Source organism: Labrus mixtus, chromosome 17, assembly GCF_963584025.1.
Source record: "Labrus mixtus chromosome 17, fLabMix1.1, whole genome shotgun sequence".
Classification (NCBI taxonomy): Eukaryota; Metazoa; Chordata; class Actinopteri; order Labriformes; family Labridae; genus Labrus; species Labrus mixtus.
The window spans coordinates 23,399,442-23,543,493 of record NC_083628.1 but is presented as its reverse complement, the minus strand read 5'-3'; the positions used below and the strand labels follow the sequence as shown (position 1 = coordinate 23,543,493).

General features: G+C 39.9%; 1 protein-coding gene across 4 annotated transcripts; it reads right to left on the bottom strand.

Moving 5' to 3' along the window:
• Positions 1–33,855: 33,855 nt before the first annotated feature.
• Positions 33,856–97,931, bottom strand: lrrtm4l1 (leucine rich repeat transmembrane neuronal 4 like 1). 4 transcript variants are annotated; one of them, XR_009676284.1, is made up of 3 exons: positions 97,351–97,931; positions 74,961–76,656; positions 33,856–35,636 (listed from the first exon to the last, which is right to left on the bottom strand). XR_009676284.1 is itself a non-coding variant. In XM_061061087.1 (3 exons), exons 1-3 carry the CDS (start codon positions 97,352–97,354, stop codon positions 35,568–35,570), a joined length of 1,704 nt encoding a protein of 567 aa, XP_060917070.1. In that variant the 5' UTR covers positions 97,355–97,931; the 3' UTR covers positions 33,856–35,567. The 4 variants fall into 4 exon arrangements, 2 of the variants coding, with proteins under 2 accessions (XP_060917070.1, XP_060917071.1); XR_009676285.1 differs by having other exon boundaries at positions 33,856–35,633; XM_061061087.1 differs by having other exon boundaries at positions 75,026–76,656.
• Between the last annotated feature and the right edge of the window lie 46,121 nt (positions 97,932–144,052).

Sequence of the window (144,052 nt, the reverse complement as noted above, 5' to 3'; positions counted from 1 at the left end):
TTTTCTCTCCATGAGAATAAAACCTAATTCATGTCTTTAGGATACCCACTGGATTTTTCCCTATCAGATTTAATGATTTAATAATTTAATCATCTAGTCATGATAAAGGGTAAAACCATTTTCTGCATCTTATAGAATCAGCTGAGGACATTCAACTGATTATGTTGTGTTTAAACCATGTTGCAGTGAGGAAAATGGAGTTTTCCCACTACATTGCTGTGCTTTGTGTCCCAGAGAGCCGTAAAACCAGCTTGAGAGGCTTGGAGCACAGCCACATGGGTTTGTTCGCTCCCACAAAATCACCAACAAACATTCGAATGAGCCTAAGATGGATGAACCGGTCACACGGCGATAGTGTCCCACAGAGAAAGTGATTTAATCGCTATCACTCGATTGCACTGTTGATTGAAAGGATTTTGGTCGGTCCCCATGTCTCTCCTGGAGAGTATCTCCAACACCCACTGGTCATTGGACGCTACTCTGACTCCATTGGCGCTATGGCTTGCTGTTTGTCTTTGTTATCTCCAGCTTGCACTAAATCAACTGCCTGGTCTCCCTGGCATCATTTAAGCCGGTCCAGGCTGAATTCAGACCAACAGCCCAATATCCCCTTACAGTACATGTGTGGGTGTTTTCTACCATTTGGTCACTGATAGAAACGTACCCATTCGATGTTTTTCTTCCTGATACTAACTCAGATTTCTGTACTTGTTGTATTCTCTTACTTTTGAACATCCGTTTACTGATGCTATTGGATGTAACATAATTAAAATAATTGTTGTATGGCCTGGATTGGTAAACTAAAGGAATGCTAACCTGAAAATTGCCTGAGGACACAAAAACATGATCAGGTTATTTTAGAAATAAGGTAGTGAAGATTTAAATTAAAAGGTGACGATATTTCTCGTCGAAGTGAAAACTGTTTTTGAGATATAATTACACAACGCAGCAGCCAGCATGACTGAGTCTGGTGTTGAACCGGAAATTACCATATAAGATTCCAACAACTTTTAAATAATTTGTGTGGCAGCTCGTGATCACAGCTGGTCACAGCGTATCCGTGGTCTGTTCGGATCCCCCCCGCCACCGTTCAGGCTACATGGGATAGAAAATGTAGCATCATCTTGAGAAAAAATAAGAAGACAATTTGGTCTTTTAAAACGTATTTGTATGCAAGTTTTTGCAGATTTCTACGCATAGACAGTTCATAAAGTTAGTTCATATTCATACTATGCTTCTCAGTTTAATCTCATCATGTCTGTATCATGCAGGAATCATCTAGCGGCTGCCATCAGAAACTTAACATTCGTAAAGTTAAGGCCCGGTGTAATCTGCAGCTGTAAACAAAGATAAACAAAATCTGTTACAGAGCCCTATGTTTGCTTTAAATATAGATATAGTTCCTAACAAACGCTCACACTTTGTTTTGTCTGACTCACGCCCTGTGTGTTACAAAAAAACTGTCAAAGCTCATATGAGAAAAAATAAATGTCTGTTGATTACAGCAAACTTTGGGGGCTAAACAAATTGGCATCTGTCATTGAAATGATGCAGCTTTATATAACTTTTGTCTGTTTTTCAAAAAAAGACAGTGAATGTTTATCTTACTGCTTTATGTCATTATTGGAATGGTAGTAATGAGTATATAGTGAATAAATTGAGGATGTGATACACTTTGAAAATGCATTGAGATGCATTTTGATTTGAAGTGCTGTTGCACAGTTTGAGTCATGACTAGCCAAGAGACGTGAACTATATGTAATCAGTGACATTCATTCCAAGATGATTACCAGTTCAAACATTTCACTTTCAGTTGAATAACAGACTGTTTTTCCAGTCAAATATTTTGTCATCCAAGTTTTCTTGATGTCAAAATCTCTTCTCGCTCTGCTGAATGCACCATCGTGGCACTCTTCCTGTGAGCTGAGTGTACCATAACACCCCTAGTTAAATCTACTCAGCTGGCAGACCCTCCTGACTTCATGTGTTTTAAATTTAAAAGTAATCCTTTGAATATGAGATGGGAAAACAAAGACTCCTCTGTTAGCTTTGGCTAACAAATGGTCTCTGCTAGCACATTACATGTCATAGTTTGCACTTGTTTAGTTACTTTATTCCTTGTTTTGTTGCTTAGTAGTCATTTTCTGTCCTACAGTATATTTGGTAATTTTCTATCCTAGTGTTGTTTGTTTCCCTAGTGTGTATTTGTATTGTCTCATTTCTTAGTTTCAGTTCAATGTCAGATTTTCCCCATGCCAGACTGCTTCTACCTGTGTTTCCTGTGTTTTCTTCCTGACTCCTTGTTTCCCCTTTTGGATTTGAATATAACAAATAATATAATATAATAAATAATCTTTCAGCAATTGGGTCAACCTCTTTGTTTTTTGAACGTATGTGACCAAACAAAGTGACCCAGAGAGTAAGAAACACTCCCACCAGAGGGGAAGAAAAACTAAAAAGACAGGGTAATCAAACACAGGTGAGACCAACAAGACACAGGTGAGGACAATGAGGGCAATCAGGACTGGAGGGGAAACACAATAGACATGATTCACAGAGACAAGAACTTCAACATAAAACCTAAAGAACTAAAATACGAAATGAGACAATAAAACTACACACTAGGGAAACACGCAACACTAGGATGGAAATTACCTAATTAGACAGAAAATGACAACAAAGCAACAAAACAAGGGATAAACTAACTGATCGAGTAAGCCATGGCTATCTTTCCATGGTAGCATACCTAAATCATGCCTTGTAGAGTCGATGCAAGTAGAAGCATTATCACCTACCAATACTGCTGTGCTGACTCCTGTGTTAGAGAAGTCTTTTTTTAGTGGCTAAAAACTTAAGATTTCATATCCCTACACTGGCTGACAAACTGATATCCTGGATCTACCACTTTTACTGACAGTATCAGAGAAATGTTCATTGTGGTATCATTGTTGGAACCATTCCAGTTCCTGATATGACCATTTTGTTTCTTCTTTTTTTCTTTATTCCAACTTGACCCCCACGTAAGGTAAAGGGATAGGGACTCCAGAGTGTCGCTAAGAGGTTTCTTCATACGCTATATGTCATCTCCAGCTTCAGGCATGAAGTAAAATACCATGTGGGGAGTTGTCACTGTGCCTTGTCAGTTGCTGTTTTGTCATTTTTGAACGCAATCCCATTCTGTGGTTTGATGGTGAATGCATGATAACTGTGAAATGCTGGCTCAGCTTTTAAAAACCCACACTGAGAGAGAGAGAGAGAGAGAGTAAACTTTATGTTCCCAGATGGGGACGTTTGTCTTTGGCACAGCAGCACTATGGTCTGTTGCTTCACTTAAAAACATCTGGAAAAACACGAGTTGTTTGACGTGATGTGGGACAGTCGCTTCACAAAACAAACTACAAAAGACGCTTAGCTTATGTGATATTGACAACGATGTGAGACCGTGAAGGCCAAAGGATGATTTAGAAGCCTTGTGGACATTACCAACCTGTGAGTAGAATCAGGAAGAAAGACAGATTGCTTGACATTTGGTTTTTCCCAAGTGGAGGGGGAGAGGCGTTAATGAATTTTTCAGCTCTTGAAAGTTTAAAGGCTGAGAACAAAAGCACATAAATTAATAACCAGAAAAGGCAGATCAGCATCATCCAGTCACACTCGACTCCGCACAGAGGAATATGTCTTTGTGCATTTTGTGTCATTTATTTCATACGCTATGCCATATTTTCAGTAAAGGCTCTCTTAAGTGATGCTGCTGTAACTACTGTTACCTGCTGTAGAATAGAATAGAATAGAATAGAATTACTTTATTGATCCCAAACAGGGAAATTGTGGCGTTACAGCAGCAGGTTATCCAACACACAATATGAGTAAAAAACACAATGTTAGCAAATCTAAACACAATATAATATTAACTACAAAGTGAATAAGTACTAAAAGATATCAAAAATAAGAATGTGAATATATACAACCAGGATTTAACTAAGCATTACTAGTCTTAAATAGGAAGATTAAATATGGAAGATTGAATGTAAATGTGCAAAAACAGAGTCGTAGATGGTTATAAATAAAATATGAAAGATTAAATGTAAATGTGCAAAAACAGAGTTGTAAATGGTTGTAAATTAAATATGAAAGATTAAATGTAAATGTGCAGAAACAGAGCCGTAAATGGTTGTAAATTAAATATGAAAGATTAAATGTAAATGTGCAGAAACAGAGTAGTAAATGGACAGTATTGACATAAGTTAAAGTGCATGAGTGTAGACATATTATAAGCAGAAACTATACAATATAACGGCGAGTAGACAGCCAAATGAAGTGAACATGAGTGCAGAGATAATTTGTAAATTTAACATGTGCAGAACAGATTACAGTATGGAGAGACCGATATTATCATGATAACAGTTCTCTGCTCGCATGAGGTGAGCTGTTGTACAGAGTTATGGCCTTCGGTAAGAAAGATTTCCTGTATCTGTCCTTGTGACAGCGGAGTTGTATCAGTCTGTTGGAGAAGCTGCTCCGCTGTTTGTCCAGTAGGATGTGCAGAGGGTGATCAGGATTATCCATAATGGATAACAGTTTGTTCAGAGTCCTCCTCTCTGTCACCACTACAAAAGAGTCCAGCTTGCAGCCTATCACAGAGCAGGCCTTCTTAATCAGTTTGTCCAGTCTCTTAGTGTCACCAGCTCCAATGCTGCTCCCCCAGCAGACCACAGCAGAGCACAGTGCACTGGCCACAACCGACTGATAGAAGAGCTCCAACATCTTGCTGCACACGTTGAAGGATCTCAGCTTCCTCAGAAAGTAGAGGCTGCTCATCCTCTTCTTGTACACAGCCTGAGTGTTGGCCTTCCAGTTCAGTTTGTTGTCTATGTTGACACCCAGGTACTTGTACTCCTCCACCACAGACACGTCCTCTCCCAGGATGCACAGCGGTGGTGGCTCTGTCCTCTTCCTTCTGAAGTCGATCACCATCTCCCTGGTCTTATCCAAGTTCAGAATCAGGTGATGTCTTCCTGTCCACTCCACAAAGTTATCCACCAGCTCTCTGTACTCCCCCTCTTGCCCATCATTTATACACCCCACCACCGCAGAGTCATCAGAAAACTTCTGCAAGTGGCATGACCTGGAGTTGTACTGAAAGTCAGAGGTGTACAAGGTGAAAAGGAAAGGAGACAGCACAGTCCCCTGTGGAGCTCCTGTACAGCTCTCCACCATTCCAGACTGAACACTGCCAAGTCGGACAAACTGTGGTCTGTCTGTCAGGTAGTCAGTAATCCAGGAAGTGATGGACGAGTCCACACCCATCAACTGCAGCTTCTCTTCCAGCAGTTGTGGCTGGATGGTGTTGAATGCACTGGAGAAATCAAAAAAAGTGATTCTCACAGTGCAGCCGTTTCCCTCCAGATGTGAGTGAGCATGCTGCAGCAGGTAGATGATGGCATCGTCCACTCCCAGGCGTGGCTGGTAGGCAAATTGTAGAGGGTCAAGGGATGGTTTCACCTGCGGTCTGAGGTGGGTCAAGACAAGCCTCTCCAACACTTGATCACATGAGATGTGAGAGCCACTGGTCGATAGTCCTTGAGATCAGATGGTGTCGTCTTCTTTGGGACTGGGACCAAGCAGGATGTTTTCCACAGCACCGGTATCCTCTCCTGGCTCAGACTCAGGTTGAAGAGGTGTTGCAGAATCTCAGACAGCTGGCTGGCACAGGTCTTCAGAACCCTTGGGCTGATGCCGTCCGGGCATGGAGCCTTGCTAATGTTTAGTTTCTCCAGCTGTCTCTTCACCTGGCCAGTTGTTAGAGTTGGGGGGGGGGGGGGATGGAGCAATTCACCTCAGAGGGGGAAGTGCATTCCTGTGGTGCGGGGCCAGAGTCCAAAGAGTTCACCATGGGGGGTTGGGAGAAAATACAAAGGGAGGCTGTAAGGTGTGAAGTACATGGTTGTTGTTTGAGGTGGGTTGGGGGGAGGGAGAAAATACAGAGGGAGGCAGGGAGGTGTGAAGTACAGGGGTGTTGTTTGAGGTGGGAGAGGCAGATGAAGGCTGTGCACTAAACCTGTTGAAGAACAGGTTTAGATCATTCGCCCTCTCCAGGCTGCCAGAATGTTGTCTTTCTCTCCCTTTGAAACCAGTGATTTCCCTCATTCCAGTCCACACATCCCTCACGTTGTTCTGATGGAGTTTGGCCTCCAGCTTTCTTCTGTATGAGTCCTTGCACTCCCTCAGCTTTTCCCTCAGATCGTGTTGTATCCTATTCAGCTCCTCCCTGTTTCCAGACCTGAAGGCTTGTTTCTTTTTGTTGAAATTGGCTTTCAGGTCACTGGTGATCCAGGGTTTATTGTTAGGAAAACAGCGTACAGTCAGGGCCGGTAAAGCAGTGTTTTCACAGAAATGTGATGCAGTCAGTCATGCTGTTAATGTCCTCTCCATGTGGCTCGCAGAGTACATCCCAGTCTGTGGACTCAAAACAGTCCTGCAGTGCCTCATTGCTCTCCTGTGTCCACCTCCTAACAGTCCTTGTGGTCACAGGCTGTCTTTGGACCAGGGGGATATACTCTGGTGTCAGTAGGACCAGGTTGTGGTCTGATCTGTCCAGGGGGGGAAGGGCAGTGGTACTGTATGCTTCCTTAACGTTAGCATACAGAAGGTCCAGTGTTTTATTTTCTCTAGTTGGACAGTTAACATATTGATGAAAAGTGGGTAGTGTTTTGTCCATTTTTACGTGATTAAAGTCCCTGGTAATGGCTACAAAAGCATTTGGATGCTTAGTTTGAAGCTGTGAAACAGTAGAGTGAATGGCATCACTCGCAGACTCAGCATCAGCTGACGGTGGGATGTAAACAGCTATAACAATGGCGTGTGTAAACAATGCCCTCACTCAGCTGTGCGCTGCTCTCCGTTACAAAGAGTGTCCAAAGTAACAGAAAAACAGCGCAAAAAGTTCCAAGAGCGAAAGTAGCCATTTCCACACAATAGGTTAAACTAATACTCAAAAAACACACAGTAAAAACAAATAATAACTCGTCAAAAAATACGATATAACGACACGGACAACGGGAGCTGCTGCAACCGGCGGCCACCTCACACAGCGTCGGAAGCGAAAAAGGACCACTTACTTGATGCCTTGCCTTAGGGCAATCGGACAAACTTTAAAAATGTGCAATCAATAATCACAAAGAACTCTTTCCCCAGATATAAAACCAGTCTTTTGTAAGAGATGTTATATATATCATAATACTCTCCATATATAAAAGACTATACAGGGACAGGGGTTGCTAATTAACCACAGCTAGACACCTGTGTGTATGTCATCTCCTTTTTATTTTACATATGAAGCAATTTGAATTGCATGTGTCCCTGATAAATAAACACATTTTTAAAACTTTTTAAAATTCTAAATTTTGAGGATTCAAATTGTTCATACATCCAGCCCAACACTGTTGTTAAACAGTGCTGTAGGTAAACTCAAGGATCAAGGATACTTTGTGGCATATTAACTCGCCCGTCCTTTGTTCCTTTATTGCATAAATTCAATGAGGTGAAAATATCTACTTTCCTGCTCTCCACTGTTCTGTATGTGAAGCTAACTGGAAGTTATTCTGTATAAATGTTGTCCAGATAACAATACATAGAGGCAAAGAGGATTTTTTCCCCCTGCACACGATTTACAAAGTGTTGTAAAGTTGCCATTTGCCTGAATGTGCTTATGCATTTGCAAATCGTAACATAGTGTGGAAGTTTAAATGCAAAGTTACATTTCTGTAAAGGATTTCACATATAGTGACAGCAGCAACAAAAAATTCAAGCCATGTACAACCTATAAAAGAAGATTTTTTTTATGCATTTTAATTTGCTTCCTGTTGATTAAGAAAACATGAGTTGCTAAGTCAGACAGTTAGGAAGATATTATTTCTTGCAGCTTTTTCAAAAGATATGAAAGGAACAGAAACACGCAAACTAAAAATGTTTTATAGTTTACCTCATCATTCACAAGATTCTTCTGTAGTCACATCTGATAGATTTACTCTAACAATGGCATTACCCCAGCTTTCCATCTTTACACTCTCTCTTTTTACAGTCTGTGTCTTAGCTAACCCTTTCCAATGAGAGGTCAAGAATGACCAGAATATACTGCTCAAAAAAAAGACAGTAAAGGAATATTAAATCGTGACAGCAAGTCAGTTAAACTTCAGGGATATCCATCTGTCCATTAAAGAAGAACAAGCAATTGTGAATCAATTTCAATCATTCACGGACCTGCCTGCTGTGGTGTTCTCTGGGGAATGCCAATTGAGCTCAACAATGCTGGGATTTGAGGACAAGTCCAACTAGAGGACATAAGGCACTCATGCCACTCTCATAGAGATTGTTTCTGACAGTTGGGTCAGAAGCATTCACACCAGTAGCTCTGGCAGTGCTTTTCCTGTTCCTCATCGCACAAAAGAGTAAAAACCGATCCTGCTGACGAGGTCATGGCCTTCTACGACCCTGTCCAGCTCTCCGTCGTAGTTTTAAAATCATGCTGGTACTAACACCACAAACTTCATTGCTTCGTATTGTTCACCTCACCGTTGAAATGAGTAGCAGAGGATTCTCTGACTGTCACCTCGAACACAGCTTGTCTGAGGTGCTGTCTGTGGGTGTTCTTGGAATAGAAGGGCGTAATGAAACAATGTTTGCCTGCTAAAACCCTTCAGTAATGGATATCAGTCAGCTGCAGCACACTGGCGGTTACTCACACTCAGGTTAATCTTAAAGATCCGACTGCCCTCCCCTGTCTTGGGGAGTGATTTCTCATTATCATGATTATTTCCACAACTTGTGTTTCTAAAGATTCTTCATACCATACATTGCTAGAAAGCTACGATTTCGAGTGATTCCAATAGTGCAAACCATTTCAAGCCACGACAGCAGCCACAATCTAAGCATCTCTCAGACCACCGACAAATAAACAACGATTTTTACTGTCTTTTTTTTACTCTTAAAATTTGATGATTAGCTGAACTCTCCTGATCATAATATTCTGACAAAAATGGTCCTGCTGCATCATCAAGGATCCCCCACGATTCAAATCCAGTACAAGATCAAATCAAAACAATACTTCCCTCACGATCCTTGGGTTGCTTCAACTTTGCCACCACTATCCCGACGTCCCACTTTATTTCCTAAATATGAATGTTCATGAATTTTTGATTGAAATTCATGGAATAATGGCCACACCCTGACTTTTAGACTGAAACTTCATTTTGCCAATTAGGGCCTTCCATTTACATGTTCCAAGTCACAATAGCCAATGAGAGGTTGAGTTGAAAGAAGCTCTTTCCCTACATCGTGATGTATCTAAACCCAGCCAATTGAATGCAACTGTGACGATAACTGACACTTTTTGTAGCCAACAAAATATAACTATTAGTTACAAGGACACTTAGCAGAATACAAAACTAGAGAAGAATCAGTCAGGAGGGATAAGGAGAGAGAAAATGTATTTGGACATTCCCTTTTTGGGGGTCATCTTGCTTTAGCCTCTCCATTGCACCTTTGGTCACTTTCATTTGCACCAAAGCTGGTGAAATTGACTGACAATAACTTGTAATTCCTTCATGAGTAGATTGATAGCCTTGACATTTAACTGATTTGGTGTTACTGTATACTGCGACGATTAAGCCTTGCTTTCATTTTTTTTTTTGAGAAGGGTATGACGTTGTCAAATCATACCAGACTTCTTCACAAGATCATCAAACTAGAAACTGTTTTAATGTTTGGCAGCAAATGTTTCAAAGTGTAGAGTAAGGTATAGGGATGGGTACCAAAAACCAGTATTTATGGTACAGGTACTTGATTATCCAGTACCGAGAGTACCGTTATCTCTCTTATCCATATTTACGTTGGTCCCTCTTCTTTCTTTGTTGTTGAGTCCAATAAAATTCAATCATTAATTTACTGTACAGAGACGCTCATTGTTACGAGCTAACACAACCCCACAGCTAAATGCTATCCTAGCGCCTATGCTAAGGCCAGTGAGCCCGTAACCTAAATGCCTCTCCTTACGTGTTGCATAAGCGTGAATGTGTATCCTGTCTCACCTGAATGTGTGTGCAACTGTCCTGTCTGTTTGAGGGGTGCGTGTAGGTGACTCACCCCAAAGATCCTCGTACGTGCCGCGACCAGCTCACTCGGACAGCCCGATCCACGAAGCCACTTCGGGTACGATCTCCTCCGCACACCCCTCTCTTTCATATCAGTTTAGTTCATGTGTAAAAAGAACCCGTGAAGTGTTGAAACAAAAACAAATGTTACTTCAGATTCAGTCTCTCAGGTGTCAACGTCCTCGCATCTTCCTCGTGGCATCTCTTAGACTCAAAACCAATTTCCCTCCGGCTCCTCCGCAGTTGCTGCTAATGAAGATTACAGAGACAGAGCCACCACACCCCCCTCAGGTGTGTCATCAGTACTGACCCTGCATCTCCTACTAACCATGCCTATCGCTAAAGACACAGCTGTGAGACAGGGGGCGTGTGCACAGTAAGCATTAAAAAGTCTTCCTTATACTCTACACAAGTATGTATGTGCCTGATGATGAATTATCTTTATGTGAGCATCACATCTGTGTGCATCAAATGAGGTCATGATTCTCATCAAATCATTATTTTCTGCTCCTAATAATATGGAGGAACAAACGATTCCTCTGCAGCCTGTGGAGGACCGTTCATACGACACAGCTGTCACTGTTTGTCACTGTTAACAGAGAGATGAAGTTCATTAAATTTAGTGATTTACCTGAGGGTTGTTACCTGCAGCTTTACATCAGGCTACAGGATAAATGACATGCACGCTCTCCTCTCTCTCGGCCCTGTGGGAGAGCACTGTTTCTTGATATCCTTTTATTACGTTAATATTCAGCATCCTGATGTGTTCAATGTCTGTAAAATAATGATCTTATTTCAACATATGAGCGTTTTATCGTTTGATAGAAAAGCTCAGATGTACGGGGAGAAGCATCACAGAGCACAATGTAGACTATTAAACCTTACTGTAAATGTGACATTAATTGGTAAATGTAAAAAACAAAGTACAACCTTAAGAGTTAAAACACTACCATCAGAGTTAATGAGGTTACTTCAACTGTCTTGGGAGTGTATAGAAAATGGCATATACTGCATGTCCAGCGTCGCAACTTAAAAGAGACACTAATCAAAGTACTCAAAAGCTAATCTATAGAATTGGATGAGAAGTTAACCACTATCTAACCACTAACTAATGGTTAACTAGTAGTTCCCCATTGACTATGCAACAATTCGTGTTATCCATTAACTCTAGAATATGTGATGAAGAAGTACCCACTATCTACCCGTTACTTAGTGGTTAGTTTCCCACTAACTATGCAACATTTGTGTACCTTATTGTAAAGTGTTACCATTTTATCATTACATGTCATGTGTTGAGTTTTTGTCACAAAATTATTAAGAGTAAAATCAATAGGCGTATCGATGAGTATTGGTATCAACAAAGTTGGTTGGTCTTGATATGTATGTCTTTATCTATAAATCTCTTATTGGACGTACACCATTTTATATAACATCTCTGCTGAACTGGTCTATCGGACCCTACCACACTCGCTCTACTGAGAGTCTATTGCTTCAAGTCCCTCTGATTTACTCTGAACTTGGAAAATCGGCTTTGAGCTTTTTTGCTCCAAAAATGTGGAACAATTTACAACACTTTTTGAAGATTGACACTCTTGTTTCTCTTGGACAAATTAAGACAATGATCTCAAACCATTTTACCACAGTGTGCTATTGTTTTTTTTGAGAATCATCCTGACCTGTCTCTGTTGTTTTGGATGGATTAAATCCTAACGATACCCATCCCTAGTAAGGTATGTAATTTACAAACATACACACTTGTTAACTGACTTATATCCAGTCATACAGCCTCTCTACTACCAGAGGATTAGTGTAGTGGAATTCATTAAAGCACAAAGTAATACTTTCTGAAGCTTAAAACATTGATTTATTCAAAATGATGTGATCAAGGGGAAAGATGATTCCTGCAATTATGTTCTGACTGTAATTGGTTGTTTTGTTATGCAAATACACAGAGTGCTTCTCAGTTAATGTTGGCAAAAGTTTAACTTATGGCCTCTTCTCTTTGCCAAATCAGCTCTCCTGCTTTGAACATACAGTACATCAGGATTTTAGAAATTTAACGAGTCATTTGTGCAGCTGCATATGCAGCTGTGATTTAGTTACTTTAGGGTTTAAGGCCAACTTTCTTTGGAATAACGTTCATTATTAGTATGCAGGCATCAATTTGCATCCAGTGCAATTCATTTCATTTTGGATTTTTTGCCAATATTGGATATGCCGGTATTTTACCGCTCATTTGGTCGATAACCGATACAGATATACATGTACAACTTTCCCCACACTTAATTGCAGAGATCAGCAAGTCAGTTCTGAGGTGAAATAAACTTACAGGAATCCTATGCATACTCTTATGATGTTAGCCTGCCAGCAAATGTAGACATTAAAACAATGCTCAAAATGTCTGTGATATTCTTTCCTTATGCAAAAGTAGAAAAATACATCAGGCAGGTTCTTAAGGTGCTACACAAATAAATTGTTATATTTTTTAATTATCATTATTTACCTGTGATGCTGTTTTGTTTGTGGATGTCTGTTCCAAGAAGTCTTTCTCCTCTATGATTTTGTCGTACATGTCCACTGGTGTTCTAGTTCGGGCCTTCTTCTTTGGTGGAGTTCCTCCTTACTAGCATCTTAGTGCTTACCATCACTGTCGCTGCTGCTTGCCATTTCATTCAGCACATTCAGTAGCAGATTGTTTCCTCCCTCCTTCTTTTCCTGTGTTGGAATGCCGGTCTTTGTAGGCTGCAACTGAATAAGAGTTTGACTTTGCACATCATAAAAGCGAGAACAGAGAGCTTCTAGAAGTGTACTTTTGGCAGTTTGCACACCGTTGTCTGAGTCACCCCTCCTGCTAAGCAGCCGTGTCAGTGCCACCACAGCTGGGATGACATCTGCAGCAGAGGCCTGTGCAGAACTGATCTCTCTGGTCAGCTGCTCGAGGGAGGGGGCGAGTAGGGTGATCATATTTTCCAGTATTCCCCGTTGATGTGCTGTCAGTGTCACTTGGAGGTCAAAATCAGCAGCATATGCACCCTGGCCAGCAGGCTTTGCATCATTATAAGAAGTTCAATTCCACCTGGGGGAGACATCTTGTTGTAGCTGTTAGATAGGCATCGTCTGCTCATTCTGCAAAGTTGTGAATGCTTGAAGTGCCCAACTATTTTCTTTCCCGCAGCCACACATCATCTGCGACGCTGCGCTGACACAGCAGACCTTCATTCACAGCGAGCTGCAAAATGTGTGTGCCATACACGGCAGACTTGGCACATCTAACTCCAGCACTGTTTTAGCCACGTTGAGTGCGTTGTCTCTCACCATTACAGGCACTTTCTCTTTTGTCTTTTTTTTTACATTCCAAACATGCCACCTAAAGCAGTTGCGATTGCAGCCTCAGTGTGAGATCCTCTGCACTTTAATAAATGAAGGACAGCCTTTTGAAGTTCAAAGTTCCCGTCCATCCATTGTGCCCGTGAGGCTCAGCATGCTCACATGGATAACACTTGACATCCAGATGTCTGTGGTAAAAATAGCGATTAGCTTTCTCAGTGATGTTGTTAAGCACAGCTTGAAGCTCAGGTAAGGCCACATCAGAAAAATAACTCCAACTGGGAACCTTGTTGCGAGGCTCAACGTAGTCCAGAAATCTGCAGAATATGACATCTTCAATGAATGAAAACGTCTGATGTCCAGAGCAATACACTTCATCAGTTTCTGAGTGATGATTTTTGCCCTCGGGTGGTCTGTATTTCCTGGTTTTATCCAAGCACTGGATAAGAGGCTGCTTCTATTTTTTTCTTCTTCTGCTGGTTATGTGTTGGGATGACGAATCTTGAGGTGAGGTGAGGTCACAACACTGCAAATGGCAACTTTGCTATACATTTCAGACACTTTAAAACCCTCTCTCATGCTGCATAGACATAGCTGACGTTATCATGTTGCGCTGCATGCGTGTCATCCTCACCCAGGGTGTGGACAGAAGGGACTTATTTACACATTTTATACACATTTCTAAGTGTAACAAATTCATTTATAATACAGATAATTAATCACGGCAGCCCTTAGTTAAAATAAAGGCAGACAAATGGCAGCAAAGCACCTGAAGAATCTTTTTTTTCTTCTTTGCAGAAGAAGAGGATTTTATTAAATTGCACACTTTTATTCAGTCTGAAAAATAACTAAACCCAGATGTGTATTCTTTTTTCCATCATTTTTTGACATGGTTGCTTTTAAGGTAATATTAGAACATTCCCAGTGAAACAACAAGGCCAGCTAGTCCTGGTTGTAGACTGTGTTTACTCTTAGAGATAACACTGGATGAACCAATCATGTAATGAAAACTTCCCAGAAAGGGAGATTAAATTGTTATCACTTGATTGCACAGATGATTGAAAGGATTTCTGTTGGTCCAAATTTTGCCTCCAGTGAGTATTACCAACAACCACTGATCATTGAACAGCAGTTGGTGCCATGGCTTTCTATTTGTCTTTGTTATCACTGGCATGCACTGGATCAACCGCCTGTCCCTCTGTGTTTTTTATTTTTATTTAAGCCAGTCCAGGCTGAATCAAGGCCAACAACACAAAATCTCTATGTACACTGCAGCTCCAGAACTGACAGGCAGATTTCCACTCAGATTTCAACATGAGGGACATACATAAAAGAACTGCATGGACTATTTCAGCGACCTCCAGGACTCTCTATACATAGAGAGTCCTGGAGGTCGCTGAAATAGTAAGTAATGACCAAGCCACCTGACAGCAAAGGAATATAAGCAAACAATGGATAACATTCATGAATACAAAATTAAGTCTAGCAGGGTCAGACTCAAGCAAGAAAAGCACACATTGCCATGTGTACTCTATACAATAATATGTTAAAGCCACGTTTCAGCACCAAGGACAAGGACACTAGACTATACAAAGGGAAGCAGAAAGATTTGATTTAATGTGAACATTATATTCAGAGCAGAAGCAAAAGCATGCCAAGAGTGAAAGAATAAGCCTCACTCGCAATCAGAATAGCTGAAGGGGACAAGTGCTGGAGTTGAGCTTTGCAATGGTCTTTCTATTCATTAGTGCACTTCTGTAAGTTCTGTCAGATGCTTCGAACAGGGCCTCTCCAATTGACCAATTGACCAAGTTGTAAACGTGGGCGACGATGAATAAGAGCATGTTTGAGTCACCTGCCACCGTCAGGGCTTGATAGCTGCTGGGAGATCAAGGTAATACCATCTGTCATGATAGTAAATGCGAAACAGACTCGATCTTGAAGCATTTATCTAACTAATTAGCTGATTATGTTTGTATTAAAAGGACCCTGTGAAGCTGTCTTAATTTTGTTTGGTTTTGCTAATTCCTAAACCATCAACATTAAGAGGGGCGCAGGGCAGCTAACAAGCTTAATGAGACTTAACGAGCTGCACCTGGGAGTTAACGAGCTTCACCTCAGCTGCTGGGAGCGAGCGAGAAGTAAGCCTGACTTTATGCTTTTATTGACTTTTAACAATAGCCTTGTTTTTCAGCTCAGGGGCTGTTATGGGGAGGAGGGTATTTGTTCAGTGTTGCCAATGCACTACTGAATACATTCTGATGAATGCTTTTTGTGAAACTAGGAATTAAGTCAAACAAAGTGTAGACAACCCTCTCTTCTGAAGACTTAAATGCTAATCAAAGTCTAGTACTGTTGGCAGTATAAAAATCAGGACTGATGAAGGCATCCGTGATCTTCAATTATACTTCTCTGAATTGGAATTAAACTTCAAACAAGGAGAATTTTACATTTCAAAATGTACGAGAAATAATATAAAACATGCTTTGCAGCAACCGGTTTGGCAAGAAAGCATTGTCGTACAGTATCATAAAAACCTCACAGTGAAAAGTTACAGATCAAATTCATGCAAAATATTCACACTACCTGACAGGATGTTGGAGTGTGAAAAAAGCTTGATAAACTAAATCAAGCCTTCTTTAAAGGAGAAATATGTAACCCTGACATCTAGCATTTAAAATGGGTCAAATGGGCCCCCCGCCCCCTCCTCCCATGAGCTGATGCAGTCGCAGGAACCTTGAAACCTTGTTTTCTAACCTCTCTCCATTTTTCAAAAGCATCTCTAATATTTCTCCTAGTTTTATTACATGTCTGCTCGTGGAGCTTATTAGAAAAATGCTGAGGCTTTTTACTTGGGTAGATTCAGCCTGGCAAACCGAGGGGCATCCAAAACGTCCGTGTGGGGGGTGCCTTAAAGGTCCCATATTATGCTTTTTCTGGTTTTATATGCTCTTTGGTGTGTTTCCCAAGTGTCCTGTGCATGTTTAGGCACATCTATGTGCAAAAATTCAAAGTCCGCGGAAACGCGGCTTCTCCTACGTCCTCCTGTTAGCTGTAGCATTAGCTACATGTAACGCTCGGTTCTAGCCCCCCTCGATAAAAATTTGCCAGTGTGACGTCCTGTCAGTGTGATATCACTGATCTAAGCCCATTGGCTCATTGTGGGAAGCCCAGCAGCTCATGTTGCACACCCATTAACTTCTGTAGCACACCCACGATATGCCGTAGCCTGCGGTAGCACAGTAGTGCTAAGGTGCTAATGTTTTTGTTCTGCTCGGAGCCAAAGTGGCTGCATTCCCAATATGGTAAAAGGGGCGGGACATTTCCGAGAACCGTGCTGAGCGACTGACCAATTACGGCAGAGCCGACAGGCCGACCAATCAGATCAGACTTGGCACACGTGGGGACTCTGAACGTGGGCACTTCAGAGCCTCAGAGAGAGAGTCAGAAGCGAGCCGGTGCATGGAGCGGCAGTACATGAAAACAGACACTTTTTTATAATTTTAGCTATTGTGAACATACTTTAGTAGGTACATAGATTAAATATATGAACCCCAAAAAAAGGCATAATATGACCTCTTTAAAACAGTCTACCTTCACTGGTCAAAACAAATCCAGATCATTCAGGACCAGAATCTAAAGTTAGAGGGAGGACATACTGGTTGCTGTATTGTTGTCAGAGAAGCCAGCACTTAGACATAGCATGTTTCCTTAATGTCTGATCATATAGTACGCTCGTTTTATGATTTCGTTCAGTAGATATGTCAAATATTGGACCTTAAAATGACATTGCAAAACCACAAGCTAGTGAGTTTACATGTATTTATGTTATAGCTATACAATTAATGATTGTATTTACTAGCTGTGATAATATTTGTATCCCTCTGCTTAACGCACGATTGTTCTGACATTACTGAGCTTGCTTGACATTTTGTTTCCAAACTCTGCTTGCCACCTATACCTAAATGTTACAATAAGCTGTACCTAATATGTAAGCAACATGCAGCTCTTATCCTGCATGAAAAGTTAGTGTGATTTTGCAAAACAAAAACATTGTTGAAGCAGAAAGAGAGAGACATTTCCATATTGAACCTGCCCTATAATGACCTATTTCTCTCTCTACCTTTCATCCACCCATCACTCTGTTGTTTTGTCGGTCTAGCTGACAGATGAGTGACTGATGTGACTGATCTGTTCACTAGCTTTAATGGAAACAAACTGACAGTTAAAAGGGACACTCAGTGAATGTTCTGATGAGATCCGAGAACCTGTAAGCTTCTTATTTGGGCTGCAGTTCTCCATAGTTTTATAGTACTTGTAAAAATGTGCAAATTAGCATCCCATCCTGACTTTTGAGAGCACAGACCTATGTGCAGGCTCTGCAAATAAAACCATGTTCCAGCAGGCTGACTTAAAACTCCTACTCAATTAAGGCGCTGTACCTTGTACAATTTCAGTCACATAACTTACTACCATTATGTTCTTTCAATTGTACAAATGGATTTTACAATTAAAAGCAATTTAATACTGCTTTTCAATGTAAAGGTAGCCTATATAGTCATTACTGCAGTGATTCACTATGTTCTTTTCATGCATTGGTTCGTTGAGATTGAAAATTCATGTTGGCTATGTTTTTATCTTAGTTTGGGACTTGGGTTGGGAACCGGAGGGTCGCCGGTTCAAGTCCCGGTGCGGACCAAATATGGAAGTTGGTCTGGTAGCTGGAGAGGTGCCCCTGAGCAAGGCACCAAAGCCCCTCCCCACCATCAGCTCAGGAGTGCCCGCTGTGGCCAGCTCTGTCACTCTGACATCTCTCCATTAGTGCATGTCCATAGGATTCTGTTTCTGCATGTGTGTGTATATTTCAGCCTATGTGTGTGTTCATGACTAACAGAGTGTAAAAACTGAAATTTCCCCTTGCGGGGATCAATAAAAGTAAATCTTAAATCTTAAATCTTATACAATGTGTAAAAGTGAAATGCTATTTCTGTCCTCCAATCGTTAAAAGAGAAATGCAAAGGCAGCTACACAAGTCCATATTATGAAGGTCACCTCCAATTAGCAGTACTTTTAAAGCAGGCTTTTCAATTGTTTTCATGATTTATATGTTAACCTAGAGTTTTAGACAAGAGCAGATAGAGGGTGCTTGGATTTCTGGTATCCTTCAAAATAACAGTTTGCACAGTGGGGAGAGGAAAAGTCTCCAAAAAAAAAACATCAGGACACGTTTCAAACACAATCAAAGTGAGTTGGCACAGAGTACCAGTAATCACAGGTTGGACCACATAAACACAGAGGGAAGAACACAAAAACAATCTTCAACAAGAGCAAAAAATACTGCTGCCTCAAATATGATCTGGATCTTATTTCCAAACATGTGGCACCATCTTTAAAAGCAGTAAACACTTGCTTATAAAATAAAAAGGTTCTTTTTTTTTTTTTTTTTACTTCATTATATTAAAAAGACTTATCTTGTTCCTCCCAGGAGACATGCCAGAAGGATGTTGATGAGGGGAGATTAAATGACAAAAAATAGGACAAGATTATTGAGGAAGGACTAGAGAAGATTGTGTCATGGTATATTTGATTTGTGATCATCTTTGAGATCATTTGAGGTGTTAACCAAAAGATGACCACAAACATCATTGAGCACAATCACATAATGTTACGTTTTTGGAAATGTAAGTCATCAGACATTGAGATTAGGCTTCATCCTGCCTTGATTACACCCAGATATAGATGTTTGGTTGGAGTTGCCTGCAGCTCAGTGGGGAGGTGATCTCAAGCTGCTCTGTGAACGTGTGAACAGCATGTGAGGCGAACACGTGCTCATGTCCTCACTCATATTTAATTTTGTATTACAGTTATTTCTGGTTTGTGACCAGTGACCCCTGAACTCATTTCTGTGTGTGTGTGTGTGCTGGGACAGACTCCAGCCTCCCTGTGAACAGATAGAAGAGAATGTGTAGACTGAGGGATATTTATTTTATTCATGAATTTATTCCAATAGAGACTTCTGAAATATTGACGACTAAATACCCTTTTTTTTCTCTCGAAAATTTAAAGTTAATTAGAAACACATCATAATAGATTCAAACAAAAGTTGTCCTTGCAAATACCTTACCATTGAATTATTTAGACATTTCATTTTGCCAACATTTGGAAAGTAACTGCTGGAATTTACAACTCTAAACTTCTACTGAGGTAAGACGTGACTTAAAAAATTATGCTGAAGTAGCGGATGGAGCAACAGAGTCTACTATACGACGCTATAATGAGAATATTTGCCTTTATATCAATGGAATGACAACATCAACAAAAGAGCGGAGAACAGAAAATGCAATGCAGCCATTTAATTACGTGCACAGAGACCGTAGTGGTTGCGTGCAGACACTCTTTACACCGTGCAGCAGTCACTGTATAGACACGTCTTTTTCTTCCTATTGGCTCGAGGTGAAATCTCTGGAGAATATCCTGCTGCTTTCTCACATCAGCTCACTCGGACTTGCTGTTGAAAAAGTACTAGGGGTCTAGCAGGAGAAACTCCGGGTGAAGTCATAGTGAAAAATGTGGCTGTTTGCGTTCACATATATACAGCTCCTCTGGGAAATATCCTGAGTTTTTCAGGAGATTTCTGCAAGTGTAGATAGATAGATAGATCCTTTAATAATCCTTTACAGGAAATTACAGTGCCACAACAGCTTCAAGTAAGACATAACACCACACATTTCATCAGATAGCTTCCATACTTAATAAGTTCAAATACAATAAAAAATACTAAAAAAAGTGCAAAGTTATTTTTGTGCATTGTAAAACCTTATAGCAGCTGGTATACAAGACTTCCTGTATCTCTCAGTTTTGCACATTGGTGCAATCAGTCTCTGACTGAAGGTGCTGCTCTTGATCACCTTCAGGGCGTGGAGTGGGTGAGTGGGGTTGGTCATGAACCCAGTTTGTTCAGAGTTCTGGCCTCTGCCACCTGCTGGACCGTTGGTTGCTCAGCCCCGACCACTGAGCCGGCCTTCCTGATCAGCTTGTCCAATCTGTTTTTGTCTGCTGTACGGGCGCCTTCTCCCCAACAGGCCACAGCAAAACACAGAGCACTGGCCACCACTGAATGGAAGACACTGCACAGCAGGGGTTGGCAGATGTTGAATGACCTTAGCCTCCTTAAGAAATACAGTCGACTTTGTCCCTTCCTGTACACTGCCTCCATATGACTCTTCCAGTCCAGCTCACTGTCGAGCTGCACACCAAGGTACCTGTGGTTGGCGACCACCTCCACCTCAGTGCCCCTGATGGTGATTGGTGTTGGTTGGGTCCTCCTCCTCCCCCTCCCCCTCCAAGTGTGAAAGCCCTAAAAGATTCCCTTTAGCAATGTTGGATTTTTGAAACCAGTTTTTTAAAGAATAGAAGCACAGAAGAGAAACAGGGCCCAAATGGACAGTTGTATGCTATAAATAAGAGCAGTTATTTGTTTTTTATTTAAAAATTTGCAAATTGTTATCTTCTTTTTTTTGGAATAAATGTCAGGATAGCAGCATTTCCCGGACATAAGTTTATTTGGGTTGCTGCTGTCTTTGAATACAGGAAGAGTGTTAGAAAGTTTCCCTCCCACTTAAAATCCATATTGAACCTGAAACTTGCGTTTAAATAAATCTTACTCCTACTTTCAGACACCCTTTGTAGCCTCAAATTATATTCTTACCATCGGGAGCAGTATGTGTCACAATGTACTCTTAAACTTCAGTCGCAAAAAACAAGTTGTCATGTGAATAGGGATGAGATGGATACAGTCCTCTGATTCCTTATTGATTACTTAGACTACATCACGTTTCATTCTGTGTTGGTACTGTCTCCCTGCAGCGTTCAATCAGTCTATTAGTTCATGGCTGATATCAGCTCAATTAACTTCATGATTGAGGTCAAGGCAGTTGTGACAAACACAAGTATTGTTAGCGTATACTGAAACTAATCATGGTGTTAGTTTACATCTATTTACATTAATTTTTTACTGAATCAACTCTCTGTTTGTAACCACTTGTGTTTTTTGGAAGCAGACACTGTGATTTATGATCTTGTCAGTGGTGTGACGACCCCTCCACCTGACCACCGGGTGTTCCCGTCTGAGTTTCGCTGAGTTGTTTGTATTGCATGGGGTGTGTTTTTCAAGGATCATTAGATTTATGAGCTGCACCTGGGCCTTGTGCGCTCCGTACTGGTCCCCATCTCTGAAGGCCGGCATGGTGATGGCTCTTCAGTTCAGCCTTTACACGACAAGCATCCAAACACACTCTGCACTCCTGGATATCAGCGATCCATTATGACATTTTTTTGTTGAATAAAATCACTTGTTGCACAATTCTACCTATGTTGTCTCCCTGATTGTCACAGTCTTTGACCCATGCTATGATATTAAACAAAAAATATCACAGCAGTTATGTTGGTAATGCTAATGGGCTAAACATTCTGTTTATGATAGATTTACCAAAGCTTGGACATTCAGTAGATCTGGTTTATCAAAAATGCTAGCAGAGCAGTAGCCTATACTGTAAAAAAAACAAAACACAACAACAAAATCAGATCAGTTTGAGCATAGTCATAACTTCAAATCCTTAAAAGTTACATGTATGGAAACTAACAAAAAAATATCTTCTCATAGCATTTCACTGGTTATCTCCTCCAACTGTCTACCCAGAAGTCCATGTCTTTGCTAGCAGAACGTCATGGTGTCAGTCTATAGGATTTGGAACTCCCTACATTTTAACTAATGGATTAGCCTATTACATTTTTTAAGCCACCCATATTTAATTCAAAAGAATCAATTTTGGGTCTAATTTATACTTAATCGGCTTCCGCTCTGAGACACAAATCATTGATTCTAATGTGTTTAGTAACGCTCTTTTTCTCTCCTATCTCCTTCAGCATCTCCAATTTAAGCAGCTAATGAGGTTGATCAAACTCGCTGGTGAAGACAGAACAATGGAAGGCAGGCCCTATGCAGGCAAATCTTGAAACAGTTGGTTTGATCTTTGAAGTGCGATGGGAAAATCAAATACATGGTGATAGACATTCTTTTTTCAGTTCTGACAACCTTCAAAGCAGAATTATTTTTGTGAATCATCTGGATTATAAACGCCCACACTCGCATCATTTCCCATCATAAAGGTACCCCCCCCCCCCCCCCCCCCCCCCCCCCCCCGTAAAACATCTTACTTTCATGTCAGTGTGTCGTTGAAGCCTCAGAACACTGACACAGAACCTCAGAACAGATGACACGACCTCATTCTGGTGCTTCTCTCCTGCTGGGTCTCCCGTTTGACTCGGTTTCTGCTGCTTGTTTTTGAAGGCTTTAAATGGGCCGGATGGCTTGGAAACCTTTTAGGTTAGGCTCATACAAATGCTCTTTGTAATTCCAAAGAGAGCTAAAGGCTTTAAGGTTGCAAGCCCTGGCCTGTGGAGAAGAATCCATTGAATCAAAACTGCAAGAATCATAATATCCTTTATTCCGCAGATCTGAAAGGCCTTTAAATGTATTCAGCTTTGTGTTGTGCGTATATGATCAGTTCTTTGGCTACTAAGGATTATCATATTTGGTTGAATTTTTTCAACGGTGTTATAATTAAAAATTGTTTGTACATGCACAACACAAACATTGTGATGATCTTTAATTATAATTTACCTGAATAATGAATAACACACGTTGTTATTGTGAAATGTTTCCCTGAGTTATTCATGAATGTTTTAATAATTTTAGTCCCATTTCAAACATCCCAGCCCTCCTAAAGAAATTCAGTCCTGAAGTAAATTGAGTCAACATTTCAATCACTTTGTCATGGAGAAATGCTTTAGACAGCCATTACTCTGGAGAGTAGCAAGAATGTCACAGGGCACTACAGCGCTCACACGCACACGCACACACACACACACACACACACACACACTCAAAACTGCCAAGAGGCACTGCTTCATAATACGTACCTCCAGTGTGCTTGCCTATCTCAACCTCACATGCTAAGATGAAACAGCAACAATCAAAATGATGGAAAACAGAAGGTCGTTTTGGTTAATTGACTCATTACAGCTTCAATACATCTGGTTCAAAAGACGTTAAACCATTGTAAGCATATAAAATGATAACACTACGAGATGCTGCCTGTTACTCTATGCATTTATGTAAGGGTAAAGGGGCTCAGTTGGTAGAGTCGGTCGTCTCGTCTCTCAACTGGAAGGTCGAGGGTTCGATCCCCATCTCCTGCAGCAACATGTCCGATGTGTCCTTGGGCAAGACACTTGACCACCAATTGCTCCTGCTCCTTTGTCTGCAGCATATTAATGTGTATAAATGAGTTACTTCTGATGGTCACATTACATAGTAACCATTGCCATCAGTGTGTGAATGGATGTGAATGTGTAGGTGTGACATGCGGTGTAAAAAGTACTTTGAGTAGTCAGAAGACTAGAAAAGTGATATTCAAGTTCAAGTCCATTTACCATAAATCATCAGTATATTTCAACAGTTAATTAGATAATTTTAGTCCAGTTCAAATGCTGTTATATCTTTGAACTACCTTGCTCTTGAAAAATGTAAAATGCCTGTAAAAGGCCTTCAGAACATCACTGTATGATACATTTTACTTTAACAGTAATTAATTTCAATGCTGAAAATGCAAAACATATTAAACTGGACGAGTCTTTAAATATGATGTATGTTCAATGTCCCAATGTGACAAACAAAAATGGAGGTAACACATTAAATTCAGTTCAGGCAGCAAAGCCCCTACCTAAGTCCCATAGATCACTTCACTGGCTGTATCCGAATTGCCTAGTACCTACTCAATCTGTCAGTAGACAGTACCTACTATCCGTGCTGTATACTGTTAGTACCTACTATTCAGTATGCACGCACAGTAGGCAGATATTTGTTCCTACTTCTTCTGATTCATTCAGTATGAAAGTGACGTCATTTTTTTTGTTTAGCTTTATTCAAGAAGAGTAATGCGCATATACAGTCAGGTAAACAAAAAACAATATCACAATGTAAATCAAGTAAAAGACAGATTAAATAACTAAATAACATACAGTACATAAAGGAAAGAACAAATGAAAGACAGAAATATACAGAATATAAAACAAACCAATAAAGACACATTTAAATAGTGAAATCATTATTTAAATAGAAGGGGAAAGGTTTTATAATAATGCAGACATTTGTTATATTTTCTGTTGTTAATTTAAAGTAGTGATTTCAGTCGGGACTTTAACTCTAGATTAAAAATTGATTATATTAATCCACGCTCGTTTGTTTTGATTTGGAGGCGGACGTGATGTGACGATTTACGTTTAATTTTGCACAGCATTGTGGGTGGTAAAATACAATTAATTTCCTGTAAGCACGCATCCCATCCATACTGCATAAAACCCGGAAGTTAGTATCCATACTGAAATGTTCAGTATACTGTGGTGGACCCAAAAAATGCATACTGAATGACCACGAGAGTTCAGTATACTGAAACTCCCTCCTGAAAAGTACGTACTGCCTACTGAACTGTGGATATTCAGAAAGGGCCACTGGCTTCAACATACACCCAGTGGACCCCAAAGTGGGAAGTGCCTTTGGTACCTTAGAGGTGTAGAGTGGATGGCATGGTAGCATGTAGCGCAGTTAGCTTGTGGAAGCAAGCTAGACTGCAAACAGTCTGAACATTGTACTTCCGAGCACTTTTGTGGAGGGCAAAAAAAAAGAGGCTTCTGTTTGAGGACTATTCAATTGCCTCAATTGTCACTTCAAGCTAGAAGTTGGGATTTCATGGACCTGTTGTCAACAGAGTTTTCCAAAGAGGCACGTAGCATTAGCAAGGATGCCAGAAACCACTGCTCCACTTCAAAAAAGGTAAGTGCTCCTCCTGCTGAAGTGCATTATTATCCTTGGCTGTGTTTGGTTGGTGTGTGTTGTCAGCTTGTGTTGGATGTCATGTGGGTGCTGTTCTACTAAGTTGGGCTCTGATGTGATATCGGTTTCTGCTGAGCTCTGGGGATAAGTCCTTGCTGTGGATGGACTAACATGTATTTTAGTAAATGGTTCTCAGCTGCTTGATGATGCTTTTATGTTGTTTATGTAAGTACTTATGTTTGAGTGTGGGCCAAAGTGGCTTTCAGTCAACCTAGCAACAGGCAAAGAGGAGGAGCTGAGGTGGGACATAAGCCTCCTAGTAAACAGCCACTATGACTTAAAGCCTTAAAACAATAAACAATATGAATTATTGAAAACATCAACCCTTGTACGGTGTGTATCCAAAAACATGAGCTATTCAGACCAACTTTGTTTTTGAACCAGGATGTAATCATGTTTATTTCAGCTGTGGGTGTTAATTGGACTTGCAGTTTTTTTTGTTGCATTGGTTTTATTGATCAACACTGGGCACCCCTTCTTGTTATTTCAATAATAGTAGCTTTATTCAAAAACCTACACCTTTGACAGTAACGTCAAAAGTCAGCTAGAGCAGTGTGTTCATGTGTCAGCTTATGTGACTAGCCTTCGTATCACTGTCTGAGCCTCTGTTCAGTGATTCTCTTTGCTGCATTCTTCTCTTATCATAGATTCCTACCCATGTACTCAAGGTCATCTGCCACTTTCCCAAGATGCGTGGCGTTTCATAAAAGAGACTATCTGCTCCAAGGCATGAATTTCAGATTTTAATATCCGTAAGTTGATAATCATCTCCTGCTGACAAGTCTTAGCCTGCTGCTGCATATCAGGTGGATTTTTTCAGATTAATCCATCAAGGTTCAGGAGGATATTTAAAGTGTATTCCCCGTATAGGCTTGAGGTGGCAGCTGCTGCTGACCCTTAGCAGTAGACTCCATATTATAGATTTATAAAGCTATGGGTATCTTATGCAGTTTTGTAAATGACTCATTAGTCATATCTGGAAAGATTGCTGAGTTTGGTGATTTCCTGTAGGGAGTTACATGGTCAGTGTCATCAAATTATTTCTTGTTCGATATAATCTCTGTACCTCCATTATGAGATGGCTGATTAATTTACTTCCTGGGGTGCTCATGGCGCTGGTGGCGCAATGGTTAGTGCGTGCGCCCCATGTATGGAGGCTGTAGTCTTCCAAGCAGGCGGCCCATGTTCAAATCCCACCTGTGGCTCCTTTCCCGCATGTCGTTCCCCACTCTCTCTCCCCCATTTCTGACTCTATCCACTGTCCTAAAGTGAGGTTGGTCAACATTAAATGTTACTTCACCTTCAATCAACATCATCCATTTTTAAGGATCAACAGGGGCCCAGTTACCCTGAGACCTCACAGCATCCCTGTGCACTGTGATTGAACTTTCTGAAACTGTTTCTGAAGCGTAGCTCAGCGCTGCAAACCAAAGAAGCTGGATTTGTGTAATCACAAGATCCAAGGAGAATGACAAGATCACAACAGAGTAAAGGGAACAATAATACAAACAATTGGTTACTTTTGAATGTTGATTTCTTGTTCATTTGGTGTCTGTTTTAATGTAATGTTGATATAGTGAAGAGATATATGATTGGGAGTGGGTAGTTCTTTTTTTTTTTTAATTGACCAGATGCTCTATGCGTTCCCAATCTGCCTCAGACGAAAAGAGACTCAGAGAGTATTTTCGAGCGGAGCAGAGTGGAATGACGCTTCTGGGTTGCCCCTGAGATGGGTAGCAGCCCATGCAGTGGAAACGCAAACATTGACTAGTGAGGGAATAGACGTAGTGCATTCCTGGCTGTTTTTTTTAATTGAATACATTGTAGTTTTGTTTGACGTTGAAGGCTAGATCTCCCATTGACTACCCACACACTCCCATGGTTGTTGGCCATTCAAGAGGTGAATGCGAACCCAATTTCAACCCATTTTGTGACTTTTCTTTGGAAAAAAACAAACATTTTAAACTCTCCTTTAATACCCATTCAGTGGTTTTGATTGTGTGATGTGATGTGTTTGATTACTTAGGGGTTACTTAATAGTATTCAAATGTATTTCCCCATTTGCCAACCCCAGTGTTACTAAAAGTGTTAGACATTGGAACTTGGTGCAGGAAGAGGGGTAATGGGCCTTATCAAGCTGGGGCCCTTGGGTGTTTTATAACCAAATGTTGAGTTTTGTTTGCTGTTAGAACTCTGTACTTGTTCTCAGAGCTGGTCTTCACCTTAGTTAGCCTCCTACCAGTAATTCTTTCTTACATGCCCCCCTTCCTGTAGCCTGGACTTTAGCTCATATTCATCCATATAATTTTGTTTTTTAAGGTATATTAGTTATTTGTTCCTTTTAATTCTTAAATTAGTTTGACTGCCCAACAATGTATTTTGTTGTTAATAACTGACCTGCAAACAGTGCTGCTTCAGAAACATTCACTAAACTGATGGATTATAGACCCAATTTTTTAAATAATCTATCTCAATTATCATTTACATTCCAAAATAAATGTGTGGGGATGACTGTATCTGCTGAGACACTGCCCTCCGTCTGTATTTTTGGATTATCATTGTCATTGTTTTGCTGTGTTTGCATCAGTTTGGCTATAACCACTGTTCCTCAACTTTTTTTTACAGTAACTGCGCTCTCTTTTTTTCACTTCCTCCCCATGACTTGACGTCCTTTGCTCTCTCTCTATGATGCTCGCAGCAGCTTTAGCTTGTAAATACGACTTTACATGAGTTTTGTTCTTAACCTTCTGGATTTTTAATAGAGATTGTATTTGGTACAATACGATTTTGATAACCTTGGTATGTAGTAGCAGCGTCTTCTAAACCCTAACGCTTTGTCACAGCTATCTCCCTCGTGTCTCCCACGGTTCCATCCTCATCCCCAGGTCACAGAGATAAACCGTTTAGTTTGACATGGTTTGAAAGGCCAACAACTGTTAAGCTTTGGAAGAGTTTGATCATGTGTTCTTAATGAACACTGAGGATCGGGACATGCTTTACAGGCTGTGTTCTCCTAATCAATAGTACATGAGCAAAGCAAACGTTTCCTTAGTTTCCATGGCTCTGATGCATTATTTGTTTAAAATCAAGACGGAAACAGGGGGAAGCATCATATCAGCAGTTGGCAGTGATGGTAGCGGAGATGATCTTGATGAGAACCCTGCAGTCCCGAGTCAGGAGCAGATGGCTCAAGCACATGATCTGTTGAATGCAGCTCTGGTGTGGGTTGGGAAAATAGTGATGAGTCTGTTTTGACAACGTGTGTTTATATAAATGGGTTGCTATTCACTCGATGATGGAGTTTGGTATTTCAGCCTCTGACTATTTTCACTCAAGCAGCTGTCCATTAATTTCTCTCAATGTTATTAAGGGAACACCACCCAGTGAGTTTCACTCTGAAGCAGTTTTCACATAATGCACTCCTGAAAATGTCTAAAGAATTTTAGGAGAACTGCTTCTGAAATCTTCCTCTTCTGGTCATGAACACTTGCACCTCACAGTGGGAGGCTATCCTGCTGAGACGGGACCTTCTGAGGATAGACTCGACGTCAAAATAATGACGCAGACGTGGCATGTGATGCAACAGAGCAGGGTTTTGATCCTGGCTCAAAATAAGGCAGAGGTGGAACAATTCCTATTTGTACATGTACACCTGTTGGCTCAACACTTTTACAAGCAACATAAGAATTATGATAATTGTATACTTGGAGAAAGGACAAATGTCATGTTAACACCTAATTTATTATACTAATTAAAATCAATCAAAAGAGAAGCCTTGGGGTTTTAAAAAGTCCTCCCCCTGGACATTTTGAGCATCAAACAACGTCATTTTTGTATTCTTGTGCACAAAGTTGGCAAAAAATGTTTTATTTATTGTCTCTTTATTTTTATAAAAGGACAATTATTTCATGTGAATGATAAATATCTGGTACTTCTCGCATGGATTTCAAATGTCACATTCCATCAGATTCAAAGTTTCATCGTTCACATGTAGCCTGATGATAACAGACACAGAGAGAAGTGTACCTCTTCACCTAAGATGTATTCTTATTTTACAACATCATGAATTAGCCAGATTTTAAATAATAATTCACTTGTTATGTTTTTACTGCAGTTAGAATCTTTTTTCAAGTTTCTCCATTATAAACATCTGCCTTTTTTTAAATCATCCCCAGGACTGAAAACCTGTTTTTAAAATGTCAAGCTGATGACTTCCATGACAAAATTGGATGCGTTAGGTGTTTATAAGTTCGGGACAAATATTGATAAGGACAATTCATTAGTAACAATCTCTTTAGGGCAGGCCTGTACAGTAGTGTAACAAAAAAACACACAAATGCTCTCGCTGAAAACTTTCATCATCATCCTCTTCTCTCACTTTTCTTCCTCTTTCGTTGTTTGGCATTGGGTTTCCTGGTTCACTGGATTGACTAAGATATAGCACCACGACCATATCGATGTACAGCTGTAATTGCAGTTAGAAAAGACAAATTCACCAGGTGCTGTACGTGGAAAACAGTGTTCTCCATAAAAACACCCAGCGGTAAGAAATTAGGCGGAGTCAGCCGCCTCCACATTTTGAATGCAGTAAAAACCCTGCAGAGTCTGCTATATGATGCTATAATGAGAAAAATTGCCTTTGTATCAATTCTTTGTGTAGTTCAACAGAATCAAGGAGAAGAGAAGAACATACTGATGAACAGAAATCGTAATACAGGGGTTTAATAATGTGTTCAGATATCGGTCATGCAGTCTATGGTCGTGCACATATCGCAGAGAATAAACGACACTACCCCCTCCCACTTGCTCAAGGTGATTTTTTCTGATTTAATTCTGCTGTGTTCTCATATCAGCTCACTCTGACTTTCTGCGGAATCAGAGTGAAAAGTGCAGCTGTATGCGTTCACACATGCAGCTCCTCCAGAAAAGATTTTCAGTAATTTAGTGCAACTGTGAATGCACTAAGTTACAGATTATATGACGTTCTGAGTTTTTAGAAGTCATTGCTAAAGCAACAATACTCACTTGGCCTGAATTAGACTTCACATTGGAATTGTCAGACCAAATTGACATGCTTAACATGAAAAGAATGTTTCATTGGTTAGTCATTCACAGCCAGGTTAGTCAAAGTTATTTGTGGCTCATTTGTTTGAAGCGAGGACCCAGGGGAGCAGGAGGAGGAGGAGGAACACTTGAGGTAAAGTGGTTGTTTCCTTTTATGCTTTTGCCAACCAGGAAATCTTTACAGAGAGCAGTGGAAGGCAGACACATAGTGTGCCTTGAAATCATCTCATCAAGTAGTATATTGTTTGATTTTGACAAAGGTTTAAAGATGTCCTCCATTGATTGAAAGTTGTGTGTGTTGTGTGCAGTAAAGTCTGACCACCTTCAACTCATCATAGATTTATGAGATGATCTCATCCTTGTAATCAAAATGTTCCCTTTCTAAATTGAAAGTTTTCTCCAGCCTCCACATTGAGAAACATTTTCTTCCCCAGCCTGTTGTGCAACACTCTTTCGCTTCAAAGGTTTTCACACACTTTAAGCTATCCCTGTCATCTAATCTGTGGTGGCAGATGGAGAAAAAATCTGAAAGTTGTGTTGTCTGCATTGTCATGCGAGGGGGCTTGATAAATCCAACATCAGTGTATTTTGCTTCTAGTTCAGCATCTTCTTCTCGGGGCTCTTCTGTGGAAGTGTTATAGACTGCCAACTGTTTGGACTCGGGTCAACAGGGAGCCCATAGCTGCATGAATTATGCATGGAGTCTGCTCGCAGGCATACAGCCCTGTCTGTGCTGCCACAACACATGCAGCGACAGAGACAGAGACGGAGTAACGGAGAACAGCAGCGGATAAGACAGAAACACAGAAAAATGTAGAATGTACAACATACATGACTTGGAAAAAGAGCTGGAGACACACATTTAAAGACCAAGTTCACTCAATTGTTTGTATACATTTCTCTGAGAGCATCTATCTTATCAATTATTTATTGAATGAATGTTTGTGCTTGTTTTTTTTTTTTTTTCAACTATCAGGAAGCCCCCCAAATATATTGAGTTCTCCATTCTGAAACTCAGATGTTTACGAATGTGATGTTTTTCCAGTTAAATAGACGCATCCAGCCTCTCTGACTCAGATCCTGAAGAGAGTAACACTACCAGTCTGAGTGAAGTGTGGTGGATTTGAAGACGACTACAGGCTGAAGTTGTTTCGCTTGTATCCAAGAGGTATTTTTTTTCTGTTTTAGCTCAACCTGCAGATTACAAATTGATGACCATGAGATAATCTTTTTCTGGACGTTTATTTATTTATTGAATTTGTTTTCATTCTGGCAGAGCATAAGGACCATTACTGCAAACGAGTGGCTTTTTCTTTCCAAGTGAATCGGTGAGTTAAGTGGAGAGGATGTGTATCCAGGACGATGTTTGAACTCAACCTTCAGACTTTAAATAGATGGTAGTGACTGAGACAACTTGGCTGTTATCTGTTGCTCCACGCTAACCCATATGTCTGTGTTGCATGTCAGCTCCGCTCCACTGTGACTCTGTGCTCCCTCGTCCTTCAACACCCACAGACATTTTCTGAGCAAGGCACTGAGCTGCAACCGCCGAACAGCTGGAGTCGCGAGACAAAGGAGTTCCCGCTTTTGGTTAAAGAATCAGCGCAAGATAATACGATGTATAATCGTAAACCCTTATAAACACAACAAACACACATGAGGTTGTTTGTTTGTTTTTCCCAACCGCCAATACGTGTTTTATTCTGAAAATATACCTGGGGCCGTATTCACCAAGCCTCCTAAGTCCTAAGAGTTGCTCCTAATGACAAAATTCTAAGAACATTCCTAGAATCAGGACATTTTCTAAGAATTTCCCTTCAAAGTTCAGACTAGATCGTTGTAAAGATGAAAGTCATTCACAAAGTGTCTTAGCCCCTAAGAGAGCTGCTAAAGCTGGCCACACACTAGATGATTTTATCCCTGATTTGCCCCTCCCGACGATTGGGGGGCGTGTCCCGATTCGAGGCTTGTCGCATACGATTATTTGTCGGAATAATCCCTAAGTGTGTGGTGTCACTACGATTATTTTACTGCTCCCTATAGAGACGGAGCCTCCCCGATTCCAAATCAGAAATATCAAACATGTTTGATATTTCCGATTCCTAGTTTGGCTGCTTCAAACGGTAATACCTGAAACAGCCAATGAGCCGACATCTTGTAGGCTATATACTTATAAAGTATGTTTTACAAATTATCACACGGATGATAATTTCATAGTGTTCATAATTTCACAGTGTCTGACTAGATTCTATGTTTGACTTTATTTCTCAATTATTTTTGGATCAACCAATCACAGCTTCTCAGAAAAAATGTTTCATACCTAGCAACAGGGTCGACCACGCCTCCTCACTAAGATAAAAGTTTATGTCTCTTCATCGCTCAGAATGTTCCTAAATCACTCCTAGGCGAAGACTCCTTCCTAGGAATTTTTTAAGCTAAGTTAGGAGCTGTCTGAGAGGATTCTCAGAATGTTTATGGATACGGGCCCTGATGTTTTAACGTTGTTTAGGTATCTGACTTCCTGTCCTGATTGTTCTGCTCTGTTATAAATTGATGAATTGGCATCCAGCAAAAATATATGCCTAGCATATCTGCTGCTGAAGCTGGGGTGGAGCTGAGACGCATGTCGTCTTTGCTAGCACTGAAACTAGCTATGTAGTTTATCTCATTGCTTTGTAACTGAGTGTAAACTATCAGCATGACTGGACAACACAAGGGAAGAGAAGAAAATTCCCTCTCTGGTTGAACTCGGCTTTTAAAAAACAGATGGGGTTGAGTCGGGGAGTAATGTGAGAGACAGATGCAGGAGCCTGACCAAGAGCCTCAAAAATAATGGGGAAGGAAACCGAAAATGAGTTAGGTGTGGGCACCCAACAGAGAAGAAGACAGGATTGGGGGAGGAAGCTAGTAGAAGTGGGGGGGGGGGGGGAGGTTGGAAGCAGTATGCGAAAAACAACACGGGGAAAGCGAGGCAAGTTGACCATCTGGACCACTCAGCTGACAGCTTGACATGTTTTGAGCACAAAATACACAGAGAAAATTCACCAAGCATGGTCCCCCCCCCCTCCTGAGATATGCGACACATTACACAGGAAGCGTAATTAGAGGTCTAGTGGGGCCCACATTGAGCGCCACGGTGGAACGGTGGAACAGAGATCAATGTTCTGCTCTCTAAATTAATGAGGCTAATGTTGATGTGACAGCCTCGTCGCGCGGCTCTGTGGGGAATACGACACACTCCAACAGGCGTGAATGCAGACTTGGGAGCATGGTGCTAGGAGCTTATTAAAAGAAAAAGCACACGCTCACACTGGGAAATGACCCACAGTCGGAAATATCACATTGATCTGGAACACAAAAAAAAGTGATTGATGAATATTTTAATTTGACCAATTCATATTGCTCACCAATAAAGTTATTTTCATTATAAAACATACTGTTGAAAGTGAACAAAGAATACAGCTGCTTACTAAATATCAACAAATTCAAGGGGGGGAGAGCAGAAATGTACAATAGAAAATTACCATTTCCTGTGTAGAAAGAAGGTCGAAACAAACAATGCACAACTCGGATGCATCTGAAATATAAAGAACTCAGAACGGGTGAAACACAAGCACACTTGGGGAAACGCGCACGGCAACAACAGCAGTCTCTTCAAGGGGGGAGAGACAGGTGGACTATTTTTAAGGGGAGTGTAGCATGTTTTTCCAACATGAGTCGTTGAATGAAAGCAGTGCTCAAAGTCATCTTACAGACAGGATCTTCCCGACAAAGACTGTCCTTGCATCACTGTTTGTTCACAAAGACGTACACATTACACACATGGAAGAAGAAGAAAAAAGCCAATTCGGTAGGAGAGCACTGCTGGATGTGAGGGGGAATTGAGGCTTCGTTATATATTTTTGTGGATTTCCTTTTTACTAGAGCAAATCCTGGATCTGTAACAATCCAAGTTTGGGAGAGCCAAAGGCCTGAAAAAGCTCAATTTGGCTCTTTGGTATTTGGTGTTGAAAATGGCAGGAACACATATTAATAAAGTACAACATTAACAACATTATAATCTCAGAAAATTACATTTTAACCCTTTAGAAGGAGCTTTTTCTTTTTTCCCCTTTATTTGCTTCTGGTTGCGCTCTCAAACTTCAAATTACAAAGTTGACATCCAAGGTTTGGTTGCAACTAGAAGCAACTTAGAGAAAAAGAAGAAGATGAAAAAAAAACACAACCAAACAAAAACAAAAAAATCTTCACAAAGAGTCATTGGCTGGGGGGATAGTTTGTTTTCCACTGGCTACTTCTCACAGGCTTCAAACAATCTTCCAGTTGCTGACTTGATGAAGCAGATTCCTCATTACTGACAGGTACACAGGATAGCTCAGTGACTCCTTTCATAAATGTTCTGCTCCACTGAGGCACATTTACACCATCTTACCCCTTTGATTAGTCTTTCTTAAAAAAAAAAAAAAAAGCATTAAAAGATGAGAACATGATGCCTTGTATTAATCAAATGTGGAAACCCACTTTAAATTAAACACAGCTGTGTTAGCAGAGCAGTCAAAAACCCCTACCGTCAGTGCTTTTTCATCAATGATTCATTGCTCAGTTTACACTTTTTTTAAAGCCTCTTGAATTAGTGTAGTCTTTTCCCTGTGTTCAAAACAATGCCAAGTTGTCCTCATGGAGACAATAAGCAATTACAGTCTATACAATGCGCTTCCATTTTGGTTAAAACCATCCATTAGTGCTCATGAGTCTTCTCCCAAAGCCTCGGCTGTTTACTGCATTTCCACAACCATGTGTGTCAGAGTCTGTGTGCTGATGAAGCGGGATGGAACGCAGCAAAGCTGATGACCAAAGACCACAGGCCAAAAACAAGACTTTTATAAAATCTTAAGAAAAATGAAAAGACAGTATTATCTCCTCTTTGTCTCGGCAAGTGGTTCCCCTTGTTAGCAACGTTTGAAATGCATCCTTGAATGTGAATTATGATGGCTGGATCCGTTTTTCTCCTGCGTCTCTGTTTCAGTGTTGGTTTGTTGGATCCCCAATCCGAAAGCAGTTCCCTTTTTTGGGGGTTAATGGATGGTAGGCATATCTCCCAGCCAGGCACCAGGTAAGGGGCGTGGACACGTGTACTCATTCTGCTGGAAAGAAGAAGAAAAAAAAAAGAGAGAGAGAGAGAAAAGACGATAAAGTTAGAAGCATTTAACAGCTCCTGGTCTGTGCCACTTACAGAGGTGGTGGTTACAATGTAAAGTTAATTACAGTGCCCAGTGATTTGATAACGGTACAATGGGGCTGTGACAGTGCCAGCAAAGCAAATTAGGGTAGGCAATTAAGCAGATGATGAAATCCCACGTACTTAGATGGCTTAGGAAGTCGAGGTGGATTGACTTCCCTAATGTCTCACTGAGATTAAACTAAAGCCAAAGACAGAGGGCTCTTACAAGCCTTCATATTGAACATTTCAATTAAAGCTGAATTACTACAAATTATATCCACTAGAACCTTTACATTTTGAGACACTTGGTCCCTTAATGCCACATTATTTGTTCAAATAGATATTCCAGTTACTCTTCAGTCGAGTATTGATTGGCGGCTGAACAATGGCTGGAGCACTAACAGCTTTTTCTTTATTTACACAGTAGCCGTATTGACACACTGCAGGTTGGATAAGTGGCCAAATTACCTGTCATGTTTTAATTAAGCACTCTGAAAGGTTGCAAAGGGTGTAAACAACAATTTCCAATAGAATACAGTACCTGGTCATCTGCATAAATGGTCACTTCATTCAAATTGTAATGCAGGCTTTTACCTGGCTACTAAGTTTAAATACATTTGGTAGAAATAAACAGGCTCAGTTCTTTCACATTGAATTTTTCTTTTCTGTAGAAAGAGGAAATTAGAAATCATGGCGAGTGAATGAAGGACCTTTAAATGTCAGTGTTTTCCCACAGGGTCAACCAGAGCTTGTTGAGATGTTGTTGCAAATTAGTAAGAGATTTTGACATTTTACTCTCATTTAAGAGGCACAAGCTTTGCATTGATCTTCGCTCGAAAAGAGGCCGAGGCACACTCAACCCACATATCCGAGTTCGCCCCTGAGCATTGGCTCTCTGAAACCCTGTGCTTTATGACTTAACCTTTTAAGACAGCTTATTTGCAGCTTGGCTACAGGTAATTCCACATCGCCTTAATAATACAAATGCAGAGAGTTTTGCCAGGCTAAGCAATTTCCCGACGCTTTCAGGATCTGCTCAAATTTATCCCAGCTCAACTTTCTGCTGCTCAAGCTAAGATTGTTGTCAGTGTGAGGAAGATCTCTGTAACACAGGGCTCAGACGCGTATGCCCAGAGCGGGAACTTTTATATAAATGTTATCAAACAGGCTGATAAGACTTCACTCAACTCCTTATCTACCTCTCAGGTGGATGTGAGTGATGTGAAGACAGCTGCACAAATTGTCATGCCTTAGACAATTTCAACGGAGCACAAAAACAGAAACAGCTCACAGAAAAAAAAGCTCAGGCTGTGCTGTGCACACATGCACGTCAATGTGAACTCTGACGCAAACACTCAGGCATACAGCGCTCTTAACATGCAGGCACACAATCTAAGACACAAGCACATCATCCTTTGTGCATAAAGATGGGATGGATTAAACAATTCTAGATTTTCTACCCACTTGAGTTTTGTCATCACACAGAATGATCAATGGTATTGACATGTTTTGCCCAACCGGGACTGGTAATGGAGCATGCTTTGTTGAATCATGAAAAAAATTGAAAATTTAAGAAGTTAATTACAAATGATGTTGTACATAAGACTGAAACACTGTTGAGCCCGGTATAATTTAAGAATGTTACTGCAGAGAAGATTCAGCTAACTGAACATTATTGGACTAAATCCAAAACCAACATCTGTTTCTGCCTGCGTTTTTAAAATCACAACTTCATCTTAAATTTGATATTAAATTAGTTAGCATTTGGAGGTTTTCAAATGTAGTTTGAGTAAATGGAGTTCACTTATAGACAGCCTGTCTTAGCACTTCTCACAGCTCTTTTACCATACTTGTTACATTGACAACTTCACTCACAAATTCATACATTGATGGCTGCTATAGCCGGGTGTCATTCCCCACCCTCTCTCTCCCTCATATTTCAGGTTCTATTAACTGTCCTGTCTCAATAGTGAAGGCTAAAGAAGCACAAAATGTATACTTAATTAATGCAACTGATTTACACGATAGTTGAGAAGTTTCTTTTAGGGGAAATCAGTGGGCCTTTTTTTGTGTACCGGAAGTGGCATCTTAACTGTTCAGCTTCATACTGTCAGAAACTAATATTGTTATGCAGATCTCACATTTTGTTCCTTCTTAATTTTCTTTAGTTATACAGTGAAAGCCAAGGGTGCAACATGACTCCTCATATTATTTTAGAAGCTAGTGATGTTTAGTGAACATTCATCATCAGCTCAACTGGCAAACCTTAAAAAGGATTAAAAAAACTGCAGATATTATTTAGATCTGGTCATAACTCTTGGATCGTCCTAGGGTATGGACTTTCAAATTTGGGAATCACTACACTAATCGATATGCATATGGTAGCTGGGGTTCAGTGTCTTGTCCATGGACACTTCAACATGTGGACTGCAGGTGCCGGGGATCTAACCGCGAGTTTACCCATTATAAGGAGAACTGCTAAACCTCTGAACCACAGCACCTGTCAGCAAAATACTTATACTAAAAAAAACACAAACAATTGGAAAAATCCACAAACCACTAAAACTGAGTTACTGTAATAACTCCACACTATCAAAAGATTTTACAACTATGATTAAACACATTACTCTTTGTTTGCCTTCTGAGTCAACATCCTGAGTCCAACCCACAACAAACATATCCTTCAGTGGATATTGCAAGGCTTTGAATTGAAAAAATCCCCAAGCATCTTCTCACACATTTTTTCTTTTTTGAGAGTGTCCTTGCCAACGTGCAAAGTTATTTGTTGAAAACTCGCTAAACCCTGTCTGTTCAGTGACTTTCATTGCACTGCTCTTTGAAAACTGTGTCAGTCTGCATGGTCTCGTTCAGCATTTGATCTCTTGCAAGTCATCAGACATTAAGCGTACTACAAATTGTTTTTTTAATCAGCCATTGGCTCAAAATGTTTATTTGTACTTTGTAGAATTTGATTTGATGCTGTGTGCGGTCAAAGGCATTGACATGTCAGTAATTTGAAATTGCAGTCACACCTCCTACATCTGAATTCAAGTGGTGTTCACACATCTTGTTGTGTGACGGCAGGGGTGCAGTGCTTATAAGATGGGAGTCACTGAGCCAGCTGTTGTAGGGCTCATTATGCTTTATTTGTTTGTAAAAGCCCACAATTTTCGTGACAAGAACAAAACCATAACAAGTCATTTTACCTAATTGTTTTGTTTCTTGTTTTGCTACGCTTTTGTTGCTGTCATAATGATTTGACTGGGTTATTTCCATATGGCTCAATTGTTTGCTTCATGGAGAAAGACATCTGAGCTGTTATATGCAAAAACTCATAAGGGTCCTTGAGAATCATTTCATTCAAGTTAGGGTCCAATTAGATTGAAATTCTCTCTGCCACTCACACCTCTTTAAGCACTGGCATTGTAAACAGCCATTAGATGTTTGATGGCTCTCAGGCTTAAGTTGAAGACTTGCTTTCCACATCACTTTGAATTAAAGGGCATGATGATCCCAGATTTGACCAATTCTTATCACTTCCGCTGCTGGCAGTCAGCACTGAATTCCTGCTTCATTGACATTGACAAGGAAGATTTGCAGCTGTACCGACATTAGAAGGTTTAGTCATCTGTCACCACGAAATTAATGGGCAGAAACGACTAACAAACTTAGGACTCCTGGATAGGTCTTATAGTCCTCAAGAACAACAGTCTTTATGGACCTGAATAAAGCAGTTTTCTTCCTCTTCACCTTCTTGTGGCAGAAGTCTGCTACTTCCATGATAATACAATCAAAGTGTGTGGAGATCAACTCTGAGGCTAGGACAAAGATACTTTCTTAGTTTTAGACAAAGTGGGAGTTAGGAGTTACTGGCAAGGGCCCAGGATAAACTTGGCAATCGTTTTGGTCAGGGGTCCTTCCTTCCCACAAATGCAGGATATTAGTGTGTTGTACAAGGGTTGCCCTTGGTTAAAACCATTCAAGATGTCAGAGAACTAATGTCAGTGGGCCACAAGGAATCTCTTCTAGCTCAGAACCGATATCATTCAGCCCTCACAAACCAAGTTCCCTGTAGACAGGGCTAATGTAATGTTCAGAGACAAGTCAATTGCCAGCCTACAAATAAGAATATGATTTTAATATTTTTGGAAAGATTGAGAGATTTTGTTTGCATCGTGGTCCTTTGTGGATCTCCTTCCATCCTATATCAATCAACACATGAGAACCCCTCAAGGGGTTTCTTCCCCCGGCATGAGCTTCTTGTTTGGAGAAGACATTAAAAGCCGGTGGTGATCCTGGTGGTTTCAGACTTGACATTTTCCTCTTTGATATGCAAAGTTGACTTGGCGTATGTAGCAGTCACCCTATTCATTCCCCTAACACACTGTCATGGGACATGACATAAAATGCCGTTGTTCTACTGTTTGACATACATAGCTTCCAAGTGTGGACATGAACTTCTGGCTTGGGAGGGACTTGCTTGTGTCTGGTGTCTGCCCTTAGAAGTAGAGGACACATGGAAAACTTGAATGATTCAAGATGCTTAATTATTGCTACAGACTCTATAGATTTAAATGCTTGTTTGAATTGATGTCTACAAAATGCTTCTCTTTTGGACTAGTGTTTGCAATGAGAGTTCTTGAAATCTGAAAATGTTATATGTGATTCTGACAGTATTTAATTTGGTAAAGTGTTCTAAAGGGGAACCTCTCCTTGGACTACCACAACCTGACCACAAAGGTTCACCAGTCAGTGGCAACAGAATAACCCATTAGAAAACTTTGTGAAAACACTAATGTAATAAAAACTGAAACAGTTTTTGAAGCCCTACAATGGCTGTCGCCATATTGGGAGTGAAGTGTCAACCTAGAAACCCAAAGCCCTAAACGGGAACAAGGATGGCAAATAAGCCATGGCTAGAAGTCCTTTGCACTTTAATTAGATGGTAACATGTATTGTCCCTGACAAATAAACTGATGAATAAAGTAAATAAACCGGCAAGGAGGTGGAGATGAGGCTGGCCATAGGCCTCCTGGCATACAGCTACAATGCAACCACATTTTCAGTCAGTTCAGCCGCGCCAATAATTATGCATAACTCGTTATCTAATTACCATTAAATGGATGAGTTATAAAAAATCACCTCAGTACAGTGTGTTCCAATAAAGACATGAGCTATTCAGAGCAAAACCATTTTATGAACCAGACAGTAAACATGTTTAGTATTGCTATTGTAATGGGCCTTTTTCACAAGTTGACACCGGAGGGGTTGCAGTTGCACCCCCGTATTGGCTCCATTTTTCAACAGCAGAGGTTGCCACTTGGAAAAACACCCATACAACACTCTAAGCTTTGAACTTCACAAATTCCTTTGATCACTGTCCACTTACTGATGGAAGCCAAGTTTTTGAAGGGTTTGTGTTGAAGTCAAATCGCAGAAATAATGATTTAAATCTATTTCCTTTGCAGTTGAGCAAAATAAAATCCAGCTAGTTGTTTAGCATCAATCCAAGCTATAGACAAAGGGCCTAAACATGTGGCTGTATAAGCATGTGTCCTGAATGCTTTGAAATATTTGCATAACAACAAAACAACAACGCCAATAACCATAATTAAAAGGTCCAGCATTATGCATGCTGTCCCCCTGCTATATACACTTTCCAAATTAAAACCTGACCACTTCTGAGACTAAGGTCAGGTCTTTTTAAGAACACAGGTTCCATGTCCAGAGCAGTCCCCGCTTTCATCTGCCTACTTTTAACACCTTTCATTGTTTGTAATTAGAAGACTAACTAGCAGGATACAAACATGATGCAATTAGCTTGCTCTCAGAAAAGGACAGCGGGAAGTAACACAGGCATATGCCTGCCATTCTCAGAGGGATCACAAGACTCTTACTCTACTCAAGGCTCCAATTACCCCAGTCTAGCTCCCCACACAGCTGTCTGTACACTCGTGTGAAGTTGCATGTTCCCTTCTCTCCCTTAAGACCATGAAAACGGAGGCAGACTATATGAACGCCGCTGATTGTTCCAATTCTTTTGTGAATAGTAAAATTATTGAGATAATTGGAAAACTCTGTGCAACAACTTGGGGAAAATATAACAAGGTCTTTAGAAGAACCCAGTTTCTTTTTTGTGTGTTGATGTATGTGCTTATGTTTAATTATTTGCGTTAGATTCACACACTTCATCAAAGGAGATCATAGCAGACGTGGAACAGGTCTAATCCTCATGTATGGTTCAGACAAAGCATGGCAAATTAAAGCAGTAAGTATGTAGCAAGATAAGTACAAGTATTATACATGGTTACACTTTGCTGGGAGCAATGTGTAAGCCCTTGATCTCCAGAACATAGATTTACTTTGCCTCCTTCTCTCTGAAACACCAACACACACTCAATCCTCTGATTAATCAAAGCTTAATAATAAATATCTTGTAATAATATAATAATATCTCTGCAGTATTGATATATTTTTTGTCTGTTCAAAAGAGCATTACATTTCATAGGGCACTGAGAGCAAGATTATTTAGAAGCATCTGTGGAAGTTAGTTTGGACTAATTGGGATCCTCTCTTTGATAAGGCAGTGTCTAGTGGTAATAAAAGGCAAATGAATGGACTTGTTGCTAATGGTCTGACAGACAGTCATTATTGGCTCCTCGTTGTCTTTTCAGAAAGGTCAAAGCAGTCATGCCTTACTTTAAAAAACAAACACATTAACGTTGCAGTATATTTATCAAGGGGAAAGTCTTTTACTTAATTGTCGTTATTTTAAATCAAAGCTTTGGCTCTTTTCCACCAACATTTTGGAAGAATATCTCACCCCCATGATAGTTCAAAAGGTAGAAACCGGCATACATACTAAATACTTGTTCTGCTTGAATGCACCCACATCTGTTTTGAAATATATAAAAAAATATATATGTATCAAGATTAATATTGGTGCTGAGAGCACAAATGTATGATTATATAAATCTTGACACCGCTAGTACAACATTTTGCCTGCAGTCATATTTTATGACTTGGATTGAAAATGCAAGCTTTGCAATGACAGCAGCCAGAAACTCAATGTGCTCTAAGAATGTGCCTTATTCTTTGCATCTAAAAATGTGCCTTATTCTTTGCATCCAGTTTGTTTGGCATGTAGCAGTTGAAATTGTGACATTTTTTACTGTGTTGCCTTGATACCAAAGACTATCTGCAGGCCGATGACGTTGACTGTGAGGTCACCCATTTGTTCATGGACTTCCTTCTTTTCAGTCTTGAGTTATGCGTACTTGCATCGCCTACTTTGGATTTAAGAGCGGAAAGAGACCACCTTTAAAAGAGGGGTTGCATCTACATTGTTATCTCATTGCTGTAGAAGGGACTTGTCAACCACAGGTAGCCCTAAAAAAATACCTGCTTTATTGAAGGCGATTTAATAGAAACTCTGGCTCAAGGGGTTCTGCATTTGTACAGGGTATACCTGATCTGAGAGAATCAATGTGACAATTATATTTCCTGAGTTAGTTAGATCACGGGTTCCCACACTTTTTGACCCGTGAGTTCCCAAAATAAGTTGCTAGAGACTGGGGACCCAAACTGTCCATGGAGGTGGTTAAAACATTCAACGCTGGCAGACTAATAGGCAAATTTTATTTAAGTAATTTATTGTAAGAAATGCTAGAAGCAGAACATAATTCATCTCTTGAACTACTTTGTTTTGTAGATATTTTCACAATAATGGGTAAAATATTCAATTTTCAGTGATTTTCATTTTTATATGATTTTGAAAGGAATGTCACGACCCCCTCTCAATGTCTTGCGACCCCCACTTTGGGAACCACTGAGTTACATGACACACCAGTTTTGTTCATGTATGATGAAATCAAATCTGTACAGACAGGTTTGACAGAAAGAGATAATGCAGAAACTCCTGTATTTGGTAACATTGTCCAGTGAGTCAAATGTTCCTCTAGCCCATTGTTGCCTTGGTGTCCATTTTAGTCAAAGACACACAAACACTGTGTCTCAATTCAAGGGCTGCATCCTTCCAAGGGTGCATATGAAGACTGATTCATCATAGCTTTGAAGGCTATGCAATTTTAAGGGCTCCTTCTAATGGGGCCAAAAAATGAGTACTACTGCATCTGATTTTATCTTTCAAGACCCAAGATACATTGAGCGTCCATTCAAATAGGATGGCGTCCAACGTTTACACTTTTGAATACAAATAATTGGTTTAACCCTTATAATGTAGTGATACAAATGTTGGGGGGGAAAGGGGGACTTGAAAATATTAATTATCCTTAAAACAATAGGTTAAATCACTTGACATTGCATATGTTAGGTAGTTCTAGTGCAGCTTTCGAGGTTGCTTGGGGACACAGGCTGTGCTCAGAAATGTAGGGTAAAGAGCGGGAACAGCTGCTGACACAAACAGGAAATCCTCTATAGACGGTCCCATTTCAGTTTATCCTTAGCGGTCTACGCAGGCTTCAAAGTCAGGTTCCTTCGAAGGTATGTACCTGAATTGAGGCATACCTCATGACTGGGAAAATGAATCTGCTGACATGTCAAGAAGTCTTCTCAATGCTATGATTACTTGACCAGTCAGAAATGTGTAGTGCTGGGCGCACAGTTGGTGTAGTGGTTAGAGTGCACGCCCCATATACTGTATGGAGGCTATAGTTCTCCAAGTGGGCAGCCAGGGTTCAAATCCGACAGTAGGCTCCTTTCCAGAATGTCTTCTCCCTCTCTCTCTCCCTGATTTCTGACTCTATCCACTGTCCTATCTCTCTAATAAAGGCATAAAAAGCCCAAATTAAAGCTTAAAAAAAATGAAATATGTAGTGCTACAAGGCCCACCCCCAAAGTTTACTTTCAGAGCATTACCTCCCTAGAGTGACCTTTTGGGGAGTTGAAAAGGGTCCCCAGAACTTAGTTTCTGGTCCTAACAATGGAATGATAAAGAGAAGTTTATTCCTTGGGGAAAGTCCCTGCAGTGGAAATCTAGCTTTTGTGATATTTCTTTTCTTTTACTCCTTCCAAGCATGCTGAACAAAGAAACATAGATCCATACTGTTAAAATGCAATAATGTGTTTATCACCTTATTCAAATTTAACGAAGGGTTTTTGTTTTTTAAACACCCTGTTTATATATATATATTGTTGAAAGCCTGACTCAATTAAGAAAAAATCCATTTTATTTTATCCATCTAAAATGTGAAATGGATGGCAGCTGGTTGGAGGGAGTTCTCCAGGGAGCAGAAGTTTCTGGCAAGAGTGTGTATTCCTTCAGGATGCTTCTTTTTCTTTCTTTTTTTTTTTTTAAACAAAATTCTTGCTGCTGACTATCAATCAATCAATCAATCAATTTTTATTTGTATAGCATCAACTCATAACAAGTGTTATCTCGAGACACTTTACAAGAAGCAGGTAAAATACCTTACTCATTGTCTGTTAACATTACAAAAGAGCAGGTAAAAAGACCTTACTCATTGTTATGTTACAAAAAGCAGGTAAAAGACCTTACTTATTGCTATGTTACAAAGATCCGGCCTATCCATCGTGAGCACTTTAGCAAAGCAGCAAAAGTTACAGTGGTAAGAAAAAACTGCCTTATCAAAAGGCAGAAATCTTTGGACGATCTTGAGGAGCCTAAGAGAGCTCAAGAGCTCCCAGGAAAGTAGGTGGTTAGTGACTGAGATTTATAGATAGATACATGCAGTAATATGATGTACTGTATATGCACAGAGAGAGAGAGAGAGGAGCTCAGGGTGCCAGTTCCCCTGGTAGTCTAAGCCTATAGCAGCATAACTAAGAGCTGGTCTACACCAGCACCAGCCCTAACTATAAGATTTATCAAAAAGGAAGGTTTTAAGTCTATTCTTAAAAATACAGACTGTGTCTGCCTGGAAGGCGGTTCCAGAGGAGAGGAGCCCGATAACTGAAGGCTTTACCCCCCATAGTACACTTAGAGACTGTAGGTACCACTAGCAGGCCTGCATTCTGGGACCGTAATGTTCTCGAGGGACAGTACGGCACTAGTAGCTCCTTAAGATAAGATGGTGCCTGGCCATTTAGAGCTTTGTAAGTGAGAAGAAGGATCTTGAATTCTATTCTAGACTGTATAGGGAGCCAGTGCAGAGAAGCCAACACAGGAGTAATGTGGTCCCTCTTCCTAGTTCTGGTCAGTACACGAGCTGCAGCGTTCTGGACTAGTTGAAGAGTCTTTAGAGACTTACCAGAGCACCCAGACAAAAGAGAGTTACAATAATCCAATCTGGAGGTAACAAATGCATGAACTAGTTTTTCTGCATCATTTTGCGACAGGATATTCCTGATCTTGGATATACTACGAAGGTGAAAATAGGCTGTTCTTGAAATTTGCCTGATGTGAGAGCTAAAGGACATATCTTGATCAAATAGAACTCCTAGATTCCTTACAGTGGTGCTAGATGCCAGGCTGATGTCACTAAGGACAGTCAAATCACTAGAAAAAGTCTCTCTGAGGTTCTTCGGGCCTAGCACAATAACTTCAGTCTTGTCTGAGTTAAGTAGCAAAAAAATTCTGGTCATCCAGGTCCTAACGTCCTTAAGGCACGTCTGCATAGCAATGAAACTGTATGGAGTGTTTCCTCATAATATTTCCCAGAGGAAGCATATATAATGTAAAAATAATTGGTCCAAGCACTGAACCTTGTGGGACTCCATGGCAAACTTTAGTGTGCATGACTATATTGCATGTCAACTTTGATAAGATAACATCTAAAAACCATAAAATAAAAAATTATGTACAAAGGATGATAGCAAATGTGCCCCTCTTTTATTTGAGTTGGGATTGATCTAAAGTGCACAGTAGATAAATATGGTGTGTTTGTTTACTTGTGAATTTTATTGGTTTCAAAGCTTTCAATGTGATGCAATGTCTATTTTCGAATGTTCACTTGTAGGAAAGGAAAGAAATATCTCATATCTCATTCATATCTCCTTTAAATTCTGTTTTATGGTTGTGAAATAGAGTATGGTAACTACAGCATCTGAGAGAAAGGAAATATGCTTAACTGAGCTCGAGCCTGTTTATTCTCTATGTTAGCCCTGTCCCAAACAACAAGAAGTGTATTTTAATCTAGGCGAGGATACATTGACCTGCATGTGACTGGGCCACCGGGACTAAGTCTCTCTAGAAGAACATTATTTGAAGTTAAACAGAGGGTGACTTAGTATGTGTGTATATAAAGCAAAAGATGCAAACTGTGGTCTAAAGGTAGAGCTGGAACGACTTCCTGCAGAAATCTGATCCAGTGAGTTGCAGCTTGGAGCAAACTGAATATTTCCCTGATGAAACCTCTCAGCGTGTGTGCAATATTGATGTAAGTTCATGAGCATGGGTGTTCATCTGTGCTTTAACATTATGATTTATGATGATTGTGATTTATGCAGGTAATGGATGGTCACATTAGGAGCAGCAGAGCGACCCTCCCCCCTAAAGTCTCTCTCCCTGTATGTATCATGTGGTGCACAATAAATTATCTTCACAAGTCTAGAACCTGGAAAACATAAATCAACACAGCAAAGAACTATTTTTGTTTTTATCCTTCTTAAATTACATGAATGGATTTTACCCAGAAAGGTATGTTCTACTAGCACCAATCCCACTATCACTGTCCACACTGCTATTTCATGAAATCAAAATTGATTTATTTTTTTTATTTTTTTGGTTGTGTAACTTTTCTTTCATCTTGCCTTGCTTTAAAAAATTAATTAGATAAAACTTCTAGATCTCAGGCCTTAGAAGTCCTGATGATTGTGTTTCTAGGCAACATGTAGCCCCACTAAACATGAAAGGGCAGAAATCTCCCTGACAAGTATGGAGGATGAATGAACATTGACCAATTTAGAATAAGGTTTCACCAGGCAAAGCTTCAGCAATAATCACATCTGACATTTCTGAATACACGGAAACTACAAGTATACAAAAGTGTTGTCTCCCACACAACAGGATATTAAAAGATCCCTCTTGACAGGGGTGTATCATCTCACTCCTTTTTTTTTCCCACTTCACTCCCTTCTCCACCTTTCTTCCATTATAACAGAAGAACAAGCCCCTATTCTCTCTCTCTTTCTCTCACTCACTTTCTCTCTTCACACTCGAACTTCTGAACTCTGCTCATCTCTCAGACATGTTAGCCTCAGCAGATTCAGCCACGTTTTCCTTTGCTTTTCTACCACAGCTGTCCTCCAAGCCTGCAGGACACCTACGCTAATTAACTGTTCTGTTCATTATTTTTTCAAACATTGATATTAATTAACATCGTTCTGCCTCACCTTGAACATGGCATATTCAGCTTGAGAATATCTTTAGCAAATGTATTTATAAGTTGTGAAAAAGTCAATAACCTAAACCAATACAAGGTGGTTCTTTTTTCTCTGTTCTTGTTTAATCTAGCACTGATCACTTCGCAAGAAGTCCATAACCATGACTTATTGATTTCCCCTCAGACCACATATGTTAATTTCTCCAGAGCAAAGCCGGACGATTTCCTATAATGAATTTCCGTATATTGCTGGTATAAGTCCGTCCGTCCATACTTTCCCACCTCATTGCAATCACTCAGCCCTAGCCTGGAGCAGGTACATATTAATCAAGGCCAGGGTGCTGTTGTGGTCTGGTGCAAAGTGATCAGGAGAGAAATTGAGTATGCAGAGCTTTGCCTAGAGAGGGATGTCTGTTGCTCTGTGTTTCCAAAACAACTGGCTCTTTTAGCATTCCCTCTTGGAACAATTGTCTTGGAAGTTAGGATCATACTTCTGCAGATTTTCCAGGCTACTCATCAGTCATTTATATTGTATGAGTTTCAGAGCTATTTTTTAACAAGTATTTTCCACTCATTCTTGAAATACCATATGTAAGAAAATCTCTCCAAGCATTCGGTGTCCAGTGTCCTTGGATTTGGATCATCTGAAAGCAGACAATTCTGACGGTTGACCTTGATAATCCATACCTCAACTGCTTTGCTCTCAAGCTGACATCGATGGCCCCTTCTGTTGTGTTAATAAGCTCCTCGTCTGCAGTTATTTAAAGCAGCAATGGTTCCAATTGATTGTGTCCCTTTTCTTTGCTCTTACGTCCTGCACATGCATGCTTAGGATTCTCCACAGCGAAGTCTCTCCTTTCAACTGGCTAGCCAACAACTTAGTGCCTCATACCGAATCTGACTTCTGTCTGATACCATGTTTAGCTATTCAAGGTGATATAAGGACATCAGTTTTCAATCAAGACCATTCTACAACAGGTTGAAAGTCATTTCAGATGTTGGTGTAAACAGTGGTGTAGGGAAAGTTTATTAAAGCAGCAGACTTCAGTGTCGAGAAATGAAGCCAATGCTAAATTGCCTAACAGGCGGGTGCGTAGTAGCTGTTTGCCAGGAGGTTAGAGGCTCGCCTCCACTCCACCTTTTTAGTAACAGAACTCACCGTAAAGGTAATGATGAGGTTTCTTCAGTGGGACTCTAACATGATCAAACCCACACACACTTTGGGGTGAAATGCAAGGCAATGTTTTTGACAGCTAAGACAGTGAGAAATGTGGTATTCAGGGTGGTATGCCCTACAGAGAGTGCTGGACCACCTGGTCTGCACCCCCCCCATTTTTCAGAACGTCTACACTATAAGGTGCTGTATCAGCACACCAGGGATCTGGAACAATTCCAACAACCCCAGCAATGATATTCCTTTTTCTTCAAACCTTTGTCTCTACATGTCGGACATAGAGCGGCTCGGGGAAAGCTTCTTTCCTCAGGCCTTCAGGATGATGAACTTTTACCTTTGTTGCCCTTCACAGTGTGAAGCGTGTTCTCCCCTGTGGATGTCACACTTGCATATTTTCAACTAGAAATAACATCAAACAGCCAATAAGCGGTGTTCAAGAACATGTGGTACTGGAGAATACCTCTAAAGGGCACAAGAGAGAGCTCAGTCAGTATGCAACTACATGGACACACTCGAGGAGGTTACTATTTTAAATTAAGAACTAACATAATATTAACACCAATCTTCGATCAGCTCAGTCCGGTGAACAAAACATACTATAGGCAATGTCCCACCTCTGGTTCTTCACCATTTTCCTCTGTGCTTGGATGTAGTGGTCCTGGACTTGTTTCAATTTGTTTTTAGAGGTTTTCTTGCCTGCTGGCATGGCAAGTTTCCTGTATAGTGGCATAGATACATTGTACATATGTGGATTATTGCAGACTTCGATCCATCAGCTTGTCTCCAAGATTTTGAGCTATTGTTGTCCCTGCTGCTGTGAATATTGCGTCAGGTTATTTTTTGAGGACAGCTGACAAATGGAAGCTAACGATGGTGAGAGAGCAAAAACTACAAAAGTACTTGCGCCTCAGACAGTGCGAGAAGTGCACAAATACACAGGTCTCCATGACAACAGTTATGGCTTCTGAAGGTTTAAGACATCAGAAGATAACATAAATATAGAGGTAGTTCTTGTAGTGTAGCCATATAGAGATGTTCTGTTCTGTGGTTTCATATTTATATGAAATGTTTAAATTTACTTTGATTTATTTTAATTAGACCTATTATCTTCTTGGTAAAAAAACAGGTATTTGAGTTCTGATGAACACAATCAACTGCTCTCTTTGACCTGCAGGAATGTTTGCATTTCATCTGCAGTCAGTATGAGTCACTGATTAAGACAAAGCACCCAATGAGTAAAACTCAGACAGACTCCAAGGACAGTTGAGACACCAGAAAGGCTTTAGAAAAATCTCTCATTGGTGGTAAAGTCCTATAATCTCTTGGCTCATATAATTATATTACTGAGCACCTTTTCCTTTAATGGACCTAGTCTATGTTCAAACCCAAATCCCTCTTCCGACCCCCCAAGATGTCCTCTATAGTGCGGTCTGAAGCTGAGCTACAGGGGGGTTCTGCTTTTCCTCATTAAACACCTCTTCTCTGCAGCTGACAGCTTACAGCTGGTGTTTTATGCATATTTTTCTTCAAATTTTAGTTAAAGCCATCCTTAAAGCCATTTTGAAAATGGCAGGTCTTGTAAAGGCCATTGACACAGTGATAAATCATAGCTGTCAACATAGTACCATACAATTAAAATGTTTTGTCTCATTTTCTTTGTTCAATTTTATTTTTACATGGAAAATTCAACCGATAGGTCACCGACACACAATAATGACTTTCTGTTTGATATAACTCAATAATATCTTATTGAGAACAGGAGTTTTTAATGAGAATTCTTGTTCCTGTGGTCAGAGACATTTCAATTAATCATCACTTTATAAGCATGAATTACTCATTACCAAAGAGACTCAAGAGATCCAAGAGTCAGCATTGTATTTTCATAGAGTGCATAATGTTCAACTTCAAGTCTGCTCCGTTTTTGTTCAGTCTTGCAAAAGTACTTTTTAATGTGGAGGATGTGAGAAAATTTCCTTATTTTTTTTTTTTGTTCTTTCACGTCTTTCCTTCAGACGCTGAATCAGTAAACATCATTAAATAGAATAAAATCTTTCGTTGACTTTATGAAATACATCTCTGGATGTACTACAATGCATTTGATAAGATTAACTATGCTAGGATTGTGTGAACACTTGTTATGTCCCATTATTTGCAATGGACAGTATTTTGGACTCTGGTATATGGGAAGATATGTGATTACCAACAAAATAGAAATCAGTCAGCTTAAATTTAGCCTTTCAAACGAGCCATGGCTAATGCATAATGCATTGCTGTGCTATCTGCTATACTGTAAATATGATTGTTGTCAATAATGAATGTTGGCCATTCAAAAGTGTAAGTGAGCAGAAAAGAACTTATTGATAGCTTTCTAATGTCCATGTAACAGCCAGCTGTACAAATATAAGGTCAGCTGAAAGGTTCTTAATTACAACTGATTGTTGTTAATATTCATTTGAACCCTTTCATGCACAGTGAACAGCAATTTTTAAAGCTGTTTTCTCTTTAAATGCATAGGTTTCTATGGACTGGTTTAACATGAGCCACTTCACAGAACGTCAGCAAGCCATCCCCATACACTGCCCTCCACTTTCCAGCTGTAGTATGTTTAGCATAAACTTCTTTAAAATCATGGCTGCTGATTGAAGGTCAGAAATGCCATGTAGGTATCTTGAAAATCCTGCCATTCTAGAAGTACCATGTACTGTAGGTGATGTTTTAATGCATCATCAAGTAACAACTTAACCGGGGTACAAACAACAAGAAAATCCAGCCTGATTTGGGCCTTTTTCCTCCCTTCCGACAATCCTGAACAAAATCCAGATTTTTTTTTTTTTTAAAGGTTGTAATCTTGCCAAATCTTGCCAAATTTTCCTGTGGGGGGGTCCAATCTACATAAATCACAAATATTTAACATGTTAGTGCATCAGCCTGTTGCATGATTTTTACTCTAGTGGACACTTTTGTAACGTTAGGGCTACACTGCGAGGACACTAGGGGTCGCGCTGGACCACTCAAGTCGGCGCTTTATTGGCGTATACCCACTGCATGGTGGGCTTGTTCCGATTCTCTCCCGGACCTTTCCACCCACTCTTGATAGCCACTCAAGTTTTTCGCTGTAGATTACACAATAGGTGACTTGGCATCAATGAATGCACCTGATTGGATAAACGTGCGTCCCTGGACTCATTTGCATAGAATAGAGCTCTGGTCTATTCTTGTCCAGAGAGAGTGCCAGAGCCCCTCTTGAAACTTGCTGCAACGATCCCAACGCGCACTATGCGATTGCCTCTCTGGCACTCCATAGAGATTGATAAAAATAATATAAAGGAATAAATAAAATGTTTTCCTTTGAAGTAAAAAAACGTTTAATAATTCCTGCACGGAACAGTTGATTTGTTGTCCATCATTTGTGTGCTTGGTTAAAAGTCTCCTGCCTGTGAACTGAAAACTTCTCTGATAACAAGTATTATTGTTTGTCTAGTTTGGTTTGTTTAGTCAGTATAGCTCGTTCAGCCAAAGCTTATTATTTTAAATCTCTGAACCTTCAAATGATTTCCAGTGTACATCATACTGAGTAGAGGCACATTCATTTTTTTTAAGGGTTTCCTTTTCACTTCAGATATGTTCTTGATGAAACGTCTTGTAACCCTTGAAAAATCCCACACTGTGAATTCATAATCCAGCACTGATAGTGACATCAAAATAGTCAGAAATATTCATACAATGAGGTAAAACATTGGACATGCCACATTGCTTCTATTAAAAGAGGGAAAAACAATCATTTCTAATGGCAGGATTTAAAAAAAAAAAAATAATAATAATTTCGCAAATTGTTGCTTGGGTTTGATTTTTTTCTTATTTTTTTAAGAACTATATAAGAGGCAATAGTTATGGTTATATAAATAATACCTTAATCCTTAACTTAAAGCTCCTGCCAGCATTTTTTTATTTCTTATGGAACTGATCTGACATACAAAGACAAACAACACCATACTGACCTTTTCTATTATACTTATTATGCCTATTACTTGAGATTACATGATCCATTGGGATACCTTTAAAATCAATACCAATATGGACAATTTATATAAACCAGCTGTTAGCATTATCTGCTTTTGGTTTCTTTTGTTCAACATCAGTATCTGAAGAGGAGAGGTGTAAGATTTTGCAGTGGTGTAAGCTGGGGTTTAGACGCTAGATGAGCACATAAATGACAAGACAATTAAAGTATCAAAATAATGCAAGAGATGCAGTAAGCACAACCAACATGATGCAGCACATAAAACAGCTCTACGTTGAGAAGCTCGAGACACCCAAACATAACGATAACATACACCCAGTCATTACCATTGGACTGTGTTGTCCAAACCACTGCCCGACGCCCAGCCACCACTACCTGACTGTGTCGTCCCAGAACCACTGCCCGACGCCCAGCAACCACCACTGGACTGTTTCATCCCAACGCCCAGCCACCACTACCTGACTGTGTCGTCCCAGAACCACTGCCTGAAGCCCAGCAACCACCACTGGACTGTCATCCCACACCACTGCCTGACGCCCAGCAACCACCACTGGACTGTGTCATCCCACAACCACTGCCTGACGCCCAGCCACCACCACTGCACTGTGGCATCCCACAACCACTGCCTGACGCCCAGCAACCACCATTGGACTGTGTCGTCCAAACCACTGCCCAACGCCCAGCCACCACTACCTGACTGTGTCGTCCCAGAACCACTGCCTGACGCCCAGCAACCACCACTGGACTGTGTCATCCCACACCCCTGCCTAACACCCAACCACCACCATCGGACTGTGTCATCACTCAACCACCGCCTAAAGCCCAGACACCATTATCGGGCTGTGTTGTCCCCACAACCACCGCCGTCCTCATTAATGTACGACCTGCTCCAACCTCCACCTCAGCCTCCTTCCTGCATAATATACCATATGCTCTTTTGTAAAGTGTCTCAAGCGTCTTGTTATGAATTGGCGCTATACAAATAATGATTAATTGTTTGGTTGCCCAAACAAGCACAAGAGCCACAGAGAGTGCACTGATGTCAGTAAAATTCTCGCTGATGATTTAACACATTAGACTCATTACAGACATTAACACAGTTGTTACGATCCAACTTTTCAAAAACATGAAATAAAACTTGCTAGGGGACACAAAGTAAGATGTTGAGAAAAGTCAGTGTTCTCTTTTTTTAACAGTATATCAGCAGACAACTAGGGTCAGACATATCAGAAGATACATTGGACAGGGCTCCGAGCTGATTAAATGAAACCTCTTCTAGTGCATGTCTAAATTTGATTCACTTCAAAGATTTCACCGTATTCCCTCTAGTAAGGATAGACTGGCCAAAATATAACCTGACCCAGATGAGATGTTTGACTGTTGTAGAGCCACCAAAGAGGACTTTACTCAAATGTTTTGGTCATGCTCCAAGTCGAAAGAGTTGGATGTAGTTAAATAAATATTTGGGATTTTTAATGAGGCCTTTGGTCTAAATTTACAACCTAGCCCTACAATAGCCTATGTTAGCTTTTTTTAAATGAAATAAGAAACCCAGATAATCACCTTCAACAAATTGAAGTCACCTTCACTGGTTATTGAAGAAGAATTCAAAAAAACTTTACATGACACATCATCAAAGGTATCATAGGAAATGACAAGAAACTGCATGTTGCCCTGAGGCAACATTGTTCCGTAATGGAATCGCACAAGGCCATGCTTGGCTTACTGTACTAGGTTGGAATACAAGTACATTTTATTTGTAAGGAAAAGAGCGAGAACGATCTAAATGCATTTTCCATTAATACGATTTATATCCACACATATGATTTGATGCAGGAGATGAATCAGCCCCTTTTCTATGGCGCTTGAAAAGGGTATAAAGCCCAAGAGGCCCTGGCAGTTTATGAGAGTGAGCATTAGGTGCCATTTATAGTGATGAGGAAGGTGAGGTCATAGTGACAATCCAGCAGGGAGAGAGTAAGAGTGAGGATGGAAATGAGTACGAGGATGAAGACAGTAGTATCACAATGGTAGAAAATCAACAGGAAGAAGTTCAGAGTAAGAATGAGGAACCTGTAGGTTTGATTGGCAGGCTTGATTAGAGGTCACTGGTCTGTTTGGGTTGAAAGAAAAGGGCAAATCAAATACCCATGTTGTGTGCAGTGATCAATGTGCTACTCTACCAGTGTTTTTTTTTTATGTTCAGAGGAATTGCTTCCTCAACTTTAATGATCAGTGAGGTGCATTGGTGAGGAAGGAGATTTATTGTGTATGTGCTTGTGAACAGACAGCTCCTTTTGTGTATGTGCATGCTTGTAAGGAGAAGGTCCATATAAACATAAGCTCATTGTGATTTTAAAATGTTTTACCTTGAAATGACATGTAATCCAATGATTTGATGAGATAATTTGATGATATGATGATTTTGTTTTATTGTGTCCCACAATGGTACAATAAGAGCAACAGCTGGATATGAAATGTTACTTTTTTTTAAATATGAATAGATCATTTGAAAGATTGTTGGGGTCGATAACGATATGAATATTAGGGAAAGAAAAAGTCTGATACCAATATATAGGCCGTTTTTGCTCTTAGATCTATCTTCAATCTGTAGAGATACACGTCTTTTGTGTTGATCCCTAAAATGCAGTTATGAAACACTTGTGGAAAAGATATATAATGAAGACATGATGGTCAATCAATTGGAAAGTAACTGCGCATGTATGTGTATCACCGCTTGAGACTCTGGAGGATGATAATGCACACTCTGCTGTTTGAAAGAGAACTGCTATTTATAGTTTATAGATATGCTAATACGAGTCATTGGTTAATAATATTACTGAATACTTCCTGTCTCTCTTCAGCTGTATAGAAGCAAAAAGCCCCCCCCCCAAAAAAAATAAATCTATAAAATTGGTTTCATTAAGGCATATACTGTAGGAAATGCTCCACCTATTTCCACTATGGATATTTCAGTGAATAACTGCTGTCTCACTTGTAGTTGGTCAACAAGCTTCATTCATGTGTTTTTGCTGTTTAAGTGCAGATGTTGTTGTTTTTATTGTAGTATTGGTGGGAACAAAACAGCTCCGGGTGGATTTCCATCTGGAGTAGAGTCAAGCCTGATTTTTATAAAGCCTACGGAAATTTGAATTGATCACATTTATAATCTGGCTGACAGAGACACATATTTATGTAGCACAGTGTATTAAATCTCATCTGTATTTCATCCCTAATACCAGACACATGAAATGCCTAGTGAAATGGGGCCAAATGACAAATTTGTACCTATTCATAGAACTATTTCATTTCCAAATAACAACCGGTATCCACTCATTCCATTCATGTAATCCTTTCACTGAGGAAAAACAATTTTCTCACATACTGGAAACAAGGCATTTGCATGTGAATATAATAGTGAAAATTATCTGAAATCACAGGATACCAGGCTCAGAGTGAACGCTGTCCCATTCTAATTTGGTTTTGTGCTTATTGAAAGGGGCGGTTGGGGGCGGGGAGGGGTGTTATTCATGCACTTTCCAACTCCCCCAAATTTAAAACAGCTCTGACCTTTTGATGAAAAGGCTGCTCATCAAAAGATTTCTATCGGCCTGATAAGAATCAGGGTTGTTTTCTATGGATTGTTTCATGAAACTGCCTCCCTATACGTTTTATCTCAGTGTTCCAAAAATAGATGTGTCACTTGTCATGTTTCCTGGACTGCAGGGGCCAAATGTGCATGATCCCGCATTAGCTTCCCGGCTTGGATCAGAGGGGATAAAACATGACATCATAAAAACTCATATTATGCAAAATTGGATGACTCTAAGGGTTTTTTTGGAGACATGGAAATTAAAATGCATCCAAATACATCAGCGGTCTAGCTGAGCGCTATTAATCCAACAAAAGGAAGACACACTTTTGTATTTGGGCTTCCAGGCCTCCAGTTTTCTCGTTCTATGGCCAAAAACGACAAGCCTGTTAAATAAGTTTAGTGTTATTCCATAATATTCTGCCAAGTGAATGTTTCGTTTTTCTTTACTCTGCACAAAACCCTGCCATACTGAGGCAGTGCCAGTAAAACAATGATTCCATGCTGTGTTTAATGTCCTTAAAGACTGTAGGAAACTACGTGACATGTGAATGTTGTCAAATTTTATTTCTATTTTTGATTAAAATAAAATCATGCAGATGCTGTTTATGTGTCCCCAATCAGCTGTGACTTTCTCATGTAACAGAGCCTGCTCCTAAAGAACTGCTAAAGAGCTGCAGGATGAAGCTGTTGACGCTGATGCTGGGTGCAATTGAGTAATTAGCACTTCTACTGAAACTGCTAATGACAGTGTTAGACTCAGAGGTTACTAAAGAGCAGGTGTAATGTGACATTTAACTGAAAATAGCAAACATGAATGTGATACCTTTTAAAAATGTAAGACACGTTATAATTAAACTAATCCTGGAAACTAGAACAACATGTAAGTAAAGTATATTGGGGAAAAAACAACAACTTTTAAAGCACCAACTCCCTCGTGAAGTGAAACACTTTCAATATAGAAATGGAGAAAACCATTGAGAAATGAAATGCATTACAGAAAATGCCATTCCGACATTGTCCTTCTTCTCCCCCCCTAACCCTAACCCTGTAAAACGATGACCTATATGTTTTGCTACTTTGTGGAGAAATTTTGTCTGATGTGTGTTTGCTTCAGATGGTTAACTTTCTCAAGGTAGGAAGTACGCATCATGTGGAAAATAATGTGAAAAGACTGAAAAGACAAGTGTTGTTTGGTAAGCTTGATTCCAAGGATTCCCCGCCACAGAAAAACTGAATAGAGACTCACAGCTTGAGAGCACATATAACATTACCATTGCACATTATCTTCTTTTCAAGGCTCTGCTCGTGCTGTTTATCACATACTGACCCATTGTTCAGTTTTGTTCATGCAAAACTGCATTGATTCTTTCTGTAGAATCTGGACCGTCATCTATTCTGTATACGTGTATAAGCTCTTTCATTCAATATAGTGGTATGTGTGTTAGCAGTTACAGAACCTTCTTTAGATATATTCTTTATTAGCCAATGTTGTTCATTGGGGCAACAAAAACAGGTTACATTTTAATTTCTAAAGCATTCATGCATGTTCTGTTTATTTAACCCTTTAAAATAGAAGTTGGCTATCACTCAGACTTTTAAAGTGACTCAATGTTACCATTGTAGAACTACATGAAGCCAATGTTAAAAAAACAACCAAATATATAATTATAAATATATAAAGGTGAAGATGTATATATCACACTTTATATTCCTGAGCACAGCAGTTCCGTTTTCCTCCTTGTAAAGAATTGTTTTGGTGGAACCTTGTGTATAACAATGAACTGATGTGACACAATCCTGCATCTATTCTTTTAATAATGAATTAAGCCATTCACCGTTATTTCCAATCAACAGTTCACCATCTAGTTTAATAAATGAAGAGAAGAATGTCGTATCAATTATCATGTATGTTTCAAATGAGGAGTCAATCTAGAATACATCATGTTTAGTAGATGCAGAAAAAATTGTGGTTGTTGGGAGCAGCTAACTAAGCTTTTTTATTTAAACATTGAATAATACAATTCATGAGCCTCTAAGTCGTTTTCAGTCCCAGTATACACCTACACAGGCAGCATGTTATGTGCAGATCTTCATCAGCCTACAGATGTGAATATGTCTGATTCCATGTAATAATGAATTATTTAATTCAACATGATACTTTCAATGATCAGAATTGAAGAAGCTTCATTTTTCCTTGGCTTAAAAAGCTAACTTTTCAGACTAACGGGTGGTCACTCTAAGCAGAGAAGCAGCATTAAGCAGTATAACATTGCTCTTCAAAAAGGAGTGGACTCCGTGGGTGGCTGTGGCTGCTGCCTGATTCCAGCAAACGAATAATATGCCTATAGGGCAACATCGCAAAAATATGTTATCTCTACAAACGTCTCCGCTCCCTTCTGAAAACCACACTTTAATAATTCAAACATTTGCAGAAAAAATGTCAGAGCATGGTGAAATTCAAATTAATGACAAGAGTGGAAGAAAACATACTGCAAAATAAAGTCAGTTTACAGCCAATAGAAGGACACTTAAGAGGAAAATATCAAGGCAAGCCGAGGCTATCAGATAGAGATAATACTGGCAACTCACAATGAATAAAATCAATAATTTGTGACAAAGCAGATACAAGATGAGAAAACACGAGCAAGGATAAAATACGGTTTCCAGCAAATCAGTGCACTGAAAAGATATTCTCAATTGAATTGAGTGAACATCTTTTCACCTAACTGATGTTGGACAATCAATTGTGATGTGCGCACATAATGCTATAAACTACTAACAAATGGCTCCTATTGACCAATATGGAAAGGCACAAAGAATCAAATATGTAATTGCACTCAGCATTTCAACAGAATTTCAGACTGCTCATTCAATAGAAATCATCAGACAGACATCTACAACTCCATCATCATAATAGATATAATTGGTTTACTGGTCATATATTTCAGCTTTCCATTACTGCAGCCCCGCTCTCTTACTCTGCATGGGTGAGATTTCATGTAACATTTCTCCTGATTACACATTATCCACCAACCCCTATTTTAATTATATAAATAGCACCTGAAATGGCACAGTGCCTCCTTTCTTTCCTCTTTTGATTCCAGCTGTTTTCCTGCAGGTTTTATTTCCCCTCATTGTCTTAACTCTGTTGGCTCACAGTCGGCTATAAAACTGCAAATGAGGTATCAAAGGTGCTACGAGGCAAGCTTAAATAAAACAGATGGGTTGATGAGTGTGTGCGTGCTCAGTCCCTGTAGGAATAGAACGTTACATAAGGGCTCCTACTATTGATTATTTCTTTATGATTGATTATTTTTCAAGATGAGTCATTCGGTCAAGTGGTTCCTGGACCTAGATGTCAGAGTTCCTCCTGGGTTCAACATGAACTTTCAGGGTTATTAAAAGGGTAATGAAGAAGAAATTACATTCTACCATTTTCAAGCCATGCCAGTATTGAGTCGGTTGATCTGTCATTTGGTCCCATCTGAAATGTCTTTATATTTATTGGATATAACGCTTTGAATATTACTACAGATGTTCATTTCTCCCCCTGGACAAACTCTTATCACTTTAGCGACTCCCTACAGCAATCATCAACTCACATTTTCATTTTGTTAGATACTTTGGTTTATAGACAACATCTAGCAAGACTAATTACAATCCAATCAGCTTTGCAGAGCTGCTTGCGTAGCTTGCAATCGTGTCCTCTTTAGGTGACAATGAGAACAAAAGGTTTCTCGAAAAGAAGACAGCTTAAAGAGATAGCCCTGGATTTTTTTTAACATGTATTTTAATACTTGCTGGATTTACAGTGTGGGAGAGTTTAGGAAGCTGTAATCTGTCAAATCAGTACTCACACAGGCAGTGAAGTTATGCCTGGAAGTGGGTAAACATCTGGCTATGGATTAATGACGGAACACTGTCTATAGCAGGGGTCTGCAACTGGGGGCCCGGGGGCCACATGCAGCCCTCGCTCAATGCGGCCGCAAGTCAGTTTTATGTATCAATAACTTCAAACATTAAGAAAACATTCAGACAGAATCTGCCATGAAGGATTTCAACCTGAGACGCCAATACAGCATGCTCAAATACTATATGTTTTAACACATGAAAAAAGGAAATATTATTTGATAAGTATATGTCTGGTTCTTTGCAAGATATAAGTTGATATCATTTGCTGTAAAAAGTTCTGTAAATCCGGGGTTGTGTTTTGCGCCGCCTGTTCAGAAGTCCAAGTCCAAGTCGCAGTGAGTTCAAACCCGACCTCGGTCCTTTGCTGCATGTCATCCCCTACTCTCTCCTCCCAACATGTCCTGTCTCTCTTCAGCTGTCCTATCTAATGAAGGCAAAAATAATAATAGTAATAATTCTGTCAAAACTTTTTATGAAATGTTAGTAAAAAATACTTTAATAACCAGTAAAGACTCTGTTCACTGCAATGACAAAGTGGCTTAAATTGGCCTTAATTTTGTCTTTAGCGCATTCATTTCTATTTCATATTTAAGTATGAAAATATAAAAGTTGGTTTAATAAATTCTGATGATCTGTATCTAGATTTGTTGCTTTTGTTAAATTATGAGTAATTATAATTCTCTAACTGAGAGTATCCTAGTATTCAGTATGAAACAATTTGGCCCTCCGGCCATTTTTGAGAAAAAAATGTACGAGGCCTTCTCAGCAACCAAAGTTGCCCCCTCACTGGTCTCTAGATTTGTTCTCCGGATTACTGTAAAGGAATGCCATGAAATAATAGTTTTTTTTAATAGTTTTCTTTCCTGTGACAATATCCTGGTTGAAACTTTATGATGAACAATGGATTTGATGTTTTGAGGCCAGTATGCTGCACCTTTTCATAGCATGACCAGTGTACACCTTTTATAAAAGAAAACGAATCATCAACCAAAACAGATCTGTAATGCAGCATGACACTGGACGTGTGCAGGGCATTATGAGGCACATCTGCACTACTACTGTGCAGAATGTTTTGTCATCTGTGACTGTCGGTCATCAGCAATGCAGGATGGTATCGTGAGTGGGCCGAACCCTATCCTCTTAACAGTTCTGACCAACCAGAATTTCTTCATGGACAAGAGCACATCTACGATCGATGGAGCGACGCCTGTGAGCTAGTCCATGCAGGCAACTCAAGCTGCACTGTTATCACACCGACATGTGTCATTCACCACAGTCAGCTGACAAATATATCCTCACAAATTGGCGGTCTCTCCCTCTACTCTGTCTTTGCCTGCTCTGCAACAGTCCTGCACTTATGCGTTCAACACCTCCACCTCCCCAGCATCCACCTTTTGACTTCTCATAGGGGGGATGAAATGTTACCACGTCACTCCTGAAGTTCCTGCATGTAAAATGAATCTGCCAGGAGTGATTGGGTGGAGATTCTTCCAATCACAGACAATGTTGCTGCCATGAACATTTTCAAACCATTACGAACGGGTGTTGTCTGAATGAACTGGATATTATTCTACATTGATCATTAGTCAGAAAATGTCAATCGGAATTCTCAAAAGCCCGAGGTGACGTCTTCAAATTGATTGTTTTGACGAACAGCCAAGCTGATGGAAGTACTATCCGTGTACAGTTCACAACCACACAAGACAAAGGCAGGAGTCATCAAAAAGTAGAGGTTTTAATAGTGAAAAATGTACTATCAAAAAAGTGGCTGATTTTGGGGTGCAGATGACCTGGCAGTTAGGTCTCGCCCCATGTACAGAAGGCTATAATAGACCTCCAAGCAGTCGGCTGCAAGTTTCAAGTTCAAGTTTGATCTGTGGCTCCTTTTCCATATTGTTTTCCTTGCTCTCTGCCGATTTCCACATAGTCCACGTGCACTGCGTTCCATCAGTGCTACAGTTTTGCTCCATGGATGGTGTGTACCCTTCTCTTACTGGTCTCTTTCTGGAGTGTAAGCGCAGCCATGAGCAGCTGTACACACATCACATGAGAAGTACAAGATCACACAATAGTGAAGAGGAAAACGTGCAAACAACATGTTGCTTAGTCTTTCTGTGGTTGCTTTGTTGTACGTTTGATCCTGTTCTGATGTAATGTTGATAAAGTGATGGAAAATATGATCGCAGTTTGTATATTGTGTTTTATTTTGAAATTCACCAGAAGCTCTGTGCGTTACCTAGTCTGACTTCCTGTCCTGCTCCATCTATTCTGTCCAGCTTGACGTGTGCCTGCAGGCTATTCCGTCAAAAAAATAAGACTTGCAGCGTATTTGAAACCGAGCAGGGCTTAGTGGCGCTGCTGGCACGCTCCAAAGACGGGCCGCGGTGCTTGCTGTGGAAACAGGAGCATTGACTAGAGTGTCAGTGAGAAGTGCCATAGTGCTCTGCACTCACAGGTTAGGTGAAAATTGGCAGTCTCTCGACCCACTTTCGAACTCTATCCACTGTGCTATCAAACAAAAAATCTGAGAAAAATGCATCTTATAAAAGAAAAGAGTTGCTGATCGATTTGTTCATTAATTCCTCAAACCATTTAGAGCCGAGGATAAGGAGATGACTCTTTCACATGGGGAGGAATGGGGAAGAGGGATTTAAAAAATCACAACTTACCATGTAATCCATTTATAAACATTTAAACATCAGCAGGCTATCTTATTCAGATCAAGGAATCTAGTCAAACTTGTTAAAACTGACATATGTGCAACGTGTCACTGGGGGTCAGAAGTACACAGTTTGTCATTTTAAGGGTTCCTAAGACCAAAATATTGGTTTAGTCTGAGCAATATATCCTTCAGTTATATCACGGTTGATCATGTAACAGCAGCGTCCGCCGTACACGTCAGAACAGCAAACCTTTCCAACATGTCATTTCACATCTTCTCTACCTCGGTCATTTCCTCTCGGGGATGCAAGTTTTATAGCCTGTTTGTTTGCTTGTTAAAGTTCATTCCCTTTCTTCTTTTTCTCCCAGGCTTTTAATGCATACATTTAAAAAAAGGAAGAATCAGCATAAGCTAGCCTTTAAATGAAATAATTCCTTTAAATAACATAAACATCAGCAACATTGTTCCTATTATTTTCCTGTCCATCATCTCAGCACTATCAATGTAATTGTTTAGTTACTGTATCACACCCTCTATGTGCAAAAGTTGCAGGAATGCACTTTCCGACGTGACTCTGTGGGAGGGGTGTGGGCAGGTGTGTTGTTCACTTTGATCGGGGAGGTGTTGTAATGTCATGATACAGATGGTTTCACTTCACTATCTCCACATTTGAAAATATTTGTGCCTTCCTGCCGGCGTTGCCGTTATTAAGACTGTGGCAGAATAAGATGTTTGTGTTTTTTTTTTTTGACAGAACAAGTGAAGGTGGGTGGGTTGATGCTACTGTTATCTGCGGATGAAATATACAGAAACTGCCAACGCCTGTGGCAAGAGGAAAAGGAGGGGGGGGCAGATACAAGATTATAAAATTCAATTTAGGGCAATGGAGGGGGTGGATCTTTTATATAAGGTGCCACAGAGCTTCTCCCCCCCCCCCTCTTTTCAGTGGAAGACACAAACACACACTTTCTAAAATATTCTGTAGAATCCCTCCTCTGTGTTTTTGTTGTGAAATCCAGTAAAACAAGAGATCCCTGTTTGTCTTAGCTGCAGGGCCGAGCCAAGCTTCAGATTCCTGCTAATAATACACCGCTCATTGGGGCTTGAGTCGGTGTATGACTGTATCTCTCTGCATGTGCGATAGGGGGAGAAGTGCCTGGGGTGAAGAGCAACGTTTTACACCCATTCTCCGTCCGTGTATCATCATCCGGCTCAGCCTCTGCAGGGACGAGTCATTTTTGAGGATGACCCAGCAATTGAGGGAAGAGGCCATGAAATTGCCCCTCTGAGATAGTTAAGAGGTTGTTGTCCTGGATAAGTGGAAGCATTTCTCACCGAGGTGGTTGGCAGACATTGTCGCCCAGGCAGCTGTTCTCACGACGGCATTTTTTTATTTATTTTTCAAAATGATGATAAACTGAGATGTTTTTCCTTGTTTTCTCAGCCAGAAAAAAAACACTTGAGTGAAGCAGAGAGAAACCTTTGTGTTGGCCTCATTAGCCCCCGTGTTGCCATTAATAGCAGTTTATTTATTGGCTGACAGCAGCAGTGTAATGCTTCCCACAGTCTCGAGGTGCAATCTGGGAGTTTAGACACTGCATTGAACAAAAACAGAAAGCTTCCGATAAACTACAAAAGACCTCTTAATAATTAAATCCTTTAAAACTCTATCTTGCTTGATAACTGAAATGATGAATTGAATAATTTAAGGCCAGAGAGGATTCCATGATGCACACATTCAAAGCTGCTGTTTCTGTGCCTGGAAGGGAGAATTTGAAGGGAGGAGAAAAAGTGGGAGAGCAAAGGACTTAACTGGAATATGAGACCTACTGTATATTCATTGAGATCTCTCTCCGCGTGCCTGCACTTAAGCTTTAAACGGTTCTGTAAAACTGATGAGGTGAAGGGGAGAGGGAGCGGAAAATGAATGTGTTCTTCTAAATGTTTTTTGGACCAACGCCTGTCAAGTGGAGCGGAACTGGAGGGAGGAAAATTAGCCAGGAGACATGCAAAGTGAGCGCCGTGGCTGGATGTGTGACATCCCTCTCTCTCCAAAGCCGTTTGAGGAGAGGAGGTGTTCAGGCACTGTATCTCTCCGAGAGGGGAATAGAGTGCTTGAAGAAGCACCTGGGAGAGACACGGTGAACTGGCAAATCTGATTTTTCTGCAAACTGAGACAAAGAGAACCTCGGTTAGTCAAGGTTGGTTTCTTTCACTGCTTCTGGGATTTTTTAAAAAGAATTTCAATCCATTTACTCTTTATATGCTTTTATTTCATTTAAACTACCTCCCACCCAGATTATCAATCACTACAAATGGATGTATGGATGTTAGGACTTTAACATAGGGCTGTCAAGGTAACCTCCAAAATGAATAACCGTGATATTAACAAGCAAGCATAGAGGCTGCCATGACAACTGCACATGAAGTCACCTCACTCCACCTCATGCTCAGACGGAAACAATGGAAACTGCACTAGTGCCTAAACTTAATGTAACATCTCTCCTTTGGGAACTTTTCAGCTCTCAGCAAAGTGAAAAAGGAGAAACAGCTCATTTAAATGATGCAATTTGTTAAATCTGCACCCTAAAGATCCCTGTGATACGAGGAAACACAGTGAATCTGAGCTCTCCCTTAGCAAATAGTATCTGGCCTGCAAGATTATATAGATTTTCTTAACAACAAGTCTTGACAATAGGTGACAGAAAAAACCTTCTTGCTACCAGACACCGGACAGCGCATCACTGCAGCATCAGTTATCCCCACAATCCCCTTCTCTTTAGCCTTTTGCCTCCAAAAAAGTGAACAGTGAATTTTTTTAAAAACCCTGTACAGTATGATTTGTGTAGAAGAAGTATATCATTTCAAAAGCAAAGCAATAAAATAATATCCAAATCAATATATTTGGTCAAATTATAGATTTTTTGTTGAAGTAAGCCGATGTGTTGTAAGCAGAATAATGTGTAGATAGTGGGTATGTTGATGTGTGTGGTGACTTCCCTGTTTCAGGTCATTAAAAGAAAGGAAGGAAGGTTCCATGCTGCTTTAACAACCCACTCACTATACATTATCACTTACTTGATACACTCCTGAAAATCAGACATTACATGCAATCCCTGAAAACTCTCAGTTCCTGTGGAGCACTACTGCCCCATAGCATAGATTCAAGCAGTCAGAAAAGGGGAAGCAGTATATCAGTAAGGTCAGTCAGGCAGAGAAAGCTGACCAACAAGGCTGGGCAGTTTGACCTACATCAAGTACACTTGTGTTTTAATTTTCATCTGATGCTTTATTATTTTGCTTTCGTCATCAGTTGTGATAACATCACAACATAAAGCAGGGACCTACACTTTAATCTATTTTCCATCTGAAATCCAAAGACAGATGTTCCTCATTTCTGTCCCTCACTTCCAGCTACCATTTCGCTGCCAGTGTGAAGGATACTGATTGGACGGATGACTGTCCCTTCGCCCACATATGGCATGTGTTAAAAGTTGTATTAAAAAATCCAACTTCATCCTTTAAAGTCTCCTTCCAATCACAAAATTAATTTTGCTTATCGACACTTGACTTTGAAGAAATAAAAAAACAAGTCTGAGGCTATGTAAGCAGCTCAGTGAGGCTGATTGGATGGTAATTCATTTTGCTGGAATTTGATCATAAACCAAAGAATCTTACAAAAAAAACAACATTTGAGCTGATGATTTCACAAGAGGAGATGTTAGGAAACATCAAATTGATTGCCACATATCGTTCTGGATGGTTCTGTCAGAGGACGCTGAGTTCCATTAGACAGCAGCAGATCAGGGTTTTTTTTGTTTTTTAGTTAGTTGCCTCCCCGCTGATTGAAAAGTGGTTGAGCAGTCTTCACTCACAAACATTGATGAAGCAGACAGATTTAACGCAAGAGGGATGGAGTCGCACTGCTTTGCCTCACGCTGGAGTCACTCTGTGCTCTCCTACTTTCACATTTCTGCCCTCCTGTCACAGTTAGTTTTTGTGTTTTATGGTCAGTTTCACACTCAGTTTGTAGAGCTCCTGTTGTGTCTGCATTGCTCTTTGCACAATGGCAGCTGACACACTAATGATGATGGTGATGTTTTGCAAGTCATCTCATAAGCCAACATCCAAACACTTTGTAGCCCAGGGACGATGTGTCACACCCGTAGAATCAGAAACTATGGATAGCCCATTGCATATGAGGTATTAACCTGAGACTGTTATTCCTTGAAAAAGGACAAAAAACGACTATATGTTCATATTTATGTTACAGGCTTCAAACTTTTGAATTGACAGTGACTTGCATTCATCACTGAGGTTCCTGCTTGATGTTATGACAAAGCCTGATAGTCCCTGTGGGAAGGAGGTCAACCGAATGCGGTCCATGACAAAGTGATATTAGCGATAATGAGGCCCAAACCTAAAATTAGAATTGCAAAATCATGAAACATCATTTTTTGTTTTTATCAGGATTTCATTGTTTTGGAAGATGAAGACAAAAGTTGCCCTCCTCTGCAACTTTTTTTTTTTTTTTAGGAGTAGAGTTTCTAGTCCACAAGGTTTTCTTTCACTTTCATATTTCTCTTGGCTGAAAATAAAATCAGCAGAATTTCAGCACAAACCTTACTGGCTAATGTTAACTCAAAGGAACCTGTCATTGTATTCTGAGAATTGTGTTTATTACAATAGGCTATTCAGACGGGTAGGGTTAGGGTTAGGGTTATTGTAGGCAACATATTTAACAGATTTTTATGATCATTTTGATCCAGCACACTAAAGTGGCCATAGAAATTACAAGTAGAACCAACAAAGAACTCTTTGAAGAAAAGTCTTACTGAGGAGGTGGAAGAGTCCAACACGAGACTTTAACCCAGAAGACTGGCATTGTGTTAGTCTGAATTAGTTTTTAATGCTGCTTTTGTTAACTTTTACTTTTTGTCAGTTTCTATTATTTTTAGTGCAAGTTTGAGTTTATTTGTAATTTTGGAAATTTGTCCGGGGTGAGTGTGTGACAAGCCCAAAACTCAGTTTTCCCCGTCTACACATAAACACTACAGAGTTTCTGAACATCTTCACCCTGGAAGACGTTTTAAAAAAGGTGAGTTTTCAGTGACCTAAAAAGCTGTTTGCATGTGTACAAAAGTCCAAAAAATACAGAAAAACTTATGTTTTCAAAAATGCCTGCCTATGTGTGGACTAGGCCTAAGTGTGCCTGTTGCTGGTATTCTTCAGGGGTGATGCAGGTAGTTTTTAGCACCTACTCTGCAGTTTTGGCTTGAAGATGTGTCAAGCTTATTAGTCATTACAATTTTGATGAGTGAAAGACCTGTGCCAATGTATCCACCGTACCAATTTATTCCATTTGTTGGTTTTTAGTTTTCAACTTTAGAGGCATTCATGTAGGAGCATACATGCAAAATCAAACACTATAATGAAACATGTATGTATCGAATTGTATTTTTATCATGAAACCAAATTTCAATTATTTTAAACTTGTTTTAAAAGCAAACAAAACCAAAGTCATGATGTTTGCTAATGCAGAATCTAAACCATCTAACCTGCCGTCTTTCTCCACTTCTCATGGTACACACATTTGGTCTGCTTCAAGCTGCAGATATCTTGGTATTTTAATTGATGAATCTCTGTCTTCTACAACTCGTATTCAGCATCTGGTAAAGAGGTTGAAGCTGAAACTGGTTTTTCTAGTCAATAATCAAATCCGTTGTTTTCCTGTTGAATCTAAGAAAAGGCTGCTTGTTGTCACTTTTCTGTCTATGTTGGACTGTGGTGATGTTTTAGACATGTGTGCCTTGTCTAAAAGCTTACTCTGCTCTGGACTCTGTGTCATGGAGCTCTGAGGTTCATCACTAATCTTAAATCCCTCATCACTGTTTGTTGTATGCACGTGTCGGATGGACTTCTTTGACCCTACACAGACTTAAACACTGTCATATACTTATCTAAAAGTTTATCTTAGGTCTACTTCCTTCATAGCTTCTGACCCTCATCAGTCAGAACAGTAGAGGGACAATCCCAGGACCTTTTCTTGCTGTCTGTTTGAAACCTCAGAACTGAACTGAACTGGGGGAAAAGGTGTTTGAGTTCGCTGCTCCCTTTACATGGAACGAATGACAAAAAGAGAAAATGAGACTTAACGAGCTGCTCTCATTGAAGGATTATAAGAGGATGTTCAATGACTTGGAGGCGGACACATCTGGCTGTACATGTTCTCCCTGATGTGTTTGTGGGCGATCTTGACAAACATTTGCTGTGTAGATGTATTATTTGTGTCTTTTGATGTCTTCTAAAATGTCTTTGTTATGTTTGGCTGATTGCTGTTTGTTTGTTTGACACTCTGTAAATTGTGCTGCTGCCTGTTTAGGCCAGGACACTATCAAAAAGAGAGCTTTTAATCTCAACGAGTTTCTTTCCTGGTAAAATGAAGGTGAAAAATAAATAAATAAAGTGCAATAGAAATGGTGCATATGGTTTAAAGCAGAACCCAGTTCAGAATAAATGGACTGCACCTTCATGTGCAGGTGACTTCTCTGATCAGGCAACATACGGAGTCATAACACTGTCACTGTGTATTTAATGTAATGCATTTGTGCAGCTGTTAAAGCCGACTGACAGCTCAGCGGTGATCAGCTGATGTCCTCATCACAACCGGACGTCTCCGCATTGTTTCCTCGTGTCTCCCTATGCATCTCTGGTGGGAGGGAATATGACGCAAGTGGGGGATGCAACTTAAGACACATGGGATGTACCCTGTGTATCAGTGCAGGAGTTCAGTTATCCACTCGCTAGTGTTAGTCTCTGGGTGATGAGGTACTTTCATCTGGGAACGCTTCTTATCAAGTTCTCAAATCCAAAATGTGCACAAACACTGTCCCTCTTTGAAGATTAACTCGGCCTCTTTTAGAATCTTTAAATTGATAAAAAAAATCACAGAGGGCAAAAATCTCAATTCCTTAACATTTTAATTAATTTCCTCACTCCCACATGTTGAGGCCTGTTCAGTATGGCCTGTCATACTCTCAGGATTTGAATATAAATTATTTTGAGTCTCAGTTTTTTCTTGTAAAAATAATACTAGTTTAGTCCTACCAGATATATAAACAATTACCAGAAGTAATTAGCTGATTCCGATGCTCTGTATATGCCAGCTCTGATTGCCTTTCAGTCAGATGGGGACTACTATTGTTACCACTATTCATATTTTTCTGAAAATAGGAAGCTATCAAACATTCACAACAACTCCACAAAGAAGAGATGAACTGTATTCCCCTTTCATCTCTTCATATTTATATTCATTTCACACATATGAACTCACATTGTCACTTTCAGGACATTCAGGTCCTGAGATTTTCTGGTATTGCACATGTTCCTCCTCTCGCAGTAGGAGATTGTCTGTGTCTGACGCACAAGTTGAACTAATCCAATTGGTACAAGTGAGGGAGTGCAGCTGGGTAGCCCATGCAGGAGTATTACTATGACGTACTGTCAGGTCTTTCATGCTATACCAGCACAATAGTAGAAAACAGTGCAGAGGTACCTGAGGTGAGAGTATTAAAAACCTCCACAGTGGCTCACAGAAAATGTCCCAGACTATGACAGTAACTCTTGCATTCAGGGGCAGGGGTTTAGCTCAGTTAGCGCAGACACCCCATGGACAGAGGCTACAGTCTTTGTTGCACTCACTGCAGGTTCTATTCCAGATTCTGACACTATTTGGGTGATTTCATACCCCACTTTCTCTAGCCACAATTCCTCTATTTCTATAGCTGTCATATTAAATAAAGGCCTAAAAAGCCTTAAAATGAACAGCTGATTTCACCCATTGGCTCACCCCTGACCCTGCACAGACTTTTTTACTACGGGGGGCTGGCAAAATTGGCCTTTCTTGTTCGAATGGGCACATTTCAAGGACCATCCAGGAAGTTTCACCTATTCTATTTTTCTTACATGCACAATACTGCTGCTCACCCTGAAAATATCAGGACATTGTCAGGGTGAGCAGCATATGAGCTCACAAACAGCTACATTGTTCACCCAGACTTTTCCTTGACCTCTTCTTGATACCCTTACGGTTTCTAGCAGGTGGAAATCATGAAAATTTTACAAGGGAACGTGACCAACTCAAATATGATGTACACTGTAAAGGAGCTATACTATTGCCATGCTGCTGGCCAGTCTTTTCTTTTCAGCTCTTTAGTTGATAATGTAGAAATGTCCCAATAACCTGTAGCATTTAGCATTATCTGTCATTATAGCATTGACAGACTTTGCTACGCCCACCACCATCTCAAGTTAATGTGGAAATGATGACCGTGGCGTCCTTTTCACACCATGTCCTGTCTCCTCAACCCCAACCCCAACCCCCAGCCAAGAGGGAAAGCTTTTTGCTGAGAGGGACAGGTGTTAACAAAAAGTTTGGAACATTTCAGGGGCAGCTGTTCTTATATTTTATTTAGAAATGTTCAGGAGTGAGGAGGAGGATGTGAATGCAGCTTGTGTGAGAGCTGCCTCCTGGTTTAACCTGAACTAAAGCACTGATAAGACGGAGTAAATGATAACACCTGTCTGGGATTAATGAGGCTTTCATGTTGTAAGCCCCCAAACGTCCAGGAATAAAGGGAGAAGGTAGAGTGAACCCTTTCCTGGTGGGTTGACACCATTCATTAATTTAGCGTCTCCCATGACAATACCTCACTGTTTCTTCACCACAGCAGGGTAAATATGTGTGTTGGCTTGTGTTCTTCAACATTACCATCCACAGGGACTGCTGGCACTGTACAGAGCCCATAATACAAGGCACAGCCAGCTGTGTTGGCCAGCAAGATTGTCCTTTCATCACGCTAAACAAGCCTACGCCAGCCTCTCAATTATTAAACGGCTGAAATAAGAAACAGCGTAAAAACCACCTCCCTCCCAACAATCAACAGACCGCTGTTGACAACCTCCAACGGTACTGAAAAGGACAGATTGTTTTTTAGATGATGAGATTTGGATTAAGGTTATGTGGAGGGAGAAAAAAAAATATTGATGCTGATTTGTTAGAGAAATGTTGTCATGTCAGAAGAGATAATCAGAAGATTGCTTGTGTTTTGCAGCAAATTGCAGACAAGCTGTGTTCTAGTGCCAGATGTATGACTAACATGGCAGGCACAGGGCTGCACATAACCCTCGCCTGAGAAGAGGTCTCGGAGCGTTTTCTGCGCTTGTTTTAAAGGTCCTGAAATAAACCAGCGTGTCATAATGTCAATTTGTTGTATTCATCACGGAGCGTAGCACTAACCCCAAACTGATTACATATAAATGACAGTTTTGGAACATATCTAATGTCTTTTTTTTTTTTTATTTAATTTTTTAATGTTCTTCAAAGTAGCTAACTTAGATGCCACATACTAAATCATGTTAAGATTGTGGAGTATAGAACTGGGCAACTGGGCAATCAGATTGATATTGGATACATACTGTACAATGAGAGAAGACCATGCTTGGAGTCTCTAAAACAACAAAGCACAAAAAAATGCTTGGTTATTCTATGTTACCTCAGGGTTATCAATCTCTTGCAATACTTTGGTGTTGTTCCACAAACAGAAAAAGCCCTAGATTCGCTTTTTCTTAGAACATTCTGCAACTTAATTTTTGATCTCCGGAGATTAGCTCAGAATCAGGCAGATGGCGCTGACCTTGCTCAGGGACCTTGTTTTGTGCTACAAAAACCAAAGGTATTACTCTTTAATGTGTTTTTGCTAGATTTTCGATGACAATAGATTTCAATGGCGCAAACTAAATGAATGAAGTGTAGACTTCTATACCCAGCACAAGGACGTGAGTTCCATGTTTATCTGCAGAACTGTTAAGGGAGTTAAGTTGAAATGGATCCTTATTGGCTTTTGATTTAACATTGTTGTTGCCCCTTCACCCACTGGACCGTAGTGTTTGAACTGCTCCATCTAATCAAAGAGAGCACCCACTCAGTGATTGCTTGATTAGCTGCTGGCTAAATAAATAATGTGCATAAAGATTGAAAACACAAATGGCAATTTCATGTATGGAAATCTGCCAGTATGAAAGGAGATTGTCATGTATTTATTCAGTATGGTGAACTTCCAGAAATCAATTGAATCTTCATATACTGTTCATTACCAATGCCTTCCAATACTGCTCATTATTTACATGTTATCATAATCCACAACAACCTTGGACAGTTTTAGGACTTCGAGCGGTTACTACCTGTACATTTCCCAGCTCAGGGTATGTAGTGGATCGTTACAACTCCTTTATTTTCATGTTAATTATGCATATAATTTACTCCCTATTGAACACAATATATGTCCTAATTAAGATAAACAATACATTCAGCATTCAAAGTTTTGCACATTTACTTTCTGTTCTTAAGCCAAGCCTATCCAAACTTTGAGAGGATAAAGGGGGTGTGAGACAGGTAAATTCTTCCTATTTCTTTATAGACAAACTGATTTTTTTTCTTCTTTTTTTTTAACTTTCACCCCTGTTTGACCCATTATTGAGGATAACACAGGTGTACACCCATTGTTCTTTCAAAAGAATGCAACTTGAGATTACACAAAGACTATCTCCATTTTTGAGTTTTCCGGCTGGTGATTGTAATTGCCTGGGTTTATAAATATTCTCCTTATCACAGTGGAGGGATCGACATTTAAGCCACGTCATAAACTTTGGGATTACCGTAGTGCCTCTCCTCGGTGCAGATTAACATAAATCTCCCCCACACAACAGGGAGAGAGTACTCTGTTCCAGAGAAACAGCCCATTTAAGGGCAGTTACAGGGCATGTCCATCCAAACCACAAACATTTTTTGAGATGTCTTAAAGGCCCCATGAAGCAACTCTGCATACTTTTCCATGTGATACCAAAACTATAAAAATCATGATCAATACCAATGCACTTGATCCATCCTGCACAAATTGATTAATGTTGCAACTCTCAAACTGAATAGAGTTATTAGCAATTGGGAAGTTTACCTTTTCCCACCCTCAACCCTCCCAAACACACACAAGCAGACACACACACAGACAAATATTGCACACACACGCACACACATGCACGTTTAAAACGAACACATGCTTAACAAGTTGCTTAAAACATGCATGAGCCATGCCATGCAGGAGGTGAGAGGTGTCTACAAAACAGTTAGATGATGTCCAGTTATTCACCGTCCTTTAGAGTACAATACATTAGAATTTTTTTAAATCTTAAATTCATTTTGTTAACAAAGTCATAATTTTGATTAAAAGTTAACTGAGATAAATAATGTGTGTCAGAACTGTCATTTCATCAAAACTCAGTAAGAACACACTATTCAGTATTGTGTCATTGTTACAAAGTGTTCCTCTGATCTTTAGTGGTGTATTTATTCCCCTCCATCAGAAAAGCTGTTTTCCATTTTCCACTTCAAGGTTTTTAAAGTAAAACCTGAATAATTGGAGACATCTAACATTTGAAGTCAAGCATGTTATGAACCAAGTGTCAAGGGAGCTTAACTGTGATTTAACAGTAGCTTTTTACAGGGCGTATTTGATAAAAGATTTACCTCTCTGCTGGGTCTTTGTGTTTTGATTTTGAGTTTTTATTTTAGGCTGATGCGATGGATCATACCTCACACTCCCTGGAGCCAGAAATTGTGCAAGTGCAGGAACCTGTGCCATTGCCAAGCACCTCCAATGCCTCTGGTGTGGCAGCAGGGTTGTAGCTCATGTAATACTCTTGGAGCTGGGTGCTCAGGTTCTGCTCTGGCTCTGGACTCTTTCTGCGATGCTTCCGTCCCACCATGGATCGCTGCTGCAGCAACCTTGTTGCACCTGGATAGCGCCGCCACATCACATAGACAATTGTCAAGATAAGGGACATGCTGAAGAAGAGTGCAACGCTGCCCACCACCACTTTGTGCAGAGTCATGTGCTCTATCTCTGGGGGTGCTATGTGAGTGGGTCTAGTGCGAGCAACTGAGTCTCTTGGATCTTTGCTCAAATGACCTGGAAAGGTAGGGTGAGGAATAGGTCGAGGTCTGTATGGAGGGAGAGGACCATAGTTGTGGGTTGGTGGTAATGGTGGAGAACCGCTAGTAGGGGCAAAGGTTGGTTCACCAGTGGCTTCAGAAATGAGCTCTGACATAGGAGATGGGGTTTCAGTCAGAACATAATCAGTTTCCTCACAAACACCATGGTCCCTTGTGGCGTCCATAATTTTTTCTCCCTGCAGAAACTTTGGGCTGCTGCATATCATGGTGGTGTCTTTAGTACCCCGAAAATGCCTCAACCATGCAACTAGAGGGCATATGCCAGTTCCACAATCCCACATGTTTCCAGCAAGGCTGATGGAGGTCAGTGAGATCCATGCTGACACCGCCTCCTGAGACACATTGGACAATTTGTTGGATTCCAGGTTGAGAACTTGAAGATTAGGCAAGCAGTGAAACACAGCTGGATCCAGGGCCTGGATTTCATTCCCGGACAAGTCGAGTTTTTGAAGTGTATACCACGTCCATGGGAGGCCCTGGTTGACCACCTTAATGCGGTTCCACTGCAGGTAGAGTGATCTCAGATTTGCTAACCGTGGAAACAGAAAAAAGTTGATTCGGGAGAACTGGTTGTGTTCCAGATGCAACTCCATCAGCTTCTGTAGTCCCAAAAAAGTAGTGCGGGTAAGAGCTTTGATCCGATTGTAGCCCAAATCTAAAAACTCCAAGCTTCTGCACTCCAAGAACGCTCGAATAGGGATGTTGGAGAGCCCATTTGAACGAAGATGAAGGTTTTGTAGTTTTCGTAAGCCATGGAATTGACCTGGCTGCAGGTTTTCCAATTTATTGTAGGACAAGTCCAGACTGCGGAGATTGGGGATTCCATGAAATGTTGAATTGTGCAGGGTTTTAATCCTGTTGGAGCTCAGTATTAGCTCTTTAAGCCTGCGGACTCCCTGGAACGCCCGGCTGTCAACTGTTGAAATCTGATTGTGGTCCAAGTATATCCAAAGAAGCTGGCCAAGGTGAGCAAACTGGTATGGTAGCAGGGAGTGAAGTTCATTGTAGCGCAGGGAGAGGCCTTGGCAGCCTATTGTGACATTTTCTGGGACATCTAAGAATCCAGCGGAATCACAATGGACAGTTTTCCCTTCACATCGGCAGCTATTTGGGCACGTGCGCTCAACAAAGCTGAACAATAAGGGAGCCCGCAGGAGGAGGAGGAGAGGAAAGAGGAGGTGTGTCAGTCGTCCATCACACAGCAATGGACCTGCAAGGGAATATAAGATAAAGAGAGACAGAGAGAAAGAAGTAAATAATTGATTTCATTCACCAAAGATCAACTCACATTATTCAGTATCCTTTTAAGAGAAAAGGGATTAACAACCTTTTGAACACATAAAAAATGTTAAAAGTCATTTCAAGATCTTTGTTACAAGAGCAGAAAGAGATGATTCATATGAAGACACAAACTGGACAGAATACTGTAGAAAGATCTTAACCCTTTCACTCATAGTTGTCACTACTGTGGACAGCTATGCAAATGCCATTCTCCAACAAATGCATATGGGTTTTGATGGAATGGTTTCACATAAGCTACTTCAGTGGACGTTAGGAAGTCATCCAATACACTTCCAGGCACTGGACCGCCATTGTAAGTGTACCGTCAATGTCTCCAAACCAAGATTGCCAAGAAGGTCAGAAAATCTGTGCAGCTCAAGAAATATCTTGCAAATCTTGCTATTCTATAAAAGACCCTTGCACGTGACAATTATTTTAACATCTAATATAAACTAAGGAGCATTATTGTTGCTAAATTCCCAAGAAATGATTTCAGGTTTGAAGGAAACTATCATTAAACATCTTTCCACTCAATTGGACATCATGCATTGCAATAATGTTATGATTGAGACTTTGCTGTTCTTGAATATATTTGATGTGGAGTGAAACGTTCTTTAACGATTCACATTATTAAACTGTATCTTGCAGGGTTCTATCTGTGTAGAGCTCAAGTCTGAATTCAATTTCATGCTCTCCAATAATACTGGTTCTCACATTGAATGTCTGCTTTTCTACTGTTCTGGTAGCCTCCAGGCAAAAGCCACAGAGTTAGTTTGCTCTTGTCAAGCATATTGTTTTCTGTACAAGACAGGAACATTTCAAAACTCAAAGACCGAAAACCTTCAAAATTCCAATTCAAGTAATCATATTGATTCTCTCCAAATGAGGGTAACTGAAAATGATTTGTAAAAAGAAAACACCAATTAGTAAGTATTCTAGCATGATGCCTTTTCTAGTGGACATTTAACTATGTATTTTGTTCAAAAGTACGTATTTTAAATTAAGAAACAAAAAAATGACTTCATGTCTTTAGAGGTAACAAATGACATTTTAAAAATCTTGCTCTGTTGTGTAAAAATTAATCCTTGAAAGGGTTATGGATAAAATCATGAATCTGTACTAATACTGACATATTAAAATACCCAATGTTATGTCACTAATAACATTGTTATAATGCCCCCCCACCTCCCTTCCTTCCACTCTGGTACCAGTACTGGTTATTCTAAAGAAGCTGTAGCAGGAATCACAACACAGACATTGCACACAATTCTTTGAAGCCATCCTTTGATCACTAGTAACAGTGCTGGTTTCAAACGTTCACCTATTAAAATTCAGAGCTAATTTTGCATTATGTATTTCTTGGAAAACATTCGACAAATCTGCTGAGGTTTCTATACCAAGAGAGTTACTTCTCCACTGCGAAGAAAAATGATACATCTCCCTTTTCTTAGCAGCAGGACCCAGCCTTGCCCTGTTATATAAAGATTTAACAATCCCTCATTTAAACATCTCTGATTATGATAAAAGGAAACGTGGGTTATTGCAGTGTTGAGAAATCCATCAATTGTCCTGCCCCTGGCCTTTGTGCAAGGAAATGTCTTTCCTTCCTCCCCTTAGCAGTTGCTACTGTCAATTATATTTACTGTAAATACCAGTGAATTAGCATTTTGATATAAACACTAAGAGCAGTGCATCTGGGACTTGTGCATGGTTAAATGTTACAGCACCAATGTCACTGTATGTCCATGTTAAATAAACAAACAAATAAAATATAAAAATAAATAAACAAATAGGTGCTAATGTCACGCTCTTATATTGTTAAGCCTTGACTATAGGAGAATCCAGGGGAAAACCGGTGGTAGCTTCTCCCTACAACATCTGCTCTTTTGAATGTATTTTTGAAAATTATGTAAAGGACATCAGGGACAATCTGAAGAGTTTTCAGTTGATCTAGCATTATTGACGAACTTTAAATTTGGAAAACAAACACAAGTCCAGTTTTCCCTTTGATCGGACATTTGTGACATGGAGAAAACCATGCTGCTGTCACAGTCACTATAGAGGGGTTTGGGCTATGGCCCCCAATGCAAGATGGCGGAGCCCAATCAGCTGTCAGATTTGTCTATAATCCTTGTCATTGAACCACTGACGCTTGTTGTTCACAATTTCCCAAAAAAAAATATTTAAACCTAATACTGTTTAAAAGTAATTTTCTTTGAAACAGGAACAACACATGTCAATCCAAATTTTGATCTGTCACATGCAATTGAACCTGTATCGATCAATTCTACGGCTGTAAATATCTTGACATCTGGATCGATAACCTTAACCTTCATAATTCATTCATTCATCAACTAAAATCCCCTCTTATGGGGCGCTGGTAGCCTAGTGGTTATGTTGCACGCCCTTTGTACAGAGGCTATAGTCCTCGTCGCAGCCGCCTTGGGCTGGAATCTGACATCAACCTTTTGATGCATCATGATTTCCCCAACTCTCTGCTCCCGGCAATTCCGGTCTCTCTTCAGCCGTCCTGTCCAAAAAAAAGGCAAAAATAGCCTAAAAAAATAGCTGCTATAAGCTAGGTTGAAGGTGCTCAGATCTACATTGTTTAAACTGATTTTAAGACTGGCCTCTTGATTGTCCAAGTCAGTCACCCCTTATAAGCACTTTCAAATCAGAGTTTACCTTTGGCCCTTTAAACCTTATTATCTTGTTTGACTTCCAATTTTTCATCCTGCTATACAGAGCCAAGACATTCAAAGATGTGTCACCGTTCTAATACATTCTGACTGCGCTAAATGTCAGGGGACAAATCCTTGACCCAGGGCTCCCATCTGCACTTACTCTGAGTAATGATCAGACTAAGGATGTTCATATCTCAACGCCGCTTTCAAATCTTCTACTACCTCCCTGCAGGCCCCTTTCGCGCTCATGTTCAGTTCAGCTGCTTTTCTGTGACCAGCTACAGATCTGACTTTTGACAATGAGGAGCTGGTCTACAAAGACATAGGGGGAGGGAGGATGTTCATTTTGTTTAGCTAGAGATGAAAGGAAGCATTGTCGAGATGTCTATTGCTGTAGTTGCAGAGGATTTTAATATGGTTTCTTAAAAGGGGTTTCACATTCTAATGGCCTAATGCTGCCACAGGTACGCCATTTGTAATTTGAGTGGTGGGAGAACCATCATTTGTTAAATTACCAAGGTTGTGAGTGTTTGTGTATGTGTGACTTTGTGTGTGTGATAGTTGTATACTGTGTAAAAGGGAGATAAATGAATTCGTTAAGTGGGGACTTTTAAGTTGAAAATACAACAAGAACAAAACAAGACTGAGAGAAACTGCCCAACGTTTGCTACTGGTTGTAAAAAAACTAATTTTCTGTATAGTTCAGTATTTATTTGACATTATTGGATGGTGGTTTGCAACCCCATCTCCTAAAACATTGGGACAGGATTGTGTTTACTACTCTGTTGCATCACTTTTTCCTTTTGGAAAGGAGAACACCAATTAATGTAATTCTGAAAGTGGAATGTTTTACCATTCTTGCTTTATGTAGGATTTCAACGATTCAACAGTTCAGTGTCTCCTTTGGGTAACAAGTCAGGACTTCAAGGAAAGCCAGTTTATCTCCTGGACTCCTTTACTACGGAGCCATGCTGTTGTAATACATCCAGAATGTGGTTTGGAATTCTCAATGTTCAGCATTAATGATGCCTTCAGAAATGTGCAGGTTACCCATGCCATGTTCACTAATGCACCCCCATACTATCAAGGATGCTGCTTTTGAACTGAGCGCTGATAACAAGCCGGATGGTCCCTCCTCTTTGGCCCAGAGAACAAGGTGCCCAGATTTTCCAAACAGAAAGTCAAATTTTGATTCAGCAGACAACCTCACCCCAGTCCATTTTAATTAATCTGGACCGACTGTTGAGAAGTCGGCTGTGTTCTGGATTGTATTTCTGTACTGTTTCCTCTTTGTATGGTGCAATCATAGCTAGTGTTTGTGAATGTACTGATGAACTGTGTTCAGACAATGGTTTTCAGAAAGGTTACTGAGTCCTTGCAGTGATGTCCACTGTGGCAATGTGTTTGTTTTCAATGCAGGGCCGTCTGAGATCACATGCCACTTGGTATTCTGCCTCGTCCCATGTATAAAGAGATTTCTTACAGTTCTTTGAATCTTTTGAAGTGATAGTATAGATGATATAATCTCCAAATTCTTTGCAACTTTATGTTAACCATTATTCTTCCATTGTTTTACTATTTTCCAGTGTAGTCTTTCATAGAGCAATGAACTCCTCCCTTGCTTTGGTTCAGAAAGACTCAGCCTTTCTGGGATTCTCTTTTTAGGCACCATGCTTTTCTGACTGGGGTGTCCCAACTGGGGGACTGATTTATGCAGCGGTGGCCTTAAGTGTTAGCTCCACACACGCGTACACAAGAATCTCATTTATATAACCTTTCTAATGCCACTAAACTAATCTTCTTTTATGTAACCCAAGAGTGGAAACATATATCTTCTTGGCCTTTAGAACCTTAAGAAATAGCATTTTGTCACAAAAAAAGACATCTTTTGTGAACGTCCAGCTTCTGACAAGGCAGATAACCAATAGTAGTTTAGGATTTTTGGAGTGGCACATGGGGTGGCCAATCAGATTTCAAGGGTGGCCAGCCTTCTAGACACACCCCTGCATGTTACTAACCTGTTGCAAGTCAAGCATATTAACTGAGATTAATCAGGTGGGTTACTTTTTTATATATAATGTTGTCAGCATCAAATTCAAATTGGACATTCTTTTCCAAAACAACAAAGTTTCTCAGCTTCAACATTATATATATATATATATATATATATATATATATATGATATTATATTTTGTCTTTGTACTATTTTCAAGCAAATATGGGGTTCCAATGATTTGGAAATCATCACATTTCATACAATGTCCCAATTTATTAGAAATAGGATTGTACTTTTCTGTTCTGTTTTTTTTACATAAATGTGTCTTTTTTAATTTACTCTACATCAACTTTTATTTTGTTATTTTAATTTTTTCAAAGGTTATTTGTGGGCTTTTTGGGGCTTTATTTGAGAGCTAGGACAGTGGAAAGAGACAGAAATCAGGGAGAGAGAGAGTGGGGAATGACGTGCGGAAAAGGAGCCTCAGGCCGGATTCGAACCCGGCCACTCGCTTGGAGGACTATAGCCTGTGTACATCGGGCGTGCGCACTAACCATCAAATCAAATTTAATTTGAATGCTTTAAATTGCTTTAATGCACTAGTTTGGTTTACAACTCTACATACATATTCATAAAGAAGAACACCTTTACCTATCTTTTTACAGCGTCCTGATAAGAGAAAATATATGGATGGATATAGGAAATCATATTGCTTCTTACTTCAGCATTAGTATTCATTTATGCTTGCTTGATATGATGGTATCAAACATTATGAAAATTTGACCTGATTGTGTGTGCAAGAGTTTTCACATGCATGTCTACTCCTACCCTTGGGGCCTGTAACTGACACCATGAATGTTAAAGCTCTTAACTGAAGACATGATTATCCCATTCTTTACCCAAACATCCTTAACCCAAATTTACTAAAAACAACAGCCGCAAGAGCAAGACTTTATCCACATTCAGTCACTAATAGATTGATAGAAGTAGAGACTTTTTTTCCTAACTGGTCATTAAATATCCTGAAGGTGAAGAGAAGTACAAGAACATACAGCCTACAGCGGGTGAATAGCAAGAATACACAAGCAGACATGCATCATATTGCTGGTAGAGTGTGCAAGTCAGTATACATAAGTTTTGGAAACACAAATTGCTTCCCAGAAGAGTTCGGAGGGACCAACAGACAGACAGAGAGACAGACCAGGGGAGACCATATTAAAGACAGAAGAGACCATGAATTGATGATGCAAATTTCCACATTTGCACACTGTTTGTATCGCTGTCACGTCCTCACGATGTTGTAAATGAACAGTAAATCAAGTGATGCATGAACCATTCTGTACGTTATCTTTACTGATGTGTATATGTAGCTTTAATATATAGGCACGCTCCGAGACTGATGTATTTTATGTACAGGAAATTGCTTGTCATTTATGTATGCTAACCTGCTGTCCCTGCATAGTCTGGCATGTCGTACACAGAGCACATTATTATGCATCATTATACCACTACTCGCTGAGTTCCAAACAGCACTGTGACAGTTTCATGCTAAAGTGGGTACCAAACATGCACTGTTACTCCACATCAGCTGCCTTAATCACATACCGCTGGTTTGTCACTATTCTCTTTCTCCATGGGTGGGCTTATTTTTAATTTTTTTATTTTGCTATCTAATTGTCATTGGGAAAAGAACAAAGCAATATCCTGACAATTATTTTGTAATTTTAAATTAATTTCATGTTTTTTCTTGCGTAGCAGTCTCTCCGTTGAAATGTATTCAATGCTGCAGTGAGTAGGAGGTGGAAAAACAACAACAAACAGCCAACACTAATGTCAAACTTGGCTTGGTGTTTTCAGCTGTATTTTTTTTTTATTTTATGCATAGATGAAAAATGTATGCAGTATTCATGTTGTATGTTCTTTGCCATGCAACATGACTTGCATAGCTGCATCCAAATCACAATCTTTGTACTACCCATGGCCCAGAAGAACCATTAGGATGGGACTACTTTACAAACATTCAAAGGCCAAATACCTCCACCTCTGCTGTACACAGGAGCGTGTCCAGAGTGCTGGCTAGGGGCAAGCCCCTCCCCCCTTGAAATCATATCGGCCACCCCTAGTGCATGCCACAACATCCTAAGCAATGATTTGCATTGTCAAAGATAGAGATACTGTTAAAATCATTTATTAGGGCTGTGTTGCATCAGACTGTAACATATATATTTTTTTTAATTGTACATTAAATTACAGATTATGCATTGCATTGCTTATCTTTTTCGTAAGAGAGGTGCATATAGGAAAGGAACGAGTCCATGACAATTTGCAAGCAAACTCCTGCACATTGTCTAACCTAATTAACTTACTAGTTAATATAAATGTATTTTTGCAAATAAGAGTGCAGGAGTGTGCATATAACTTTAAACTGTGACATTGCACACACATGTTCCTGTTGAGTCTGTAGAGAATCAAGATAACAAAATCAATCTTTTGCCACTCTCTTCTGTTACTTAAAACTAGGTATGATTAGTGGAGAGAGAAATGGGTTCATAGAATGAATTCTAATCATATAAGCTAATATAAAGGCTAATTCAGTCTATTTGGTTAACAAAGAAATTGTTCTAAACTTGTAGAAAAAACTTGTTATAACGAGTATCTGAGAATGTGTGGAGACACTGGCTATGTGAAAATATGTGCTATAAATAAATCCCTCGAGTCCTCCAAGCAATAAATGCACCGCCACTTCCATCACTAGGTACTCAGTGAACTGGCCGAGCATCCATGGCTCTGTGCACAGTCATCAGTTCCCTAAATGATAATCCCGCTGGAGCATTTTGAAGCGTCTGTTGTGAAACCCCTAAGAGAGATCTCCCTATGTCGTATCGCTAAACCCTAAATTTGGGATCTTGCATGCTTGGAAGCATAAAAATAAAATGAATAAAGGATTTGCATGTATTTTTAAATAGTAGTACACTCCTGTTTTCAATAGCTACTGGCTTAATGACGCCTTAGCATGTCATCATCTTCAATTAGCACACATTGCTTTAGCATACATTTCTGCATTGAAAGTGAAAAGAACCCACTGGTCATTCGGCAGTAAGTACTCATGTGAGGCATTACATAGCAGAATGAAAGTAAGAGTTTATAAGCTCTCATTATAGGGAAAATGATCCTTCAGGCTCGACTCTTTATTCAAGTATCATCTGTATTGGCCATGAGGTTATTGTGGCCCTATGATTGAACTCTTCACCTCTGTTGTAGATAATTTAAGTATAGACACGTGCAAAAACAATTATTATACGGGGAAAGGCTGGATGAGGCACTTAAAGATTTTCACATGTACATATTTTCTACATAAATCATTTCCAATGCTTGATTCTGAGTCCGACACAGCCTGAAACAGTCATTATCATCTTACCGCCTTACTGCATAGGGATCTACAATAACTGCAGCTCGCAGAACATTTACATGTGAGGCTGTTGACAGATCCACTAAGCATGCTTTCATGCAATAGATGCAAATGAAGACCTGCAAGTTGCAAATTGCATGATTAGAATGACAATACCAGTATTTACACTGTGCAGTTTTTATCCCTTAATACTGCTACTCGTGGATGGATTTGGCTAATTTGTCTTCATGTTGACCAAAAATATGTCCCTTTCTTTTATATTTTGTAAACATTTTTATTACTGTATGTAAAGCTGACCTCTTGATTAGCCAGCTTTGGTCTTTGCTTCCTCCTGAGCCCATGAAGGCTCAGGTAAAAAAAAAAAAATGAGTTTGAAAATTTGTTCCCGCGGTTTACAAATCCACAGCTTCCTAAACTGTGTGCAGGGATTTGTAAACTGTGCGCACAATTCACAAATCCGTGCACACAGTTTACAAATCAAAGCACATGGATAATTAACCGTGTGCATGGACTTTTAAACTGTGGGAATGGATTTACAAACAGCCTTTTATTTTTATACTAACCTGAGCCTTGTGGGGTCTCTTAGCCCCCGACATGATTTTTGGGGAGGGAAAATAAAGTCTACAGGACTATAGTGTCATTACATTCCAGATTCAGTAACCATGACAAAAAGAGGGAAACACATATAGTTGTACTAAAAAGCAAAATAAATAATTTTAATTAACAGGCAGCAGGAGCAGCAGATTACATTTGCTAAATGTAGAAAATAGTCCATCTGTAGTGGTGCTAGTAAGTGGATGTGTGAAAGTTAAGTGTAGTGTTTGTATAGTTTAAGATAAAGAGGAGTGCAAAGCCAAAAAAAAACATGCAGTGAAATGGGAAGAGCCAGTAATGCAGTGAGATTGTGGGAGATTGGTGAAGGCTGATTTTTATATACATTCTGGAGAGACTGGCCAGTTTCACCTGGACGTACTGACACAATCTCTGCCTACAGTATCTGCTGGGAGACACAAAACATAAGAAACAGCCCAGGGCAAAGGTGCAAACCTGCAGGCTGCTGCAAAGCCAGAGGGCCTTCAAATAAGTGCTGATAAAACATTTGTTTGTTCAGCAAAAGTTCAACCCCTACACTGTGGAGAGCTGCATCAGTTTTGCAGAAACATTGTCTTTTGGGATGGCAATTTTTGCTTTCATCCCTCGAGTAGTCCTTTCCATTAGATTTAGCTGGTTGTCCATCATTTTAATAACAGTCCTCTTGATAATCTGCTGCATCTCCATTGTATTTTGCTCTATGATTTTTCTCAGTAAACTATTCAACCGCATTGAAAGTAATCCTGACAAGCTGTCCTTAATAAAGTCACTGCTTGATTCCACAGCACACACGTGCACTGCGTGCCGTCCGAGACGCACCCTCGGGAGGTGATTGCGCCCACTCTAGTAAGGGCATCTTACAAGCTTCCCAGAAGTGCCACTCCACACTGTAAATGTGCACCAAGTTTATTTTACCCCGCCCAAATCCAGCACAACTCAAGCTGAACAGAGCAGATCGACCCAGGCAGGAAGTCAAACATGGGTACGCATAGATCATCTGGTCAATTTCAATATAAATACCATGAACAGACTCCCTCGACCTAAGAAGGACAAAGTAACTTGATGTTTGTTTGATATCAGCTATTCCCATGATTCCCATATCATTTAGTTGTTCTGCTATGATCCAGCTGCAATACGCTTCAGAGAAAGTTCTAGTGGGTGAGGCTCATGCAGTCGGACAGATCAAAAACCTGGCAACAAAGAACCAGAGACTGTATAAAATATGGAAGTAGTATCAGTGATGTCACCCACTGAAGCCAACTTTTAGTGCCGAACGATAAAATATTGAAAATGCTGTCTCAACCTCCCTTTAGGTCAACCTAGAAAACAGGCAAAGACAGGGAGCAGAGGCAGGTCTTGAACCTCCTGGCATACACCCAGCTGATAAATACATGAACTATTCAGACCAAATTCTTCTTATGAACCAGCCTGTAAACATGTTTATTTATGTTGTCAAAATGGGGATTTTTTAAAAAGGGGATTGTGTCACATCCGAGGCTTTTGCAGCAATCCAAAAGGACACTCAAGGAACTGCAGCATTGGCTTCATTTGTCAACACGAGAGGCTGCCGCTTGCACAGAACCCGATGAACACAGGTGCAGTGTAAACAAGAGTCAGGGTATGCACTTTGAGGTTGGTACTTTCTGTGTTGACAATCAGATTGACTTGAGTGCAATTCTCAAATTCATCTGGTTTATTTTGGAAGTCTTCCTATCCTTGACTCTTGCCCCAGTTCTTCTTGTTACGCACAGGTCCTTCCACCATCAAACCCATCTATGGAAAATGAAGTCGAACCCTCCCTTTGTGATTTAATATGTAAGGTTTGCCGTGTTTTGGATTGAAAGAACACCTAATGATAGACCTACCATACTAATGCAAAAGGGGATGCAGAGGTATAAGAGGCCACTCAGCAGTGCAACATGTTCTTTTATATTGAACACAATCATACAAAGATACTGAGCATAAATGGACAACCACTCCAACATCCACTGCTAGCTCTTAACAATGTACATTATTATTAGAGAACTAAAGGGTTACCACTATACAATAAAGTAAAGAGGCTGTATGTCAACAGTTTGAAAAAGGATAGTCATAAATGAAAGTAAATCACTTTAACATAAACTGAGAACCTTAATAAAATACAAATCCTGCAGCCACGCTTCAGGCAGCTATTTCTATCCCTCTTGGAAGAGATTTGATCTTGTTGAAAGCGACACACATCTGTTTACCTAGCTCTCGCTTCTTAGTAGAGCATGACCAATCTGAGCCAGAGGCTTTTTAAGATATTATCTCTCTCCCAGAGATGTTACATCTTGGAGATTTGAACATGTTGTACAGCAATAAAGTGCACACAGTTACTGTTGTTATTATCACCAAGGTTAATCTTTTCCAAACTACTTTCAAGTCCTAAGCCTGTTTTTTCCACTTATTTTTAACAATGCACAGCAGTGGATTCTCTGGAAGGCTGATATATTTTTATACTCATACATAGATTTATTTCCATCATTTGCCTTCTATGGATTGAGCCTGCAGTGTATCTTTTTTTTTTTTGTAGAATATCACTTGATGGTTAAAAGTTGTACTGCCAAGTTTGAAGAACTATATCCCAGACTACTCCTTGGTTAAGAAGGAGGCAAGATTATTGGTTTCCTAATTTAACATGAACTTTGACCTTTAAACAATTTTTTGCAATGATTGAAAATAATTTAAATTCTAAGTAAGTAAGTTAAATTCTTACTCTTTAAACCTACAGTTTCTGCTTCAGTTAGTTAGCAACGTCTAACAGAGGTACAAGGATAGTTAAATGTGTTTCAATTGCACAAACAAGCAAACAAAAACACCTTTCTCTTCTTTTTATTGTGTGCAACAAATAATGCTTAAACACAATCAACACCAGCTTAAGATGCAACTGCAGCCAGTAAACATGAATTAAATAACAAGATCTGTGCTGCAGTGTCCCTCTGGGCTCAACTACTCACAGACTGGGGAGCAGGTTGCTGAAGTTGTCCTCTAATGTTCACACTAAATGTCAAACCAAATGGACTTGTGGATGCACAAACGAGCAAAAGTGAAATGATTACATCATTTCCTAAAATACATCTTTTCCCTCTATTACCTCACCTACAGTCATGTTCCAAAGGCTACCTTCCTGAAATCCCATAAAAGTGAGAGTGCACCCCCACCCCACCCCACCCCTTCCTGAAGACAGAGTGGATTCTGGCAGACCCAACAGAGTCGGCTGTCGTCTTCCTTGGCCGTGCGACAAGTTGATATTTCATTTGAATGCACGGTGCTCTGAGCACTGATGCAAAGGCTATTACCCAGAGTGCCCAAGTGGGTTGGCCAACAGTGTTTAAGGCTGAACGCTGGGGCACTTCAAAGAAATGAAAAGTGCGCTCGAAAACAAAATATATCTACTATTTCTTATTAAATGGTCTTCTGTAGCACAGGTGGTGCACATTAAAAAGGAAGGGGGTTCCTTTGCAGAAGCGTTTCAAGGTTACATACTTCATAGGCCCAATGTAAAATCAAATTTTGAGTAAAGATGCTTTCATGTTTTTTAACCCTTAAGAGTCTCTTACTGTACCTTTATCTTTTCCACCTTTACAAAGTAAGTGCATGTTGCATTCTCAGGAAAAAAGGAGGTTGTAGTATTTATAGTCAGCTGATGTTTTCTCATTAAGCTTCTGTCAGGAACAATCACCATGTCCTACAATATGTCACTCATTGACGACTTTGTCTTGTTTGTGCATTAGATGTGTTTTGTCATGAAAATGTCCCAGTTCTTTATCTTAAACAGTGAAACATATTCACACTCCTTTTGGTGGAAATGGTAAAAAAAAAAAAAAAAAAAAAAAAAAAAAAAAGCTGATGAACAAGTTCATCACCTCTTCTGACAAAGCCAGGGGAAAAAAACATGAAAAAAAACTGCGCTGAAAAGGTCAGTGTTGTCGCTCAGGGTCTCATTTGCTTGTGTGGATCATATAAAGGCATCAGTATTAATTTCACTCTGTTCATCCCGCTAAAAAAAATAATCACATGGGGTTTTGAGGGCCTCAGATACTGACTTGTTATTTCCTCCATTCCCAACGCCGGCCTCCCCCCCCCCCCTCCCACTGTCTTCCTCTCTGACACTGTGAGCCAAAGGGTTTTAAAGTGTGTGATGTGTGATCGAGCTTAGGCAAGCAAAATTCTAGGGTACTACCGCATGTGTGATATATTACATTATTGAGTGTGTTCGCTCAGATTTAAGGCACATAAAATTAAAAATACTTTCCGGGCACAGAAGTACGTGACACATTTCCAGTCACGGAGCCCATCATGCGACAGTGATTAATTGAACGCATTGGCGTTACAATATTGAAATGAAGTACCTTTTACACACTTAAAACCCATTATTTTAGGCCCATTAATTTGAAAATGGGAGTCAGCTGTAATTTTGACGCACAGGAAAAGCATGAAGCAGTATAAAAGCAGAGATTTACGATAAAAGCTTATTTTACTACTTCTGGAGCTGCACACACATGCATAGATAGGAGGAGCAGCCAGTCTGAACTACACACTAAAGCAAAACAGGAAAAAAAAGATATATGGAAAATTAGAGCGTGGCGGGTTTATAGGACACCAGTAATGGCAAAATACTGCTTAAATGGGGCGGTAGTAATCCATTCAACATATAAATGAAACGAACAGTCAGTTTTGTTAGCTCAGTTATTCTGTCTGGATTTGTGAGGGATGTAGTTTCTGGGGTCTAGTGAGTCCATGACCTCCTCAAGCGTAACAGTGAGAAAGGGGAATGACAGACAGATTACTCTGCTTTCCATGCTGGGCCCCTTTTATCGGAAAAAAGAGAATGGCATAAGGTATTACCTCTTAACCTCAGGCCATGATTAGTTGTATTGATTCGCTAACTCTAATAATTTACGTTCCAGATCAATGGGATTAGCAACATAGGGTTTATAGAATTCTTATTTATCCTCAAGAGAAACTGCCTGGGACATACATTAGCTTCTCACTGTAAGTGCAGTGCAGCCGTGCTGGACACCATGTCTATTGATTGACGTGTTGATCATTCACTGTTTGCCATGTCAGAGGTGAATTCTCACTGCTGATTGGCTGGAAGGTGTGGGTAAACTTTCAATAATCAGACGCCATTTTTGTAGTAGTTTTGTAGTCTGTAGTTCTATATAAATATGCAAATATAAAGTATACTTTAGATACCGTTTGATTTAGCTAAGTGCTTAAAGCAAGCCCAGTTTGAATAAGAGTAAAACAAAAAGAGAAATGTCTCTGTAGTGATTAAAATGCTAATTTGATTGTAATTTCTTGATAATAGTGCTCCGTAACTAAATAAACGTTAAGAGGAAAGACAGAGTTATTTTCATTAGATATAATTGCCACAGTAAAGCTAGCAGCATGCAGGTGGAAGACAGCTGCAGTGAACCAGTAATCAGACTCTTCTAAAAATATGATTTAAAATGTTTTGGGCCAATTTGCAAGTTTTTTGTGTGAAAGAGCAAGATCTTAAAAAAGCAAGTGTGTGACAGAGAGCGCGAGCGTGATCAAGGAGTTGTTTATCACAAACATGTATTATTTCTATAGTTGATTGAATGTGAAACAAATTGTTTTGACATTACAAACGGTAACAAAAACAGGTGGAAATGCAATCACAATCACTTGTTTCACAGCAATCAGTACCTGTTACAGCCTTTTTTGGTCGAGACCACTTAGTTGAAATGTCAAGGGTGTTAAATATAATTTGCAAGGATGGAGACCTTTCATAAAAGGCTAATTGGTTATTGTGCATGTCGCCTTTTTCACAGTGTTAGGGTTTGATGTTTCCTCTGTAGCCGCTCGCTGTAAAAAAATTTTTAAAAAAAGGCACCGTAATGAGAAGTGTTGGATGGAAGGTCAGATAGAAAAATTACTTTTTAGAGGAGCCTGAGCCAAACCTTTCCGGTCTGGTGCTTCCAGCTTGCTCTCAGCTGTAGTGCTGTCTGATAATTCAGTCACTTTGAGCTTTATGAGTATGCTGTTTGTGGAGCTTGCCTTTTTTTAATTCAGTGAAAGGTAGAAATACGGCAGTGGTGGGAAATAAAAAAAACATTCAATGAAATAATGTAGATATAAAAAACAACATGCTTCAATGTATAAGGCATGTATTTTAGTTCTTTCAAGTGCAGGTAGCTCTTTGATAAGATGACATAGAGGTTAGATCAGGACTTAGAATTTAATTCTATTTCATGTTTATTTGTATATAGGGACAAGTATGGAGCAAGTAAACAGCTGCCACACACTACAGCATGTATAGCCTAAGTTAATTTGCAATGCCGGCCCCTTGATTAGGCCTTTAAATTACATCAAACTCAACAATAAATACATATAAAACAGAACCAAACAAGCACAACAGACAGAACAGGTTACACACTGTTGTACAAGAAAACAGGAAGAGCACGATCATACATGACTACAAGACTGAGTCCTCTTTAAGAACTGTTTCATCCATCCATTATCTTTACCGCTTTTTCCCGTTTGGGGTCGCGGGGGTGCTTGAGCTGATCCCATCTGTCTTTGACCGGTCGTCAGTCAATCACAGGGTTGTAGTGACAGACAACCAGCCACACTCACATTCAACACCTACGGGCAATTTAGAGTCACCAATGGACCTAATGAGCATGTCTTTGGACTGTGGGAGGACGCCGGAGTACCCGGTGAGAACCCACACATGCAAACTCCACACAGAGAGGCTCCTGTTCGGCGGGGATTTGAACCAGAAACCGCCTCGCTGTGAGGCAACACCACCATGCAGCCCAGAACTGTTTCAGTTTCACTTTAAAATGACTCACGTCCGGCTCCAGTTTGAGCTCTGCAGGAAAAGCATTCCACATGTTGATCCCCTGAACAGAAAGGGCTGTTTTTTCCCAAGCGATGATTTACAAAATGTCACCTTGCAGTCTCCATTAGATGCTCCACTCGTTACAGAGCCTATTAATAATAATAAGTGGAACCACAAGGTCACGAGAACCTGAGGAGCCTCACTTGTCTAAATGTGTTAAATAACTTACAACAGCATGACATTAAGTGTGATATTGCTTTTGTGCAACAATATTAAAATTACATTTGCTACTTCTTATCAAGCCTAAGAATTAAATGATTCATTCAAATGCTTTTTTAAGAAAACACTTTAATATTTGGTGCATTACTTAAAAGTAATTATTGAGCACCTGAAGAGAAGTGATACAAGTAGTTATAAAGAAGCAGTACTGTTGCACTCTTTAACAGCACCAATGGAATACCTCTTGTCCAATCAAATCACTCATTATGAAATTACTGTTGTATAATGTATTGTACAATCTGCCACATTCCAGCTGTGAATAGTAGCACCCAAACATTCTGGTATATCACTGAAAGTCTTCAATGTTGATCGTCACAGTGCTTAACATCCAGACCCAGCATGTCAAAAAGTGACAGCTGAAACTCTTTACAGACCAAATGTATCTCACTTATACTGAACTCCACAGACGCTGGCCTTCCTGTGGACCCTGACGCACTTACACACAAACACACACACACACACAATTTGTTCGTTTAGAAATCTGTGCAGGGAGGCAGAGCGCTGCATTGATCGATATGAGTGTAGATGTCAAAAGAGCAGCACAAACTGAGAGGTTAGGGCCTCACAGTGAGACAAGCCTGCTGTAAAGGCTGAGAAGCAGACATCATGGATTATGAGCGTGCGTGCGTGCGTGTGTACGTGTGTGTGTGTTGTGTTGGTATGTGTTGCATGCTGGTAGTCATTGAAGGACTTCTAAGCAAATCCATTTAAAAGTGTGAAAAGCAACATTTTTAATCAGAATTCAGCCCTTTATGCCAGTAATTAGTCGACCCCATTGTGCTTCAATGTCATTTTTTTTAAATCAGCTCTATTTGATCAGACTATTTATTAAACCCAGAAAAACATTTACAAAGAATGTTTGTCAAAAAATGTATTCAACATCAAATTGGCCTTTGCATTGCTGCTTAGTGAGGAGCTAATCGAATTGGCATGAGGGAAAACATTCAGTCAAAAAATTGTTACCAAAAGTGTTACTGACAAAGTATTCTATTGCATAAAAACATGTTACATATCTACAGATTAATTCTTAACCAAAATCTATCTACATTAAGGGGCGCAGATGGCCTGACGGTTAAGTCGCCTCCCATTAAAGAGGCTATAGTCCTCCAAGCTTGGCGGCCCAGGTTCAAGTCCTGCCTGGCATTCCCCTCTCTCTCTCTCTCCCCTGTTTGCTACTCTATCCACTGTCCCATCAAAAAAAGAGTCCAAAAATCTATCTACATTATAATAGTTGCATACCATGTTCTAGCCCGTTTTAGTGCTTATTGGTCTCTGTTTCAGATTTCAGTGTACCTTGTATAGAACTTCACCTTCAAGTGTTGAGAGAAAAGGATATTTATATCCATGTCCCTTCAAGGCCTCCTTACTTCACTCAAAAGGCTCATGAAAAAAGCAAACTATGGCTGTTCGTATAAAAAGGGTTGGAAGATCTTGTTTCATTGTGTTATTATGAGCAATAGGCTGCTACACTAGTTAAGGATATAAACCACAAAACATTTGGGCTTTGTATTTTATATCCAAGCTCTGTCTCTGGTTAGAAGTGAGTATGTGAGTGAGTTATGTGCTGGATGTGATGCCAGTTTGTGGGGTTTGCTTTCAGCCATTGTCAACCCACTGTGCAGCTTCTAAGTGTCAAAGTGAATCAATAAGGAAAGATCTGAACTTTAACTGTGACTGCTTATCATTTAGTCATGACAATGTTCAAACAAATGAGACCTGACTCACACATGTAGATGGCAGATCACATTTTTGTCATTTAGATTAGAGAAAACGTTAACATAATCAGTTGTCAGCCAAACGTAGGCTGCAGTGTGCTTCATTGCCATAAAAAATAGATAATACAATATCATGTCCTTCCTGTTGCAGTATTTTTTTTGGTGTGCAAGCTCAGCTCCCAGTGTTTACTGCCAGACTTTGTTCTCAGTTTTGTGTCTCTGCCCATATTTCACTGCACGACGAGTTCAGTGTGCAGGACTCATTGTTTGAGCCTTTCAGAATTTCAAGGAAGAAAAAAAAAAAAAAAACGTGAAACAGAAGGAAAGGACAAACTTGGAAGAAGTGTCACTATAGAAGATAACCCAGAACTCTGCACACCCCAAAAAAGAAAAATGTGACAAATGAAATGAAGGACCGCAAGGTATAGAGTGAGGGAGTGCGATGTGATGTTCTGTGTTGTGACGGTTTGGTGGCGTGTGTGTGGGTAGTGGTGAAATGAATATGTTAAAACTGTTGAAAAAAAGTGCCTGATGGGGACTTTCAGTCAGGCTCAGAATCAGGAAACACGCCTCAACCTGACAGCAAATCTAATTGATTGCATCAGCGTTTAAAGGGAAGCTATACAGCTGCAGCCATTGAGAATGTTCAAGGTCTTTTGCTTTTCTTTTGTTTCAGTACCTGACAACATTTTTCATTATCATACACACTGCAGCATGGCTCTGGAAGAGAGTCAGTTTAAAAAACATCCAGTGTTCAACCAAATCTTATGTGCCTTAAATATGCAGGAGAGAGGAACCCATCTTTTAGTTGAATGTACTTTTTTAAATCTAATTAAAACTTGGCAGTTTGACTACGGTGATTAATTTAAAAAGTTGAGAGATTTTCTCCAAATCCATTGTCTTAGACTGCATATTGGTCTCACAGCTGTAAGGAAAAGTTGGAGCTTTTTCTGCCAGTGGTGAGTATCATTGGATCCTCTAATTATCAGCACAGTTATAAGCTTTAAGAAGTGTGTCCACAGGTTACTCTTTGGAAAAAGAACATATTCAGCTTGGGTTTTTGCAGGAACGAGCTCCACGGACCAATTACTGTCTGTGGCTGCTCTGAGAAACTGATGGATTATTGAATAAATTGAAGGTTATTTGAGCGTAATTGTCCTGTTGCTCTTGCCTAAGCAGTTCTACTACAGCAGACGAGCGAGTTCAGTCAGAGACCATGGGGCTGGTGTAATGTTCACAAGGACTCCTGCATTACATTACCCGGCTCTTTATGTTTTGTCAGCTCATTATTTGGCAGAGCTTCTTTTTTTTAACAGTTTTGTTGTTGGTGAAAGACGGGCTTTTCAGAAGTTCTGCAGCTTCAAACACTGATTAAAGTTGTTGTTGACCACAAAAGGAAAAAAATGTTTCCTCCTTCCTGTAAGGCATTCAAAATGATCATTGGGAATAACTTGAAACCACTTTTTTAAGTTGTTGTTGTTGGCCTCAAGTCAATTTTGAGATACAAAAGCAGCTTACATTTGTTGTTCTTTCATAGACAAAAAAACACAAATAGTTTAATAATGGGAAAGGGATTTTTGACTGTTCTATACATTTTTAAGTAGAATAATGATTCATCGATCCTGCTGCAACTCCTCACAGCCCTCAAGCATGACAAAAACAGATTCAGCCCTGTGAAGATGTTTGGACACCAAAATGATTTTGATGTTTAGCCTTGTTGTCATTTTCAAGTAGAAAACTTCAGCCTCGAAGGGATTATCATTTTATCCACATTTCATCTGAACATGTGTCATTATGAGGAAGACAAGGCATTGTAGGAATGCATATGCTGAGAGAGCTGAAGTAGAAAAAGAGGATAAACAAATGCAAGCACTTATTTTGGCTCATAATTGTGATGACACAATTAAAACTGTAGCAGTATGTGCTCATTAGTTGCACTAAGCTGCTCATTATTTGGGAAATGCCTCATTTTTTGCACAGATGTGAGCCACATGCATCCCTGCAGCCTGACAGCTTTTCTGAATATTAAGGAATAAACAAATGTTACAAAACGGTCTAACTACGACCTAATTGCCTCCCTCTGCACCTAATATCAAACATGCCCTGCTTCTGTGTGTGCACGCCTGCATGGCTGCACCTGCCTGCATATGAATAATGATCCTTCAGTGAGATAATTCAACAGCAAAAGTTGCACTCAAGGAAGGGCTTGAAACATCGTGAGACTGCTTGAAAGTCCACATCGTTTCATCGCAAATTCCGTGACAATCCTGAACACCCACAGCTCCTTTGACGGCCCCCCCAAAACAACACGAGGAAGAAAAAAAAATGAACGCAAAGCCCCTCGCTGGAACAGTGGAGAGAGAAGTGTGGGTTTGTGAGGTTTTGGAGCACCCACAGTCAGTAAAATGGAGGAGGTGATAGGCAGTGTGGGATGAGATTGTAGGTGCCCAGAGCTGTCAGGAGAAGAGAGGAGGTAGAAGAAATAGGACGGAGTCAAAACATGTCAGAGCTGTGATTTGGAGTACCGGAGGAATCTGAGTGGGGTGGTGGGGGTGGGGGGACACATCTCTGAGATACATTTCACCAAATTTTGTCAATGTAAAGTCAGAGCTGTGATATTTTAAATCAACTTGTCATTTCAGCTTCTGTATCAAGGACATCACGTTTGCTCGTTTTAAGCTTAAACTCATTGTGCTCAGAATCACACGTCGACTGATGCAGATTTTGGGATTTTACATTTTCACATATCTGAGAGTATTTTACCCCCCCACCCCCACCCCCCTCATATTCAGAAGCACGCGCACTCCCGCCTGCAGTTTGTTTTTTTAATTCATGCCGAGAGAAGAATCCCCTTTTAGTGATGAGGTCAGTCTTTAAATCAGAAAGCCGCAGAGAATATGTGCAGAAAATACACAAAAGGCACAGCTCTCACACTAGAGATTTGGAGAAATGTTCTTATTATCCACAAACTCACAGATGCGCCAAGGAGGAGAAACACAACCCATGCTGTCTTTCTAAGGAGCACAAGTGCGCTCAACTAATAATAGTGCAGACTCCGGGGCTCTTACTCTGGCGGTAATCGTTTCAGTAAGTGACAGTCCTCTGATTACTTACCCATGATGTCTCATCGGAGCGTTTCCTCCGTCCTCCGTGGCGCAATCCGCCGCACAGATCACGACTTCCTTCGTGCTTTTTTCCTTGACAATACCTACGGTGCCCCCGGAGCTCTGTGCGCCTCTCACGCTGGGGTTGACTCACCTGCCTTCATTCTAAAAAAACTGTCTCTTTATTATAAAAAGCTTTCAAAGTTTGCGCCCATGCTCCCTTGCGCAGCGCAACTTTCCCGATCTGTCACAAATAAACGTTCCATCAAGCCCGGAATTGGAAGTCAAACGCCTGGATTTACAGGGTCTTCTTATCCGACAGGACCATGGTCTTGGAATAGGTTCACGAAACAATAGACGAAAGATTGACACGTCACACGTTGCGAAAGTTAAAAAAGGCGGAAAGGCGCTGGATTGTGCCGCGGGGGGGTCGGTGGAGAGATCGGTTCAGTGACCGGAGGCGGCAGGTGTCCTCTGCGCAAACATCCAGCGGAGCGGAGGAGACGCCAGGCAGCGATCACAGGCAGAGAGGCTCGGGCACTGTCAGGGTCTCTCCTGTGCAGTGCATCGGCGAGCAGGTCCGCGAGTGCGCGCTCGGCTGTGTGGGGGACGCGTGCGCTCGTGTGCAGACGCGCGCGTGTGGGAGCAAAAAAAAAAAAAAAAAGAGAGAGAGAGAGAGAGAGAGGGACGGAGTCAGAGAGAAGGCATTCAATGCAGTGTTTAACAGCTGCAGGCTGATTTGGTCAAATGTGATTGTGCTTTTGCTTTCTTATTGTTCTGCGTGATCCATCTTCATCATCAACAACCCAAACAGACACACGCGGGAGCTGTCCTCTCCTTCTCCATGCTCCCTCTTCTTTAAGTCCATTATGCAGGTGTTGTGGAGGATATGCTGACGGCTATATGTGGTCATCGTTATAGCATGAGTGGGAAGCCTGCTTTATCCCACCTCCTGTTGCATAATTATTGCGGCTGTGCTAAATGCAGTTTATTCTGTTAGAGACGGGATAAGGATGGAGAGGCTTTCCAAGAAATGTTTAGAACTGGTCGTGTAGTATTTTAATCTCTTTCTCTCATAAGGGAACATGTCATTGTTCAAACCAGAGGGGGATAAGTTGAATGAGGCCTGGGTATCTATGTTTAATGTTTTCATTTAACCTGTCCTTGAGCTTTTCCTTATTCAAAATAATCTTCATGCAATTACTTTTCTTTCTCATTTTGGCCTCAGTTAAATCCACAGTCCAACACTTCAGATTATTTCCTAACAGGGGTGTTTCCAGGAGTTGAACATTTTGGGGCTGACCCCCAACCACTTCTGTTACAAATGTGGTCGTAATATGTATTGTTTTTTTTTTCTTGGATGTGTTGGTTGTGTATGTGCTGTCTGCTTGTAAAGTAAATAGGTGAGAGGTCTTCCCCACTAATAAAAGCAGGACGATGATGACCCCATCTTCCTCATTTTCCAATTGGCCTCGCCATGTGTCCTTTTTGATCTTAGTTAGTTTTGTGTTAGATGTGTTAGGGGTGAATCACCACCAGGTTACTTTCACCTTGTTTTCTCATGCTTTCTGTTAGTTGGGGAGGTAAGTTGGTTGTCTTTTGTTTTCCTTGATTTATCAGGTTAGTTTGGTTCAACAGTTAGACTCCTTTTTGTTTGTTAAGTTCAGGCAAAGATTCTCCCTGAAGCGTATTCTTAGTTATTCATATTGTTAATAATATATCCCTGTACATTCAATCTGTATCTACAAATAAATAAGGTTCTGGTTGAAACGTTAGGGTTAAACTTGTTTTCCCAGCATCATGGTGTGAATCTACCTTTACAAGACCATGCAATTCAAATCTTAAGTTAAAGGTTTAAATGTAATCATGATGAGTTCAAATAAAGAACCATTCCGTTGGCTTCACTTCAATTTTATTTGTTTTGATTCAAACCGATTTGATTTGGCATCGCCAGATTTGATGGGAAAAATAATCGTTTTTTAAATTTATGGAACTGGCTAAAAGGGGATAAACAAATAATTTCGATATAACAGTCATTGTGTCTCATGATCTGAAATTAGTTTAAAACTTTTTATTTGTTTCCTGTCTAGGCCTCCCCTAGACGGGGCATAACAACCACATTTTCGAGGAATGGTCTCCACTGTTAATCTTTGATTTATTCAGCCAATTTGACTGGATTGTAATACTTTTGCAAATATCATTTTGTACAACCCAATTTAATTTACAATTAAATATTTTAGGACGAGTGGTCTGGACATCTGCAGGGCCGCTGAGAATACTCAAACCTCTGGAATCATTTAATTTCTACTTAACTACTGTGATGTTCTGCACTTTGAGAGATGTAGTGCAGTCCAGCAACCGGATGACAGTAAAATGAATTTTAAAAACTTTGTACTTTGTGAGTTTCAGGTGCTCGGACCATCTGGCTTTTTTCTCTGCATGTACCCCATAGTTCTGTCCCGAGAAGGACTTTAATTCTGCATCATGTCAGTGCACAGTTGAGGGTATATTAGGATTTACTGAAAGCCTAAAAGACTTTCAGTGCAATGCCACATGACTTGTTAGTGTTTATACATGATTGCTGTGACAGTAATTGCACTCCCTGTGAGACTGTGAAACTGAGCAGCCGATTAAGTTTATCTGCAGGTCAGCTGCTGAAGACCCAAATTAGCTTTTTGAAGGCTGAAAATGCAGCATACTAATGTTGATTGTTTGTAATGATTAATTCAGTATTCATATATTAGTTTTATGTCCACGTATTTGCATTTTCTCACACTTGTTGTGGTGGAATGCATCTTTTCTTAATTGTCATTCGTGTTTGTTTTTATAATCTTCTTTCACACGTCAGACAACTGAGTCGTCTTGCCAGAGGGCAGACAATTTAAACCATCTCTCTGAGAGTCTCGTATAAACTCTCTCCAGGAGAGTAATTTCTTTAATATGGTGATTATTAGACCTCACTCTCTTCAGTTAATTTTCAGGAGCTGCAGTGTGAGTGTGTCAGAAAGCCATTTGACAAGAATGACTGAAAGCTTTCAACAATCTGAGCATTACTCTCATCATGTGCAGAGTAGCTATAGAATCCAGCATTGTGTGGTCATACTGACAGGATCACAGTCATGTTTTATGGTTCAGAGCTCCTTTAATGTCAGACCTGTTCTGATCATTTGAGCCAGTCACGCACTAACAATGCTACTACTTTTATTTTAAAGGATTTTGCCTAACAACTCAACCATTTCCTCTCATTCAGCTGTGCGCGGGATTCAGTCCCTCAGCTCTTTGCATTCCTAACAGCGCTATTGAAAAAGCAATCACACAGTGCTGCATTTTTAGAACTGGAAAATAGAATGTGGTGATGGCATTTAGTGAAGTGTAGCTCGGTCATGAAAGGCACTTAGGGCATGGAGTGACAAGGGCCATAAAACTAATCTAACAAGCACAAGGTGCTGCCCATTGGAGCTTTGGCATTGGCCCTGTCACTTGGAGCCACAGTCAAGGAAGCAGGGTTGTAAATCAGTGGAGCTGCTGAGATCCCTTAGCCTCCCGTCCCCGTCCCCCTCCTCCTTCTTCTTCTCCTCCTCCTTGACCACAGATAGGGCCTTGACGCTGTTGGTGAGTAGGAGAGTCAGACTGCCAGCGTCAGTGAAGAAATGTCAGGTAAATACTGGAGGAAGAGGAGGAAGGCCACCATGAAGAAGTGGAGCACTGATAACACAGGGGGGGAAGGACAGGTGATACCACTCAGCCAGCAAGCAGAGGCTGCTGGAAGGAGAGTGTTTGCTTTTCAACATTTACAAAGACCTTGTTTAATGCTACACACGGGGTCTGTGGGAATGGGGTCTCTGAGAAAAAAAAAAAATATATATATTTCTGAGTCTGTCCTCCAAAAACAAAGATCTGTCATATCACCAAATGCTCAGAAACAACATGTTCAAATGAAAAGGCATTGTCCCAGTCCTCCTCTCTCCACATTCACATGTCCTCTTCATATTGCCAGTTCAAGGCAAGGTATTCACATCCCTGTATCATCTCGCCTTCAATATGAATGTCACACATGCAGGGAAATTGGTGAGACCAAGTCATCCCAACCATCGTGCTGGCAGAGGCGTTACAGGGGCAAGACGGGAACACTGTAAGCCAGCGGGGGGAGAACAGCTCTCAGTGTGTGTGTGTGTGTGTGTGCATGTCTGAGTGTGCGTGTAAGTGGAGCCTCCTGTTGTGTATTCAGCAGTCAGATTTCTGCTACGTCACAGACTGGGACATCAATATTACCCTGCTGGGTAATCAAGTACAAAAGTGTAATGGCGGCTGAGCTTCATTATGCCCCATGTTGTGGGATTGGCTAGAGATTCAAAGGGCCACATAATGCCCTTGTGACATGAGCTTTGGAAAAACCCAAACTATGAGGCTTCCTCTGGCCCAGTGTTGTGGCTTCCATGTTTTCCCTTTTCAGTTTGTCCGTTTGTTCTTCCGTCTCCTTTTGTCTCGCTCTGCAGGTGAGTTTGATTAACAACAGGGTGCACCTTGTCTTGCATGCTGGAAAACCCTGGAGCTGACTCCACAAAGCAGATGCATTTGGAGTAGGGAACGCTGCCTTGCTGCTCTTTCAACAGGAATTTTCTATTTTGTTTAGCTCTTATTTGATCCTTGTTTAATAATTTACTGGGTCAATTTGTGGGAAGTTGTTCGCCCCATAGGCCCGCTTTAAGGCGGGGTGTAACATAAAACAAAAGTGTTTACCTTTTTGCGTCTGTATGTCTGCAGAGTTTCCTGAAGGACTTGCAAATAGTTCATAGCTAAATTGGTGTCATGTAAAAGGTTGTGTTTTGCACAAACCAATCATAGACCTTAGGGACTACTAAGCAGGATTTTCAGATATCAAGGTAACTTCAGGGAAGGCAATTATAGTTAATGAAAACTAAGGAAATAAGGAAAGCTGAAGTGTAAAAAAAGAATGGAGGGTTAACAAAATTACCTGAAACTAAATTGTGTTTACATAACAGACTAAAATAAAAATGAAATTATGGAGAAAATGTTTGTTGGTTTTCGTCTTTGACACAAACATACTGACTGACATGTGCTTTATGGTTTGTCTCAGGGATGAGATTTCAGTGTTAGATGAGCTCATGCAGAGGTTTGCATCAGCAAGTTTGTGTGCACAAAAATGGTTTGATGTTTTTTTTTTTTTTTCTGGCCCTCTCAGGTCTTGAACCTCACAAGAAGAAGAGACCGGTTGCTACCACTTTTATGTCTGTGCTGGCCTATACGCTGATGTTTTATTCTACATGCCTCGTTGCAAAGCTTACATTCTCTGGACTCTGTGTCATGGAGCTCTGAGGTTCATCACTAATCTTAAATCCCTCACTCATGTCTCAGGTCTGTTGTATGAACGTGCTGGATGGACTTCTTTGACCCTACACAGACTTAAACACTGTCATATACTTATCTAAAAGTTTATCTTAGGTCTACTTCCTTCATAGCTTCTGACCCTCATCAGTCAGAACAATCCCAGGACCTTTTCTTGCTGTCTGTTTCAAACGTCAGAACTGAACTGGGGGAAAAGGTGTTTAAGTTCGCTGCTCCCTTTACATGGAACGAATTACAAAAAAGAGCTGAGACTCAACCAGCTGCTTTTAAGAGGATGTTCAATGACTTGGAGGCGGACACATCTGGCTGTGCATGTTCTCCCTGATGTGTTTGTGGGCGATCTAGACATTTGCTGTTTAAATGTACAGTATGGCTTTAATAGCTTATAATGTATTTTCTTTTTGTATTTGTATGTTCTCTGTAAATTGTGCTGCAGCCTGTCTTGGCCAGGACACTCTTAAAAAATATATATATTTTTTATCTCAACAACTTTATTCCATGGTAAAATAAATGTTAAATTACATAAAAAATTAAAGTATCACATAGGCCTTAATTCTAAAATACCCTAACTATGTTTTCAATACCAAGCTGACACTGCCTCTTTTCTTTGAATGCACTCATAGAAACCATGGGTTAACTTCTCAGGTTGATAAACCTGCCTTGGGTGCCATTTAGGGTGTTTTCCTGTCAGGGTAAGTGAAGCCAGATATCCAAAAGATATCCTGGGTATGTTTAACTTGATTTATAGTATAGACCTCTGAAAGGAAATAAATATTTTCAGAAGTTAGGCTACTTGCCTTTCTTTAGATCTTCGGCATACATACTCATACATAGGATTTACATGTGTTCACGGCTTATCATCTATTTTCTTTAGTTGCTTAGTTTCCCTAGATGTATGCAGTACGTCCAAACTAAAATGTCACAACCCAAAATTCATGCTGGAGAAGGACATGGCGTTCTTTTGATTCACTAGCGATGTATAGTTTCCAGGCAATGTGTGTCACTGCAGTGTGTCTCTTTTCTTCTTCTCATACCATTTCAAGTCATGAAATCAACGCTCGGCCTGGGGCCACACTGGCCGTCTGAGCAGCATGTGACGGTGGCCATTCTGAACTTCTGCTGCTCGCTCAGACACATGGTATACATAGAATAGAATGTCTTTATTGTCATTATACAATTGTACAACGAAATTATTTGGCTTCACCTTAAAGTGCACACACATACAAGCTAAAAACAACAAAAGAAGAAAATAAGTGGTAGCATAACAGAATATAAATAGATATTGCAGAAATCTAAAATAAATATTGCACAGTATGAAATGTAAAATATTGCAGAAATATAAAAATAAATATATCACAGTATGAAATTTAAAATTATTGCAGAAATATAAAATAAATATTGCACAGTATGAAATGTAAAATATTGCAGAAATATAAAATAAATATTGCACAGTATGTGTGGTGAGGGTGGGACGGTCAACGCATGTCCAGGTTCAGTGTGGTTATGGCTCTGGGGAAGAAGCTGTCCTTGAGTCTGTTTGTCCGTGCTCTGACAGACCTGTAGCGTCTGCCAGAGGGCAACATGTTGAACAGATGAAACCCGGAGTGTGAGCTGTCCTTTACAATGTTTTTTGCTCTGTTCAGGCAGCGGGAGTTATAAATGTCCTGAAGTGAGGGGAGTGTGCAGCCAATGATCTTTTGTGCTGTGTTTATTACTCTCTGAAGCCCCTTTCTGTCTGCTTCAGTGCAGCTGGTGTACCACACTGTGATGCAGTACAGCAGCAGGCTCTCGATGGAAGAGCGGTAGAAGTTCACCAGCAGCTTCTCATTCAGGTTGTTCTTCCTGAGCACTCTCAGGAAGTGCAGGCGCTGCTGTGCCTTCTTGGTGATCTCAGAGATGTTGGGAGTCCAGGAGAGGTCAGCAGAGATGAGGGTGCCCAGGAACTTGAAGGTTTGGACCCTCTCTACACAGACACTGTTGATGTGGAGGGGAGCTGGGTCTGCGCGGTGCTTCCTGAAGTCGAAGATGATTTCCTTTGTTTTCGTGGTGTTCAGTGCCAGGTTGTTCACTGAACACCACGTTGTCAACTTCAGGATCTCATCCCTGTATGCAGACTCGTCTCCCCCTGAGATTAGTCCAACCACAGTGGTATCGTCTGCAAACTCGACGATGGTGTTACCGGGGTGGGTTGGGCTACAGTCGTATGTGTAGAGGGAGTACAGTAGTGGGCTCAGCACACACCCCTGTGGAGAGCCGGTGCTGAGTGTGCGGGTGGAGGAGACGTGGGGGCCAAGTTTAACAGTCTAGGGACGGTTTGTGAGGAAGTCTTTTATCCATGAACAGGTGTGTGAGTGGAGGCCTAAGTCCGACAGTTTTTTAACCAGAATGTCCGGGATGATTGTGTTGAAGGCTGAGCTGTAGTCAATGAAAAGTAGCCTTACATAGCTCCCCTGGTGTTCCAGATAGCTCAGCGCAGTGTGGAGAGCTATGGCTATGGCATCCTCTGTGGATCTGTTTGCTCTATAAGCAAACTGGTGTGGGTCGAAGGTCTGAGGAAGGTTGGCTTTGATGTGGTGTAAAACCAGCCTCTCAAAGCACTTTATGATGACCGGTGTCAGAGCAACTGGACGGTAGTCGTTGAGGCTGTCCGTGGTTGATTTCTTGGGCACGGGTATGATTGTGGCTGATTTCAGGCAGGATGGAATGGTGGCTTGTGACAGGGAGAGGTTGAAGATGCAGGTGAAGACTTGTGAGAGCTGGTCTGCACAGGCTTTGAGCACCTTCCCTGGTACTCCGTCTGGGCCAGCTGCCTTCCTGGGGTTTACTGCTCTTAGCACCCGTCTCACTTCGTGCTCCTGTACAGTGAGTGTGACGGTGATATGTGCTGGTGGAGGCTGAGGTGGTGTGGCTGTGTGGAGCTCAGTTTTCTCAAACCTTGCGAAGAAGCAGTTCAGCTCCTCTGCCAGCGAGGCGTCCGAGTTCCCAGGTGATGTTGCAGCCCCTGAAGTTTGTGATTTGTTGTATGCCTTGCCACACCTGTCGTGGGTTGTTGTCAGAGAGGTGGTCCTCTATCCTCCTCCTGTAGGCCGACTTAGCATCCTTGATTCCTCTCTTCAGGTCGGCTCTAGAAGCACTGTACAGCGCTCTATCACCTGACCTGAGGGCAGAGTTGTGGTTTCTAAGCAGCATTCGGACCTGGCTGGTCATCCAGGGTTTCTGTTGGGAAAAACCCGGATGCTTTTTTCAACAGTGACATTTTCAATGCAGTACTTGATGTAGGTCAGTACTGTCTCTGTGTTTTCTGCCAGGTCCTGATGTTCAAATACATCCCACTGGGTGTTAGCAAAGCAATCCTGTAGCTGAGAAAGTGCATCCTCAGGACAAGTTGTAACAGTCCTTGTAAGGGGTGTAGTTCTCCTCCTGAGAGGGGTGTATGCCGGGGTAAGGAGCAGAGAGAGGTGGTCTGACTGGCCTAGGTGAGGGAGAGGTATGGCTCTGTATGCGTGCTTGATGTTAGAGTAAACATGATCAAGTGTGTTTGCACCCCTGGTTGGACACTTAACGTGCTGAAAGAATTTTGGGAGAACCGTCTTAAGGTTTGCCTGATTAAAATCCCCAGCTATAATGTGAACTCCATCGGGGTGAGCACGCAGCTGTGTGTTTACTGTGTTTAGCAGGGTGGAGAGAGCTGTGCTAACATTAGCATCCGGAGGTATATATATATATACAGTATATAGCCGTAACTATCACTACTGTTAGCTCTCTGGGTAAGAAAAATGGTCTGCATTTAACTGACATGAATTCAATGTCCGGGGAACAGTATTTATCTATGATTATGCTATTGTTGGACCAGTCGTTCTGTACGTAAATGCAAAGACCCCCTTTGTCTTTGTTTCTGTCCCAGCGGTGGAGAGTGCGGCCTGCTAGCTGTACTGCAGCGTCGGGGATCCGCGGGTGAAGCCAGGTCTCAGTTATAATCATAACACAGCAGTTACGAACATAGCGATTCCCAGCCATTTGTAGTTCCAGCTCGTCCATCTTGTGAGCCAGTGATCTCGCGTTTGTGAGGAACATACTGGGCAGAGGAGGCTTGTGTGGCTAAAGAGGACATATTGTACCCCTGTTCCACCTTTTCAAACAGTCCCCCTGTGGTCTAAATGAAACATCTGTGCTGTGCTTTGGTCAAAATATAACATGAATCAATCACCAGAGGAGGTTTGTGACCCTGTATAAACCAGCTCTCTCAGAACGCTCCGTTTTGGTGTGTGTGTCTCTTTAAATGTAATGACCCCCCCCCCCAAAAAAAATGTAACGTGGCCCGAATCCTCCGTCGTAGTGGATACCAGGGGAGGGGAAGGGATTTTCCCAGAATCCCACTGTGACGTCACAAGGAGAGCAAATTAGAAACTGAGCATTTGTCTCTGTGTTGTAAGATTTATGCAGACCACAAACAAAGGACTGGATGGGTTTATTTCACATTTTGTGGGTCAGTAGACACTCAGGTTACCCAAATATATGTTCAAACACACTGTAGAAGTGGATTTTTTATAATACTGTATGTCCCCTTTAAGTCCTTTAAGTGAGGTTTGGTGCTTATGGTGGAGATTTGGAGTGGGCCATTGAGTGGTCTATAAAATTATGACTTTTGTCCATTAATGAAAAGGTTTGGTTAGAGTGAGGGTAAAGTAATTGTCATGTTTCCAGTTAAATTGTCCACTTGATTAAGCTAGTTAGACATTTGTTGCCTTTCAAACATAAGCATGTTGTTAGGGACATGGAAACAGCTTTTCTTATGAAGTTGGATCAATTTCTTGGCTACCAAACATTCTTTCTCTCTGGTATTTGTGACTTCATCAATTATTTTCTTCTTTCCCCTCAAAATGGTAATAAAATGTTGTTCATGAATAAACATGTTCAGAGCATAGCTCACCCAATTGGAGGGCTGAATGTAGATTTCCTCCCTAAACCCCTGAGCCCTTAAGGACTTCATTGATATCACCCGGAAAGTCATTGAATGTATGAGATGGGCTCAAAATGGTACTAGTAGGAATGGGACAGCAAGTTCTTCTAAGTCTGCAGATATGCCAAGTTAGAAAGGCTGCATAAAAGGTTCAAATAGTCTGCAGGAGAATGACAGCCCTCAACCCACACAGACTTAGCGGGAATGAGCCTCAAAGTCAGTGAGAGTGTGAGGGCAGACGTCGAGACTGGGCCCATCTGTCTGCAGACATTACAAGTTCCGCCTACCCAGACAGTATTGTTACAAGTTCCGCCTAAACATACATCATTGTTACAAATTCCACCCACTACAATCATCTTAAAGGTGTATAACTCTGGGATGGCATTGTGGCTTGGCTTACTTTGGTTTGCCATCTATTTTAGTATTTTACAATAATAGTGCTTAAACTTTCGTCATTATAATTTTTATTGTCATAATACGTTGTTTCATTAGCATTTATCAGCATTAATATTATGTGCATGAATATAGATACAAAATGACTATATTAAATTGACCACTTTATATTGAATTAAAACCAGGTATATGCTGTTGGGGGCCGAGAATGCGGTATATCAGTGGTAAAATGACCCCAATCCTTGAGGACACATTCTTCACACTCCCTTTATATCTCAATTCTTCATAAGGTGTTGCTCTTATCCATAACACCAGCAGGTCTCGTCAAAAGACGGGACAGTACTTTTATAGTTGTAGTTTAATTAGTTTAAATAGCTATTAATAGTTCAAATTATGTTAAGAAATCAACAAAAACAAATTTCATTACCTTTCTTCTTCTAAAAAATGGGTTTACACCTTAAATAATTGAATGGAGTTAAGTAATATTTCATTAACATTACCAACAATGTCAGCTATTTTTATCAGTAAAATCATTCAGTTTATTGTATAATAATGAATAATTTATGTGTAAAAAGTTATAGATATATGTTTCATTGTGAGATAGACTCAAATGAAAAAAAATAAACCTTCAAAAGTAAATTTAGAGCTGAATATGGTTCGTTTCAAATTAATTGGATAATTAATTGCATTAGATAATTAAACATTATCATAAGTAGACCTCATATAGTCTATTCAGGTATTTCAAATACTTGTCCATGACTTTTCTCAATCTCTCTGGCTTGAATCCTTTTTCATAGCCCATAACCAAGACACTTTGTTTGGTTTAAGTTATGGCAAGAACACGGACTGTATAAAGTGCTACATTTAACACAGAAATGGAGCCGAAGTTAAGTATATCCTCTGTAAATGTCTCTCTGAGTCATGACTGTCTACAATGAGTGAGAAGTGTGAGTCCCTCCAGCTGAACTGTTAAAGCTGTTTCAGTCAAGGACTAGAGAAAAAAAAAGAATAGCACAGCCTACTCACTGCTTATTTGGATGTCACATAGCTGTCTTTAGATCACAATCATTACGTGTTAATTAATGTGCAATATGAGTTAACTAAAGAGTGCTAACATTAGCCCGCTAACACAACAATGCAGGCCACAGGTAATTACAGCTCGAGCAAAGGACAATTTTGTCCACCGCTTGTGCTTAATGGTGCTTAATTATGGTGCAGTCTAATGAATTACTCCTGAGTGTAAATGCGAGTAGAGAGGGGTTGGTGGTGTGTCGCTGGAGGAGAGCGGAGGCTTCACAATAGGTCAGGTGTCGCTAAACAGAAGTTTTGATTTGGTTTAATGCTGGTGCTCAAGAGCGACATCTACTGGATCAGAAAGTCACACATTCTTCCTTTAAAAACCTCAGTTTCTTTAAATAACTGTGCAGCTTGTATTTGTATCTTCAGTTATCCACACAAAAGAATAAACCAAGAACATTTGTATTTATGAAACACATAGATTCAGAACGTGCCTCCAGCAATATAAAAGCTGTAGTATCCTCCAAGGCTATATTGGGAGAAGAAACCATGCGGCTCTCCCCTGTAAGCCCGTCCATGCAGACGGATGGAGCTGAGAGCAGATAAAAAATTAATATTTTAATTTTTAAACTCAAAATGTATCAATAACTTCAAGTCACGTAACCTAAAGGTGTAATCCACACAACTCATTTTCTTGAAGTTGAATTAATTCTCTATACATATATAAACCTACGATGAATAATAGTTGATAAATAAATACATTTTAATTTTGTTCTCTCCTGATTTATTTTAAACTAATTTTCCTTCACTGTACTGAACTGCCTCTCCATACCTGCCTGTTAAATCTATCTTATTCCTGTTATTTGTACAACCGTTACAATTTTGCCCTCTCTGTTGATCTCTGTTCTGTTGTTGTTTTGTTGTATTTGCTCTGTCTGTCACAGCACTTTGTAAACATTTGTTTTTAAAGGTGCTATATAAATAGAGATATTATTATATTATTATAAATAAGATAACAAATGTAAAAGAAATACAACCAGGTGTTACAAATATTGTACAAGTGAAATATTCTTAGATTTCCTAAAATATAATATTATAAACATATTGATCAAAATATAACTAGTAATTCTATAACTTCACAACACACTAGAGAGAAGCCTACTGCAGCTGTTTGAGACCCTTTCTCTTGAAATGTTATCGTATATCAGAATTTCTTTAATTTTTGGGGAATTTGTTCTCCGGAGTGAAAGAAGCTTTCTAACAGCTGACGAGCCAGCGGCTTGACTTGCAGGTCAGCTTTAGAAACAACTCTAGCTACTTCTTTTGGTTTTCTTCAGTTCCCTACAGACTTCACATTTTAGCTGTAGACTTTTTGAACCCTGCACTAGCTAATACTCGCTTAAGGTTGTGAATGTTGTGTAGATGTTGCATTTACCTTTTTAATATTCTGTAAGATACTGCATGGCCCTGAACCCATGCCAGGTTTTTTTTTTCTAGGTTTGGAAGTCGGGCATAGTTAAGTCATAGCTGAGAGAAGCCATTATTTGATGACGTCATACTTTCTGCTGAGCAAATTAATATTTTATTTGCCTAATTAGTCTGAATGTTAAGGGAAATATTTACTAAGAGTATTTACGGCAGCTCCCTCTTCAACAGACAACATTTACTTCAAACATCAGCACATATGTTGTTAAAGATCAGATAGGCAGCGCCTTGGGCCTTCAGTGGGCATTAGGGCATACGTGATGTGTGCATCAGAAGTGAGGTACACATGTGTATTTAAAATGTAAATAGAGACCCAAGAGTGCATGAAATAGCATCGAAATGTAATTTGATTATGGTAATAATCCCCTCCACCCGCCCGGAGGACTACAGCCTCCATACATGGGATGCGCGCACTAACTACTGTCCCACCAGCGTACTTTCTAAGTTATACAAAGTTATACTCATATGACTGCTTGTCTTTGTTTATGACAAAGAACCAATGTGCAGTACTATAGAAAATTGAGAATGAATCATGCATCGTGGAATCGAATTGTTGACTGGATAATGGTAATCGAATTGAATGGTGAGACCAGTGAAGATACAAAGCTCTAATTAGACATTTCGATGTGTATGGGACAGTACAAGTCTTTGAAAAGAGACTGAAGTCTGCAGTGTTCACACATACTTCACCAGTATAAAGTTTTGGTTTCTTCTGACTCCACTGCTGTGCGTAATTGCTCTCTCCCTCTTAGAATTAAAAAAAAAAAGTGAGTTGAAGAATAACCAACTTAAACTCCAAATTCTAGAGAAATGTCTAATTATACTGCTCTGTCTGATGGGAAAGTAAGACATCTGTATTTGTTTTGGTTAGCCAAAACCTCAAACGTCTCAAAGTGAGCGCAGTGATGGATGAAAGTCCAACCTGCTGTGAGTTTCACTCTGCAGGATGTTTATGAACAAGTTACTGACTATTATAGTAAAGAGATTAAAAACTCTATACTGAACTTCATCCACTGTATCTCTGTCTTTACTTTAATTGGACCTGACTTTAGAGGGTGCTGCAGCTCCCTCAGCACCCATTCTTCTGGGGCATAGTTGATCTCATTCTGTACACTTGAAATGGAGATTTCAAACTCACCTATGCTCTGTAAATACTTCCACTCATGGTCAACTGGAGTGTGAGCAGAAATCTTTCAAATTGTCTTTATTATTCAGACAGAAAAACTTAATCTCTGTGTATTTTTCTGTAAGTTTGGCTAGATGTGCTTTCTGATAAGCTGTGGGAGGCACTCATAGCAGTAGTATATGATATATTTGGCTTCTGAGATGGATATATAAAAAAATATTTTATGTTCAACAGTGGGCCCTGGCCCTATCGCTGGTACCAATCCTGTAATGCTGTCCTCCAGGTTGTTTTTCAAACATATGACAAAGTTCATTTTCCTTTTCAAATCACTTAAAAAATGTTTGAAGCCACGATTAAAAAGATATTCAAAAGTGAGTTTTCTCACCAACTATGTTAATATGTTGCTTTACACCTGATTGAACTGGGAAATCTGTTTGTGTTGCAAATTTTTAATTTTTATTTTTTTTAGGTACAGTATATCCCCCCACAGTTATCAGTCAATAACGTTGGCATACTTGGTACCCAACGGTCTTTCTGCCTTATAGTGAAAGTATGGGCACATGCAGTTTGATTTTATCTTCTGTGTGGTTACATTTCAAATGTATCTCTTCACAATGAACCACTTAGAGCTTTTTGTAAACCTCACACAGCCAGTAAAGTGCATCAAGGATTTTTTTTTAATATATAAAAGATAAATGTATTGCAATTATGTCTTCACAAAGGTGATTTTTCACCAACAACACTGAGGAATGATTTTGGAGAAATGCCACTACAATCGTCATTTCTTTCCTCCTTGAAACCAGGGAGATCCAAGTTATCAAAATTATAGAAGAAAATTTGTAAACGTATTTAAGTCTGTTCAAAAATAGTCCGAAAGAGGCCTTGGATGGACTGATCTGATTTCATATTTTCAAACGTTGAAATAACACTTAGTGCTCAAAGGAGATTGTGAGAAGAAGGGCGTCCTCTCCTGATATTTCTGCTTTCATCGCTCTGACAGTTAAAGTTGGGATGAAATGTCTCTAAAAGTTGAAGTGTTCTGTAGTGGTGGTGTGATCAGAGTAGAGATCTGTGCATGATTCTGTTGTTGAATCTGTTACAAGGTTTAGTCGGTGGTAAAAGCCTAACTTTTGTCATATCTAGGACAACAAAATCTTGTACTGTGAATAAGTAAGACAACCCTACTGATGTAAGCCATGACTGTCTGCAGTGATCAGGGGTGAGTCAGCACTCAAGAGGACAACGAGACATGTTTGATTATGGATGCAGAACGGCGACAAACTGCTGTATCCGAACTTGTGTTTAAAGTCATTGCAAAAAAGGAAAGTGCATTTCTAGGGCACGGTAGTGTTTTTTTTTTTTCCAAGGGTGAGCAGATGAGATGAGATAACATGATTACAGTTTTAGCCCAGCTACCACAGAGTTTGATAGAAAAACAATATTCAGCTCTCTGAAACATCAAACAGCTTTCTTGTGTCAGCCTCAACCAATCAAAGAGCAGAGACTTGTTGATAGACTCGCCATTTACTGCCAACATTCAACAGGGAGAGGCTCTCTGTTCAATAGGCATGAGATGAGAGCATCTCTGCAGGAGCTCACAAAGCTGTGCAGCCACTAGACATCACTGACAGGCCCCAGAGTTTATCTGCCAGCTGACTTACCTCATGTATTTTTATTCCCACTTTTTCATCTCTCCATTGAACATGGCTAGTTCCCTTCAGTTTCCTGTCGAAAAACATAGGAAATCAATAACTGAAGTAGAAGTGAAAAGATGGGGCTATGGAGAATGGCACACAGCGTTCCCAACATTTCTCTGCCAACATTTCTCTGCCTTTACTAAACAAATAACTAGCAAAAATAAAATATTACCCAAAATCTATTCTAAATAAAGAAAACGTGTAGAATAATTAAAAAAACAACACCATCCAAATATTAGTAAACTAAATACGAAAACTAATTCTAACAATAATTAAATAGCTCCAACAATTGTCTTCAAATGGAGAACAACAACTTCAGTGTGTGGTAACCAAGTGAAAAACTAAGAAGTGGCTTTAACAGAGGAAGCCATTAAAAGTTAAAGTGCAATATGAAACTTAGTCATTATTAAGATGCAACAACACTCTTTGGTCTAACCCTGACTCTCTGATGAATAACTCCTGAATAAACACTGATTTAAATCAATATTTTACATATAGTCTATGCTCTTAACACACACACACACACACACACACACACACACACACACACACACACACACATACACTAGTGGTGTGTAGTAAACCAGTATCAATTCCTGCCACACGACATGGATTTTTGCCATACTGTCATCACTGGCTTAAATACATGTGTGGTTGTAGTGCACACACGAGGCAGCACTGATTACTTAACCTACAAGCCACAGTGGTGTGTACATTAGAAAGTAGTGTAACAGTGATTTGTGACAACAGCTCAGATCGAGTCCCCTGGTCTTATGCATGTTTCTCTCGACACTCGGAGCCCAGGGGTGTCACACTCAGTGATCAAAAATTCATTATTTGACATGGGCTGTGTGCTGGAACAGATTTGCATCTCTATAACAACAGGTCTACCTGCTGATGTCTCACTTGCATTAAGTCCAAGATGATTCAAAGAAGTAGTGCTGCCAAAGTTGGCCAAATGTGTTTCAAATATTCCCTCTAAAAATAAGCACAAGTTCAAACCATTCAAGTTTCTATTTTTACCCGTTATGTTGACAAGAGGGCAAAGCAACACAATCACGCAAAGTACTTCTATCCATGGGTATTCTTATTTCAACATAAACATGTCTATTAAAATGTTTTTTTCACTTACAAATGATAGAATAAACTAAAATACTGTCTCAAAGCATAAAAACTTAATTAAAAACCACCGCCCTCTCTCTCCCTGCTCCGTGCTTCGTGTTCATAAACAAAGAAAATCAACTGAACTGGTTCTGCATTTTATTCTCTCATATAGCTTTGCATATAATATTCTGTCCCCCATAGCCGTTAGCGTACGTTTCCCAGCAGTTTGCTGGTCTTGTTCAGCACCGGGCTGGGTGTCACTGCTATTGCGTCCTGCCACACTCACTTGTGTCATCTCCTCCAGTACAGCGCCCTGCACCTCCGGTCTTTGTCCCTCCTTTTAAATGGAAAAAGGCGATGGGAGCACGGCTCCAGATAACTTTGTTTAGTACCAATGCACCCTTTTCCTCACACCGCTGCTCCATCTCTGTCACTGCAGGTGGCTCGTTTTTTAAAGGCAGTACAATGCTTCTGTGGTCACTTTAGGACTTTAAGGTTTAGGAATCTCCTGTACCTGTAGTGCTTAATTATGAGGATAGGATTGCATTTGTCCAAGTGTTATATTTTCACCCAAATATTAATTTCCACATCCGAATGTTCTTTTACTTTAAATTTGATTATATATACAATTTTAAATATTCTTTGACAGCTCTATAGACAGTGTTGTTGAAAATCTATGCCAGGGGGCTTTTGATCAAAACCATGAAGGATGATGTCGACTGTAGTCAAGACGCGGGCGAAACAGACCTGAGGAACAGATGTGATGTGCTAATGTTTCCAAGTATAATTTACATTACGTTTTAATCACAGCAGCACATGCAACGGTCCAGCAGCTTTCAGTTCTCGTTTCCTTATGTAGCAGTGTTTGACATGACATTGTGTGTTTCCACAGCAACGATAATGCGTGTCATGTCAGCTCCGTAACAAGACATGCCCCGTTACAACTAGAAAATTATGGATTTCTCTTTGCTTTGATAACTGTTGATAATTTAACTAATGTACTCAACAAAATAAAATATGTTTTAAACTGAAAACCACAAAGATTCAGTTAGAAGCTCCTGAGATCTAAATGCACAGGGACTTTAAAAAAAAGATACTCTGGTCTCCTGAACAGACACAAGTTAGATATCCCATTAAACAGGCTTCTTTGAGGGGGAGAAGGGGGTTCTTAGTGTGTGAATATGTGTTTATATGCTCAATCCCTTTTAATACTGTTACAACGTTACTGGAATAAGCAAAAAGAAATACAGTGAATCTGAGGTCATATCACCCACCTCTAATACACACACACTATTGCTCCTCCTGCTCTCTGCCTGCAGCGCACACACTCAGCCTGTATTTTGACGGCACACAGTGAGGGAATTATCATGGATTTTAAATGTTGGACCACTTCTGTTTTAATCCCGTCTACTAACCAAAAACGAAACTTAATGTTTTGTCAGGATTTTTATTATCAAGATCTATTTTCAGCTCGCCAAAGTTTCCTCTTTGTCATGGAAAAACAGTCATTGATGAACAATTCTCTTCAGATTTTCCATTCATCATTACATTGCTACCATCATTATAATAAAAGAAAGTCAAGTTTATTTACACAGCACATTGAAACAGTTTAAATTGACCAGGTGCTTTACAACACTCTGATCAACTGTCAGTGTAAACAGTGACATCATATTTACATGATATAATGTATCTTTGTGCTTGCGTCACATACAAACAGGGCACTTGGGCACTTGCAGTTTAGTCTGAATATCTTTAAACATTCTCAACTTGCACAGTCTCACTTTAAAGTGCCCAAGGATCTTTCTTGATCAGTGACGTGGATCAGCGCCGTCTCCCCGATATGTTATGTAAATTACGTCTATCAGACCCGACACTGATATAAGCTCAGAGCCCATCTCTAAAGCTGATCATGTATACATTTCCTGACTTCCAAGAATGCATCAGGAATGAGCGATCCAACCTCTATTAAAGGGTCTGCCTATTTTTTTCGGGTTCATACCCTTGTGGTAAACCGGAGTGAAGCATCTATGCAACTTACAGTTAAAATGTGAGACCTGCCAGATAAACGGTGCTCCTCTAGAGGATGTAATGAACCAAAATATGCCAGCATTAATTTTGCATATCATGCAAACATAGGGGCAAATTTCACCCATCAGCGAGTCAGTGCCACGAACTGCTGATGGGTGTGTTTCAGCACACAATTCACAATGAAACCATAACTGGTCAATGTGACTTTAAATGTTCTTACGATAAAAAATGTAATGTCAGTCGATATTGATGATATCACGATAAATGTTAAATTATTGTTTCTTTAAAATTCTTTCAAAGGATGATTTTTGCTCCTGAGTGAAAGTTGAAGAAACCAGATGGTTAATTGTAGTTTAATTATTATTTATTGACAGAACATGAGGGGAAAAAAATGGTGATAAAACCGTGAATGTGATCCTGCCATCAAAAAATCGTGATCTTTTTTTTCATATCGCCCACCACTACATGCCTCCCTAACTATAACAATAATTATATGAAGTGTGATAAATAATCTTAGCTAAAGCTGTTTGCAACACGTTACTCACAAATCCAAAACAAAAAAATGTTACAATTAAATTTGCAACAACTATGCTGAGTGAAGCCGATAGCTTGCTTGAGTTTAATCTGGCTTTTAAGAGCCCGAAATGTAACGATGACCGTTACATGGCTGCATGAAAAAGGTGAGTGTAAAATATAAACATGCTGAGACAGAAAGCAGGGCTTGTTTGCTACAAATATTTTTTCGTATTTATATATTACGATAATTCAGACTTTTGCAATTTGTTAACTGCGAAAGCTGATATCAGGATAACAAAATGATTGTGATTTATTGTGCAGCCCTGGTCTCTACCAAAATCAAAGTTAAACATGAAAGCCAAGAATTAGATTCAGCCGTTAATTTACTCAAACCCTCAGCTTTGGTTAAGAGCTTTGTTTACATAGTGGGGATAAAATCATTTGAAATGACTGGACTAGACGGGGACCAGAGGTAAATCTGCTTCTCCTCATTATCAATAGCAGCCTTTCGATGTGGTACGGGTCTGATTAGGATTCCTCCTGAATGTCTCCCTTCAGACTGATTTCTCTAACCAAATGGTAGACCCAGAAGGGAGGTTGTGGTTGGATGTCTGTGCTAACTTGCTTAGCATGCTGCCGCTGCCACTTGGCCAAAGATAAGCGGAAGAAAACGGTTGGATGGTAACCTAATGGTTATTCTTAAGGGAGCAACAAGAACTAAATGATCAAGGATTATAAAACACTTTAAAAGATGAATAACTTAAAATGTATTTTACAATAATTATAATACAGCCTTTTATATCAAGTTTAAAAGGACAGGGGATTGCATTATCGTGGAGACATGAAATGTCTAAACTGTGGCATAGCTAAGAACCTGTGTTGTCATTATTTATATCTCTGATACACAACCTGAGGCTTTGGGCCTTATATTTTTTAAACTTGAGTAAATGATGCATGTAAAATGTGACATTAATTTTGAACATGCATTTCAATTATTCAGTCATTCTTAGAGGTCAGCCATGCAGAAAAGGTCACATTATCATAATCAGCAACCACTCATCCTGCCCAGTGAAGTTTCATCAATACAGAAGATCGACAGCAAAACATAATTTTTTGAGCATGATCTAAAATTAGTATGCAGCTTTGAAGCAAACGCATATGAAAATGTTACTGGGGTCCTGTCATTTCTTGTAAATTGCAAATAGCAATCCAGTTGGAAATTCAGTATATGATCACATTCACTTTTAAGTTAAATGTCTAAATCCTTATTCACCATTAAATCTCAGTGAATCTCGGGATTTATTCTTTTCAAGTAATAGTTTGTCACCCTTTGACGCACATACCTTTATGAGATAGTTGGATGTGTGAACACCTCCTTAAAAAATGTGGAAGACTTAACATTCCTATTTGTTTTTAGCAGCAGGGCTGGTTCATTTATCGTGACGTGTAGGGGGCTAACAAAGGCCGAGGTGGTACATCTTGAGCTGATATGCCCTTAACGAATAGTCAAACAGAATGGTCTTGGCTGAGTGAATTTGTAACATATATAATTTAGCACAGTGAACCGAAATGGGAACTACAGAGACCAGCATAAATTGCGCTTTGCTTGCTGCCCTAATTCAGGGAAAATGGTGGACACTGGAGATAGTAGGGAGGAGAACATGGATAACTAGATGGCCACTGCCATCTTGTTTTGATCTTTTGGCCAATCAGAGGCTGTATCTGCGATCAGCTGATACGTAAGGGCCATTGAGACACGAACACAGCACAAGCTGACCAAATAGCACTCTGCTCAACTGTCTGAGTTTGACATAAAAAGCACTGCGTCATGGCTGTGACTTAATAACCGTGTGACAATTTATATTACCGATTTTTATTGATTCATTGTTGAAACCCGACAGGATTATATTTACTTTGAGCCCTGCATAAGCAAAGGGCCTACTATATGGGTTCTGGAAGGGTGTTCAGTTGATTGTGGATACTCTCTTAACTGGTGTAGTAATGTAGTTTTCCTGGCTAAGAAAACACACTGTTCACTCAGCTGAGATAACTGGACTCTGCTCTCCCAGACTTGCTTGACAAAAAAATTGACTTGAAACCATTCTAAACCCTGCTAGCCATATGTGTCAAAGTCACTGCTGACATTTTCCTCCCAGGCCCCTGGTCATTAAAGAAAACGTGTGCAATGAGGCATTTCTAAGGCTCTTTAATGCTGGTGGCTGTACAGACGTGGGCAGGTCTTAAATCAAGTCATGAAGAAGAGCTTCAAATATGATGGCTTCTGTTATGACAGTCACTAATACCCTCATGTGGCCCTATGCTAAGTAGATAGTCTGGGGACACTATGGCAGCAGACACGTTTGTATTTACTGCCCATTCAGGTGCCAAGTCCAGGTCCAAACATGCCGGGGCTATTTGCATAGTAGTTATACTGACAATAATACTGGTCTGCAATTCATTATATGTATTCAAACTGTTTTGCTGAGGGTTAGCAGTGGCTAATGTTAAATCTGCCAAACCCTTCAGAACGCCATTGCAATTTTTTATGCATTTCCAGTCCTGTCTGAGAAGATCAATACGAAGACAAGAGCCGCACCGTCTGTGGCCATCTTGAGAGCACATCATCTTGAGAAGCTCACCACCATGCTCTGAATTTTTTTTTAAAGTAAATGAGTCATAATTATTTCAGACCACTCTCAAATACTTCAGGTTGGATAGCAACAGCTGCTCTATTATTTGTCCCAAGGCAATCATTTATTTAAACTTCAAAATATCCTGCAAGGAAACGGTAGAATCTCTAAAATTAGTTCAGCAGTGATACAAAATCAAACTTTGCTTTATCCCCCCTAAATGCTTCATCTTTTCAGAATGAAAATTTGAATTAACACATGGTGTGGTAGGGGTTAAGGGCAATTAGAACATGTCCCTACCAATGTCCAGCTACCAATACATTTGTCCTTGAAAGTGATTTTGTCCCAAAAATGAGAAATCAACTTTAAACTTTTAAGTAGACCAAATCTTTTGTCTCCAGTGGTTTCGGTGCACTGGTGAACTGGTGAGTGTGCAATAATCACCTTTAATAACTCTCTGAAGAGGTGGTCTCCCACTTCATCCAATGAAGCCGGAGGTTGAGATTTACCACAAAACTGGAGAAAAAGACGCTTAGATAAGAAGCATGGGTCACCTCCACCATGGATTATGCACACCGTCACCATCTTTCCAAACAGGGTGTACAGTCCAGTCTCAAGATCTGAAAAACAAACATTTAAATATTCAAATAATTTATTTTATACAGCGTCCTTTTTTTTTTCTTCTTTTTTTTTTTTTTTAAATATACATAAAACTTACTAACAATGAGTTTCAGGAGCCAACAGCCTATCATTCTCAGGCCCATCAAATATCTATGAGTGCTGTATAGCCCTCATTAGCAACTGCAGGTATTCCCTGGTTGGCCCACCATCATCCACAGGCCCTTCTCCTTCCCCGTCTCTGTCAACAAATATCACATCCAGCTTTGATCCTGGGTCAAAGCGGCATCATTTAAACACTTGAAGACTACCCTGCAAGATGTTGTCAATTCTTAATATAAGCTGATTTTCAGATCAATACCACTATTGGATCAGATCTGTCCCATCTCTTGATAGCTTCAGTTTCACTTCAGGATATTAGAGAACCATGCCCAATATTTGTAAGGTAATGCCAGTACTTGAGTATTTAGATTACTTTAAATGTCCATACCTTCTCACAAGTTAGTAAATACTACTATGAATAGCAATCCCTCACCAATGACCCGGTTAAGAATCGATGGCATCTATTGGTCAGAACTGAAAACATGTAATTAATGCTCTTCACAAATAATTAATTTGAAGTGCTCAAATAAATGCATTCATGCATTGCAGATTTACAATGATATATAGATTTTCTTCAGGAGGGAATCTGATGTGATTGATAGGAAAACATATCTTCAACGTAGCTTGCGGTCTTTGATACTTGAACTTTGGCCGATACAACCCTTGAAAGGACCTAATTTGGCAGAGAGACTGTATGGGTATAACATTTGAGAGCTGAGAGTGGAAAGCACATATTAAAGACAAAGAGGAAGTAAAACAAAAATATAAGAGCCACCAAAATGCCATAAGGCACTTAACAAAATGAATAGGTCTGAAATAAGACTACTCAGTGTTTAATATGACTTTTCTGCCCTTTTGAGTTTCAGAGAAGGCACAATTGTTTTAAGCACAAGCTTCAGGGAAGCTCGCATTCCACTACAACACTGCTACACCCGAGTTCTGTTGACATAATCAGACAATGAGACATCCTCATTGTGAGGATGATGTTGCAACCCAAAAGTGCACTGTTGTACAACCCTCTCCTGCCCCGCCATAGACATAAATTACTCTTCAGAGAGGAGCCTGCAATTTTTTTTTGTGTGTGGCTATACTCCAAACAATTAAAATATATTAATGTTTATTGTAATATCTGAATTACTGATATAAGGTTTTAAGTAAAAACTTATTTTCAGGAGCAATCATCTCTGTTAGGAATACTTTGAATTCCTGGCAAACTAGAAAAAGAGTCAAGTTACTTACTGGTATATTTTAAATTGAAGTATTAAAATGCGTCTTGGTCAAGTATAACATTTTTTTACCTTAAATGTTTAGTTTATGCATCATACGTATACATGTTTGGTCGAAGAGTTATAGAATACCTTTCCACTTGGTAAGAATCCATTCACCAAGACAAATCATTCATCGATGGTTGGAAACTAGATTGCTGAGTGGTCTTTGGTTTTTCGCTGTGAATCAGTTAAGGAAAAAGAATAAAGGACTTTCTTTTCAGCACACTGATAAAAGAATAACCTCTTGCTTAGTGTACTTTATTTAGAGCTGAAGATGACATTTCAGGTTTTCAATTTGTACTTTTTCATACAGGTTAATCTTAATAGGATCTCGTGTGTGTGCTTGTGTGTGGAGAGAGATGGGGCAAGGGAAAAGAGCTACTTCTCATCAATTTAGCTGAGAGTCATCAATGTTCATTTGTTTGGCTTCCTTGAGGAAAATGGTCGAATTGTATTCAGCTACTGTATAAAGCAAACATACTGTTGAAAATAATGACAGTTATTTAGCCTACCTTCACACAAACAAAATACAATAAATTTCTTAATACGTAGAGGAAAGAAGACACTGACTACTCCACATCATGCATGTATTGAAACATAAAAAAAAAGCCATTTCCCATTTTGTTTGTTTACATCAAGGGAGCATGCAGCTCGTACTTACAGGAAGGAACTGCAGAATTGGTTGCTAGGTTGCAGATTTTATTATTTTGTTCAGGATTACACATAGCAGAGAAACAACAAGGGAGAAACGGCTGCAGTAGGAAAAGGCATTTAGAAATGGATTGAGTCTATTTGTCTGCAATGTGCTTTTACAGTCTCTTGTGTCTTTACCTTGGATGTTATTTTTTTCTAAAGGTATGTTGGGTTTACCAGATAAATTAGTGGAAGAAGTATGCCTTTATTTTTTTAAGGACTGTTCAGTATTCCAGACACAATCAACATGTACTCTACCACACGACTGGATTTATAAGTAAGGGTGTAATGGTATGTGTATTTGTCCCAAACTGTGGCCGTCACAGTTCAGAGCATGCAGTCATGTTATTATGATCATGGTAGTAACCCTACTCCAATCCAGGTGCCGATATTGCTCCTAACTGTTTGCCAGCTACTATAAAAAACATATGCAGAAGAAGTTGACTCAAACAAACATAAGATGGGTACTATACAGCAACACGACATGGCAGAGCTAGGAGACCAGTCTTTATAAATCCGTTGTGATGAGAAACTTGGGGTTCCCAGTGCGGTTTCCAGTGGGTAAGTCGTTGGAAATGCGTAATAATGATAATAAATATTAAACGGCATTGCCAAGAGGGGCCTATCACTGAATCTAGGCAAAAGAAAACAGACATCCAACAACTGATCTTAGCTGTTTTTTAAAGCTTATGCATAAATACATTACATTACATTACAGGCTGTACCAACTAACACAGATACTTTGCACAAACTGTAACTTGCACAACTGTCCGGTTAAATTGGAAAAATTTAGAATTATGCATTCTTGAATTTTTCTGTTGCATTTTTCCAGTTGTACCAAAGTCTTACTGAACCATGACCTAAGAACCAGGGTATGAACCAAACTGTGGCCTCTTGGTATGGTTACACACCTCTTTGTCTCAAATTTGTAAATGCTTATAGACTTATTAATGGTTTGTAGATCTCCTCTGTCTGTGATCAACAATCTGGTTCAAGCTGTCTGCATGTAAGAAGCACAATGCTCCCCCATACAAGCAGCGGGACTCTGCATCCTGCTGCTTGACAGCACCATATCTCTGTCAGAGCTGAGCAGAACCCCAGGAGCTAATAGCCTTAGATAGTTCAAAGTGAGGGTACAATCCCAATCCACTTGATCTGCACCCTCTTTTCATCATAGGGACCATTATTTAGCAATTGTTGTCTTTTATTCGGCTTCAGCTTCTTACTATGGAACAAACGGCATTTTGCTTTGGGGTGAATTTAGTTTTATTGAATCAGAATAAGGGGATGTAAATGATGTCGTTTTGTGTAGCCAACCATTTGTGATAAAACACATTTTTTGTTTGTGAGCAACCAGTTGGCAACTGCTCTGTCTCATATGAATTAGTGGTACCTTGTCTTTTGAAGTATTTTTAATGCATATTATCTCTCATAATTAGAAAATAACAATGCCAATATCCAATGCCACCAGAGCAATCCATTCATATGTTAACAATCTAGTGCAAAAGAAACCCAAAGTAAAAAAAATAGTTTAGACTTTTTGTCAAAGGTCTAAGGTGAATAAAGTTATTATTAAGACTCTTACACTGTTCTCCATTTACAATTGATGCAACTTAATAAGCTCATATATTACACCATTGAGTGACCTTGCTATTTCTTTGCACAGCTACAGCAGCTAAAGAGAAAGTTTATATACAACCCTGAGTGTGTGGTCCTGTCTTTACTTCACAGAATGGCACCTCTAAAGCCATTTTCACATACACACTCCTGAAAATAGAGAATTAGAGAATTTCAGGACATTTCTAATAATATCGAACGACATGCAGGAAAGGAGCCACAGGTCGGTTTGAACCCAGGCCGCCGGTTTGGAGGTCTATAGCCTCTGTACATGGGGCACGCGCACTGACCACTAGGCTACCGGTGCCCCCAAGGGGGGTGATGATTTTTAACCATCATAGGGCACATCCCTATTTTAAACCCTCATACTTCATTTTTCTGGCTGTTTTTTGTAACATCAAAGTCATTGTTTTTGTGTCTATTGTGATTTTTTTGTTGTTGTGATTCTTTACTGTACCATGTATTTCCAGCTTCCCATGGTTACAGTTAGTCTTTAATCTGCATGTGCTTCACCGGCATGCAGTATTAATAAGCCAAACAGAAACATAAAGCTGCACTGAGAATAAATACATTTGTATGCTGTGCTGTTTCTTGCTGTGTTTCTATTACAGGCAACTTTGACTTTGTTGTTTTCGGTGTTGTTGCAAGAGGAGATAGTGTGGAGACCCCCAAAGGATGTTAGTTACACCCGAGCATAGCAGTCCTAGCATATCAAGTAGAAGTGGAGTGGCATAAGTATAGAAGAATATAATTTATAGGTAGAATATTTGGGGATTTTTGTCTTAAATATGTAGCTACACCTCATCGCTTGTTGCTCCGATTTCAGTGTACTTTGCAAGCTGTATTGAAAATGATTTATATTAGTGATGTTTGCTGAGAGGTATTCTGGGGGACATGTTGTCTTGGCCAACTTGCCACCATAATTCTTTGCCAGAATGATTCTCAATATTCATACCAGTCATACCAGTATTGTGTCTTTCAAACACAATGTAGTCCCATGTTGGTGTCCTTGAAAATGTTTTATTACTGTGCTGAGAAGTGACCTTTGAAGAGGCACTCTAGAAGGAGCAATAGTTTTTCTTTTTTCCTTTACAGTCGGCTTTCCAGACAAACATGAAAATCCACTTTAGAGGTGCAAAAATGTGACCTCCCCTCTCTGTAAAATCCAAATATGTCCCTTCCTTCTCTACTGACCGTCTCCTCTGGAATTAATGTGAAAAATATCTGATTTGTGCTCACTTTTTGCCCATGTTAATTATACTTTCTGAGTGAGGAAAAGAAGTACATTAGAAGCTCAAGGAGTAAGACACTTGATCATTGCTAGTTTAAGTACTCATTTTGTACCTAGAGAAATGCTAAACATTTACATTTGTATTAATGTTTTAATTTTATTTAACCAGGAAATCTCATTGAGATTAAAAATCGTTTTCATGAGTGTCCTGGCTCAGAAATGGTTTCTCCCTGAGTGTATTTACATGGATTTGAGTATCCTGGTTTTGTGTTGTCAGTATCCTTTTTTTGTTAGTGCTTGTGAACATTATATCTATATATCTCAATTTTTTTAGAAACCGGGATACAGTCTATGGAACACACATATGTATTTGCTGTAAAATATATTGTGCATGTGTTTGTCATTTCTTTAAAAAACAAGCTTAAATTTAGATCTTGTGTAGTTATGAAAACATTTATTGATTAAAGAATATCATCCAGTATTTCATCAGACTTTTAAACTCAACTGATTGATGTTGGTAGTCTCAAAATGCAGTATGATCAGGCTTTAACACAAGAATGACTTGACATTGTAGATTTGATATGATGGTATAAATTGTGAGCTCATGGATTTGTAATGACATTCTTAAAGGAATGGCCTGTACCAAAGATATGGACTGAGACGTAGCCTCAGTGACTTCACCCATTGGTTTCAGAAGGGGAATGGAAAAGCTCAACATTAGCTGTCTCCATATTGAAAATGCTATCTCAATCTTAACATTTGGTCAACCCAGTAATAGGCAAAGAGGCGTAAAAGACATGAAAGATTCAGACCAAAACTTAGGTTTTTGTTTTACCAGGCTTTAAAACTGTTTAGTTCTGCTCTCAAAGTGGCCATTTTAGAATTTGTGTGTATTTAACTTCTGGGGCTCTTGGAACCAGCCAAAAGTGGACACTCAAGGAACCGCCTAAGTGCCCTTCTGTACTGGCTTAATTTTTTAACAACAAACGTTTTTGCTTGTCTTAAGATAATGAACAATGACAAACGAACCTCTGAAACTATAGAATAAAATACAGCCCGACTGATATGCAGCTGATATCCATGTAAATATGAATATTTATATTCCCTTGGCAAAACAAACATTGTTTCCCACAGAATGAAGCTGTACCTGCACAGTGGTGAGGGCGAGGTGTGTTTAGAGAAACAGTTTTACATTCAACTATTCAGATTAGGTTTGCTTATACATGCAGTTGGTTAGTTTATATATCAAATGTGATGGTTCACCAAATTATTTTAGTGTTTGCTTGTTTGAGACACCCCGTTCCAATTAGCCCAGTTTATATATAATTCATGCCAAGACAATTCTTATTGTGTTCCAGTTTCATGGTATATGAACACATGGCCACAGAGGGGTGCAGCCAATAAGAGAAGTTTACCTTGTCTTGACAATCCCAACAACTCTTACAGTGCTGACCCAGGTTTTTTTTTTTTAACTGGAGCTGCCAATGTTTTGATTGACACAATTATTGGCTTGGTTTGCCCAGACAGCGGCACAATTCCTATTCAGCTGGCTCCCTGCTGATGTCAGGCAATATTATGTCGTTGTGGCAGTTCAACAGCGGGCAGAGTGGTGAGCTCACCTGTAAAAGAGATTTGGGCTTTCTGATGGAGAAAATCATCCGACACCTCTCTCTGAAGGTTGAAGCATCTATCCTGGGGAGCTAACGGAAAGGATTTTAGCTCTCTGGTGAAGTCTGCTCACTGAACCGTTTTCTAAAATGCATTATCAGTTAAGGAATGCTTTGGCCAATAACGCCATCACTTGGTGTCAGGCTTGAGCTGAGAACACTAGTAAGGTTTTTTCCGTGCCCGACAGCAATTCTGTGCAGATGCTAGACACCAGATCCAGACCATTTCACTCTTTGCATATGTCCTCTGCCCTTTTTTAGGTGGACATTGAGGGCCGTTGTCTGATTGAAACTTTTTTTTTCTACCCATCCACCATTCTGATTTTTTTTAGCCAACAGCTGGTTACTAATGGGTCAAAGTTGAATCATCAAACTGGGCAGTTACTTTGCCATCCACTTGGGGATGGATTAGGACTACATGGAGATGGCGATCTAGTTTCAGACCTGGACATTCAGCTTTTAAGGGCAACATGACTGCAGATTGGCCACAGCCCGTCTTTTCTGCCTGTCAGTGTCATAGTAGATACAACATGGAAACGGGGGCATAATTTATAGAAACTAAAATGACAGGTTAGGTCCACCTGGTTATGTTAAAAACACATTTTAGGCTAGGTATAAAAGCAGATGTTATGAGGGTGCCAGCTGTGCGTCAGTTTTGGAGTGTGTGAATAATTGGCCACAAACAGGTTAAGTTTATTATTCTTGTTTCATATCTAGTCCGACAACTGGGAGATTTTTAGCTCCGTCACTTTAACTGAAATTATTCTAAGTACAGTTTATTGTGAGGCACAGGTCTTTTTGAAAGGTGCTAATATAAATAAAGAATTGAACAGAGATATTACAAACAGTCACATAAAATCAAATACAGATGAATCAAACAAATGCAGGTCTGAACAGTTGAGTCTTTAGCTGCTTTTCAAAAGTGTCCACAGAGGTCAAGGCTCTCAGCTCCGGGGGAAGACAGTTCCAAAATGTGGGTGCCACAACCTCAAAAGCAAAGTGTCTTTTTGTTTTCAGCCTTGTGCAAGGAACAGCCAGCAGACCCTGGTCAGATGACCTCATGGACCTGCTGGTGTTATATGGTCTAAGCAGCTCAGTGATGGCTCTAAACACAATAACAAGAACTTTAAACTGGATTCTGAAACTGATGGGGAGCCAGTGTACAGACAGGAGGACAGGTGTGACATGAGAACGTCTGGATGATTTAGTAAACAAACTGGTAAGCAGTTCACAGAAGTGACGCTAAGACATGTAAACATAGAATTGCAATAATCAAGTGATGAAACAAAAGCATGTACAATCATCTCTAGCTCAGCTCTGGACACAACAGGTCTGAGTTTAACTATATTTCTTAGATGATTAAAGGAGGAGTGGACCAAACTGTTCAGACAGTCCAGACTCAGAGCCTGACCCATTTGGACCCCTAAATTACACAGGGCAGGTTTAACAGTAGAGGATAGGAAACCAAGACATTCAAAGAAGTAAACTGTTTTGAACACATTTTTTTAAGTACTGGTTAATATTTGAGGATTCTTTACTTGTAAAAATGTTCCCGTATCCTTTCCACTGTTGCTTTAGAGTGGTGACATTGAAAATGAGCCTTGGTTTTGTACAGGCGTCCATTATATATCCTCTTGTCTGGCATTGTGTGTCCACTGAAGTGGTCATTATGGGAAATGTTGCAAACCAGTGAACTGGGCAACTGTATGATTGTATTTGATTTAGCTTGGACTTGCAGACCTCGTGGGAATTTTCCTCTGTCATGGTCGGTTCATTTCAATTCAGTCATATTGTAGTCATGTAGCAGCCATGCCACCTGCTTGATCCCATCAATGCAGTTTGACATCCACATTGCACTTAAGCCAGAATTGATTACCTGAATCATAGTGGAGCTGTACTTCAAGGGCTAGTTGGATTCATGCTGGCTCTGTGTGATTGGCGCTCCATGGAGTCTGTTTGTGATGGTGCTGAGCAGGACCCCTGCAGATCCTTTCAAACACTCTTCAGTCAGCACAAGAAACCCTCTGAACAGGTTCTCAGCATTTGTGTTAAACCTGTTACTGCTAGAAATAAGTTTGTAAGCCAATACAAGTATTTCTTTGATAAAGGCTGCTTGTCTCACATAGATGATGTTGAAGAGAGATCACCTAGAGGAAGGAACTTGAATATATCTGAAACTTACTGATGCCTTCCATGTGCTTAAAAATTGTGTTTACTTCTTAAATTGGCAGCAACTGTAGGTGTTAATTTTGTGCACAAGCGTTTGAGAAAGTCTTAATTTTTCCTCAGCTTTTAAGAATTCAGATGTTTATGCAGTAGAAACTTATATATGCATTGAATACCAAAATAGAAAGTAGTTGCATAAATATAAATTCTGCTGCACAAAGATTGGACTGGTGTTTTCCAGATGCCATTGATAGTAACTGTTTGCTGGGAGTGAGACAGTGTGTGATATGATAGGGTGCCGAGATCACACTCAGTGTGGAAGGAAACATGAGTTAGTCCTGGTTATAACCAGAGGAAAGACTGCTTGCATAGATGATATTCATTATCCTAAATATCCCCGTTTTTGTGTGAGCGGCTGGTGGATGGCATGCCAGCGAAATGGCAGTTAATTATAAAGTTGTGAACCCCCTTAAGGCCTTTTTCCAGTCAACACTGTGCCCACAACATTTCAACTGTCACCCAAACCTGGATTGTCTTATCTTGTTAGGCTCAGTGTGATTCATTCACGTTTCCCCAACAGCAAATGCCTCTTCTTTTTCTGACTGACAGAGAGGAGGAATGACAGCGTTGCCTCTGTCTTGGGAGTTTTAACCATTAATGATCTCACCTGCAACATGGTGAGCGAATCTGTTGACCAGACACCCTGCAGCATTAAATACTCAGCCTGTCTGGCATTGGTGACCATAAAGGGAAGCACACTCCTGACTGCTGTCCCACTCATGTGACAGAATACAAGATAAGCAGGCATTGATTTTTTACTCCTTGACATTGGCTGAAAGGAGACCCATACCCTGATATAAATGTTGTTTCTTGCTTTTCAGCCGCTGAATAGGATATGAGCCAGCAGATGGATAAAAGCAAGGAATGACTCATATGACATACACTGAACAGACTGAACTGACTCTTTAAACGGTCTTCCTGCTTGTTCACTAGCGCTTTAAGGGAAACATACCCACCACACTGTAATCCCAATCAGAGAGGTGAGTTTTCACTCCAAGCAGCCACCTCCCGTGTTGAAAAGTGAAGCCAATGCAGAAGTGCAAAATCCTGCAGTTTGTCAAGTGTTTGCTTGAGGCTGGCTGCAGAACCACCAGAAGTCACATACACAACCATTTAAAAAGCCTGTCTTTACAGCAGAGATTAGTAGATTTTTTGCGGCTCGTGACTTCAAATGAAGAATCAGAAGGTTTTGGCCCGAGGCCTTGATTCAGATTGGCACATTATCTTTTTCATGTTAACAAGGGCTGAACAATATTCCTAAAATAGAAAATGTTCAGTAACATGTATGTTGTTGTTTTTTTTTTTTAAATCTACAGCTCTTTCTATTTTCCATACAATTTTATTTTTTGTAAACTATGAAAAAGAATGTATGCAAAGTTTTTGCAAACAAGCGGACTGTTGTTTAACCATTTAATGACCTGAGCTAACTGCAGAAAGCTTTTCCAAAAAAATAAACCACGTTACAGGCTTGATTCTGAGAAAAATAAACAAATAAAGTAGAACTAAGAAATCAAAATATTTGATTTCCTTTTATTAAAGGGTTTATTTAGCGAGCCTTTTGATTCTGATCTACAAAGCCTTACTATTTTTTTCAACTATATTCTAAAAAACAAAACCTGTGGCCCGCAAGCGTTTCTAACACGACAATTTTGGCCCGCAAGAAAAAAAGTTTGGACACCACTGTCCTACATGCTCACGCTACACCAGAGACAATAACCATGTAATCTGTGTTGTTAATCTGGATATACATATTTCTATAAAAGCTTTTGAGAGATACTTCACATTGAATCCATCTATTTCAGTCTCTAAGAGGATGAAATCCAAGCAGCGAGGCAGATCAGACACATGGCAATTTCATTGAATACATTAATTTATTCCTAGAACTGCTATAGTGGTCTGTTGTCTTTTTAGGCTTACAAGCAAATGGATGCATACACACACGCACACCATACTCAGTGATTTGTCTCCAAGAGACTAACAAAGAGACTAACATTTGCATCACGACTTTATAGCGGAGCTGATGAACCATAATGTTTCCCTTAAGGATTTTTCTGAGGTTTTCTTCAGCAGTTTATGGTGGAAAAAGGAAAAGCAATTTGCTGAGTTTAGACATTTAATTGTTCTTTTCCTTTTTTTCCCCCCTTGTTTGTGATAAGAATGGCACTGTATTCATATTTGAAATATCAGCAGTCATTGCATATGATAAAATCTTTAAACCCCGTTTGCAGGTTTGACTACCAGTGTTGGAGCTGTTTGGTGCATGTCATTCCCACTCTTTCTCCCCATATTTCCTGCTGTCAAATAAAGAGGAGAGCCCAAAAAATAATCTTTATTAAAGAAGAAAGAAAGGACAGCTTTGGACTAAAGCGGAGAATCGTACACAGTGGTTCTGGTTTGATGGTTGCAGTTGAGTGGCCCCCACTTGATTATGGGGGATGGATGGTTGTCCTGGTGCTCATGGGGATGAGAGGTTGACATCTGTGCCTGGGGCTTGCAGCATTGAACAAAAGGAGCAGATGATAAGGTTAATCAACGGCATGCTGATTAGTGATGGTCTCTCATGTATTTTGTATGCTTAATTGGAAAATGAACAAAATGTAGATGGCTCCTTAAAATATGGTAATTTGAACAACCTTAACCCAGAAAATAGGATTCCTGCTTTGATCTAGTGGTGTAAAGATCCATCAATCTGGATCGTTCCATCGACTGGTTAAACAGTGAGCCAATCAAATCAATGGAAACTCACAACTTTGATCTACATTGCTATATGGGGGGCTCCCAGGGAAAAAGGTTGGGAACCACTGCATTAAAATATCATGACCTATTGACTCATTTCTGTATGAAAGGATGTTCAAAGCTCATATGAAATAATTTCAAGAGTTCACTGTATTTATATTTGTAGAGCTGATCTCTGTGGCACATATGCACACGACTTTACTGCTGATTTCACACTGAGTTTAGTATTGTGTTTGTGGAGGGATTTTTGTTTAACATCATATTTTGTTTCCACAGTATTACAGAAAATAAAGAATCCAAACTAAAATCAAAATCTGCAATGGTCTCCCGGGTCTTAATTTCATGAATCAATTGTCTTTAAAGAACAGAATACTGGCGTTAATAGCCGCACACGCACTTGTAGTGGAAAAATTACAGTTTGTTGGGACTGGGTGGTGACTGTGCCACAGTATTTATAAGAGAGGCCGAGTGCAAACTTTCCAGAGATCAGGAAAAACATTCTGCCTTGGTATACTTAACAATAAATTATATGTAAATACACTCTGTAAGTTGTACTTTGACATTACTATATTTCTTATAAGCAGGGGTTTAAATTGGTCAGGGACTGTCAGAGGCTCCACGTTTCATCCATATGTGTGGAGCAGCCTGGAGCCGTTACCATGACGAGGAATCTAATGTTGTTTTTTCTTCAAGTTGTCCTTGATTGTTCCATTCAGAGAGGAAGATTTGTGTTACACAATTAAAATTCTTACTCTTTTTTTTATTTGATTTTATTTTTTTTTGTTTTAGTCTGCCTCTCAATAAAGTTGAAAAACTTTCCCCTGGCCTCCTAGCTCATCCTCACGTTGACATCATTGTCCTCTGTAACAAGGTGCAGATTGCTTCTTTCCAAATTCAGAAGCAAACTGCACGTAACAAAAACATGTTTAGGATGTGTTTACGCATGGATATCATTAACATTATGCTTTGTGAAATAGACCTTGAGATGCAGCACATGGCTGGAGCGAATGATGCACAATTCAGCAGCAGCAATCCCTTCTTAGTGAATCAGGCTCTCTATCTCTTTTCTCTAGAACTCTTCGTAGGGAGTTAATGTTTGTCAATTTATAAAATGTCCTGTTTTTAAAATTTGCATCAATCCTCTGATTAGATGTGTGGCCAACCTCTGGGGGGTGATTAGGGATCATGGGTCCCGCTGGGGACCTGCTGTGTGTCATAATCAGTTGAAGTCCCATTGGAAGTCTATCTTGGCTGATTCTGTCGCCCAAATTGATGAAAGATTAATCCTTCCTCAGTTCCATGTCCCATGTTGGCAACTTCAGTTTGAAGTGAGCACATTAGTTCATGTCCTTATGTACACCAACCAAGATCTAGCTTCGTTAAATTACACCTCAGGAAACATTTTTAAAAACCCCATTTGATGCTAATTCCGTCTAGAATAGTCGGCTGACTGACTGATGGAAGAGTTTTCTTTGTGGAACTGTCATAATTGAACATGATGATCCTCTGAATACAATTATTATTAAGAGTTAACACTGACATTTCTGATCTTTGTTGCTCTGAACGTGTTACGATGGAGACATAAATGCTGATGGTACAGTCAACTTCGGTACAGTCAAGATGGAATCACATCAGAAAATGAGTGGCCAGCCTTTTAATTGAATTTTTTAGTCAAGCTTTTATCTACTGCTGCATCTCGTGGCTGATGTTTTTGCCATGCTACTTAAGAATATGTGTACCCCCGACAGCTTGGCTTTTCAGCAGTGATGCTGTTTAGACTCCAGCAGCTAGCTGAGTGTGCTACCCATTGGCATTGGCAGCATTTAAGCTTCTGCTAAACTCTAAGAGGAAGTTTTACATTGTCTTTGTTATTCATGTTGTCATGTATAGAAATATTTTATATAACGGGTCCCAGAATACCTTCACATTTTGTATTATGTCCTGATTGAACACTGAACCCAATGAATAGCCATAATAGTTCTAGAGATGGTACCGATCCGATGTTATATCGGTATCAGGTCCAATATTGAAGTAATTTACATATCGGGGACTGACGGCACCGATCCACGTCACTGATCAAGAAAGATGGTAGGGAACTTTAAATGTTTTCAGTTCTTACAGTCTCACCTTGAAGACATTCAGACTGAACTGTAAGAAGTGCCCACAAATTGTCTCTGTGACGACCTTCAGACGAGACGGCACAGCTCCTTCTATGCAATGAAAAGTAAAATTCTTACACTTAAGAATAAAATATTTAATTTTAGAAACTTGACAGCTGTTGCTACGTGTTTGTATGTGAAGCCAGCACAATGTAATGCCAGATTCACTACAGCTTTGTGTAGCTTTACACATACTAACAACAACAGCAATAACATTTTTACTTATGATATAAAAATAATGGTATCTGTACATTTCTATCGGATTGAAACTGAAAAAAAGTGGATCGGTGCATCTTTACAAACTTGGAAATGTCCAGTTTTCTGAGTGTCCAGTAAAGGTACAAATGTTTTGATCTTCTCTCATAACAAATTAAAGAAACTTAGTGTGGTATGGATTAAAATATGTCTAGTTTCTGTACTTCACTGAGGAAAAACACAATTTCATCAACAGTTCCCTGTTCCTTGAAAAATCTAATCTAGCAATATAAGTGCTGCCTTGCTCAGCATTGATAAGAACAAGATAACACGTCCTGTCTACTTCTCAGGACACAAGTGTGTCCACGATGAACACACAAAAGGACTTTTCTTATTCTGATATTTGGAGATTACTATCTTTTGTTCAGCACATTACACAAACTGAATAACAGCCCATAGCTGTTTTACAAAATTAGATATTTAAATCAGTCCTTTACATCAGAGAGATTCTTTGGGCTTTTCACTGCCTCTAACTCTGATTATTCATGCTTTGTGGTTCATCAAGTGTAGTCTCGGACAATTTGCAATCATTCCTGTACAATCCTCTAAAAACATTATCATGATCTCAGTTGTTTGTTATTGTGTTCTGAAAGCACTTGTGATGTATCTCATTATTTTTTTTTGGGCCTTTTTGGAAACATAGGACAGTGGATAGTTGGAAATCAGGGAGAAAGAGTGGGGAATGACATGCAGGAATCTCATTATTTTAGGACCTCTGGTTTTTCTACATTGAATACATGTCTTGATTGATGTTTTAGGTTGATATTATAGGTATTGGAGGTTAAATGTTTAATTAGTTAGATGTTCTTAAAATACTCTTTCAACTCCTGGATGCAATTAAGGAAAAGTTTGATGTAACAGCAGTAAATGGAGCAGCTCTGCTCATGAACCAAAGCGACAAAAGCGTCAGACCAGATCCTCAGAGAGACAGTGTGTGAACCCAACTGGGACTATTGCATTAATAACTTTCCTACTGCACTTCCAAACATTTCAATTCTGACATCATCTTAAAATGTTATTTAATTACACTGAATTATACATTACAGGAGCATTTTTTAAGCAAATTGGCAGTATAACCTTAATCACATACTTAATCCAAATGATGACTTACTTGTTTCTGTTTTCAGATTCTTGCATTTTGCATGTATCCAAGCATCAACTTCTGCTCCTCATCCAAGTGCAAATACATTTTATTCTCCGGTTTAATACATCTTGTCTCTATACAATTAATATAGTGTGCTGTTACACTCAGGAACGAGAAATAGAGTGGACATGGTCGTTAGAATAAACTGCAGTAGTAACACAATATAGTCTAATATAGTCATTCATTTATGCATCGATAAGAAAAAACTTCTTATCTTGTCATCCTCTCTGCAGTCAAGTAGCTCTTCTTGACGGCTCCAGATATTTTTTTCCCCCACATTGAACTTTTATTGACAGTGAAATGAACAATAGGTAGTTCCTGAAGGATTCATTCTTCCCCCCTCTGTCAAATAGGATTTGACACTGGCCAGCCTTGTAATTTCACATGTCAAAGTTTAATCAGACTGAAAGGAGAAAAGAGGCCTCTGGAAGAAGATCCATCTCTTGCTGCTCCTTTATAGAAATCATCGTGCAGCAAATCTTGGGATAGACTGCAGCTGCAAGTCGTAGGACCTTCCTCATTGTTTGTAATGCAAGAATCTGTTTGAAAAGATGATATTTGAATCATAAAAACTGTTCCAATTTAAGACGGATAAAGTGCATCTATCAATCTGAAAAGTTACAGCTAGACCTGGACGATATGACTAAAGATGTTATCCCGATAAAAATGTTCAGTCGATATCGATAATTATCACGATTCATGTCAATCATTCTTTCTTTCACATTTAAAGGCTGGTCTTTGCTCCTGAGTGAAAGTTGAAGAAAGCAGATTTTTCATTGTGGTTTAACCTTCCTTTTGGTCAGAACATGACAAACTATACTTGAACACATAACATGTCAGTATCATACGCACGGTGCTGGAAAACCACTGATATGACAGTTTACTGCTGGGCAGTAACACTTACTTGCCTGGTGCTTGCTGAGGGTCCACTAACACTCGTTTGGGACATTTGGTCATTTCTTTCCTTCGTTGTGTTCTAACGGTTGATATTGTTTCAAATGGTACAAAAGGTTTGTGGTGTTAACCGTTTTAGCTGCACTTATTTTCAGCACAGTTTACAGAGCATGTTACTTTGTTTTTTTGTTGGACTGTAAATATCCGAAGTATCTCCAAACTCCAAAGTTGAGCGTCCTTTCTTGCCGAAGATGTTTTCTCCATGCTTTGATCCGGTAAGGTCTTTTCTTCTATAGCGCAGATCCTCATTTCGGCTGTTCCATTCTGCTCCAAACATCTGTAAGTCCGCCTACTCATATCCCTGCGACATGATTAGCTGATCTTTTTCTTCTTCGCTTTAATGTTGGGTGGTAACTACCATTGAAGTCACATTAGCACCCCCCTTTCCCCAGTGTTTGGGTTGTGTAATAACTTTCATTGAAATATTGTTATATTCATATTGAGAAAAATTATATCACGTTAATAATCGTTATCGTTTTACGGCCCAGGCCTACATAGAGTGAAATGTGTTACCACTGTACACAATCTGGAGTTTATTGGAGTTTTGAGCTAGTTTGTTTTACCCAATGATTTATAGGATCATAAACTATAAATCAGCAATGTTGGTCACATTTTTAGGATTCTCAGGTAGTCTGACTGCAGTTATCAATCATGGATGCAATTTACTGTTGCATATTAATGTGCTGAAGTTTCATCACTGGATTCCCCACAGTGATTGATGCTGCAGATTGTCCTCATACCCCCCTCACTTCAGCTCTGCAGGATATGAGATGAATAGAGGATTATCTCCAAGGCTCAGTGTGACACAGAGTTGTATGAACGGCTAGTTGTCCCATGTGCCTTAATGACAGGCAGTGATCAGAAAAAAAGTCAGTCGCCTTCATCCTCTTCTGTACCAACCAGGCGACTAAAAAAAGATTTGTTTTGTCTCACTACAATAGAAAACCCAAATACTGTATATCAAACTACAAAGATTAAAGAAAAAGGTGGAACTAAGGAATCGTTGGCAAAAAGAATGAAGTCTTTAATTTACAAGAATAACGTTGTTTATTCACAATATTAAATCTGTAAATCAATTAAAATAGGCTATGGTTAAAATTATTCTTCTGAAAGGTTGTATCAGAAGAGCAGCCATCCGTCTGCATGAAAATGATGAAAGGGGAACAAAGCTATTTCCTCTGCCACGAAAGAGACAACTTCCTCCAAGTCAGTGTGGTAAAAAGAAAAGCCCCAGTTTCCTGCAGTATCTTCTCAGGGTCCTGATACTTAACTTACAATGTGATACTGATATATGAATGTATGTATTTCCTTAGTTTTGTAATGAATACTACAGCATAACTTCACAAGTGGCTCCACTTTCCTCATTTTCATACAGGCCTTCTGCTCTTCTGTTATAACTATAGACTAAATTAACTTTATTCTGGTAAATTTACGTCTTTAATCTCATAAATGTATTACTTTCCTGTTTTACGACTTTATTCTCGTGAATTTCTAAGTTTATTCTTGTAAATTTCTGACTTTAATCTGAAAACATCAGACTTTTTCCCCCCTTAATGTGGCTCCAATTCTCCTATACCATAGCACTATAGGATCAAAATGTTTATGGAACACATTCAAAAAGTGCTGTAGTAATTAGTACATTACATTAGTGGAGCAGTTAAATAGTATAAATAAATGCTAGTTTGACAGTTAGCACATGAGCAAAAACCTTGATTTGAAAAACCCCTCAATGATCCCTCCTTCTCTTAGACAGGTATTTTTCAAGTCTATTTAACATGTCAGGAAACATTGCTGAAGTTTTGCCATAAAATATTCATGTTTGCTTTGCTACTGAGATGAATCTTAATGCTGGCTTATTATCTTAAAGATATGTAAGTAATCAAATGTTAAAGCTTCAGTCATCCATATTTTTATTGCTCTTATCAAATAACCAAATCTTTAAGCTGCAAGCTAAACTCTGACTATTGTCATAACCTGGCTCCATGGCCATGACAAATATGAGAAAGAACAACTTAAATTGAGGTAACAATGATTTATTAGCACAACGCACCAACAACCATATAGCACAAACAACCATGGAATGAATGTGTGGCGAGAGAGAGAGAGAGAGAGAGAGAGAGAGAGAGAGAGAGGAGATCCACCCTGGGGTTTATGCCCTGCAAGCAACAGGTCCAGGTGCTCTGAAATCATTACAAAAAACACACACGCTAACCAGATAATGATCAGACAGCAGATACAAAACTTTTGTCAACAAAGGTTTTCAAAGTCAACACAATAGAAGTTCCTCAGCTGCCTTTAATGCTCTCCAACTTTTCCTCAGAGTTTGGGGTTTTCCTCCATGAGGTTGGTCACGCTGGTTTGACATAGTTTGGTTTTGAGAAGACCGTAATTGAGGACACACTGATATCCAACTTGCCTTGTAAGAGAGAGGTGACTGAAAGGGATTTTAGAATCAGTCTAAACCTCTATCTATTGGACCTCTATTGAGCAGCTGCACAAACACAAGGCACACAGATTGTAGACAGGCGGTGATGGAGGCTTTTTTCCCTTTATGTTCTTTGGAAGACAGTATACAGACAGCACATTGATCTGTCTGCAGCTCATCATTTATACTTAACAATTAAGCAATCATAGTTTTACATTGGACTTTAAGTGCCTAAGTGTTCTTTCTTGCAGGAGGAAAAATCAGCTCTGGCATTTGTTTACTTTTACAGCCTTTCTCTAAAAATGGCTTTCACGCTTCATGTCACCGTTTAAGTGGAAGGAAAGAGCCTGTGATCGCCACCGTGGCAGATATTCCTTTTGTCTTTGTAATTTTCCCTCGTCGTAAACAACAAATCCCCAGTTCGAATGCGTTCCAAATGTTAAATAGCGGTTATAAAGGCATCAGCTTCATGTGTCAGTTTGCTCTCCTCTGTGGCCTTGCTGTCTTTGTGGCTATGCTCACAGGATTCTCTTTCTTCCTCTTCTCTCTTTGCTCATTAGGATTTGCCAGCACAGATCATAGAAAATATGACAGAGCTACTTTTATTTCCTCAACTTCATGTGACACCATATACTGTCAGAAGAGTCATTTTGTATTTGGCACCATGTTGATCATGGGAACACAAACACTGTGATTAATGCTTCCTTTATTTACTTTTACAGCCAACAAAGACTTTTCATTTTATGTTGATCAAATATTTAACAGAGGAAATCCAATATGTTGTTTTCATGACAATAATTTCCACTTGTTGAGCGCTCCAACTTCTAAGTAGAGAAAGCACAACATTGTCTCCAAACATTGTGTATCTGTATGTTTATGTATTTTTTTCCTGTGTTTACACTTTCCTTTACTTTTCCCTCAGGATCTCCGTTGGTTGCCGGATCAGTGTTTACTCTCCATCTGTTTCTCCTTGTCCTTTATGCACTTCACATCCTCCTGCAGTTGTGTCTCGTCTCCAGGTAATAAACAGGAAGCAGCTTGATGTGAGTAAGGCAGATAGTGGTCCAAGTTGAGGAATACATAATAGCATATTTTTTCACAGCATAGTTGCATACACTTTTTTTCTTGTGAGATGTTTCTGGGGAAGAGGGGGAAAACTTTGAAAATATTTATTTGACATGTATAAATTATATTTTAAATACATATTTATATCCATGTGTGATACGGAAAGTTATGGGTCAGTATGATATATGAAATTAAACATGGCACCTGGACCTATCTTCTTAGCGGGGAGTAGCCTAACATCACAAACTAGACGAGCTGTGGGGAGGCTGTGGCTCAGTTTGTAAAGTCGGTCATCACTCAACCGGTTGGGGGTTCGATCCCCAGCTCCTGCAGCAACATGTCCGATGTGTCTTCGGGCAAGACACTCCAAACCTGAATTTCTCCCGCTGCTTCATAGGCGACGCCGTATGAATGGAATTAGTAACTTCTGATGGTCACTTTACAGCAACCTGTGCCGTCAGTGTGTGAATGTGTAGGTGTGACCTGCGGTGTAAAAAGCGCTTTGAGTAGTCAGAAGACTAGAAAGGTTCTTTAGTCCATTTACCATTTACACTGCACACTGTGTTGCTGCTTTACGTTAGCTCAGCAAACATGCTGTCCAAAAAGAGCGAGGTTGACAGAGTATGCTGGGCATTACAAGAGAGATGAAGGGAGCAGTATTTATTTTGTAACATTCGCTCACAAGTTGCCAAGATTTGATCAGAACTGAACTGCACGCTCTCATCATCAGTGATTTCAGTTCTGTCAACATTTCTTACCACAGTATCTTGAAAAGTTGAGTCATAACGTTTGGGGACTAAGCTTAGTTATAATCATCAATACATGTCTCACAGAGTGAGCCACAAAGAGCAGCTCATCCAGATAAAAAACACTCTCATCCATCCTGCTTAACAGTTTGTCTGCACGCATGTGGACCAGGTGTGTGTGTGTTGGGGTAAAGACTGGCATCTCCTATCTGATTTAACCACTGATAAATATAACGATTTGTAAAATGACTATAAGCTAATTTTATTTTTAGATGGTTTATTGTGCTCTGCCAATGAAAGGCGTCTGATCCAACCTTCACAACAGGGTCCTAAGTCTCTGACTAGACTCTTCTCCTCTGTCGCCCCCCGGTGGTGGAATGAACTTCCAAACTCCATTTGTTCTGCAGAGTCCCTCTGCACCTTTAAGAAAAAGCTAAAGACCCAGCTCTTTCATGAATACCTACTAACTTAATGATGATGGTCTCCATATTATTGATGATGATGATGGTAATGACGATGGTTTTTGTTTGATAACGACGACTTATAAGATGGTTTCTATACTGATTAGAGCTCTCAAGAACTGCCCTCAATGTTGTGCTTTGCCTCTGGTCACTTCCTGTCAGCACCTGTGTGTCCAATCAGACTCAAAGCTGATCGTTTGCTCTTACTGACATTGTTCCCTTTTTTCTAGATCCTTGCTTGTGTTGTTCTTACTCTCTGATGTACGTCGCTTTGGATAAAAGCGTCTGCTGTGAAGTGAATTGTAGAATGTATTATCAGGTCACACAGAGGTGGAATTGTGTTCCTGATCCCTAGAAAGTTTGAGCGGGACATGGCTAATAAATTATGTTGCACATTTACCACCTGCTCTCATCAGAGAGTAAAAATGTCATTATAACTGAACATTTCATGCTAAGGCGAACATGTTGTTTTTTCAAACACAAGTGACACTGTTTGCTTTTACTATCTTTGCAATGCACAGTGTGTGAGTTTGTGTGTGTGTGTGTGTGACCTGGTGCCATGAGACAAAGGGTCCACTGACTCTGCTGCAATGAGCAGATCACCGCTCTGTGAACTCACAGGACAACTTTTAGAAATATGTGTGGTCTGTTTGATTCAGCAGACGCAGCTCAGTAATGCAGTTGATTCACTCTGTGTGACGGAGAGGCTTGTTTGTTTAGCTGCTGGTCTACATCAGAGAGCTCAGTCTGTAACTTGCCAACTTCTCTTCATGGAAAAAAGTTTGTTGATCATCAATCATTGAGTTATTACTATAGATGTAATAAAGGAAAGGAAAGTTTCTTCCCACAGCACATTTAGACGCAGCTTAAGCTGACCAAATTCTACAACACTCAGCTCGACTGTCTGCAGTGACGCAAAAATCTACGACACAATGAATCGACAATCATATATATGTTGCCAACACTTATTAACCCTTCCTCCTTCCTCCCCTCTTCACTTTTCTCACTGTACTCTGCATTGATGCACTGATCCCAGAGGAGGTAGAATAACCTCAGTGTCAGATCAGACATTCTGCGCTTTTTATAGTCAAAAAATATTGAAATGTATAAGTGATCAATCACTCACTGGGCCTCTTGTTACAGGCTATTTGTTACCCTTTTTTCCTCTTGTGTTGTATATTTTTTTTTTCACCTGCCAACATAAGATTTGCAAGCACAGACATTATGTTCTATAACTGTCCTCTGCAGTTTTATAAAGTCATTCTTAGTGACTGTTATTTCCCCGGCCTAGGGGAACCAAGAAACACCATGAGTGACCCCGATATAACCCCCAATAAGCCAGCAGCCCAGGTCAACTTGAGATTAAAAACAGCAGTTTGTCCAAAAGAATAAACAAAATGTGACAACCAAAAGCCCTAATCTTTCCAAACATGGATATAGAATGAACAAAAATCATCTTTCCTAGTCTCCTAACAAAAAACAGGAGAAAAAGAAGCAAACATGACGAGCCTTCCGTCCTAATTACTGCTGTGCACTGCGCAAATGTTGACATTAAAAGTACTCTTCAAATATTTATCAAACAACACTCATTTTCTTTTTACACACAGACTAAACAATCTACCAAGTTCTTGCTAAAAAGATCTGGCCTACACAATACAAAAAGTTCTGATTTCAAGCTGGCTTTGTTGGCAGTGGTGGGAGAAGGGGGAGAGCAGACTGCAGAATCGTAAGTTTTAAAAACTTCAATGTCGTGGTTTGACCAATCCGGTCACAGCAAATGTAATTGCTTCCTCCATTCAGCAGCAGCAGCATCTGCATCACCACCTGATCCACCTACAAACACCCACTGAAACAGACACACCCACATAAACAGCCCACTCACACAGACACACTCACATAGACACGCCCACCCACATAGACACACTCACACAGACACACTCACACAGACACACTCACATAGACACGCCCACCCACATAGACACACTCACACAGACACACTCACACAGACACACTCACACAGACACGCCCACTCACACAGACGCACAGATAAACACAGCAGATAAGGACACAGGGCTGCTATTTTCAAAATAGAAAGGTTTAATACATACATTTGACTCAGAGTCAGAACATGAATGCCAAAATATTCAAATTAGAAATAGATCTTTTTGTAATATGAAAAAGATAGCATGGTTTCTGTCCCACTCGTTCAGATTTGTTGCTGTTAACCTCTCTGCTTTGTCATTTTACATTTTTTTTGTGTTAACATTCAGCAGCCTCTGACTGATACAACTACTGTGAATGATATAATTAAACAGCCGTCTGTGTTGAGTCATATTGATACTGACAAAAATAATCTGGCCCCCTTGAGGTGTCATTTAAACAAATCCGGCCCCCTACCTACTATGAGTTTGACACCCCTTCTCTATATAATTAACTGCTTGTTGCATTATGAAGTGAAAACTATTTGAGTCAACATTTACATTTAAATATATATGATGAAAGGGTTCTCGCATTTTCAGAATTTTAAACTTCAATATGATACTAGTAAAAACATGACCCGTAACTGTTTGATACAAAAAAGTCACTGAACACATACCAGTATCTTATGAAATAAGATATCTATGAAATCTATGAAATACCGTTAACAGTAACAAGAGGCATACATATTACTACTAATGAATTAATTAGGAGGATCCCCCCCTCCAAAAAAAAAAAAGTTGTATAGTCCTAATTAAAAAACTTCTATCTCAATCATCCTTACTATATCATCCAGTTGAAGTGTTTTCTATGACTGCACAGACCTTGGCCTGAGTACTGCTGTGTTTGGTTCATTTCTGTGTGTCAATCATTGTGCAGCGGTGCATAGGGCTCACAGCCAACACTCTGCAGTATGCTGTATGATAAGTAAGGGATCATGCTCTCTCTCCTGTGTTATCTGATGGTCAGTAACAGAGGCGTAACTTGTGCATCTTAATGAGATACCTAAAGGACTTAAACTTCTGCATTGCCGACCTGGGAATTT

Coding starts and splice junctions, on each gene's coding strand:
- lrrtm4l1 (XM_061061087.1), bottom strand. Junction 35,637..75,025: donor CTGGCTCCAGGGAGTGTGAG/GTATGATCCATC, acceptor TCTTCTTTCCAG/CAGAATGAGTACACGTGTCC.